The following is a 120,985-nucleotide window of genomic DNA, read 5'->3' on the forward strand; positions in this document are numbered from 1 at the left end:
AAGAAGCAACCGCTAGAACCAGATGTGGAACAATGGACTGGTTCCAAATTGGGAAAGGAGTACGTCAAGGCTGTATATTGTCACCCTGCTTACATGCAGAGTACATCATGAGAAATGCCAGGCTGGATGAAGCACAAGCTGGAATCAAGATTTCCAGGAGAAATATCAATAACCTCAGATATGCAGATGACACCACCCTTATGGCAGAAAGCGAAGAACTAAAGAGCCTCTTGATGAAAGTGAAAGAGGAGAGTGAAAAAGTTGGCTTAAAGCTCAGCATTCAGAAAACTAAGATCATGGCATCCGGTCCCATCACTTCATGGCAAATAGATGGGGAAACAATGGAAACAGTAACAAATTTCATTTTCTTGGACTCCAAAATCACTGCAGATGGTGACTGCAGTCATGAACTAAAAGATGCTTGCCTTTTAGAAGAAAAGCTATGACAAATCAAGACAGCATATTTAAAAGCAGAGACATTACTTTGCCAACAAAGGTCCATCTAGTCAAAGCTATGGTTTTTCCAGTGTCATGTATGGATGTGAGAGCTGGACTATAAAGAAAGCTGAGAGCCAAAGAACTGATGCTTTTGAACTGTGGTGTTGGAGAAGACTCTTGAGAGTCCCTTGAACTGCAAGGAGATCAAACCAGTTAATTCTAAAGGAAATCAGTCCTGAATATTCATTGGAAGGACTGATACTGAAGCTGAAGCTCCAATACTTTGGCCACCTGATGAGAAGAACTGACTCACTGGAAAAGACCCTGATGCTGGAAAGATTGAAGGCAGGAGGAGAAAGGGATGAGATGGTTGGATGGCATCACCAACTTGATGGACATGAGTTTGAGCAAGCTCTGGCAGTTGGTGATGGACAGGGAAGCCTGGCATGCTGCAGTCCATGGGGTCACAAAGAGTCAGACACGACTGAGCAACTGAACTGAACCTAGTAGGCAATTAATAAATGTTTGCTGAAAGGATGAATACGTTTTACAGTTTGTCCATGTTACATTCTGATTGGAATTCAGGTCTTCCTGACTTCACAGCCCAGATGGATGGGTGTTCATTACATCACATGCGTGCATGCTCAGTCACGTCCGAGTCTTTGTGACCCCGTGGACTGTGGCCCTCCAGGCTCCTCTGTTGCTAGGATTCTCCAGGCAAGAATACTGCTGGAGTTGCCATTTCCTCCTCCAGGGGATCTTCCCAACACCGAGACTGAATCTGCATCTCCTGCAGTTTCTGCATTGGTAGGCAGATTCTTTACCACTGAGCCACCTGGGAATCCCTCATTACACCTCATTGGGAAGGAAAAAAGATGATGGGAGAGAGAAGGGGATGGGCAGAAGGAGTGAAGGCAAGAAAGGAAAAGGATAGGAGGCAAATAGCTTTTATTTAAGCACACTTAGCCAAGGGAGAAGCTCTGGAAGGCTCTCCTTTCCCCTGAGAGCCCTGCCCCAGCAAGAAAGCTAAGAGTTCACCTGCCTCTGCAACAAAGACTGAAGATCCCAAGTGCTGCAACTAAGACCCGGCACAGGCAAACAAACAAATATATATATATGTGTGTGTGTATATATATATATATATATTTATATATATATATATATATTAAAGAAAGTTCCCATTCTCACTACAGCTGGCTTTATCCTTGGACATCCAGGCTTGGCTTCTTTATAGATCTTGCCCCCCAGATAACTGCTACCCAATTTAAAAGTTAGTTTCTTTCTTTCTTTCTCTCTCTTTTTTTTTTTAATGACTGCAGTCACCTTATATGCCTGCTGGGTTTCCCTGCCTCCCAGCTCCTAGCCTGTTTGCGCTGGTGGTGGGTGTGAGGACATGATAAGATGCCCTAAGCATGAAAAAGATTATAATGATCCTTGTACAGTGAAAAACAATTCAACCCTCAAGAAATTCAGCTCCAAAAAAATTTTAGAGGTTTAACAAAATTCTGAAAATTTCCATGACAAATTTGACGTGTCGGGGAAAATATCAAATATAAAATTATTTCTAAATAAATATTTTTCAGTGCCCTGTTTTGCTGACACCTAGCCCTCAGCATGTCTATTGAGTAAACAGTCACACTGTTAAATCCCCAAAACCCCACCTTGGCAGGAGGGAAATGTGAAATTTAGGGGAATTATAGTATATTGGGTCTTTCCTTATTTGGAGTATTTTTCTGAACTGGCATTTCCCCAAAAGTTTGTCTTGAAAATTTCTAAACCTTTCTGTAGATTTAAAGTTGCAAGAATTATATGACTATATATGCCTTTCACTTAGATTCACTGGTTGTTACAGTTTTCCCACATTTGCTGTGTAGACATGTGTTTTTGCTGAACCATTTGAGTTAGTTCCAGATATCAGCTTCATTCCTAAATACTTCATCATGTATTTGCCAAGAACAGAGACATTTCTACATAAGCACAAAATGTTATAACATTCAGAAATTTTAACATTGTTACAATATTATCTACTATATAGTCTGTTGCAAATTCCCCCAATGGTCCCAACAATTTTCCTATGATTAAAAAAACAAACAATAAACCAAAAAAACCCTCCAACCCCCCGGGATCCAATCAAGCATCATGTATTACATTTAATTATGTCTCTCTGGTTTCCTTAAAACTATAAGATTTCCCTGTTCTATTTTTTTTTCTTGCATAACATTGATATTTTTGAATGGTGCAGGCCAATTATTTTAGAAATATACCTCAATTTGTCTCCTTGGGATCAGATTCAGTTTAAACATTTTTGGTAGGAATACTATAAGTGACTTTGTGTCTTTCCTGCTGCATCCTATGGGGGACAAGTGATGTCAGTTTGTCCCATTTTTGGCGACATTAAATCTGATTACCTGGTTGGACTTCTCTGGTGGCTCAGTGGTAAAGAATCCGCCTGCCAATGCAGGGGACACAGGTTCCATCTGTGGTCCAGGAAGATTCCACATGCTGCAGAGCAGCAAAGCCCGTGCACCTCAACTGAAAAGGCCACACCCTGGAGCTGGTTATTGCAACCACTGAGCCCACACGCCTGGAGCCCGCGTTCCACAAGAGAAGCCACCCCAGTGAGAAGCCCATGTACTACCACCAAGAGGAGCCCCTGCTCGCTGCAACTAGAGAAAGCCCATGCAAAGCAATGAAGACCTAGAGCAGCTGAAAATAAATAAAAGCATATAAAAATTTAGTCATCTGGTTAAGGTGGCATTCATGGCATTTTTCTTAATTAGGGAGGATGTCACCTCAGAGAGGAAGAGAGGGATGAGAGAGCTGGAGGGAAGAGTGAGAAGACCAGGGAGGAGGGGGAAGGAAGGGCTAAGGTTGGCCATCATTTTTCCTGGGGTCAACACTGCACAAAGTGAAGGGTGCTTCCTGCTCCCTGCCACGGAGCCTTGGAGCCAGCCTGCGCCAAGGCAGCAGCAACTCAATGACTTTCTCTTCTCCCTTCTCTTGCCTGATGCCCAGGTCCTGAACTAGGAGCTGAGATGCACCTGGGTCAAAGCCAAGTTCAAAGAGAATCCTTGTCTTGAGTGTCTGCCACCCACATCTACAGAGTGATAGCTGATTCCTAGTTGCTGGATCTCCATCCTGGGATTTCTCTAGGATCCTTTCTCTTGATCTTGATCTGTCCTGAAGAACTAAGCACAATACAGATGGGGAAATGCCATATGCTAAACACCATTTTTTTTAATGATAATATCTATAAGCCAATGACAATCATCTCCACCCCACACCCTTCTATTCAGGGTGGATGAAAGCATTTTAGTGAGGTTGTATATATCTATCTATGTATATCTATGTATTTATGGGGGTTCCCAGGTGGCGCTAGCAGTGAAGAACCCACCTGCCAATGCAGAAGACCAGGAGATGCAGGTTTGATCTCTGGGTTTGGAAGATCCCCTGGAGGAGGGCATGGCAACCCACTCCAGTATTCTTGCCTGGAGAATCCCATGGACAGAGGAGCCTGGCAGGCTATAGTCCATAGGGTTGCAAAGAGTCAAACATGACTGAAGCGACTTAGCGCACAGCACACACACACATATATTTACAGCCTTACACACAACCCTCTGAGGCTTATGAGATGAGGAATTCTGATATTTATTAAATATTTTTCCTTTTAGTCCCACTCCCATCTTGAACACATATATAAAGCTGACTTTCTAGACCATTTTTTGGCAAGAGCAAAAGCAACTTTTTCCATGGCAACTACTCAGCCAGGGAGATTGGGAAGCAGTGGGAGAATGGCCTTATGACTCTCTCCTTACTACTCTAAAATATTTTTTTAAAAGTGTGGACATCATAATATTCTTCCACTAAAAATTTCAGTAGTATTTCTCAAAAGGACATTTTCTCATAGCACTGAAATTACATTATCCCCCAACACAATTAAAAATAATTCCATGTGACACCCAGTACATCAAGCTTCCTCATTTGTAAGAAAGGTTGATTGGGAGGAGTTTGGGTTGAGGAGGGACTTGACAAGCCCTCAAGAAGGAAGTGGGATTCTGGGGCTTCCCTGGTGGTAGAGTGATTAGGACTCTGCACTTTCACTGCCTCAGGCTAGGGTTCAGTCCCTGGTTGGGGAATTAAGATCCTGCAAGTCGTGGGACATGCCACACCTCCCCCACCCCACCCTCCACCCCCCCAAAGAAGGAAGTGTGATTCTGAACAAGGCCTAGAATGAAAACTAAAAGCTACCTCACTGTGGCAGGCTGACTCCAAGCTGGCTCCAAAGGAACCCTGTTTCTGGTATCCACTCCTCTGGCATAAGGGCCAGCCTTGTGACTTGCTTCTAGTTCACAGAACATAGCGAAAGGGATGAGATGGCATTTCTTTGATTAGGCTACAGGAGCCTGTGACTTCCATCTTGCTAGCAGACTCTGTCCCTCCAGTTTTGATGAAGTAAGCTGCCATGCTGGAGAGATACATGTAGCAAAGAGCTGAGACCCTCAGTCCAACACCCTTCAGGAACTGTCAACCACCGCCTGAACCCGGAATTAGATTCTTCCTCATCCAAGCCTCAGATGAGACTGCAGCCCTGGCTGACACCTTGATTACAGCTCAGAGCACACAACTAAGCCACGCCCCGAGTCCTGATCCATAGAAAATGAGATTGTAAACATGTTTAAGGTGTTAAATGTGTGGTAGTTAGGCAGCAATAGACAACTAATACACTCATTTAGTAAAACAGCCTTGAAAAAAGAATTCACTTTCATCCCTTTTTACCAAAGAGGAAACTAGAGCTAAGAGAGGCTGGATCAATTGTCCAACCAATATATCAGTCATCTTCTTGGTTGTAAAAGCAGAAATAGACCCGACCAATGTGAACAGAAGAGATATTTATTGGAAGGTTATTGGAAGGTTAGGGAATATCTTGAATTTCCCTGATGGCTGATGATAAAACTCCGCCTGTAATGCAGGAGACCTGGGTTCGATCCCTGGGTTGGGAAGATCCCCTGGAGAAGGTAATGGCAACCCACTCCAGTATTCTTGTCTGGGAAATCCCATGGGTAGAAGCGCCTGGCGGGCTACTCTCCATGGGGTCACAAAAGAGTTGGACATGACTGAGCGACTAACAACAGGGAATAACTTGCTCATAGAATTGATGGAAAGGTCAGAGTACCAGGCTTAAAAAACAGGCAGGAACAAAGGGAAATTACTTCCCAGGTGGCTCAGTGCTAAAGAGCCAATGCAGAAGATGCAGGTTGATCCCTAGGTTGGGAAGATCCCCTGGAGGAGGAAATGGCAACCTGCTCTAATATTCTTGCCTGGAAAATTCCATGGACAGAGGAGCCTAGCAGGCTTCAGCCTATGGGGTCATAGAGTCAGACACGACTGAGAGACTGCACGCGTGTGCTCACACACACACACACAACCATGGAAGTGTCTGGTTCCCATAGTGTCCCCTGCCCTGCTCCAGCACGGATTGTAGATTGTATGGTGAAAAACTGGAGAGGCTAACTGTGGGCTGCAGTGTCAGGAATATGCCACCAGAGGGCACACAAGACTCAGAAATCAAAGGGAGCTGGAGGGCTTGGGGCAGTAGAACCGGGTGGTAGAGAGAAGTCGGGCTTGGCTGGGGCTCTGATGTGTTGAGGCTGTAGGGACTCAGGAAAGCGCGAGCACTGGTGTGGGCACCATCTGGTTTCTCTTGTCCTCATGGCCTTGACTGCCCCATCTCCCCATTGTTGGAGCTTTGGGCTCTCTCAGTCTTTGCTCTGAGATCTTGGGAGGACTTTGGACTCATTTTTTATGGCATCAATTCTCCAAGTGTAAACACTCCCCCCACCCCCATCCCATTAACTCCAGCTCAGCATTGGAGTATAGTGCAGGGGTGAGTGAGGGTGTGGCCATGGCCCTGAAAATGGGACAGGGCCTGGGGTGGGCAGTCGCTTGCCCAACCTAGAGCTTGATATGGTGGTGGGGCAGGAGAGGGTAGGTTTGTCTTCTCTGGACTGTAACTTCCAGCGCCTAGCACAGTGTCTGGCATACAGTGGCTGCTGAACACATATTTGTCAGTTTGGGATTATTATTTGTTGTAGATCAACCATGCAGAGGGAACCAAGACAGGTCATTAGGGTACTTCAACTCCAAACCTTTCACTTCTCAATAGCCCACTATTATCACCACCCTTGTCTAAGACTGTTTTCCACCTGAACCACTATAATAGCTTCCTAAGTGGTTTCCCTTGCATCTCTTGATCCCTTGATTTATTCTTCGTCTAGCAGCCAACCTGATCTTTTAAAACCATAAATCAGATCATGCTGCTTCTGAGCTTAACATATTCCAAAGGCTTCTCATTACACATTGAATGCAGTCCAAGCTCCTCACCCTGGCCTCCGAGCTTTTGCACTAGCTAGGGCATGCCTCCCTCTCTGACCTCATCTTTACTCTCTTTCTCCAGCACACTGGGCTTCAACCTCATTGACTTGCTTTCTGTTTCTTGAACCCAGTGAGCTTGCTCTTGCCTCCGGACTTTTACATTAGTTGTCCCCTCTGCCTGGATGCTCTTTACTCATATTTTTTGCGTGGCTGATTCCCTGTCATTCAAGTCTCCATGAAAACATTACTTCCTCAGAGAGGAACTTACTTCCTATCTGTTCCCGCTTTTTTTTTTAATATTTATTTTTGGCAGTGTCAGGTCTTAGTTGCAGCACTGGGGAGCTTTCAGTGAATTGCACAGACTCTCTAGTTGTGGCACGTGGGCTCAGTAGTTGCAGAGCATGAGCTTAGTTGCCCCGAGGCATGTGGGATCTTAGTTCCCCACCAGGAATCAAACTTGGGTCCCCTACGTTGCAAGGTGGATTCTTAACCACTGGACCACCAGGGAAGTCCCTGTCCCCATTTCTAATGGTTATCATTGCAACTATCACATCAACATATCTTCTCATCTATTCATTTGTTTCTTGCCTCCTCCCACTAGAAGGAAAGCTCCATGAAAATAAGGACCCAGCCTGCTGAGACTGTAGCCCCAGTACCTATGAACAGAACAGGACCCGGCCTTAGTAAGCACTTGATAAGTATTTGTGGAAAGAATGAATGAATGATGGGGAGCTAAGGGATGAGGAAGTTTGTATCCATCTTGGGTTTACAGTTAATCGTTCCATTCCCATAGATGGTAGAGGCTGTGGGACTGGTGGTATCCAAGGGCTCCTCTAATCTGGGCCCTAGAGTAAGCCAAGAGTCTCTGGGGTGGTGACGGTGGCAGTAGCCACGTTCCAGTGGGGTAGTGGACAGGGGATATACGAAAGTGGGTTGTCTTGACACATTTTTCTTACTTTCCAGAAATGAAATACACAAAAATCTGATATTGAAGACAGAAAAGTCAGGGAATGGTTGTTTGCACTGTAAAGGAATCCTTGCCTTGTAAAAGGGAGTAGGCAAAGGCTCGCTTAGCTGTTTTCCAAACAACCCAGGGAAAGCTCAGGGGACCCAAGCTCTACCATTAGTTATGTTCCAGGGTGCTTTCAACACTGGATATTTATAGCATTGTCCAGATACACTTACAGTGATATGGAACTTGCATTTACAGATGATGCACTTTTCTCATAGGAATTTCCTCTTTGTGAAAATGAGGGGTTGAGAATATATCACTCTGTGACTGTGGTCTGTATTAGAAAAAGCCACAGTCATTGACATTAAGCTAGACTTGGACAATAGAAACAGTTCATGCCAGCTGCCTCTCTCTTTTTAATTCTCTTTGTTAGGGTTAAAACTTTCCAACTGATTCCCGACTGGTTTTATTTCCCACCCTGGGATAAGAAGGTCTTTTCTGAATATTTCACTTATTGTAGTGGTTCTCAAACCAGGCTCAGCAGGGCTGGTGTTCCCTCAGCTGGATCAAGGTGTTCTGCCATGAAAATTGAGTAATAGTCATTATGTTCTGGCTCAAGGACTAAAAATTAATAGAATTTTCTCAATTTTAAAGTTTCTCCAATATTTTTTTCTAAAACATTGGTGCTTGTGATTCTAGAGTCTATTAGATCTGGCAAAGCACAACATTATGTATTTTAATATATTAATATTTCATCATGGTCTGCTAAGAGTACCATTTCTTCCAGGGGCTCAGGATTAAGTCTGAGAACCACCATCTCAAAAATTCCATGTTTGCTATGCAAGCTCTTTTAAATAGCCTTGGTGCATTTCAGAGGGAGGTGATTTGACTTAAAAATGTCCCACACGTGGAACCTTCTCTCTCACTGAGGGGCTGGTGAAGGGCCCAGACTCTAACCCGTGGTCTAATCTGGAGTCCCTGGCCCTCTACAGTCAGTCACTAGCAGCAGGTCTCACTCTTCTGGGGTCAGGAAGCTACAGATCAGGGGCCCATTGTCCTTACCCTTCAATGCATTCCCCACAGCCAAAGGGGAGAAAAATGTTGCCATCTGCCAGCAGGAGAATGTCGTGCCTCTGAGGGAACATAGGGAAGGATAACAACTCACGTCTATATGATCTTGGGTTGGCTAAAAGTTCATTTGGGTTTTTCCTTAAGATCGTATGGAAAACCCCAAACTTTTTGGGCCAACCCAGGGAAGCTGAGTGGAAAGGGAAAGGAACCGGGGCCAGGGGCTCTGTGTTCTGGTCCTCCTTCCGTTGCCAATCAGCTGTGTGATCATTTGCTGTTGTTCAGTCCCTAAGTTGGGTCTGACTCTTTGTGACCCGATGGACTGCAGCACGCCAGCCTTCCCTGTCCTTCACTATCTCCCAAAGTTTGCTCAAACTCATGTCCTTTGAGTCAGCGATGCTATTCAACCATCTCATCCTCTGCCACCCGCTTCTCCTGCCCTCAATCTTTCCCAATATCAGGGTCCTTTCCAATGAGTTGGCTCTTTGCATCAGATGGTCAATGTGTTGGAGCTTTAGCATCAGTCCTTCCAATGAATATTCAGGGTTGATTTCCTGTAGGATTGACTGGTTTGGTCTCCTTGCAGTCCAAGGACTCTCAAGAGTCTTCTCTAGCACCAGAATTCGAAAGCATCAATTCTTCGGCACTCAGTCTTCTTTATGGTCCAACTGTCACATCTGTATATAACTACTGAAAAAACCATCGTGCTGTGCTAAATCACTTCAGTCGTGCCCAGTTCTTTGTGACCCCATGGACTGTAGCCCTCCAGGCTCCTCTGTCCATAGACTCCTCCAGGCAAGTATACTGGAGTGGGTTGCCATGCCCTCCTCCAGGGGATCTTCCCAACCCAGGGATTGTACCTGCGTCTTTTACGTCTCTTGCATTGACAGGCAGGTTCTTTACCACTAGTGCCACCTGGGAAGCCCATAGCTTTGACTATGCGGACTTTTGTCAACAAAGTGATATCTCTGCTTTTTAATATGCTGTCTAGGTTTGGGTGGTCATAGGCAAGTCAATTCCCATCTCAGGGGCTGGGTTTTCCAGAGTCAGTAGAGGACAGTGGTGAAACACGCAGACTCTGAAGCCAAGCAGCCCGTGCTCAGAATCTGGACCTACCACTCTTTGACCCTGAGATTACTGAACCTCTCTGTGGCTCATTTTTCATGGGAAAAGTGAGGTACATCCTCATTCCAAGGTGAGCATAGTAATAGCATCATGAACTTAATTATGAAGATTAAATTAATTATTTTAAATCAAGGGCTTAGAAGACTACTCAGTGCACAGTAAATGATATGAATGTGCTTGCTATTTTGTTTATGGAAAGTACGCTGCTGCTGCTGCTAAGTCGATTCAGTCGTGTCCAACTCTGTGCGACTCCTTAGATGGCAGCCCACCAGGCTCCCCCGTCCCCAGGATTCTCTCCAGGCAAGAACACTGGAGTGGGTTGCCATTTCCTTCTCCAATGCATGAAAGTGAAAAGTGAAAGTGAAGTCGCTCAGTCATGTCCGACTCTTAGCGACCCCATGGACTGCAACCCACCAGGCTCCTCCATCCATGGGGTTTTCCAGGCAGGAGTACTGGAGTGGGGTGCCGTTGCCTTCTCCGATGGAAAGTATAGCAGCTGAATTACATAAAGATTTCTTCCTGCTCTAATATCGTATAGATTAAAATGTTTAATGATTGAATATTTCCCACATGCCTAGCACTAGCTCATGTTTCCTATCTGTGAAGTAAAGGGCTGGAATCATTTTTATGGCCCCAATAGCGCTAGAAACAGATCCTCTGTGTAAGGTGCTGATAGTGGGGATCAAAGAAACATGTTGGTGACAGCCTTGGCCTTCAGAACCCAGAAAAGAACTGCAGGAGGCCAGACTGCCCTAGCAGCTCCACAGGAGGCAGAGAGGCCAGAGATGCGCCCCTAGCATATTTCTTCAGCTTGTTTGGTTGGTGTCCCCCAAATTTTCTTTTTCATTCCAAAATAAAATGAAGGATCAAGGCTTCCATTCTGAAATATAAAATTTCGTAACACACACATTTCTTTCCCTCAATGTCTTTTGTATTTCCCCAATACTGTCTGTAAATGTATTATTCTAAGAGATAAATGGCAGATACTAGATTCAGATTGGAGAGGAAATTTTGACAGTGGTCAGAACACTGGCTACTTGAAGGGAGAAGTCAGGCAGAAAGGCCCCAAAGGTCAAATTACAGGCCAGGCGTGCACCACTGAGACTCATACACGGAAGAATAAACTGTCCCTTTTTTACTTTCAATTTTCAAACATTTAAACCAACATTTTTCTAGCTTATCCTGAAAATTCTGTAAGACAAGACAGATAGTTTTATCCCTATTTTATAGATGAGGCTCCAAGAGAGTAAGTGATGATTAACTGCAGATGAAGAGTTTGCAATTATATATGCCTGATAAGTGACTGAAATAGGCTTTTTTTTTCTTTTTTTAAAAAATATTTATTTGACTGCACCAGGTCTTAGTTGTGGCATGTAGGATCTAGTTCGGTGACCAGGGATGGAACCCAGTCCACTGGCATTGGGAGCGCGGAGTCTCAGCCACTGAACCGTCAGGGAAGCCCCCTGAAAGGGATTTTCTTAATTCTTCCCCTCTCTTTCTGGCCTCAGACTCTGTCCTGGGCTGCGAAATCCTAGTAGGAGTTTGGCAAGGACAAGAGTTGGGCCCTGAAGCACAGGGCAAGGGAGGGCGGGAGGGCAGGAGGGCTGGGTCTGAAGAGCAGCTTCAGATACCCAGGCTGGGACCTCGGGTGGGGAAGGCGCTGCCAAAGGAAGGATGAACTACTGGTCTGGTTGAGGACCCTGCGAGCCGCCTCCAGGGGAAGGCTGACAAGCCGCCCTCTCTCCAGCTCGGGAGGACTGGCACCCGCTCTAAAGCCAGAATCACCGACATCCTGGGTGAGTTCACCCACCCTCTTCTCCTTTCTGGCTACACCGTCTTTCTAACCCTCAAAGGGTTAAAGCGGTTTCCACGTGATTTTCCCATCATCCAGGTTACTTGGGCTGCAGCTCCCAGCTTGAAAACCTGGGAAATAAATAAAAGTCCCAAACAATTTCTCAGTACCCTAGCAATGCACCCTCTCTCCACCCCCACCCCCACTCCACAGAGAAGGACAACCCTTTGGGTAAAAAGTGTGTGTGTGTGTGTGTGTGTGTGTGTGAAAGGTGCAGGTGTGTATCTCCGTATGGGCAGGTGCTGGGGAGCGGCTTCCCAGAGAAAGTGGGGCCACGTGGTGAGTGCCCCTTCCCTCAGTCCCCCTGGGGCTCTGGGTGCAGGAGATTCACGTGGGGCCAACGCTCTGGAGGGAGGAGGAAGAGGAAAAAAGTGGTGTGTGGGGAAGCAGGCCGCACACACCTGGCGCCTTGTGGAATGAAATCTTTATTAATTATTAAACCGAGTTCCCTCGGGAGCGAGCAGAGCCGTGGCAGGCGGGGCGGGAATGGCGGGGTGGAGGCTGGGGTAGGGAGGAGGGGTGAGGAGTGGGTGCTGGGCACCCGTTCAGTCCCAGGGTACCCCGACAGGAAGGAAGCTGACCCTCTGGGCGCGGGACGGGGGCGGGAGGGGGATCGGGTAATCGCTGCTAGAGAGTGGGTTTCCCCTGCGCGTGGGGGGACCCCGGGAGTGAGGGTGGGAAGAGAATGCTAGAGGAGGCAGCCCGGGGGTGGAGGGAAGTGGGGAGAGGGCCGGCCGGCCGGCTCCTCCCCGGGGTCTTGATCCCAGAACAGTAGCCGCCTGTTTTCCCAAGACTGGGGGAGGGAGCGGCCGGAGGAGAGGAGGGGGCGTGCGGAGGGAGGGTTTCCATTCTTCTTCGGTCTCGCTCGCCCCTACCCCGTTCCTCCGAAGGGAATCGGGCCGCTCGGCCGGGCGTCCGGGGTGGCGGTGGGGGGGAGGGGGTGCCCAGACAAAAGGAGCTTGTGCCTTTAAGGCGGGGAGTCCGGGAGCCGGCGGGGAGGGGACTTCTGGATCCGGGGTAGAGGGCGGCTGCGCTGGACAACAAGGGAGGGGGCGCGGGCCCGGCGCACAGCGGACGGCGGGCGGCACGGCCGGGACGCACGGGCACGGAGCAGGACCGCGGGACTGCCGGCCGGCCGGCCGCAGCCCGCGGGGAGGGCGGGGCGGGGGCTCCGGGGAGCCGCCGACCCCGGCCGGCAGGTGAGACCGCGCGGAGGAGCGTCGGGGGAGGCGGCGGCGCCCGGCGCTCGGGTCTCCGCGCGGCGGCGGGCGGACTCCCGCGCGGCCCCCGGAGAGTTCTGTGGTCGCGGAGGAGCGGGGAACTCCGGGCCCTAGGGACTGGCGGAGGGAAGTCCGGGAGGGGATGGATGGGGGACGGTGGACTCAGGTCCGGGGCTGCAGGCTCTCACCCTCACCCCTCGCCGGGCGCTTCTCTTTCTCCACCCAGAGTGAGTTCCCGGCCGGCGGGGAAGGTGGGGAGAGGCATGTACGGCGGGGAGGGGCTGCCCTGAGGTTTCTGCAGCCGGGCTGTGGGTGCGTCTCCGAGTTTGAGGTAGAGTGTGGTTGTGCTTGGGAAGAAGGGAGGGAGGGGTGCCCTCTGCCTGCAATCACCCACCTCACCCCAGACCTTGGGAACAGAAAGGGTTGGTGTGCTGGCTGGCTGCTAAGGCAGACTTTATTCAGAACAGCTCTGGGGCCCGACTGAAAAGCTCGAATCAGGAGTCAGGCGGTGGACTCTCTTCCCCCAGCCTCCCCTGCCCCGAGTGCCTTGTGACTGGAGGACCCTGATGGGGCTTTTCTGGCTGTGGCGGAGGACGGAGCTCAGTGCCATCTTCAGGGAGACCAGGGGCTACGGAAGGGAGGGGAAGGGTCGCCGGACCTCCTGATACAGGCCCTGGCCGGGCTCATCCACATCTGGATAGGCCTGGAATTGAGGCCCACGTCCCAGCCTGATGGGTGGTGCTGGCACTGAAGTGCCCAGCCTGGGCAGTGCCTTCTGCCATGAACTTTCTGAAGTCCTTTTAAAGTCCCCCCGGAGCCTCCTTTTGCCAAGGAGGGCAGGGGCAGAGGGGTCCTGGGGACAGGAGGTGGCCAGGAAGAGGGTGTAGAGGAAGGGTGTAGGGCGAAGCAGCGACTACAGCCATCCTTGGGGCTGGGGCCTGGCCTGCTTCAGGCTCCAAGTCGCAGACCCACTGGAGGATACAGATTTGGGGTCAGGGGCCCTGGGCCTGGGTCTGCCAGGCTGCATGGACACAGCTCCCAGATGGAGCTGGAGGTGCCTGTATCTGCGTTGGAGCAGAAGATCGGTGAGAGAGAGCAAGGAGACCAGGAGCCTGGGGAGGAGGGGTCTGGGGCACAGGCTCAGGAGCCTGCATCTGGGGAGGAGCGGGTGGTCTGTGGTTCACAGAGTTGGGTTCCTGGACGTGTAGGGGTGGGGGCCCATATAGGGAAGTTTTGTGGCTTTGAACAGTACCCTGCCCTGTTCCCTGCAGTACCAGCCTGGCATGGGGTGCCAGGAGTGAGTTCTCCCAAGTTGGGCAGTGCTTGGAGTGGAGCCCAGGGTGGGATGGTTGAAGTTGGTTGGACAATTACAGATCTCCGAAGCTATCCGCTTGTGGGGTCAGAGTGTTCTTGGGAGGGTCATGCGTTCTGCTGGACAGTGTCTGTCCTTCCTCTGTGAGTACAAGCCACATGCTAGAATGCACTTCCAAGGGGCGGGAACATGGCCAGAAACGGGTCCTGTGGGAACAGAGGTCTGGCCAGTGGTGGGGGGGTGGTGGTAAGGACAGGTCAGGGGACGGGTGAGGGTGAGGAGACTGAAGCTAAATATCACAGGGAGTGGGCAACCTGCTCACTCTGGGCTGTGTCTCATGCAGCTCTGGAGACTGACAGTTGAGGACATAGTGACACGTGACTGGCTGGCATGCGTGGGGTTTTGCTCATGATTTTTCCTCTCTTTCCATCTCTTGGACATTGACAGGCTTTTGGGTGCAAAGTGGTGGAAGGCGGGGAGAAGAGCTCATGTTTATTAAATGCGTACTACGTGTGTGGCAGGAGCTGTTATTCTTTCCTCGCAACGTTTCTTATTCCCATTTTACAGATGAAGAAAGTGACATAGGGAGGTGATGTAACTTTGTCCAAGGCCGTGAACCTAGCAAATAATCACAGTAAGGTTTGAAGCCTGGTCTCATTCCCAAGACCCCGTTTCCAGGGAAGTGTTTTGAAGTTTTGAAGGCTTTCTTCGGTGACCTTTTCCAAACGCCAGCCTGACCAGAAGTCTTAGGTTTTGGATCTGTTTCTCCAGATGGTGCTGTTGGTGATGTTAAGGGGTTGAAGGACACCGAGGGAACTTGGCAGAGTGTGCTTGGGAATGGGGGTTTCCCATGTGCAGAGAGGTCCCCAGGCTGCCTTTTGCTCTGTGGGTCCCTGGGTGTCAGCTTGAAGCACTGCTTCTGTGGCCACCTGGGGCAAGTGCTGGGTACTCCTCTTGTGAGTACAAATGTCAGTGCTGCTAGCTCTGCAGGTTTAAGTATGAGGAGCCCCTCAGGGTGCCCCGTGGCCATGGAGGAGTGTAGCCCTGGAGGGGACACAGGCATCCATGGTGGCAGGGCTCTCACCCTCACCTTCTGAGCTGGGCTCAGCTGGAGACACGTCCAGGGTTTTGTCAGGGAGTCCTCCCACCCCAGGTCAAGACACTTCCCTCCCAGAGACGTGAGATCTGGGGCTGACTTGATTACTCGTGATCTCTAGAGTCTGGGCCGGCTGTGTAAGACGACAGTGGACCTCAGTTTCGTTTTGTTTTGTTTGGCTGTCACATCTGTCCTGTGCACTGGGTGGCCACAGGACCAGCCTCACAGGGTTTTGGTTCAAAGCAGAGGGAAAGTGCATGGAAGTGTTGTCTATCCATCCATCCCCCAACCCATCTGTCCACTCAGTGAACATTCATTTAGACCCTTCTAGGTGTTGAAGATGTGGCAGTGAGCAAAACCAGCCAAAATCTTTGCCCTCGTGAGGTTGGCATTCCAGTTAGGAGAGACAGACAATGAACAAATAAGAAAAATATATAGAATGGCAGTTGCCGATAAGAGTGGTGGAGAAAAATAAAGCATAAAGCTCGGAAGAGAGATAGGGAGCGCCAGGAAAGGGGGTTGCTATTTTAATAGAGTGGTTAGGGAAAGCTCACTGATAAGGGGGTGTTTGAGCTGTGACCTGGAGGAGCCCTTGTTCTAGGCAAAGGGGACAGCAAGCACCAAGGTCCCAGGCTGCCTTGTGCTGGTGTGTTGGGGAACAGCAAAGAGGCTAAGTGAAGCAGAGTGCAGAGAGAGAGATGGAGAATCATAGGATTATCACTATTGTTTCACGTTAGCTTCTCTGAACTAGTCCCTTGAGCTTGCTTTTTTTCTATCTTTTCAACATATAAATTGGTTGAATACCTACTATGAGCCAGGCTCAATGCTTAGGGTACTTGGGGCTGGGGATAAAGTGCTGAACAAACTAGGTATCATCCCTCCTTTCGTAACACTTGGAGTCTGGGGGCAGAGTCACACAATAAACGAGGGGTGTTGTGGTTGCTGTTCAGTCTCTTAAGTCTTGTCTGACTCTTTGCGACTCCAAGGACTGCAGCACACCAGGCTTCCCTGTCCTTCATCATCTCCTGGAGTTTGCTTAAACTCATGTCCACTGAGTCAGTGATGCCATCCAACCATCTTGTCTTCTGTGGCCCCCTTCTCCTCCTGCCCTCAGTCTTTCCCAGCATCAGGGTCTTTTCCAAGGGATGATTTAGTTTCAGTTGTGATCAGTACTACGGAGGGAATGCATGGAGAGTGAATAGGGACCAAACCTAGTCTGGGTGGGGGCGCTGGGACACCTCCCTGAGGAAGTTACGTTTAAGCTGGAACCTGAGGGAGAGTTTGACTTTGACTTGGTGAAGTGTGTGGTGTGTGTGCGTGCACGCACACGCGTGCAAGATCCCCCCTTGTACAGAGGTCACCAATTGGCAGCTCACAGGCTGAATTCATTCCATAGATGTGATTTATTTGGCTTGCAGTATTGAGAAATGTTGGTTACTTGCCAAAGTTTAATTTTTTTTTTTTTAATCTTTTGACCGCACCACATGGCATGTGGGATCTGGTTCCCTGACCAGGGATGGCTCCTGGGCCCCCTGCTTTGGGAGACTGGAGTCTTAACCACTGAAGCACCGGGGAAGTCCCTTGCCAACATGTAAAACCAGGAGATGGCGTGTTAAAGTCTACTTTTTTTTTTAAAGCTTCTGTTGAAAAATCAGATGGGATTCCCCTGGGACAGCAGTGGCACCGGTGCCCCAGTGCGGGGTGGTGCTAGCCCCTGTACCGGGTGTGCCCTCTCTCCTGAGCCAGGCGGCTTTTCACACTGAGAGGCGCTCGAGTCTGTGACCACCAGATCAGTGCCTTGTAGGGAAGAGGTGGATGTTTAAGTGAACTGCATCTCAGCTCTTACACTTGTGTGGCTGCTTGACCTTGGGCAGGTGACCCCACCCGTTTGTGCTTCGGTTTCCTCACCTGTTGATTAGGGCTACCCTGGTCTTCCTCAGAGTCATCTTAGGAGGAGGATGTGCCTGAAAGCGCTCAGCTCGGCAGCAGGAAGTGCTCAGGTAGTGAGAGCTGCTGGTGGTGGCGGCTCTCACTAACTGAGCAGGGTATTGACACCGTCTCATTCCCTTCCTCCCCGCAGGATGTCGTGGTTTAGCGGCCTCTTGGTCCCCAAGGTGGATGAACGGAAAACAGCCTGGGGGGAGCGCAATGGGCAGCAGCGGCCGCGCCGTGGGACCCGCACCAGTGGCTTCTGCACGCCCCGCTACATGAGCTGCCTCCAGGGTGCGCAGCCACCCAGTCCGACGCCCGCCACTGCCCCTCGGTGCCCCTGGCAGGATGAGGCCTTCATCCGGAGGGGGGGCCCAGGCAAGGGCCCGGAGCTGGGGCTGCGGGCGGTGGCCCTGGGCTTCGAGGACCCTGAGGTGGCCGGGGCTGTCGGAGCAGCGGAGGTGGCGCCTGCCGTGGCTACCAGGAGCAGGCAGGCCTGCTGGCGGCAGCTGGTGCAGGTGTTCCAGTCGAAGCAGTTCCGCTCGGCCAAGCTGGAGCGCCTGTACCAGCGCTACTTCTTCCAGATGAACCAGAGCAGCCTGACGCTGCTCATGGCGGCGCTCGTGCTGCTCACGGCAGTGCTGCTGGCCTTCCACGCAGCGCCTGCCCGCCCTCAGCCCGCCTACGTGGCCCTGCTGGCCTGTGCCGCCACCCTCTTCGTGGCACTCATGGTGGTGTGCAACCGGCACAGCTTCCGCCAGGACTCCATGTGGGTGGTGAGCTACGTGGTGCTGGGCATCCTGGCGGCCGTGCAGGTCGGGGGCGCCCTGGCAGCCGACCCGCGTAGTCCGTCTGCAGGCCTCTGGTGCCCTGTGTTCTTTGTCTACATCACCTACACACTCCTTCCCATCCGTATGCGGGCTGCAGTCTTCAGCGGCCTGGGCCTCTCCACCCTGCACTTGGTCTTGGCCTGGCAGCTCAACCGTGGTGACGCCTTCCTCTGGAAGCAGGTGGGTGGTCAGGGAGGTAGGCCTGGGGGCATCAGGCCAGGAATGAGAAGGGGTCTGGTGATCAGGGCGGTGGCTGAGCCCTGGATGGACACTGGGTGAGGGATGTCTGGCTGGATCTGGAAGGAGGGCTTGGGAGGCCTGGTTTCGGGGGTCAGTCTCCATCTGGGATCTAGGGCAGAAGGCCCTGCTGATGGGGAGGAAGGCTGCAGACCCTGTGCTCTGCTCCCATGGGCCGCCGTCCGCAACTCTTTAGCCTGAGGCTCTTGAAATAGTATCATCTGCAGAGACACCGTGGAGGGCTGGAGGAGGGCAGGTGATGTTTAGCCCCTGGGTGGGGGCAAGTCTGAGAGGGCAGGGGAGTCTACATCCTACCCTGACCCCTGACCCCAGCCTGAGACTCCGAGCTTGGTGCCATCCTTCTAGGCAGTTCTCGGCGGTAATGCGGGGGCATCGAGTAGGTTTTCGATGGAGTTAGCAAGGGAGGAGTCACCTGTCACCTGGACCGAGGCCAGCTCCAAGAGGACAGGGGAAGTGATGGGTGGTCTCTTCTCTCCTGGGCTGGGAGTAGTTTGGGATGGGACTGTGCACAAGAGGGGCATTAGGCTCCGACCTCATCTCGCCTACTTCCCACTGAGCACCAGGGCTCTGGCAACTGCCTTGAGGCTCTCTGCCCATGTGGGCTTCCGCCTCTGGGTTCTGAGTGGTGTGTGAGGTGAGGCTCTCGTAAGCGCTTGGCTGCGGGCAGACCTGGTTGTCCAAGGGGCTGAAATCTTCTCTGTGAGAGTGCAGACAGCACATCTTGCCTCTCCCAGTCTTACTTTCCCTTTCTGTAAAAGGAAGATACAAACGGTGTCCACCTCGTGATGCTGCTGTCAGGGCCCTGCCCTCTGCCAGCGTGGAGTAGAGCCTCATAGGGTGGTGGTCTCACCTGCAGCGAGGTGTGGGGAGGCTGGAGGGGATGGTACCCAGTGAAGGGGCTTCCGGGACGTCCATGGCAGAGAGACGTGAGCCAGTGGAGTCGACTGTCTCATGTCGTCCCCTGACCAGGCACAGGGGCTTTTGCCCAGCTGAGCCTTTGGGGCTGCTGTCGATACAGCTCCCCAGCACTCCTTGTGATCCCTCCATTGGCCCCTGCTTTAGATGGTGCTGCCCTCTTTCTTGCTCTGCCTTGCCCAGAGCTTGTGGCCTGTAGCCCACCCAGCCCCACCCACAAAGAGGAAGTTGCCTGGGGCTCCCAGGGTGAGAAGCTGGGTGCCCTGGCATGATGCCCTTCCCTGCCTTGCCTGTGGAACAGAATGTACCTTTTTAAGAGTAACCTTATAGCCACTTTGTTTGTGGAGCACATACCCGCAGGGCGCTGTCAGATCTCTTAAAGGGCCAGGGTCCTTCTGCTGTTGCTAGCCCCCCATCTCTCTCCAGGGGAGCTGTCACACTGGGCATTGGAGTTGGACTGCCCTCTTGGGGAAGGAGGAGCTTGGAGGTGGGACCTCCCATCCCCCATCCTTTCTAGGGTAGATGGGTGTCTCTTCCCTCCTCTCTGCTGGCCTGGTGCCCAGAGCCAAGCCCAGGGCCTGACTAGGGAGGCACAGTTCCATGGAGGCCAGGACTGCACCAGTCTCCCGCCTCTCCAGGGTGCCCAGCCAGTGGGGCTCAGTGCGCACGTTCCTGGGGCAAGTGGAAGAAGCTGCCCATGGCCCATGCCAGCCCTTGGGGCCAGGGCAGCCCGTACCTCTCTCTGAACTGGGGATTCCCTGCACCCAGTTGGCTTTCAGGTTTCTGGGTGGGGCTCTGGCCTCCTTTCTATGGTCCTTGGGCAGCCCCTTTGCAGATCCAGGCCCTTCATCCTCTGACCCGCTCACCCAGACACACTGAGCGGTTCCACCCAGTGACCCAGTCCAGCCTGGCGTGTCCTGCAGTGTCCTGGCAGCCATTTTTTCTCACAGTCGGATGGGGGTCTGTGTACAGATCTATTTCAGTCTCTTGTCCCCCTTCCCCTTCCCTCCACCATGACTCACATTTTCCTCTTGGGCTCCTGGGGCCAGGAAGGGAAGTTGCCTGTTTTACCCCCCCTTTTCTTCTCCCCCACTGGGGGCTATTCTTAGAAACCCCCGAGGGAGATAGTGTGCCCCCCTTCTTCACCCCTGCTGCTGGGAAGGGGGGGCTCTTGTGAGCTAGACAGAGAAGGGAATCTGGGAAACCAATCCTAGAGGGCGGGAGCTGGGAATGGTGGGGGGTTAGCTGGCCTACCCTCCGTCTTACCCAAGGAACAAGAAGCCGAGGTCCCAGAGACTGAGTGACAGGCCCAATTTTGCAGGATGAGTCCTGGTTCCAGGCAGAGCCCAGAACTCCTGGCTTCCAGTTGGTGCTCTTGCCCTCCCTTCTCCCAAAACCAGAGCCCTGCCCCAGCCAACTCTGGGGCGGAGCCACAAGTGCCAGGTTAACCCCTGAAGTTCCAGAATCACCGAGGCCAGCTTCCCTTAGACTCGCTCTCCAGTCACTGTTGCTGCTGCTGACTGAGGATGGAACACCTTGGGTTGGGGTCCTAGGGTGTAGGGACCTGGCTGGACCAAGTGTTGGGGGTGGCCAGGCATGGTGGCACCCCATCTCAGTTCAGAAGAGTTCTTCGTGTCTGTGGAATTAATGACTCCCAAGCCTGGGTTCTGAGGTGGGCCTCAAGAGCGTTGGTGAGTGGAGTGAGTTGGCATCCTGGGAACGTGGGCTGTAGTGCACGGTAGGGTTAGGACACAGCCTGGAGTCTGACTGTCCTGGACTTGAGTCCCACACCAGCTACTACCAGCGGTGAGATCCTGGGCACCTGAGTCCCTCACCTTTAAAATGAGATCATGCTCCCATCTCATAAGAGTTGTAAGAAATAACATTCATTAATGTATAGAGCACACCTATAGAATCCAGGCACGTTGTAAATAGCCAACAAATTAGCTCCAGTAATAATAATAGTAGTCATTATTATCACATTAATTTATGTCAGGGTAGGGAGGAACCTTGGAGATCTTACTGTCCCTCTCCAGGTTCTAGACAAGCAGACAGGCCCAGAGAGATGAGGTGACTTGTCCTGGGCACGCACAGGAAGATTTGGAGCTCAGATCTCCTGGGTGTCGACCTGTGAGGAGAACCACGTGCTGGAGCCGCAGCATGTGTCTTTTGTTTGGGGTGTTTGTGGGGCAGGGAGTCAGAGTGCTGGGCCCAGGCCCTGTGACCTACCTGGCCCTGGCTGATGCTTCCACTCCCAGGAGCTGTGAGAAGATCATGTTTCTCACCACGGGTGAGCCAGGCAGGGAGCTGGACCCCTATGGGGAATGGAGAGCTGGACTGCAGGGCTGGGGCTGGCTTGGGGAAGACAGGGCACAGGATTCTGGCTTCCTCCCTGAGGCAGTGCGTCTACCGAGAGCCTAGCTAGTTGCAGCTGTGTGTGTGGGGGGGTGGTCACCATTTGCCTCTGCCACCCCTTTGCAGCTTGGAGCCAACATGCTGCTGTTCCTCTGCACCAATGTCATTGGCATCTGCACACACTATCCGGCTGAGGTGTCTCAGCGCCAGGCATTTCAAGAGACCCGCGGTTACATCCAGGCCCGGCTGCACCTGCAGCATGAGAACCGGCAGCAGGTGGGGCTGCTCTCCCTGGTCACGGCCTTCCCCCGCCCCACCTGCCAACAGCTTGCAGGTTGGATCCGCCACCTTGTGCAACTCCATGGAATAGTGTGAATTGTTCCCCCTGACTGTGCAGCGCAGAGGCGCTCTGACTTTGGAGTTGCTGGCCTGTCAGAGGAGGGGAGGGAATAGATGGAGTGCACCTGAGGGGTTGAATGGGCTGTTGTCAGAGAAGACTGGGGTGTGTGTCTGCCGAGGGCTCTAACGGAGGAAGGTCAGGCTAGGTCCCAGGAGGGAAGCTCAGGTCTCCAGAGAGGTCAGGGAGGGTTCCAGGGATGTGGAGGGACCAGGAGGGGTTAAAGCATGAGGCCAGGAAGATAGTGGTGCCCTGTTGAAACCACTGGTCTAGGAGCGGCTGCTGCTGTCTGTGTTGCCCCAGCATGTTGCCATGGAGATGAAAGAAGACATCAACACAAAGAAAGAAGACATGATGTTTCATAAGATCTACATCCAGAAGCACGACAATGTCAGGTAGGGTGGGAGTGGGGAGGATACTGGGAGAGGTGGGGGGTGGTCTCTGAGGGCTACACCGTCCTTCCGTCTTCTGCCATCGTCCACAGCATCCTGTTTGCGGACATTGAAGGCTTCACCAGCCTGGCGTCCCAGTGCACAGCGCAGGAGCTGGTCATGACCCTGAACGAGCTCTTTGCCCGGTTCGACAAGCTGGCTGCGGTGAGGGTGCTGGGGCTAGGGGGCAGGGCCGACCGGTTGAGGGCGCACCTTTCTGGCAGCAGCTTGGGGATGAGAGCCCGTGGAGTCTGCACTGAGAGTAGTGGGCTAGGTGGTAAAGGTGTAAAGTAAAGGTGCTGATGCTGCTAAGTCGCTTCAGTCGTGTCCGACCCTGTGCGACCCCACAGACAGCAGCCCACTAGGCTCCTCTGTCCCTGGGACTCTCCAGGCAAGAATACTGGAGTGGGTTGCCATTTCCTTCTCCAATGCATGAACGTCAAAAGTGAAAGTGAAGTCGCTCAGTCTCTCCCCTCTTTCTGCTTCAGGAAAATCACTGCCTGAGGATCAAGATCTTAGGGGACTGTTACTACTGCGTGTCAGGGCTGCCAGAGGCCCGGGCAGACCATGCCCACTGCTGCGTGGAGATGGGGGTGGACATGATCGAGGCTATCTCGTGAGCACCGCCCCCCCCGGCCTTCCTGGGACTGAGGGGGGCTCCGCCTGCCCCTCCCCTTCGAGGTGTCCTTAGGACCTTTCCTTAGTCTTGGCTGTCTCTCTGTCTTGGAGATCCACGCCTGGGGAGTGGAAAGGCTTCAGCCCATGTGAAGATCCATGTGCACCTTAGACTCCAGCGGCTGGGATGGGGCAGGGGGAGTCAGGGTGAGGGGGGATTTACGCTGGAGAGAATGCCAGTTGTAGGCCTGCTGGGAGGGTGGTGATTCCTCATCTACTCGCCCAGTCCCATAGGACGCTGCTGGACCCCTGCTGGTGAACAGGGTTCCCAAAGGTTTGTCCTTGAGCCCCGTGCAGCCTCCTACCTGTGTCCCGCCAAGGGCGTGCCATGTGCTCTGTGGCTGGGTCTGTCCTTGGCCACTTGGCTCCAAGGCGAGCTCAAGGCCTGGGCTCTGGGCTGGGAGTGGGGAGGACTACTGAGAGCTAAGCCAGGCCGCCTCCTCCCAGGCTGGTGCGCGAGGTGACAGGTGTAAACGTGAACATGCGCGTGGGCATCCACAGCGGGCGTGTGCACTGTGGCGTCCTTGGCTTGCGGAAATGGCAGTTTGATGTGTGGTCCAATGACGTGACTCTGGCCAACCACATGGAGGCCGGGGGCCGGGCCGGGTGAGTGCGGGTCCAAGGGGTAAGGGGTGGTAGCCATCGGGCAAGCTGGGGTCTTACCCGCCTGTCCCACGCAGCCGCATCCACATCACCCGGGCCACGCTGCAGTACCTGAATGGGGACTACGAAGTGGAGCCGGGCCGCGGTGGGGAGCGCAACGCCTACCTCAAGGAGCAGCACATTGAGACCTTCCTCATCCTGGGAGCCAGCCAGAAACGGGTCAGGGTCGGGTTGGGGAAGGTGGCTGGGGAGAGGGGCAGATGGAAGGAGCAAGCAGAGGCCTTCTCTGGGCGCCTCTTCCCAGCCTGTACCTGTGCTATCCACACAGAAGGAAGAGAAGGCCATGCTGGCCAAGCTGCAGCGGGCACGGGCCAACTCCATGGAAGGGCTGATGCCACGCTGGGTGCCTGACCGTGCCTTCTCCCGGACCAAGGACTCCAAGGCTTTCCGCCAGATGGTGAGGGTCCCACCGCGCCTGGGCCGGGCCTTGGTTCTTATTTCCCTCAACACTCAGTATTGCCCTGCCCTCTTCTGCCTCCCTTGTTGAGGCTGTTGTCTCTGCAGTTTCTGGAATTGGGAATGGGAAGGCTGGTTTCATCCCAGGGGTCCCAGGCTCCCCAGAGTCTCTGGGGAAAGCCCTCAGCACAGTGTTGATGGTGGGGAAGGAAGGGACTGTAGAGGTGAAGGTGGCCTGCCCGTCACCTCATTCACACTCTGTCCCTTTCTCCAGGGCATCGATGATTCCAGCAAAGACAAGTAAGTCAAGTTGTTGAGGAGGGCGGGTGGGGGAAGGCACTTGCAGCCTGGGGTGAGGAGGTGGGGAGCTGAGATACCCCTCTTCCCTGGACTTCAGACATGTCGCGTGGGACTGGGTGGCACCTGCCCCGCTCACACTTCTCCTCTGAGTGCTGCCCGTACCCCTCCCTTCTCATCACCTGTCACGTGGCCGTGGTCAGGCGCCTGGTGAAGCCATGTCCTCTGCCCTCAGCCGGGGTGCTCAGGATGCCCTGAACCCTGAGGATGAGGTAGACGAGTTCCTGGGCCGGGCCATTGATGCCCGCAGCATTGATCAGCTGCGCAAGGACCATGTGCGCCGGTTCCTGCTCACCTTCCAGAGAGAGGATCTTGAAAAGAAGGTTTGGGGGATGCAAGGGCAGGAGGAGGAGGTCCCGGCAGGGTGGTCTGAGCACAAGTGAGGGAACAGGAGAAGTTTCTGGGGAGCGGTGGGGGTGACCACAGGGCACTGTGGGGATTCACCTCAGCTGGGCCAACTGGCAACACGCGGCCTTCCGAGGGCAGTGGCAGTGCCCAGCTCAGTCTCCTCTCCCTCAGTACTCACGCAAGGTGGACCCCCGCTTTGGAGCCTACGTGGCCTGTGCCCTGCTGGTCTTCTGCTTCATCTGCTTCATCCAGCTTGTTGTCTTCCCACGGTGAGAGCTCTGCCCCTCCTTGCTGGGCTTCTCTTCCCTCTACCACTTCCCAGGCCCTTCTAAAACACCTTTGCAAGCACACAGTCCTGGGGCCTGCCCCCTGCCTGCCCAGGGAGTGGGAAAGGACCCCCAGATCTCCCAGAGTAACATCTTCCCTGGCCCTCTCCCGCCCAGCTCAGCTCTGATGCTTGGGATCCACGCCAGTATCTTCCTGCTGTTACTGGTCACCGTGCTGACTTGTGCCGTGTACTCCTGTGGCTCTGTACGTGGGGGACCTTCCAGGGCTGGTCGGGGAGGCCAGACTGGGAGTGGGGAGGGAGGAGAAGGTGAGGCCTCTGCCACTGGGCTGGCCCTAGGTGGCCTTAACCATTGGGTGACGTGGTCTGTCTCTGTCTCCTGCCTCCTGACAGCTGTTCCCTGAGGCCCTGCAACGTGTATCTCGCAGTATTGTCTGCTCGAGGGCACATAGCACCGCAGTTGGCATCTTTTCTGTCCTGCTTGTGTTCACCTCCGCCGTTGCCAGCATGGTAAAGGTCCAGGGAGAATTCTCCTGCTCCTCCTCTGTGCCAAGCACTGTTCTGGGTGCTGGGGCTACAAAGAGGAACGAGACACATTTCCTCCCCAAAGCAGGAGTGAGGTTAACCCCTGTCCTCCTGGCTTGCTCCCTTTGCCTCTTGTTATCCCTCAGTGAGAACTTGGGCCCCTGGCATATAAGGTACTTGGGCATGGCCCTGGTAACCCCTCCCCTCCTCAGTTACCCTAATATATACCTCCTCTCCTCCTGTTTTTGCAGTTCACCTGTAACCACACCCCCTTACGAACTTGCGCAGCCCGGATGCTGAATTTAACCCCTGCTGACATTACCGCCTGCCACCTGCAGCAGCTCAATTACTCTCTGGGCCTGGATGCTCCCCTGTGTGAGGGCACCGCACCCACCTGCAGCTTCCCTGAGGTGTCCAGGCAGTGGTCAGGCGGGGTGGGGGGGTCCTGATCAGTACCAGTTCTTGACCTTTCTGTGCCAGGCTTGGTGGTGGGCACTGGGGACCCAGGATCTCACCAGAGTCTCCAACTCCAGGAGCAGCCCTGGCGTGGTGTGGTGTTGGGGTGTGTGGAGGGCGAAGGCGGCTTGGGTTTGAGGTGGTCGAGGGGGGCTCAGGTCAGGTGACGGCGTGCCTCGTGCTCTGCCCTCACCCAGACTTCCTCTGCCTTCGCTCCGCAGTACTTCATTGGGAACGTGTTGCTGAGTCTCTTGGCCAGCTCTGTCTTCCTGCACATCAGTAGTATCGGGAAGTTGGCCATGATCTTTGTCCTGGGGCTCGTTTATCTGGTGCTGCTTCTGCTGGGTCCCCCAGCCACCATCTTTGACAACTATGACCTCCTGCTGGGCGTCCACGGCTTGTGAGTTTATCCTCAACCCCTTTAATCTCCCAGGAGCCTCTTGACCCTGCTAGGTCGTTGAGAGACCTTTGTACCCTGGCATGCTACCACTCATCCCTCACATGCGGGGAAAGGAGGTAGCACCTGACCCCCAACAGTCTCCTCAAGGAAACCCCAGACCTGGGAAACCCCTTTGTCTTTAGGCTAGACATTAAAAATAAAAACTCCCTCTTGCATTTGCGTGTTGCTTTCATATCCACTCTTAACTACTTGTAGGTCACATAGCTGCTTGGGGTAGAGCCCCGGCTAGGAAAGGAACCAAAACTCGGGCTCCTGCTTCAGGGCTCTGCCTGGGACAACACTGGCTTTTCCTCTGTAAAAGCCCACACCTTATATGGCAGAAACATATGGTGTGGTAGAAAAAGCCTCTGCAGCCTGCTGAGTTTGAATCCCTACTCTGCCACTTATTAGCTGTGTGACCTTAGATTGGTGAGTTAACTTCTCCGAGCCTCAGTTTCCTCATCTGTAAAATGACAGTGCCATCTATATCACAGGGTAGCTGTAAAGATTATAGTAACTGACATTTATCGAAGACTTGCTGATGCCAAGCACTGTGCTAAGTCTTTTTTTTTAATTAAAAGCATTTTTTAAGAATTTAGACTGTGCTGTGTCTTTATTGTGCTACTTGGGCTTTCTATAGCTGTGGATTTGCTAAGCCTTTTGCTCACATTGTTTAGATCTGATCACTCTTGTATTGATGAGGAAACTGAGGCTTACAGAGTTAAACAGCCAGGTCACATAGTTGGTGGGTAGAGGAGCCAGGAGTGGAATCTCTGCTCTTAATATAAGCAAATGCCTTGGCCTGGTCCCTGATCTGTGGTGCTCAGTAAATGCAGTTTCTGTCTCCTCTTCCGTGCCCTGACCTGGCGACCCAGAAAGAACCAATGACTTTGTCTCTTCTATGACTTTGTCTCTTCTATCTTCTTGCCAGGGCTTCTTCCAATGAGACCTTTGATGGGCTGGACTGGTGAGTGAGGGCTCCAGGGCAGCAAAGGGCTGGGCTGCCAGACGCCTCTTTCAGCCACTGAGCCCGCCTCTGCTTCCCTCAGCCCAGCGGCCGGGAGGGTGGCACTCAAATACATGACCCCCGTGATTCTGCTGGTGTTTGCACTGGCGCTGTACCTGCATGCCCAGCAGGTGGAGTCCACCGCCCGCCTGGACTTCCTCTGGAAGCTGCAGGTGACAGGGCAGGCCTCTGGGGTGGGTGGGTGGTTCCTGGGGGCGGAGCCTGGGCCGTGTCAGGCATCTCTTAGGTTGGTCAAGGTTTAGCCTGCCCTGAGCCCACCCTGGCTCCATGCTTTTTCCCTGTGCCCACCCCCATCCCCCGCCTCATTCTGTCCCTGCCCCCTCGGCCCCTCTGCCTGTTCTTTGGCCTCATCTCTCCCTGGTTTTCTTCTCCCATGCGGTTCCCTTAGATACCCTTCTCCAGGTGTTGGCTGCTGTACCCACGCCTTGTGGATGTTGGGCAGTGGGTGATGGGTGTGGTGTCCACAGGCAACAGGGGAGAAGGAAGAGATGGAGGAGCTCCAGGCCTACAACCGGCGGCTGCTACATAACATTCTGCCCAAGGACGTGGCCGCCCACTTCCTGGCCCGGGAGCGCCGGAACGACGAGCTCTACTATCAGTCCTGTGAATGTGTGGCCGTCATGTTTGCCTCCATTGCCAACTTCTCTGAGTTCTACGTGGAGCTGGAGGCCAACAACGAGGGTGTTGAGTGCCTGCGACTGCTCAATGAGATCATTGCTGATTTCGATGAGGTACTTGTCCCTTAGGTTGGTGCTGGCAGAGGGTGGGGGAATGTGGGGACCAGAGAAGTGGGAGAACTTTGGATAAGAAGGCAAGGATTGGAGGGGCTCATCTGATGAGACCCAGAGATGTGAAGGGCAGGAGTAAAGGTAGGCACAGTGGAGTTGGGGACAGATATGAGTGTGTCACAGGCAGCAGGGTCAGCTCCAGTGGGGCAGGGTCGTTGTTACTGGGGAGCAAAGGAGGATGTGAAGATCTGTGGAGGGGCCAGTAGAGTTAGCAAGTGGATGTCATTGAAGAAGGAGCTGGTAATCTGTAGACTACGGCCTCATGAGGCCAAGTAATCAGGATGATCCCCTGAATAGAGAAAATGGAAGTAAAATACGAGAAAGCGTCCTGAACATCCAGGTCAGGTCTGGAGAGAAGGCACTTCCTCAGTCTGGGACTCTTTCCCCCAAAGTGAGGGCTGGAATCATTAATGCCTGATATCCCTTCTGTGGTTCTGGGTTCTGTAGCGGGCTGTCAAAGTTGTCCTGGAGTTGTGTGCTCAAGTTCCTGCTTGGGTTTTGATGGCTGCCTAGTAAGGGAGACGTTTTCCGGGTTCCTAGCCCAGCACCAAGAGCAGTAGTTGCAAGCGGGGCTCACTTACTGGAGGGAAGTATTGAGACAGGGAAGTGGGGCAGGGGGCCAGAGCATGGGCAGGAAGGAGCCTTGGGGCAGGACTGGGTCTGGCCTTTCTGCCTTGACAGCCAGGTCCCCCTGTGCTGTCCAGATCATCAGTGAGGAGCGCTTCCGGCAGCTGGAGAAGATCAAGACAATTGGTAGCACCTACATGGCTGCCTCTGGGCTGAACGCCAGCACCTATGATCAGGTGGGCCGCTCCCACATCACTGCCCTCGCCGACTATGCCATGCGGCTCATGGAGCAGATGAAGCACATCAATGAGCACTCCTTCAACAATTTCCAGATGAAGATCGGTAAGAAGGCCTGGATCATGGCACGTTTTCCCAGGGCTGTTTTTGGGGTGAAGCTGAGGCAGCAGGCTGGGGATGGTGTATCAGGAGTCCTGTGGGGGTTTCCTTTTCTCCTGCTCCCTATATCATCTGATGTTAAGAATAGATACCATTTATTAAGGGCCTCCTATGTGCTAAGCATTGTCTCAGATTTTTTTTTTTAAACATATATCAATTCTCACATTATTATCCCCTTTTACAGAAAAGAGTTAGATTTTCAGAATGGGTAGATAACTCAGCCAAGGTCACACAACTAGTTATGGCTGAACTGGGATTCAAGACCAGGTTTATGTAGATACCAGTACCTATGTCCCCATCTGTGGCTGGTCTGATAAGAGGAACTTGCTCCCAGATGAGCCGGTGGATGGGAGTTGTTAATAGCGTGGGTTCTCGAGTCAGAATGTCTGGTTTGAATTCTGGCTCTTCCACTTATGGGCTTATTTAGCAAGTCACCTAACTTCTGTAAGCTTCAGGTACCTTTTCTATAAAATGGGGATGATGAGCCCTACCTTGTAGGGCTGTTGAGAGGCTGAGATAGTATAGAATGCTTATAGAGCGATTGGCACAGCATGAACCTTTGTTGGATTAGCTGCTGTTTTGGCATAGCCCTTCTGACTCAGGGGAGCTCCTTGGCATTCTTTACAACCAGGAGACTTGTCCCTTTTCCATTCTTCTCTGGGTCCTTCTAAAGGTGCCAGGAGGTGGTGCCTCCCTGGGCTGACTGGGGAACATCCACTGCTCTCAATTTCTTACTTTTACCCACCCCAGGACTGAACATGGGCCCAGTTGTGGCAGGCGTCATTGGGGCTCGGAAGCCACAGTATGACATCTGGGGGAACACAGTGAATGTCTCGAGTCGAATGGACAGCACCGGGGTCCCCGACCGAATCCAGGTGAGGGGGTTGTAAGCGGAAGCTGGGAGGGGTCTGGTGTGGGGAGCTTCCACAGGGCCCCCTCTGCAGTCAGCCAGGACAGGGGTAGGGTGGCGATATTCTGTGTTTGGTGGAGGGGGTTATGGGGGCAGATAGTAGCATGACCAGAGAACCCCTGGGACCCTGCAAATGCAGCAGGAAGGATCCTGGCCTAAGCAGGTTCCCCCCCCCACCCCGCCCCCCCAGGTGACCACGGACCTGTACCAGGTTCTAGCGGCCAAGGGCTACCAGCTGGAATGTCGAGGGGTGGTCAAGGTGAAGGGCAAGGGGGAGATGACCACCTACTTCCTCAATGGGGGCCCCAGGAGTTAGCAGGGCCCAGCTACAGATCAACTGAAAGGACCAAGGTGGGCATTTGTGTGGACTCTGGGCTTGCTGGGGGAAGCTGTGGCAGGGGGCACTGAGCCTCCAGACCCTGCTGATCACAAAGGGAACACCCCAGCAGGCTGTGTTCAACTACGTCCTCAGGCTGGTGAACGAGGGGATACCAAGAGGATTATGCAAGTAACTTTTTAAAACTAGGGTAGGGTTGTTTTCCCTCCTTTCTTCCAGCTTTTGGGAGCAGGGGAGGGGGCAGCAGCAAAGGTGGGGGGATCCTTCCTACCTGAGAGATTAAAATGGCAGCTTGTCACACCTCCCCTTTCCCTGTCCGTCTGGGCAGCCGGCTCAGGGCTGGGCCCTTCCTTTCCCTTTTTCCTGGGAATCTTTTGTACAAAGACTGGGGCAGGCTTGAAGAGTGCCTGTTCCACGCTTGCCTTTGCTGTGCCTGCATCCCCAGCATGGGTCCTGGGCCCTCCCCACCCGGTCAGGTCTCCCTCAGGGACACAGGGCCAAGGAGGGAGAGGCTCGGGAGACCCAGCTCTGTCCATATTTCAGGGGAACGTTTCCATTTGCCAAATCCTAGTCCCACGATCTGTCCCCAAAGGGGAACAAAGGGACTTCTGACAGCTCAGATTAGCCCCAGTTCCTGCACAGCTCCAGGGAGAGGGGCATCTGGTCTCATTGGTACTGTGAAAACACCCAGGAGGGAGCAGGAATGTGCATGAGGGCATTAGAAGACTGGAAGGTGGATGTTCGCCTGCAGGTGCCAAAGAGAGCAGGCCAGCCAGGGATGGGGGTGGTGCCAGACTCCGAAGGTCAGGATCAGGCCGCTCTGCCCCCGCGCACTCTTGCTGTCTGCTGCAAGGGACACAGAGCGTCTCTACCCCTTCTGTTGCCAAATAGAACAGGGCCAGGGCCTGGAGGAAGACGACCCTGATCCTAGACCCGTCCTCCCAGACCTGGCACTGGGGAGGGCCTGTGTGTCTGTGTACTGTGTGTGCACGGTGGTCTGTGTGTGTGTCTGTTTTCCAGGTCTGTGTGTCCTTGCGCTCCTGCTCCTCGACTCTCCACCCTGGGTTGCCTCTTTCCTGTGGGCTTCTGTCTTCTGGGAATTAAGGCAGGATGTCTGATTTCAAGGGATGGAGACAGATGCCCAGTTTGCACAGGAGTGGGATGGGGTGTGGTAACAAAAGGAGGGTGACTGGGGAGAGGACTTTTGTGCCAAATCCCTAATTGCCTCGTGGGGACCACGTGTGCAGCATGACACTCTCGGCTAGGGCAGGGACCCAAGCGCCTGCTGGAGCCCCCGTGCTCCTTGCACTTGAACTCTATGGGGTTTGGTGGGCAGAGGCTCAGGAGTCCCCTGGATTTCCCCAGCTGGTATCCTGGGACGTGGTAAGCCTTGGGGCTGGGGTAGCATGGGATCCCCCGAGGACCCAGATTCTGGTACTAGGGGCAAGGGGAGGGGAACCCGGACCTCAGCCGTCCCCAGTCTACAGCCTGAGCCCAGTGTGCTCCAGGCTCCCCAGTCCCCATGAAGCCTGCCGGGGGCTGGCAGGAGGGTTAGGAGGGCTGGGCCTTCGATTCCCTTCCTGTCCGCGCCTGCCTTTCACCCGCTTCCCTGCAGCCTTGCCTCTGGCCTGAATGAGTCGGTGCTTTGGTTTCTCTGTACCTGTTTAAGCTGAGGCATTGGCCACAGTTTTGCTTGAAGATCGCTTTGTCTCAGAGGTGTTAGAGGCAGAGGGGAGAGGGTCCCAGAGTTGCTGACTTGGGGGACTGGAAGGGGCAGGTGGTACTCTTGCCCTTCCTCATGCCCTTTCTGACTCTAGTTCCTTGCAGACATTGTTTCTGGCTCGTACTGACTGCTCTGGGGGATCTTCATGTATCAGCCAAGTGGGCCATCAGTCACTTCATTAGCCAAGGCAGGAGAAGAGAAAAGACTAGGTGGTCCAGATGAAGTCAGCTCCCCTTCCCTCAGCCACAGCCCTGGACAGGAAGGTTCTGCATGGGGTCCTGGGGTGGGGATGAGGCTGTAAGGAGACCAGAGTGGAAGACCGCTTCCCTTATGGCGAAAGTGAGTGACTTGTGTCTGCTTCTTGCCAGTGGAGGGGCCTGTCTGCACCCTGGCTCCCCGCACCACAGTGCCAGCCATGCATTTCCCCTGGGTTGATATTGCCCCCTTCCTTGCCAGTTGGTGGGGGAGTCAGTGGATGGGAGGCCCATGGACTTTGGTTTTATAATGTAACCAGCGTGGGGCGGGGGGAGGGTGGCATACCATTGTATTTCAGTGAAATATTTAATATATTTAAATATCAATAAAAATCAAACTTTGTAAAATTCCCTGTTCTCTGCAGCTGTTCTGGGCCCTGGGTTGGGTCTGAAGTGGCAGAGCCTGGTGGAGGGCAGTCCCCTGCCGGGGTTCTGTAGACCTCTCTCATCTGCTAAGATGAAGCTGCAGTGTGCAGAGAACGTGACCACTCTGAGGCCTGGCAGCATTTGTTACTCTAACTCCTGCCATGCATGAGCTCAGGACCCCTTGTAGTGGTCTGTCCTGGCCCCTCCCAAACTAAGCACCAAGCTCTGACTCCTTCAGGAATCTCTCACAATCCTGATCTCACAGGAATTGGGGAATAATTTCCCACTCCCTCATTTCCTGTGTACACAAGTTACTTCTAGATCAGTCTGTTTATTGCACTTTCTCAGTCCCCTCTTCCCATTAGTCAGCCACTGGAACCAGGATCCCACCCTCTTCACCGCTCCATCTGCAGTACTATCTTGTTCTTCTGCAAACACGTCCTGCTCAATACAGACTGAAGTTTCTGTCATTGAGAATAGAGTGATCCATAAACCTGGAAAAGAAACAGCCTCAGATTCAGCCACGTTAGGCTGGACTGGGGGTGGGGGGGCACTTAAACCTTGAATGGGCAGGGGTAGTGATGAAGAAGTGGAGCTGCTGCCAATGGGTGGTGCTTAGAGGGGTGGGAGGTGGCAGCGAAGGGAGCAGAAACATTCCAGACCTCCCACAGGAATGCTGTAGATTCTTGAGTCTGTTCAGAAGTCATAGCCATAAGGTGAAACACAAAGACACGGATAAATCTTTAGCTCCTTTGAATAGCCACTACTGCCCAGATTCTGGGGCCAGTTTTCCCTGGTCCAAATAGGAGCAAATAGGTTTTGATCCAAATAGGACCAAAACCTCCTATTCCATTTTCCAACTCTGAATAGAATGGAAAACATCTCCAGGATTTAAGTGATCTCCCCACCCTTACCCCTCCCAACCTAACCTGGTCATTGCGCTTTTGATGAGGCAGTGGCGGGGGTTCTGGATCCATGGCATGGTCTCTTCTGGGCGCGCTCCTGCAGCGTTGGACCGCCAGAAGCTGAAGTTCTGAGCATCAGTCAGGGGGACCCTGAAGACCTGATTAGGGACTGAATGGTTGGGCAGGTTATTAGATTTCTTAGAGTTGGGTGCCCCCTTTTGTGCCTCAGGGCACCACAAGCCCAACCTAGCAACTAGGCTTGACCAGACGCCGAGAAGTCCTGGAAAGGTAGTCACCACACCCAGCTCCACTTCTGGATGTCAGCGTCTTACACCCTTCATGGTCAGTGGAATCAGTCTTGGTTCTTCCTGTGTTTGCCACAAGTCAGTCTCCAAGAGCGCTTTCCCCAGGTGCTAAGGTGGTGCCAAAACAAGTGGTCCACCTACTTGGTTTCTTTTCTGTTTGGCCGTGCCACATGGTTGTGGGATCTCAGTTCCCCAACCAGGGATTGAACCCAGGTCCTCAGCAATAAGAGTGCAGAATCCTAACCACACAACTCACTTGGAAAATGTGCAAGATGGATCTACTGGTTCTTCCTCCCCTCCCCCTTTGGTTATTTCAGGAAATTCTTTGAAATTTAGCAGTGATACTGCCTTATATTTAGGTATTGCTAACATATAATTTATCAAGTGAAAGTGAAGTCGCTCAGTCCTGTCTGACTCTTTTCAACCCCATGGACTGTAGCCTACCAGGCTCCTCCATTCATGGAATTTTCCAGGCAAGAATACTGGAATGGATTGCCATTTCCTTCTCCAGGAGATCTTCCCTACCCAGGGATTGAATCCGGGTCTCCCACATTGTAGGCAGATGCTTTACCATCTGAGCCACTAGGGAAGTCCTATAATTTATCCAGTACCTGTTAAATTCTAAATTTTGTATTAGATATTTAAAAAATTTTGAATATCAGACTTACCTAGATTTTTTTTTTTTGGATTTTCACTCTTAATTTATTGTATAAATCTAATTATATTATACCAGTGTATAAAATTTGTATATGTTTTAAAACTTAGAATTATAGCCTATATTCTGGCTATCTAGTCTTTATTATTAAAAAAAAAAAAACAAAAAAACCCTACTGTACTATTGGGGCCTTCCAGGTGGCTTAACGGCAAAGAATCTGCCTGCCAATGCAGGAGACTCGGGTTTGATTCCTGGGTTGGGAAGCCCCTCTGAGGAAGGAAGTGGCAATGCACTCCGGTATTCTTGCCTGGGAAATCTCATGGATAGAGGAGCCTGGGGGGCTACATACAGTCCATGGGGTTGCAAAGAGTCCAATAGGATTAAGCAAAAAAACCAAACAAACCACACTTCCACTTTTCACTGTTACAACTAGGCTATTAACATATTGATACAGTTCTGTCACCACAGGATCCCAGAGTTGCCCTTTTATAGTCACATACTCCTCCCCCGACTCCTTGGTAATTAGTAATGTGTTCTTCAGTTCTGTTATTTTGTCAGTTTAAGAATGTTGTATAAATGGCATCATACAGGGGACTGGCTTTCTTTACATAGTAGAATTTCCTGGAGATTCCTGCAAGTATCTGCCTATATCAGTAGCTTGTCCTAGGTACTTTTTTAAATGTAAGTTTCTCTTTCACAAAAAACACTAGAGTGTTAATCCAGTTTTCAGATGGTCCAGAGAGGTTAAGTGATCAAAGGATTTTGCCCAAGGTCACACAGCTTGTTTGGAGTTGAAACTCAGTTCAAATTCCAAAGCTTTGATCCTCATAACAATCCTGTAAGATTGGTGGAGTTGGCATTTTCTGCCCTTTTTTTTTTAAATGAATGAGGAAACAAGTTAAAAAAGGATAAGTGACTTATCCATGGTGAGACACTAGAAAGAGACAGAAAGTACTCACAGAGACAGAGCAGAACTCACAAAGTTCTGCTGTCAATTCTGATTCAGTTTTTATCTTATCTTGTTTACCTCACTATTGGAGCCTATTTCTCCCTCTTCTCAGTCTCTTCTTGGCTCTTTCTGACCTCGCTGCCTGCTCTAAAACAGCGCCCCACCACATCCCAGCCACTTTAGCAACACAGATGCACCTTTTCTGCCCCTAGAATGGTGACAAATCCAAGACACTTACATGTCTTTAACGATACCTTCCGAACAGCTTCGTGGTACTTTGTGTGGCTATTTTGGTGCACAGAATAATTCCCATCTTCTGAGAAAATAGGGGGAAGCCTAGTGGGTACTGGATCCTTCTGGTCTGAAATGAGAGCAGACTTGTTCTGAGTACCTAGCAAATGGGATTATTCGACTTTCTCAGTCTCTGGTCTCCATGCTAACCAGGTACAGGGCAGGGATCCCTCCAAGCCCCTCACAAGCCAAGTGTTGCAGGGTTAGAAGGGGTTCATGGGACACAGTAGTATCAGGAAGAGCATTTTGGGCAGCAGGTATCAAGTGTGTTAGGAGCATTAGAGAGGTCTTAGCTTGCTTTTGGTTTAGAGCTGGACTGGTGCTGGGTCAAGTGGAGAGGGACAGGGCCAGGAGCTGGAAAGGCAGTATAGAGTGGGATAGTGTAGTCTTAGGTTTAGGAATCTTATCAGATGCAAAATCTGTATCTTCTTATAGTGACTGAAAAGATGAGATTTTCCTTACCCAGTGCTGTGGTCTGAATGTTTGAATTCCCTCCACTCCCCGCCCCCTGCCCCCAACCAAATCCATATGTTGAAAACCTAATGCCGAAGGTAATAGCATTTGGAGGCGGGGCTCTTGGGGTGTGATTCATGAGATGAATCCCCCATGAATGGAACAAGTGCCCTTATAAAAAGAGGTCTGAGAGAGCTTCCTGGCCCCGTCTGCCATGTGAGGGAACAACAGGAAGTCTGCAACCTGGAAGAGAGCCCTCACCTGGCTTCCTGATCCTGGACTGCCAGCCTCCTCTGAGAAATAAATCTCTGTTGTTTATAAGCCACCCAGTCTATGGTATTTTGTTACAGGAGCCTGCATGGACTAAGATACCCAGCCTCTCTTATAGCAAGGCCAAGGGCCAAGAGTTTTGGCTAGGCCAATCAACATGTCTTCTTCAGATTTTGAATCAAAGATTGGGGTTGCAAAGAAGCTGGGACCATGTGAAGCCTTTTTCTGTTGATGGAGGTTGGGGCAGTGAAGCTGCCTCTTGTCTCCAGCAGCATTGTCTGGGGCCCAGTGTCCTCAGCGCCAGCAGTGTCCACCACAGCACTGAATGCACTGGTGTCTCTGCACAGCCAGGTCTATGGCATGATTGTGAACCTTGTTCCTGGTTACTATCTGCCAAACTTGGTTCTCTGTCCCTTCTACAGTTTTTCTGTGCCTCCTAATATTTTTTAAACAACTACTTCAAGGACTTGCCTGGTGGTCTAGTGGTTAAGAATTTGCCTTGCAATGCAGGGGGCTTGGGTTTGATCCCTGGTCAGGGAACTAAGTCCCACACGCCACAGAGCACCTGAGCCCATGTACCACAACTAGAGGGTCTGTGGGCTGCAGTGAAAGATCTCACATGTTGCAACTAAGACCTGAAACACCTGAATAATTATTTTTTAAAATAAAAAATTACTTATTGTATAACACACACACAAAAAGTTATATATATATAATTTATACAACTTAATGAATTTGGAGATAAGTATACACCTGTGAAACCATCACTAAAATCTATGCCACAAACATATCTGTCTCCTCCAAAAACTTCCTCTCACCTTTATTATTATTTTGTAACAAGAACATCTAACAAACTCTTGTCTCTTTGCAGAGTTAAACTTCCTCTCACCTTCTTTATTATTATTTTGTAACAAGAACTTCTAACATAAACTCTCATCTCTTTGCAGAGTTAAACTTCCTCTCACCTTCTTTATTATTTTGTAACAAGAACATCTAACATGAACTCTAGTCTCTTTGCAGAGTTTTAGTATATAGTATAGTATTTACTATGCTGTACAGTAGATCTCTAGGATTTATTCTTCTTGCATAGCTGAAACTTTGTACCCTTTGATTATTGCCCTCCTGTTTTTTCCTCCCCTGAGCCTCTGGAAAACACTATTGTATTCTTTGGTTCTATTGAGTTTAATTATTTTAGATTCCTCATATAAGTGGTATCGTGTAATATGTGTCTTCTGTCTGGCTTATTTCACTTGGCATATCTTCCAGGTTCATCCATGTTGTTGCAAATGCCAGGATTTCCCTAGGTTTTTTTTTAAGGCCAACTAATATTCCATTGTATGCATTTACCACATTAAAAAAATCCATCCAAGCCCTAATGGACATTTCTGTTACTTCGATGTCTTGGATAGTGTGCATAATGCTGCAACAAATATGAAAGTGCAGATTTCCCTTTGAGATCATGATTTCAATTTCTTTGGGGATATATATACCAGAAGTGAGATTATTGGGTCATATGGTAGTTCTATTTTAATTTCTTGAGAAATTGCCCTGTTTTCTACAGTGGCTGTATCCATTTGCTTACCTACCACAATGCATGTGGGTTCCCTTTTCTTCTCACCAATGCTGTTAACTTTTGTGGATTTTGTTTTTTATTATACCCACTTTAAGAGGTGTGAGGTGATATATCATTGTGGTTTTAATTTGCATTTCCCTAATGATTAGATGTTGAGCATCTTTTCATATACCTGTTGGCCATTTGTGTGTCTTCTTTGGAGAAGTCTATTCAGATCCTCTGCCCATTTAATTGGATTTTCTTTATTTTTTGCTGTTGAGTTATAGGAATTCATTATGTGTTTTGGTTATTAACCCTTTATCATATATATGGTTTTCAAGTATTTTCTCCCATACTGTAGGTTGTCTTTTCAATTTGTTTCTTTTGCCATATGGAAGCTTTTAAGTTTGGTGTAATCTCACCACCATCTTTAAAAAAAATTCATGTTCTGCTTAAATAGGCTAGATTTGGCTTGCATCTCAGAACTGAGCTTGTCGTGAACTGAATCAAAGTTTGCCATTCTCTCTGGAAATCGTTTGTTGAGATTGCTGCCTCATCTCGGGCGGGTGGTGGGGATGCCCGCTGTTCTGTAGTTCTTCCGCAGTTCCTGCTTTCCCCTTTATTCTGCTTGGCCCCACACGTTCATCATCTCTGTCCCTCCACCCTCCCTTTTGCCCTCCCATGGACATCCTTAACATTCTCTGCGACAGTGACACCACCAGAGTGGGGCAAAGTTTGAGTCCCCTCCATTGACAGTTGAGGGCCGGGACAGGTGGAACCCTGGACTGAACCAGGGGTTGGCTTTGTACTTCATCGCAGGTTACATTTCCTAGAAACAGTGTCATCTGAGTTTGGTTGTTTCACTTTGGGCTAAGTGAGGGTGGCGGAATGTCCATGGCCAAGTAAGTGCAGACCGAGGAAGAGCAAGAGCATATTCCTAGTGAGCAATGGGACCTGGACTGCAGGTAAGTACTAACTAGGGTGCAGGTGACAGTGGGAACTCTTTCTCTGGTCCTGAGGCCTCAGGCTGATTGTTCTTTAAAGTATAGCCATATGAGTATTATCAGATGACTGTTACGTCAGTTTCTGAGTAGTAGGTGCCCAGCTTCCTGTATGGGTTACCATGTGCTTGGAGGTATCTTAGACAGTATCACCCACTTGGATGCCTTCTTCTTGAATCAAGCACCAGTTGGCCTACTCCTCGGATCAGTATTTGGCATGCTGGAAGATATTTTTGGTAACCCATAACTTTGCCAAGTTTTGGAAGCCATCTGAGGTGAAGGGTGGTGAGGGGTAGGTAAGAATCATGTCACAGCTACTGTGAAAGGGCATGTTCTGGATAGCGTGATGCAATGAACTCTTTATAAGCAAGTTCCACTGTGGCAAGGGAGAAAATTTCATCATTTTTTTGGCAGATGGTATAAGAGAGGTTCTTCATCCACTTGGTTAATACTATACTGCATATGGTTTTTTGTGGTAAATAGATAGGAAGGGCCCTGACAGCTTCTTCTAGAACCAGGCCATAAGTTAGGAATTGCCACATGACCAGATTTAATGCTTTGAATGGACTGTGAAGGATATATGGGATAATGCAAAAATAGTTGGCTGGATCTTCTACTTTTCCAAATATATGTTGTAGATTTCTCAGTAGTATAAGGGCCCCTAAGAAGGTCACAAAATCTTAGTTTCCCACTGCTTTGCCCACTGTTTCTGTTAGTTGGAACTGGGGCTGATTGGCCACAATGTTTTCAGGCTGAAAACTCTTTAGAATGGGTCTACCTATGATGGTTCAGATGGTAAAGAATCTTCCTGCGATGCAGGAGACCTGGGTTTAATCCCTGGGTCAGGAAGATCCCCTGGAAAAGGGCGTAGTTACCCACCCCAGTATTCTTGCCTGGAAAATTTCATGGACAGAGGAGCCTGGTGGGCTATAGCCCATGGGGTCACAAAGAGTTGGACGTGACTGAGCGACTAAGCATGTACGCTACCTCAGTGGCTCCCAGAATTCTGAATTTTAGGTTAAGGTATTTGCCTGTCTGTTCCAGATTCTTAGTACATAGTGATGATAATATCTAACAGATATTACTTGAAGTTGGTGTCACTGTAAGCAGAGTAATACCACCCAGACTAGAAATGCATGCAAGATATTTGTAGAACATACTTGTAGAAATGCAAACAACATTTCCAGATGTTGTGGTATTGTACATAAAATATGACTCCTATCTAAGAGGTTATATCAGATACGAGGCAAGTTGACTAGAGTATTAACACAGACTGAAACTGGTTGGAGTATTTTTGGGAGCTATCTTGCACTTAGTCTTTCCTGATATCAGGAAATTGTCAGTGATTTGGGAGAAAGTGAACAAGAACATAAACCCAGGGAACCAGACCAATTCACAGGGCACATTTTACACATGGAGGCAGTGCCTTTACCTCCAAAAATATCTTCCTTAAAGTGGTGCAGTTCTTCAGAATTCTGAACACAGGAAAAGTGTTGGGGGGGGGGAGGGGCGGGGCGGCAGCCATGAGATAAGAGAGAGACAGTGCTGGTTGCAGACTGCTGATATAAAATGGACTGCATGGATCTTCTAGCGATAACAACAATAAGAGCTGATATGCAATGAATGTGCTTGGCACAACTGTAAATACAACGTGGGTACTATTACCTTATTTTATAAATGGAGAAATGGAGGCCCAGAGAAGTTTAGTGATTTGCCAAGATCACATGACTAGCATATGGCCAAGACATGATTTAACCCAGCACTCTGGCTCTACTGCCCATGCTCTTAACCACCACATTAAATTGGCTTCTGAAATATCATCAGGGTTTCCAGGAAAGACCAAGGGCTAAGGAAAAATATGAACTGACAGAACTACCCTCTTAGTGGGCTCTCTTGTGTATAGCTCAATGACGGCCCTGTTAAGGGTGTCTTCTCACCCTAAAGAAGCCTTGTGTTGGGTAAGGGACTTTGTAATGATATTACCTTGTTCCAGAAGCAGATCTCTGCCTCCCTGAGCGTCACTTAAATGCAGAACATCATTTCCTATGGCTAGCATCGAGGGAACAGAGAAGACTGGAACCTGGTGGGTCACTCTTCAGTGGATTAGACCAGTCTCAGCGGGGAGAACCGGTAGGGAAAGACCAAGCCCCTGTGAAAAAAGTGGTCTACCTGCTGCAATACAGACACAGGCACCTACCTTGGAGGTGGCTTTGGCAGGGTGGTATTACTCTGCTCGCAGTTATACCAACTTCAAGACAACTGCAAGTAATGTCTATTAGATGTTATCTAACTGTGAGTAGCTTGAGTATCTTCTCCCTCTAGTTTCAGGTGGATGAGGATGACGGTCTGTAGCAGCTATGAGATGTATGAGTGTTTCCAAAAATTCACTTCTATAATTTCAGTATGTTTATCCATTTAGAAAGGTGGAGGAGCTCAGACTTTGGCCAGTTCACTCTTGGCTGCATTGTGCCGTTCACGCTCCTGTTCTAAAAGCCAGAACTACAGTGCCCTCTGCTGGAGTCTAAGAATGGCATATCCAGCTGTCTTCTCATAGCGGGTCATCAAACAGGCAGCTAGGAGAGGTCAACAGAACTAGGAGACTGAGCAGAGTACTTTCCAGCAAGGGTGGGGAAAACCACCTATGGGATCCCTTTGACAAGATCCAGAAAATGAGAATACAAGTGATACATACTCAGCTTTTACCAAAGATTTACTTTTTCTTTGAAGAGATTCATTTGGAAGTAAGAGCAACCAGGAGGACTCATTATGGAATTCCTCTGGGAGGAGGAATGATAAGGCTGCAGTGGAGGAAGATGGAGTGAGGCCCTTTGGATATGCAGAGCTCAGAGGTCACTGTGTCTGTGGCTGGAGGGCAGTCACTAGAGAGTCTGGCAGGCAGACTCTGTCATTTGTTTCCAATTAAGAACAAGTATGAGCACTCTTTACCGCCAATCCCCATCAGTCTGCCTCTGAGATGCCTGTCAGTGGGCAATGCCCTGAGTAGAGATGTGTGTTGGGATGATGTCTAGCTTGACCTAGGTTTTTCATATAACAAGGCAAGGGAGTTGTCTTAGCAAAGGACCACATAAGGGAATTTTTCTGAAATTCTAAGACACTTCTGAACCAAGAAAAGAGTCCACATGTGATGCTAAAAGAAGATGGGAGAACAAGATTCAAAGCAACTTGTGAGACAGATTCAGCAAAGGAAAGGACAGATATGTGGCCAGGCTCTCCTGGGGATAGGGAAGGGAAAGTTTAGGCACTCGAGGTGAATGAACTCAGGAAGCTGGGCTGAACCTGCAGGGGCAACTAGTAGAATTAGGATCAGTAAGGTGAGTCTGGGAGGGGTAGGAATTACTGATTGATGGACAAGAGAGTTCTGGTCACTGGTCAGGGATGCTCTTCTGTGAGCAACTGCAATTGACCAGGCTCTTTCAGGGTCTGGATGAACTATCCTTTGATGCCAGCTAGCATTTGTTGCTTCTCAAGAAATCTTATGGTTAAAAATATTGCTTTCCATGGGAACTCCCTGGTGGTCTGATGGTTAGGACTCGGCGCTTTCACTGCCAAAGGGCCCAGGTTCAATCCCTGGTTGAGGAACTAAGATCCAAATATATATACTGCTTTTCAGGTTCTCTACCCCTGGCAGGTATGTTTTGAGTAGCAAATATATTCTAGTCAGAGGAAAGGTATATATTCCCTATGTAAATAAAATTATGGTTTTTAACTTTTCTTCCAATCATCTGTCATACAGTTTTATGTGCTAGGTCTTAGGTGTATTACATACATTGAATATTTAATTTACTCTCCAAAACAGATCAGTAAGGAAGGCATTATCATCTCCATTTACAGGTGAGGAAAATGGGGCACTCTGAATTTGCTTAGTGTGAGATAGCTTTGAGTACCTGAGAAAAATGAGTTTCTGAAGTCAAGGATAAACCAAAATATGCTCTCCACACCCAGTTTTCCTCTTTGGCTTTTCTATTTTGGTTCTTTATCAGGAGGAAAAGAAAGGAAGGGGGCAGAGACTGGCAGAATATTTAGTTACCTGTGTTGACTCACTTCTACAAGTTTTCATTATAACAAGGAAAGCTTGAGTGGGCCCTCATATCTACTAGAAGTGAAAAAAAACTTTCTTCAAAGAAAAATTGTGAATAACTTAAAAATATCATTATAGTATGTGTTAAGAATGTGAAGTGTTAATAGGTTCATTTTAATGTTGCTGTTAAAGCCCTCACTGAAGAGCCAGGTAAGAGTGGCTGATCTGAGCATGGAGAACAGGTTGAAGTGCTAGTACAGGCAGTCAGAAAAAGGTCAAGCCTCTTGAGTGAATGTATTAACAAGGTGAAATCAGTCAGAAAGCGAGCAGAGCCAGAGACTCATTCTGAAGACAAGTGTGGGTTACAACTCACAGTCCTGTAAGGTCACTTGTGTTGTGGAACTAAGGCTGAGCAGTCAGGAACTGTGTGTTCCTTAAATTAATGAATGTAGAAACTGAGATTAGAAAGACCTGGTTAAGCATGGTGGATGGATGTGGTTTTGTAAGAGCCAAACAGAATGCAGAACGCAGTATTTTCTCCACACATACTTTTTCCAAACCAGTTCTGAAGTAACAGAAAGGTATGAAGTAAGTTCCCCATTATGGTGGTCCACATTCCCAATCCTCTACCAGCTGACATATTGTAAGCAACATTAGCCCCATCCGGATTCAGAACCAGGTGAGCTCTGTTGCTCTTTCTTGTTAATGTGTTAAATAAGATGAAAGCTAAGAGTTTACCATTTAATTTAGCAACATCACCATGGATAGGAGCACTGGTGACTAGGTATGTTTCAGTGGACTGGTGGGGGCAAGAGCCCGATTGATGCAGGTTCAAGAGAGACTGGCAGGACATTTGGAGACAGAAAGACCCGACAATTCTTTTAAGAAGCTTTTGACAGAAAGACCCGACAATTCTTTTGAGAAGCTTTTCTGTATAGGGGGTAGGCAGGGAAATAGGATGTAAGGTTTTAAGATGGAAGAAATTATAGCATGTATGTATGTAGATAGGAATGGTTAGACACAGAAAAACTGATGCAACAGTTGGAGTAGTATTGGAGTAGTATCTTTGAATAGTCGAAGATCTGATGCACAAGTGGAGGGGTTGGTCTTAAGTGTGTAGAACATTCACTTGTTATTATAAGACATATATGGGCACAGATGCAGGTAGATAGATAGATACGGTTTGTGAGGGGTTATATAAATTATCTTCCAGTTGCTTCCATTTTCACTGTGAAATAGAAGGAAAGTCATTATCTGAGAGTGAGGATAGGGGAGGAAGTGGTGGAGGTTTGAGGGAAGAGAAGGTATGAAGAGGCCTTCAGAAGAGTGCATAGAACAAAGAAATGTAGTCTGACATTTGGGCAGCCATGAAGACCCATTTAAGTTTAGTGATCAGGAATTTTAAAGTGAGGTCAATCAGCATGGTTGTTTTTCTCCTGTTGATGAGTCTAAACTACTTTTCCTAGGAATTTTGGTATAATCACAAGTGGGAGGGGGGAGAGTGGTGGAGAAAGAAATGGGGACAACAGCTTGAGGGGACCATATGATCGGAGAGGATTCCTTTTTTTCCCAGATGGAAGAGATTACAGCATATTTGTATACTTAGGGGAATGATCTGGGAAGAGGGAAAAAACTGAGGGAAAAGGGGATAATTACAGGAGCAAAATCCTTGAGGTTAAGAGTGGATTAGATCCATGACTTCCCTGGTGGTCCAGTAGTTAAGAATCCGCCTGCCAATGCAGGGACGCAGGTTCAGTCTCTGTTCCAGGAAGATCCCACGTGCCACAGAGCAACTAAGCCTATGTGCCACAACTACTGAGCCTGCGCTGCAGAGCCCATGCTTCATAACAAGACATGCCACCACAATGAGAAGCCCATTGCGCTGCAACAAAGAGTAGCCTCCACTTGCCACAACTAGAGAAAGCCCACTTACAGCAACAAAGATCCAGTGCAGCCAAAAATAAATAAACCTAAAAAAAGTGGATGAGATATAATAGACAAATGGAGTTAGTTCATTCATTGTAGCAGAGGGAAGATAGAAATGCAGTGGAATGTTAGATGTGATGATGGAAAGTGTCTTTTGATTACTCCTACTTAGTTAAATAAGGAACAAGGAAGTTATTACCTCAGAGTGAGGATGGGAGAGGGCATTTTAGAGATTTGAGGAGAGAATAGATGTAAAGTTGCCTTGAGGAGCAGGAGAGTGGCTAGGGAAATATAATAGGATTATCAGGAAGTCCCAAGTGCTCACTTGAGATTTGCGGTTATTGTTCCTAATCATTCTAGGAAGACTAGATGTCCAGGAGGACAGCCATATACACATACCTTTGTCTTGACAGATTGCCCTGGAGTTCAACACTCCAACTCCCTTGAGTTTCATAGCCTTATCCTGAGCTTCTAGAGTCAGCCTATGTACCCCAGAGCTTGGTCACATGAGCCCAGACTTCAGTTCTGGGGCAGCTGAAGTGGCTTCAAGGGAATACTAGAAACAGAACATAATTGCTATTGAGTGGAATTTGTACATAGAGGTCTGAATAATACAACTGAAACCAAACTTCGCAGAGGGTAGTCAAGTTCCCTGAATGTCTTTGTGCATAGATATTTCAGGATGTGCACAATTAAAATGACTGGTAAAGAACATACAATATGCTGCCACTTTATGGCAAAAGACACACATGGATTGAAAGTGAGGGATGGAAAAAGATACTTCATGCAAATGGAAACAGTAAGAAATCAGGGGTAGCAATAGTCTTATTAGACAAAATAGACTTTAAAACAAAGTCCATGAAGAAAGACAAAGAAGGACACTATATAATGATAAAGGAATCATTATATTACAAAAAGAGGATATTACATGTGTTATTAATAACATATATACACCCAATACATACCCAACAAGACAAAATGGTTCTCTGAAGAGGTATTACAAAATAGCTGAAAAAAGAAGAGAAACAAAAGGCAAAGGAGGAAAGGAAAGATATACCCATCTGAATGCAGAGTTCCAAAGAATAGCAAGGAGAGATGAGAAAGCCTTCCTAAGTGAACAATGCAAAGAAATAGAGGAAAACAATAGAGTGGGAATGACTAGAGATCTCTTCAAGAAAATTAGAGATACCAAGGGAACATGTCATGCAAAATGGGCACAGTAAAGGACAGAAACAGTATGGATCTAACAGAAACAGAAGATACTAAGAAGAGGTGGCAAGAATACATGGAAGAACTGTACAAAAAAGGTCTTAATGAGCCGGATAACCACCATGGTATGTTCACTCACCTAGAATCAGACATCCTGGAGTGTGAAGTCAAGTGGGCCTTAAAAAGCATCACTACAAACAAAACTAGTGGAGGTGATGGAATTCCAGTTGAGCTATTTCAAATCCTAAAGGATGATGATGCTGTTAAAGTGTTGTACTCAATATGCCAGCAAATTTGGAAAACTCATCAGTGACCACAGCACTGGAAAAGGTCAGTTTTCATTCCAATTCCAAAGAAGGGCAATGCCAAAGAATGTTCAAATTATTGTACAATTGTGCTCATTTCACATGCTAGCAAGGTAATGCTCAAAATCCAAGCTAGGCTTCAACAGTATGTTAACAGAGAACTTCCAGATGTACAAGGTAGATTTAGAAAAGGCAGAAGAACAGAGATCAAATGGTCAACATCTGTTGGATCACAGAAAACCCAAAGGAATTCCAGAAAAATATCTACTTCTGCTTCATTGACTAATCTAAAGCCTTTGACTGTGTGGATCACAACAAACTGTGAAAAATTCTTAGAGAGATGGGAATATCAGACCACCTTACCTGCCTCCTGAGAAATCTGTATGCAGGTCAAGAAGCAACAGCTAGAGCCAGACATGGAACAATGGATTTGTTCAAAGTTGAGAAAGGAGGCTGTATATTGTCACCCTGCTTATTTATGCAGCGTACATCATGTGAAATGCTGGACTGAATGACTTGCAAGCTGGAATCAAGATTGCTGGGAGCAATATCAGTAACCTCAGATATGCAGATGACACCGCCCTAATGGAAGAAAGCAAAGAGAAACTAAAGAGGCTCTTGATGAGGTGAAAGACGAGAGTGAAAAAGCTGGCTTAAAACTCAACATTGAAAAAACTAAGATCAATAGCATCTAGTCCCTCACTTCATGGCAAATAGGTGGGGTAACAATGGAAACAGTGAGAGACTTTATTTTCTTGAGTTCCAAAATCACTGCAGATGGTGACTGCAGCCAAGAAACTAAAAGACACTTGCTCCTTGGAAGAAAAGCTATGACAAACTTAGTGTATTAAAAAGCAGAGACATCACTTTGCCAACAAAGGTCCATCTAGTTAAAGCTATGGTTTTTCCAGTAGCCATGTACTGATACGAGAGTTGGACCATAAAGAAGGCTGAACACCAAAGAATTGGTGCTTTCAAACTGTGGTGGTGGAGAAAACTCTTAAGAGTCCCTTGGACAGCAAGGAGATCAAACAGGTCAATCCTAAAGGAAATTTCCTGAATATTAATTGGAAGGACTGAGGCTGAAGCTGAAGCATCAGTACTTTGGCCACCTGATTCAAAGAACTGACTCATTGGAAATGGCCCTAATGCTGGGAAAGACTGAGGGCAGGAGGAGAGGAGAGTGACAGAGAATGGGATAGTTGGATGGCATCACTGACTCAATGGACATGAGTTTGAGCAAACTCCAAGAGATTAGTAAAGGACAGGGAAGCCTGGCGAGCTGCAGTCCATGGGGTTGCAAAGAGTCAGACGTGACTGAGTAACTGAACAACAATAATGGAAATACACCCAATATGGGAGCACCTAATACATAAAACAAATACTAACAGATATAAAGGGAGAAATTGACATGAGTTATGTGTACATATGACGTATGTGTATATATGTAAATATATGTGCATATATACATACACACCTATATATGGTAAATATTTCAGTAATAGTAGAAGACAGCAATGGCACCCCACACCAGTACTCTTGCCTGGAAAATCCCATGGATGGAGGAGCCTGGTGGGCTGCAGTCCATGGGGTTGCTAAGAGTCGGACACGACTGAGCGACTTCACTTTCACTTTTCACTTTCATGCATTGGAGAAGGAGATGGCAACCCATTCCAGTGTTCTTGCCTGGAGAATCCCAGGGACGGGGGAGCCTGGTGGGCTGCTGTCTATGGGGTCGCACAGAGTCGGACACGACTGAAGTGACTTAGCAGCAGCAGCAGCAGGAGACTTTAACACCTCACTGACATCAAAGGACAGATCTTCCAGACAGAAAATCAGTAAAGCAACAGAAATCCTAAAGAACACAATAAAACAGCTGGACTTATATCTACAAGACACTACATCCAAACAAAACAAACAAAACAAAGAACCAGGACTTCCCTGGTGGTGCAATGGATAAGGATCTGCCTGTCAATGCAGGGGGCACATGGGTTTGATCCCTGGTTTGGGAAGATTCCACATGCTGAGGAGCAACTAAGCCCATGCACCACAACTACTGAGCCCATGCTCTAGAGCCCACAAGCTGCAACTACTGAAGCCCACGTGCCTAAAGCCTGCACCACAACAAGAGAAGCCATCACAACGAGAAGCCCATGCACCAGAATAGAGTAGACCCTGCTCGCCACAACTAGAGAAAGTCCGTACAAAGTAATGAAGACCTAGCACAGTCAAAATAAAAATAGATAAATAATTTTTTTAAAAAGAACCAGAGTACACATTCTTTTCAAGTCTCAAGGAACATTTTCTAGAATAGACCACATAATTTCACACAAAACAAGACTCAACAAAGTTAAGAGGAGAGAAATAATTTCAAGCATCTTTTCTGACCATAGCAGTATGAAACTAGAAATCAACCACAGGAGAAAAAAATGCATGTTACAAATGGGAGATGAGCCACAGGTTTCTGACTGGGATACAGTGAAAGTAGTCTGTGATCAAAGTGGGAGTTGGAAGTGCTTTGCTATAGTTTGGCCTTGAATTGCTTCTAGATTTTGAAATTCGCTCTTAGGAAGTTCTTGCCTTACCTCTACACATGGCTGGTTCATTCTCATTCTTCATGAAGTTGCTCAAACATTACTTCCTTGATTATTGTCTAAAGTGGACCTCTCCAAGTTACTTTCCATCATGGGATCTATGAACTCAGTTGCTTCCAAGAGTCAGGCAGATAATGAATGAAACAAACTGAGCAAGAAACTTGTCCAATCAAAATGGTCAGCTGCTACTTTGGCCTTTCGTGCTCATGTGGGAACTTAGGGCCAGTGCGGCCAGTTCTAATCTTTAAGAGAAGTCAGAAATGTGGAATTTACATAAAATCTCCTGAGTTTTAGATGTTGGTCCAAATTTTTTCAAGAAATCACTCTGCAGGCTGAGTCTGGCCCTCTGGCCAGCAGTTTATAACTCCTGAGCCACTGGATCAACTCTCCCACCCTTATATCCTTTCCATACTTGTTATACTTGTTATAATCTGTGAATATCTTGTTTATTTATTTATCGTCTGTGTTAGTCACTTTTGTATTCCCAGTGTCTAACACTGTGCCTGGCTCAGTCAGTTACCAAAAAATAAATATCTGATCTTGAACGAGAAGGGGAGTCTGGATTGATGCCCTACTTGGGGTTTTTCTATGTACTCTGAATATTATATATATGAATTATAAATGTGTTTTATATGTATGTGTGAATTATAAATTTGTGTTTATATAGAGGTGTGTGTATATATATAAACGTGTATACACACATACACATCTATAAATAGCAAATATTTTCTCTTAGTCTTTCTTTTATTTATTAAATTTTGGCCATGCTGCATGGCTTGTGGGTTCTTAGTTCCCAGACCAGGGATCAAACCCAGGTCCTTGGCAATGAAAGTGTGGAGTCCTGACCATATAGACTAACAGGGAATTCCCCTCTTAGTTGCTTTCTTACCTTTAACTTTATGATGTCTTTTGATACAGAATTATAATTTTTTATTTAGGAAAGGTTGTCAATCTTTAATTTTAGGCTTCTGGGTCTTATGTCCTATAAGAAAGCTTTCTGAAATCATCCTAGGATTGTGAAAATATTTTACATTTTCCTCTAATATTTCTATAGTTTTGTCTTATATGCTTAGGTCTTTACATCATCAAGAATTTATTTTTGTGTATAAATATGAGGTAGATATCATATTATGCTAATGATGTCCTTTTTTACTTAATTTACAAAGTGTTTTCTAAAAGTATCAAATGCCTTTTTAGTTCCTAGTGATAGTTGGATATAACTTTTGGACATACAGGTGTGATGTATTTATATTTATCTATTTCCTAATAGTAAATCCTCATTGCATTTCTGGAATAAATCCTACTTGATGGTATATGATTGTCTTTATTCTTGAACTTAGTCTATTAGTGAATTTGTCCATTTATTGGTCTATGGGTTCCTCTTTTGTACTGTATTCTGTATTGTTTTATGTTATTTTATCAGTTTGTGTTAGTATTATAAAATTAATTGGTTATTTTCATTTTTTTCTATAAAGAATGGAATTATCTGTTAACATTTTGAAAATATTTCCTGTCAAAATTGTCTGAGCCCACATTTTATTCTACACACTGTAATAACTTTCATTTTCTCTTATGATTATTGATTTAATAAGTTTATACTTATTTATTTTTAAATGTGTCTTATAATCCAAACATTTACAAAAACACATAAGCCTCTTTTTACTTACTTGACAGTGTTCTTTGAAAGACAAAAGTTAATTTTTATGAAATCCAAGCTATCTATCTTTTCTTCTGTCATTTATGCTTTTGCTGTCATTTATTACAAAACATTGCCTAATCCAAGGTCATGAAGATTTTTCTTCTAAAAGTTTTAAAGTTTTAGGTCTTACATTTATGTCTGTGATCCATTTTGAGTTTATTTTTGCATGTGGTGTGAGGTGGAGCCCAATTTCGTTCTTTTGCATGTGATTACCCAGTTTTTGCAACACCATTTGTTGAAAAAACTATTCTCTCCCATTGAATTGTCTTGGCACCTTTGTTGCAAATCAGTTGACCATAAATATAAGGGTTTATTTCTAGACTCTCAGTTCTATTTCACTGATCTAATATGGCAATTCTTAGGCCAACATCACCATGGTCTTGATTATAGAAGCTTTGTAGAAGAATTGAAATTGGGAAGTATGTCCTCCATCATTCTTATTCTTCAAGATTGCTTTGGTTATTCTGGATACCCTACTTTTTCATATGAATTTTAGAGTATCTTGTCAATTTCTATCAGATATCATTATTTTTGGGTAATATTTCTTTTTTTTTTTTAACTGAAGTATAGTTGACATACAATATTACATTAGTCTCATTTGGGTGATATTTCACCACAAGGAATTCTAAGCTTCTAAAATATGTCTGGAAAGGGACCTCACATTTATCGCCACACCCCCATATCCTAACTTACATATAGAATTTGGCAAATATTCAGGAATCTCTAGCTTGGTCCAGGACAAGCTTATCTAAGTTTTTATCAATAATTCTTTTCAATGTCCTAGTTCCTTGATGTATTTTAGAATATTAAATGTGAATAGCTCAATATTATAAATATTAGGAGCTCTTCTAAAGAAGCTCCATTGAATAGGTTTGCTAGACTAATTAATGTTCTGCATTTCCTCTGAAAAATATATTAAAAGATGCCTATAACACTCCAGTTGCAGCCAAGAGCTACTCTCTAGCATACCTGCATACTTATGCTCCCACCAGTTGAACTGTATGCATACCAAGAGTCAGCTGTGATTTTTCTCCCTGCAAAATTTACTCCAGTTTTACTTTGTAATTACAATTTAATGATATATTACTTAAACTAATGGAATATGTATTTTTAAAAAAGGATCAGTGGGTGCCTCCATGAGGTTTACTGCTGCTGCTGCTGCTGCTAAGTCTCTTCAGTCGTGTCCGACTCTGTGCGACCCCACAGACGGCAGCCCACTAGGCTCCGCCGTCCCTGGGATTCTCCAGGCAAGAACACTGGAGTGGGTTGCCATTTCCTTCTCCAATGCATGAAAGTGAAAAGTGAAACTGAGGTTTACTAGGGGCACCCAAAGCAAATAGTCCCAACCTTTCTCTATAAAATGTATCAAGCAAGAATTAAATAAACTTCTGGGATATTAAAAAAAAGAGCAGTGATTTTGTATAAAAATGAAATTGAATGCTTTGGAAAAACTCATGCCTAAATTTTACACTTGGAGGTAAAATGGATGTGAGTTAGAAAATTACCATTTTGCAACTATCATAGAGATAACCGAATCATCAGTATAAGCTAAAATTAGTAAGAAAAAGTTTGATGTAAAATAGGGTATTTACATTTTTTCAAAATATCTTCCTGGAAATCACTACTAATTACAAAATAAAAATAGCAACTTTGAAACTGTTTGGGTTTCGTCTCAGGGGCTCTGAAGAGCTCTGATACTGTAGTACTTTATGTCTCAGTGCAGAAAAGAATTCAACAAGAGACAAAATGATAGATAAGAAGTAGCTGATTAGAAAAGGACACTTGGAGGCTTACAAGTAGGTGGACAAGGGGATGCCATGCTCCGAGAACTTACTGGGCTAGTTTTATAATCATAGGAAAAGTGGGGAGAGGGAGAAGGACATCTTTGTCTTTCTTGAGTAGACGTCATGCTTCCATCATCAGCTCCTCCTCCAGGTTGGGCAAGGGAGTTTTCTTGTCCCTACATGGTCAAGCTAGGTGCACAAATTATTGTTTTTTATGTGTGCAGAGAGCATGTCCTAGGGATCATTAACTTACTGACCTCAATGGGCAGGATGTGCGTCTCATGCCACCATTGTTTTATTGTTTTGGGGCATGTCTTCTACCGCTGTGTGGTTCTGTTGCTAAGCTAGTCTGCTTGGTTTCGTGGTTAAGCAAACCTGCTTTCTTAAGTAATCATTAAATTACAGGGTCTCCCATACTGTTTCGTACAATCTCCCAGTGGGATTAACTACTTATTTACCTATTTTGTCCCTTTACTCTGTCGCTATCAACTTGGCAGTGAAGAAGACTGGAAAACACCATCTTAATCAAATGGTCAAAGTTAACATCACCAATAATGGGACAAAATGACATCGCAAGCCTCCTGATGTGATGTATTAAAGACGTAATATTGCTTATTCCTGCCAAAAACATTTAAACCTGATCAAATCTTGAGAAAGGAAGTGTTAGTCGCTCAGTCGTGTCCAACTCTTGGCAACCCCGTGGACTGTAGCCCACCAGGCTCCTATGTCTATGGCATTTTCCAGGCAAGAATACTGGAGTGGGTTACCATTCCCTTCTCCAGGGGATCTTCCCGACCCAGGGATTGAACTTGGGTCTCTCACATTGCAGGCAGATTCTTTACCATTTGAGCCATAAGGGAAGTCCTTAATCTTAATAAACATCAGATAAACCCAAATTAAGAAAAACTGTATAAAATATCTTGCTGTACTCTTAAAATTGTCAACGTCATGGAACAAAGGAGCAGAGGAATTTTTCCAGATAGAAGGAAACTAAAGAGGCATGCCAACTAAATGCAATGACTGATCCTTCAGTTCAGTTCAGTCGCTCAATTGTGTCTGACTCTTTGCAACCCCATGAATCACAGCATGCCAGGCCTCCCTGTCCATCACCAACTCCCGAAGTTCACCCAGACTCACGTCCATCGAGTCAGTGATGCCATCCAGCCATCTCACCCTCTGTTGGCCCCTTCTCCTCCTGCCCCCAATCCCTCCCAGCATCAGTCTTTTCCAATAAGTCAACTCTTCACATGAGGTGGCCAAAGTACTGGAGTTTCAGCTTTAGCATCATTCCTTCCAAAGAAGTCCCAGGGCTGATCTCCTTCAGCATGGACTGGTTGGATCTCCTTGCAGTCCAAGGGACTCTCAAGAGTCTTCTCCAACACCACAGTTCAAAAGCATCAATTCTTCGGGGCTCAGCCTTCTTCACAGTCCAACTCTCACATCCATACACGACCACAGGAAAAACCATAGCCTTGACTAGACGAACCTTTGTTGGCAAAGTAATGTCTCTGCTTTTGAATATGCTATCTAGGTTGGTCATAACTTTCCTTCCAAGGAGTAAGCGTCTTTTAATTTCATGGCTGCAGTCACCATCTGCAGTGATCTTGGAGCCCAAAAAAATAAAGTCTGACACTGTTTCCCCATCTATTTCCCATAGAGTGATGGGACCAGATGCCATGATCTTAGTTTTCTGAATGTTGAGCTTTAAGCCAACTTTTTCACTCTCCTCTTTCACTTTCATCAAGAGGCTTTTTAGTTCTTCTTCACTTTCTGCCATAAGGGTGGTGTCATCTGCATATCTGAGGTGATTGATATTTCTCCCGGCAATCTTGACTCCAGCTTGTGTTTCTTCCAGTCCAGCGTTTCTCATGATGTACTGTGCATATAAGTTAAATAAGCAGGGTGACTATATACAACCTTGACATACTCCTTTTCCTATTTGGAACCAGTCTGTTGTTCCATGTCCAGTTCTAACTGTTGCTTCCTGACCTGCATACAAATTTCTCAAGAGGCAGGTCAGGTGGTCTGGTATTCCCATCTCTTGAAGAATTTTCCCCAGTTTATTGTGATCCACACAGTCAAAGGCTTTGGCATAGTCAATAAAGCAGAAATAGATGTTTTTCTGGAACTCTCTTCCTTTTTCCATGACCCAGCAGATGTTGGCAATTTGATCTCTGGTTCCTCTGCCTTTTCTAAAACCAGCTTGAACATCAGGAAGTTCACGGTTCACATATTGCGGAAGCCTGGCTTGGAGAATTTTGAGCATTACTTTCCTAGCGTGTGAGATGAGTGCAATTGTGCGGTAGTTTGAGCATTCTTTGGCATTGCCTTTCTTTGGGATTGGAATGAAAACTGACCTTTTCCAGTCCTGTGGCCACTGCTGAGTTTTCCAGATTTGCTTGCATATTGAGTGCAGCACTTTCACAGCATCATCTTTCAGGACTTGAAATATCTCAACTGGAATTCCATCACCTCCACTAGCTTTGTTTGTAGTGATGCTTTCTAAGGCCCACTTGACTTCACATTCCAGGATGTCTGGTTCTAGGTCAGTGATCACACCATCATGATTATCTGGGTCGTGAAGAGGTTTTTTGTACAGTTCTTCTGTGTATTCTTGCCACCTCTTAATATCTTCTGATCCTTAATTGGATCCTAAAAGGGAAAATTTTGTTCTAAAGGACATTAACAGGGCAACTGGAAAAATTGGAATACAGACTGTAGGTAATTAGATAATAGTATTGTATCAGTGTTAAAATCGGTGAGTTTGAGAACTTATACTGTGGGTTATCTAGAAAAATGTTATTCTTTTAAAAAAATAATTTTATTTATTTGTTTGTGGCTGTGCTGGGTCTTTGATGCTGCTTGGGCTTTTGTCTAGTTGCAGCGAGCAGGGGCTACTCTCTAGTTGCAGTGTGCAGGTTTCTCTTTCTGGTGGCTTCTGTTGTTGCAGAGCATGGGATCTAGGGCATGTGAGCTTTAGTAGCTGCGGCTCCCAGGCTCTAGGGCACATGCTCAATAGTTGTGGCACACTGGCTTAGTTGCTCTGTGGCATCTTCCCAGATCAGGGATTGAACCCATGTTCCCTGCATTGGCAGGTGGATTCTTTACCACTAAGCCACCAGGGCAGCCCCTAAAAAAGTGTTCTTATTTTTAAGAAATATAAACTGAAATATTTGAGAGTAAAGGACATAATATGAACTACTGATTCTCAACTAGCTGAGAAAAAAATAGATGTTGATATATAGATATGCTAATATAAATTATATATATACGAGGGGAGAGAGAACAAGCAAATATGGCCAAATATTAACAATTGACTAATTTGGGTAAAGGGTATAGGGAATTTCTTTGTACCAGTCTTATAAATTTTTATAATTTTGGAAATACATCACAAAAATCAGTTTTAAAAATGATTAACCATAAAGTTTATTTTCTTTCCCTCCGAAATGTCTTAAAATGACATCAAAATAGCAACAACAAGGACTTCCTTGGTGGTCCTGTGGTTGCGAATCTGCCTGCCAATGCAGGGGACACAGGTTCCATTCCTGGTCTGGGAAGATTTCACATGCCACGGGGCAACTGAGCCCATGCACCACGACTACTGACACCAGTGTGCCTAGAGCCCGTGTTCCACAAGAGAAGCCACTGCAGTGAGAAGCCCACACACTGCAACCAGAGAGTAGCCCCTGCTGGCTGCAACTAGAGAAAGCCTGTGCACAGCAATGAAGACCCAGTGCTGCCCCCCAAAACAAACAAACAAACAAACACAAGAACAACAATGATAAAAATGGCATTAACCTTCAGGAGCAGAGAGAGAGTAAGGATACAGAAGCAAGATGATATATTTCACTGGAAACATCTTTTGAAGAATGGAAAGTGGATAAAGGGGTAGCAACTAACTTACCAGAATGTGCATGCATGAGAGCTACATCACTTCAGTCCTGTCTGACTCTTTGAAACCCTATGGACTGCAGTCCACCAGGCTCATCTATCCATGAGATTCTCCAGGCAAGAATACTGGAGTGGGTCATCATGCCCTCCTCCAGGGGATCTTCCCAACCCAGGGATAGGACCCACATTTCCTGCATTGGCAAATGGGTTCTTTACTATTAACACTACCTGGGAAGCCCCAGTTTATCAGAATAGGAAAAGTTTTAACTAAGTTTCTGCAACGGAGTATATATCTAGAATTGACCTAATCTGCTTGAGAAACTCAAACTTTAGTATATAGCAGGTACCACAGAAGGTAGGAGTAAAAAAATAGGTCTGAGAACAGGGAGGTATTCACTGAAACTCTCTCTACAGAGCACACGGCACAACCAGGCTCATCATATTCACCATGCCCTAGCAAGGGGATAAAAGATTTCTCTGTCCAGAAGCCCCATTTCTGGCTATATAGCCAAAGGCAATAAAAACAGGATCTTGATGAGAAATCTTCATTTTCATGTTCACTGCAGCATTATTCACAATAGGCATTTACAGAAGCTTAAGTGTCTGCCAATGAATGAATGGATAAAGAAGATGCAGTATAAATACATATACAATGAAATATTATTCAGTCATGGGAAAAAAGGAAATCCTGTTATTTGCAACCACATGAACGAACCTTCAGGGCATGATGCTAAGTAAGATAAGTAAGTGAGTCAGACAGAAGAAGACAAATACTGTACCATCTCACTTACATGTGGAATCTATAAAAGTAGAACTCAGAAAGTAGAATGGTGGTCACCAGGAGCTGGAGGTGAGGGGATGAGATGTTGGCCAAAGGGTATAAACTTCCATTTATAAGATGAATAAGTTACGGGGATCTAACGTACAGCATGGTGATTATAGGTAATTAAATGGTATTATATATAATTGAAAGGTACTGAGAGAGTAGATCCTAAATGTTATTACCACAAGAAAGAAATGGCAATTATGTGATGTCATGGAGGTATTACAGCTAATGCTACAGTGGTTAACATTTTGCAATATATTTAAAATGTATCAAATCAACATATTGTACACCTTAAACTTACACAATTTGCTTGTTGTTGTTTAGTAGCTAAGTTGTGTCCAACTCTTTGCGACCCCATGGACTGTAGCCCACCAGACTCCTCTGTCCATGGGATTTCCCAGGCAAGACTACTGGAGTGGGTTGCCATTTCTTTCTCCAGGGGATGTTCCTGACCAGGGATTGAACTCATGTCTCCTGCTTGGCAGGTGGAGTCTTTACTGCTGCGCTACCAGGGAAGCCCATACTTACACAATGTTGTATGTCAATTATATCTCGATAAAAATGGGGAAAAAAGAGAAAGATGTCTTTGGAGGAACTGAATCTTGGAGGCACTGCACTCTGATCACCAGCTCTGAGGAAAGTTAGCTGCCAGGTTAGAACACTCAAGCAGCTTATGTGGAGGCTCATGTGGTGAGAAACTGAGGTGTCGTGTCAAGAGCCAGAGATGCCCGGTTGTTGATAAGGACTGAGGCCTCCAGCCATGAGATGACTGGAGCCCCTGTTGACACCCTGTCTGAAAACACACGAGAAACCCTGAGCTAGAACCACCTACCTAAACTCCTTCTGGATTCCTGATTCACAGAGACTATAAGGTAATATGTGTTTTGTTGGTTTAAGCCTCTATGTTTTAGGGTAATTTCTTACACAGCAAAAGAAAATTAACCCAGAAGGTTGGAAGATAAAATTGAGGAGGCTCCCAAAGAGTAAATTTTTTAAAACCCAAAGGAAATATAGAGAAATATGAATAAAGTTAGAGGATCACCTCAGGTTTTACAGCTGATAAATGGAAGTTCCAAAAAGAGAGAAGAGAGAAAATAGAGAATAAATTAATAAACAAGTAATACAGGAAAATTTGTCAGAAATGAAGGGTACAAATGTCCAGGTTGAAAAAGCTCATGGAAAGTCTATCACAGTGAATGAAAAAAGACCTATACAGCAAGTTCCAACATTATGAAATTTTGAACACTTAGGGAACAAGAAAGAAAACAAAAAGCTTCTGGAGACAAATACATCCTACACAAAATAATACAGCTGGAAGTTAGAGGACAATAAAGTATACCTTCAAAGTTTTCAGAAAATGATTTTCAACCTAGAATTCCATATCTGGAAAAGCTGACAATCAAGTGTGATGGTAGTCTAAAACCATTCTTCACTCAAAAATATATCTCCGGTACATTCATAGAAAGCTAGTCAAGGATATATTCCAGGAAAAGGAGAGAGTAAAACCAAGAAAGAAAGAATCCAGGAAATAGGGAATAAAATCTTGGAGAGAGGCAAAAGCAAGTTTTAGGAAAGATCTATGTGCCAGGAATAGAAGGCAGAATGTAGGAGTAGGAGAGAGAAGTTTGGGAAAAAAGGAATTGGTAGATTACTTGTTGTGTTTTGAATGACTGGAAAAAATATCACTGGGCATTGGATAGAGTTGTTGAAGTAATAGCAGAGAACCAAGCAAATGGGGGGAAAAAACAATGGTGGCAGTTCTTAACTCTAGGAATAAACAAAAAATTGAACAAAAAAGTTATTATAGTCAAATTAATTGCCTTAGAAGTAAACAATTTTTACATATTTTAAGACTACAAGACTATAGATATAAGCTTGTATTAGGGTTTCTACTGCTACATCTCAAATGACCACAAGTTTAGTGGCTTAAAACAATACCCTGGTGGTCCAAGTGGCTAAAACCCTGCTCTCCCAATGCAGCTGGCCAGGGTTCAATCCCTGGTCAGGGAACTGGATCCCATATGCTGCAACTAGAAGAGGATTCCCATGAGCACCAACGAAAGATCCCACATGCTGCAACTAAGATGGGAGAGCCCATCTGCCGCAACTGAGACCAGACACAGCAAAAATAAATAAATACTGAAAACAACAACATCATTCACTCACTATCTGACACTTCTATAAGTCAGAAGTCTGGCAGTCTCTACTTAGTCTCACAAGGCTGAAATCTAAGTCTTGGCTGGGCTGGGGTCTTATCTGGAGTCTCTAGGAAGAGTCTATTTTCAGGTTCATTCAGGTTATTGACAGAATTCAGGTTTTTGTTGTTATAGGACATTGCTGACTGTCAGCTGGGACACTTTCAGCTCCTAACTGCCACCCACATTCCTTGGCATGCAGCCCCCCTCCATCTTCAGAGCCCTACATGCTTCCAATCTCCAAATTCCTCTTTTTCTGTTAACTGGAAAAAAACCACTCAGATTTTAAAGGGCTTGTGTGATTAGATTAGGCCCACTCACATAATCTCCTTTTTTTCTATGTAAAGTAACAATCACCAGAGTGTTTTCCATCATATTCAGAGGTTCCACCCACATTCAAAGGGGAGGGGATGATATAAGGCCAAGATTCATTGAGGGTCATTCTTAGAATTTTTCTTACCATAAACCTAAAATTGTGACATAACAATACTAGAAGAACTAGGATGGGAGAGGGGAAGCTAAATTCTCAACTATCATTACAGGAGGGCAATATATAAACCAAAATGGAACATGGGAAATTAGTGAGTTAGGCCAAGTGTTTTTCTATGAGAGAGGGTGATGAACTGAGAGAGGGTGATGAACTAATTTGGAGACAAAACTATCCTCACCAGGGCACAATGCTGTGACCCAGCTGGGTAGGGGCAAGTAGAGTGTAGAGCTATTAAGGGATTCCTGGGGTCTATTCGGAGAAGGCAATGGCACCCCACTCCAGTACTCTTGCCTGGAAAATATTATGGACAGAGGAGCCTGGAAGGCTGCAGTCCATGGGGTCACTGAGGGTAGGACACGACTGAGTGACTTCACTTTCACTTTTCACTTTCATGCATTGGAGAAGGAAATTGCAACCCACTCCAGTGTTCTTGCCTGGAGAATCCCAGGGACGGGGGAGCCTGGTGGGCTGCCGTCTATGGGGTCGCACAGAGTCGGACATGACTGAAGCGACTTAGCAGCAGCAGCAGCAGCAGCAGCAGGGTCTATTAGTGGGACCCTTTGTACAAATCTTACCTGAATGCTAAATACGTGAAACAGAGCTTCTTTGATAGGATTAGAGAACAGAGAGTGCCCAAGGAGTCCTACACAAGCTCAGTCCTTCTCAGCCTTAACTTTGTGCTTTATCCTTCCCCAGTTATCTCCTCCCTTTACCCCAATACCACTTTTGCAACAGTTCCTGCCCACGCTTAATTTCCTTCACATGTGTTCTTCATTCTGCCTGGAATACCCTTTCTCTTTTATTTTCAAGCAATTCATCTTTTACTATCTTAATCTTGTCACATCTCCTGTAAATCCTCCCTTTAGAATTAGTCATTCAGTATCACTTATTCATTCACCCTACAAATACATTTATTAGACCTCTATTAGATATGAGGCACTGCTAGGTATTGCAGATATAATATGGGTCTGATTATTTACTCACTGCCTACTAAAATTCTTTCAATAGTTCCTATAAAGTTAAAAGGTTAGCATGGATAACATAATCCTCAATTATCTGGCCCCTGCCTAGTTTTCAACACCTGCTTCTTAGCTCCTGTCTACCACTGATCTGTAATCAAGGACTTGGAGCTCATTTAATAAGACTCTCAATTCTCTGTTCCTTTGTCTGTGCTTTATTCCCTTCTTGTCTCCTTGGTTAATTCCAATCATCCTTTAATATTGAGTTCTAGAAGCATTTCCTGTGGGAGTTCTTCTCTAAAGGATCCTTGTATTCTCATTTCAATCTAATAGCATTAGGTACTTCCTCTTTAGTGGTTCTACAACATTCCATATTTAACTGAATCATACACCATATTGCAAATTTTTTTGTTTGCATACTTATCTTCATTGGATAGTCGGCCACTTTATGGCAGAGAGAGGTCTAATCCTATCTATCTTTGTAACCCTAGTCACCAACATAAAGTCTGACACATAGTTGGTGCTTAATAAATATTGATTAAATGAGCAAATGAATTCATTCAGTTGAACAAACTGGGTGTCTTAACAAGGATATTAAATGACAGGAGAGGGAATGGATACTGTCTCTACTCCATAATTTTAACTAGCGTAGTGGTTAATCTCAGGGGATAAAACTCTAACCCAAGGTAGGAAAAGAAATGACTAAGAAGTGGCCCTTCTAACCCTCTATTCTATGTTTCCCTTACTTGTTTCTTCAGTTTTGTCCCTCTTCTTGCTCCGAAAGGAATTTTGATATCCTAACAGATGTAAGTTGAAGAAGGCCATCTCAGGTCCTCCCTGCCTTCTTCTAGAATGTTCAGGCTGGAGCAGTGGAGTCTGTATGGTAACCATGGTAATGTGATGAAAAGGACATCTTTTTTTTGGGTGTTAGTTCTAGAAGGTCTTGTAGGTCTTTATAGAACCATTCAACTTCGGCTTCTTCAGCATTACTGGTTGGGGCATAGGCTTGGATTACTGTGATATTGAATGGTTTGCCTTGGAAACAGAGATTATTCTGTTGCTCTTGAGATTGCATCCAAGTACTGCATTTCGGACTCTTTTGTTGACTATGATGGCTACTCCATTTCTTCTAAGGGATTCTTGCTCACCATAGTAGATAAATGGTCATCTGAGTTAAATTCACCCATTCCAGTCCATTTTAGTTCGCTGATTCCTAAAATGGCAACGTTCACTCTTGCCATCTCCTGTTTGACCACTTCCAATTTGCCTTGATTCATGGATCTAAGATTCCAGGTTCCTATGTAATACTGCTCTTTACAGCATCGGCATTTACTTCCATCACCAGTCACACCACAACTGGGTGTTGTTTTTGCTTTGGCTCCATCTCTTCTTTCTGGAGTTATTTCTCCACTGATGTTGGGCACCTATTGACCTGGGGAGTTCATTTTTCAGTGTCCTGTCTTTTTGCCTTTTCATACTGTTTATTGATTTGCAAGGCAGGAATACTGAAGTGGTTTGCCATTCCCTTCTACAGTGACCCACATTGACCTCCACCATGACCCATCCGTCTTGGATGCCCTACATGTCATGGCTCATAATTTCATTGAGTTAGACAAGGCTGTGGTCCATGTGATCAGATTGGTTAGTTTTCTGTGACTGTGATTTTCATTCTGTCTGCCCTCTGATGGAGGATTAAGAGGCTTATGGAAGCTTGGGGGAAACTGGGTCTTGTTCTGATGGGCAGGGCTATGCTCAGTAAATCTTTAATCCAATTTTCAGTTGATGGGCAGGGCTATGTTCCCTCCCTGTTGTTTGACCTGAAGCCAAACTATAGTGGAGGTAATGAAGATAATGGTGACCTCCTTCCAAAGGTCCCATGCAGGCACTGCTGCACTCAGTGCCCCCAACCCTGCAGCAGGCCACCACTGACCCACCCCTCTGCCAGAGACTCCTGGACACTCACGGGCAAGTCTGGGTCAGTCTCTTGTGGGGTCACTGCTCCTTCCTCCTGGGTCCTGGTGTGCACAAGGTTCTGCTTGTGCCCTCCAAGAATCTGTTTCCCCAGTCCTGTGGAAATTCTGGTGGCTCTATGGTGGGGTTAAAGGCAACCTCCTCCAAGAGGGCTTATGCCATACCCAGGTCTACTGCACCCAGAGCCCCTGCCCCTGCAGCAGGTCAAAGGCTAACCGAGTTTTGCCAAGAGAACGCACTGGTCATAGCAAACACCCTCTTCCAACAACACAAGAGAAGACTCTACACATGGAAATCACCAGATGGTCAATACCAAAATCAGACTGATTATATTCTTTGCAGCCAAAGATGGAGAAGCTCTGTACAGTCAGCAAAAACAAGACCGGGAGCTGACTGTGGCTCAGATCATGAACTCCTTACTGCCAAATTCAGACTTATATTGAAGAAAGTAGGGAAAATCACTAAACCATTCAGGTATGACCTAAATCAAATCCCTTATGATTGTACAGTGGCAGTAACAAATAGATTCAAGGGATTAAATCTGATAGAGTGCCTGAAAAACTATGGATGGAGGTTCATGACATTGTACAAGAGGCAGTGATCAAGACCATCCCTAAGAAAAAGAAATGCAAAAAGGCACAGTAGTTGTCTGAGGAGGCCTTACAAATAGCTGAGAAAAGAAAAGAAACCAGAGGCAAAGGAGAAAAGGAAAGATATACCCATGGGAATGCAGAGTTCCAAAGAATAGCAAGGAGAGATAAGAAAGCCTTCCTCAGTGATCAATGTAAAGAAACAGAGGAAAACCACAGAATGGGAAAGACTAGAGATCTCTTCAAGAAAATTAGAGATACCAAGGGAACATTTCATGCAAAGATGGGCACAATAAAGGACAGAAATGGTATGGACCTAACAGAAGCAGAAGATATTAAGAAGAGGTGGCAAGAATACACAGAAGAACTGTACAAAAAAGCTCTTCACAACCCAGATAATCACGATGGTGTGATCACTCACCTAGAGCCAGATATCCTGGAATGTGAAGTGAAATGGGCCTTAGGAAGCATCACTATGAACAAAGCTAGTGTAGGTGATGGAATTCCAGTTGAGTTATTTCAAATCCTAAAAGATGATGCTGTGAAAGTGCTGCACTCAATATGCAAGCAAATCTGGAAAACTCAGCAGTGGCCACAGGACTGGAAAAGGTCAGTTTTCATCCCAATCCCAAAGAAAGGCAATGCCAAAGAATGCTCAAACTACCGCACAATTGTACTCATCTCTCATGCTAGCAAAGTAATGCTCAAAATTCTCCAAGCCAGGCTTCAACAGTATGTGAATTGTGAACTTCCAGATGTTCAAGTTGGATTTAGAAAAGGCAGAGGAACCAGAGATCAAATTGCCAACATCTGCTGGATCATCAAAAAAGCAAGAGAGTTTCAGAAAAACATCTACTTTTGCTTTATTGACTATGCCAAAGCCTTTGACTGTGTGGATCACAACAAACTGGAAAATTCTTCAAGAGATGGGAATACCAGACCACCTGACCTGCCTCCTAAGAAATCTGTTTGCCGGTCAAGAAGCAACCGCTAGAACCAGATGTGGAACAATGGACTGGTTCCAAACTGAGAAAGGAGTATGTCAAGGCGTATATTGTCACCCTACTTGTTTAACTTACATGCAGAGTACATAATGAAAATGCCGGGCTGGATGAAGCACAAGCTGGAATCAAGATTGCCAGGAGAAATGTCAATAACCTCAGATATGCAGATGACACTACCCTTATGGCAGAAGAACTAAAGAGTCTATTGATGAAAGTGAAAGAGGAGAGTGAAAATGTTGGCTTAAAACTCAACATTCAGAAATCTAAGATCATGGCATCCGGTCCTGTCACTTCATGGCAAACAGATGGGGAAACAATGGAAACAGTGAGAGACTTTATTTTGGGGGGGCAAAGCTATGACCAACCTAGACAGCATATTAAAAGGCAGAGACAGTACTTTGCCAGCAAAGGTCAATCTAGTCAAAACTATGGATTTTCCAATAGTCATGTGTGGATGTGAGAGTTGGACTATAAAAAAGCTGAGCACCAAAGAATTGATGCTTTTGAACTGTGGTGTTGGAGAAGACTCTTGAGAGTCCCTTGGACTGCAAGGAGATCCAACCAGTCCATCCTAAAGGAAATCAGTCCTGAATATTCATTGGAAGGACTGATGCTGAAGCTGAAACTCCAATACTTGGGCCACCTGATGCGAAGAACCAACTCATTGGAAAAGACCTTGATGCTGGGAAAGATTGAAGGCAGGAGGAGGAGGGGACAACAGAGGATGAGATGGTTGGATGGCATCACTGAAGCGATAGACATGAGTTTGAGTAGGCTCCAGGAGTTGGTGATGGACAGGGAAGCTCGGCGTGCTGCAGTCTTTGGGGTTCCAAAGAGCTGGACACGACTGAGTGACTGAACCGAACTGAACTGAATGTCCTGAAGAACTACTATGACTGAAACTCCCATTGTCTGAGGAGGCACAGGATTTATGGGTTCACAGTAGGGATGGAATGGCAGTGGACAAAGTAACTTCACAAAAATTGATGAACCAAGTGCTTGTTACCCTTTTTCTTGTCCTAGTCTTCTTTATACTGTAAGCTTCAGAAAGCAGTGAGTAGAAAGAGCGCTGAAAAAAGTGAAGTGAAAAGTGTTAGTCGCTCAGTTGTGTCCAACTCTTTGTGATCCCATGAACTGTATAGCCTGCAAGGCTCCTCTGTCCATGGAATTCTCCAGGCAAGAAGAGTAGAGTGGTTTGCCATTCCCTTCTCCAGGGGATCTTCCTGACCCAGGGATCAAACCCGGGTCTCTTGTATTGCAGGCAGATTCTTTACTGTCTGATCCACCAGGGAAGCCACTGATGTGGGCTCAAATTTTTGCCACATTCTAGGTGTCTTTGAACTGATTAAAAAGGGCTGTGATATCTACTCATAGTTAACAGAATTAAATCATGTATGCAAACTTCCTCAGCATATAAGCATATAATAGGACCTTATATATGTATATAGTGCATTAATAAATCTGAATATGGTACTTTCAATAAGTCTTTAAGTTATTTCAAGAGTAATGTGCTGCGCCAGTTCATACTGACTTTTGAGAACTACTTGCTAAGTTTCCAGGAATTTTGTGAGCTGGTTATTAACCTATTATTATTATTGTTGTTGTTATTACAGATAATCTACAGGTTATCTAGACTTACAATTGAATAAAATATACTTATTAAAAATAAGGGTGGTGGTTGTTCAGTTGCCCAGTCATGTCTGACTCTTTGCAACTCCATGGATTGCAGCATGCCGGTAGTGAATCCTAAAAATTCATCTTTTCCTAATTATTTTATTACATTTTACTATGATCTATGTTCATGAAGTTATTTACATCTACTGTATTTAGATATTCTGTTCTGTTGTTTTCATTACTTTTCCTCTTTGCTTTTCAGTTTGGGAAGTTTCTACTGACATATCTTCAAACTCCCTGATTCTTTCCTTGGTCATGTCCAGAGTAGTGATTAGCCCATCAAGGCATTTCTTATTTCTGCTATCGTGCTTTTGAATTCTAGCCTTTTGATTCTTTCTTAAGAGTTTTCATCTCTCTGCTTATATCACTCACTGATTCTTTCATGGTGTCCATTTTTTCCATTAGAGTTCTTAGGATATTAATGTTACATTTCCAGTTTCTGCCATATATGAGTCTGATTCTAATGCTTGCTTTATGTGTACATATATTTATGTATCTCGAATGCCCTGGGCATGGCCAAATATATATTTGTCCAGTTGTCCAATATGTATTTGTATATATGGCCATGCCCCAGGGCATGTGGAATCCTAGTTCTTTGACTAAGTGTTGAGCCTGGGCCCCTCTGCAGTGGAAGCATGGAGCCTAACCACAGGACTGCCAGGGAAATACCGACTGTATTTTTTGCATTTTAGCATGCCTTGTAAACTTTTTATAGAAAGTGAGACATGATATATTTGGTAAAAGGAACTGAGGTACTATGTTTGTCTGGCTGGGAGTTAGGCTATGTTTCCTGTTTGTTAAAGCTGTAGGTGTCAAATTTCCTCTGATGTCCTTGTTTCCTCTGATGTCTTTGGGTTTCCCTAGAAATTCCTTCTTAATAGGGTCTGAGTTTATAGTTCTTTTAGACCGAATCACCTGTTAATGTTACAGGAACTCAACTGATGTGTTGGTAAAGGGCGGGGAGGGGAAGTGTCCTGTAGGTCTCATTCTTTTAGTGAGATTGTGTCCCCGTACTCTGACCTTCATAGATGCTTTTTGTCTGTTTTCCCTCTTACATGAAACAATACAGCTACAGGAAACTGGAGTTGGCTTATTCTCCTTCTCCCACATTGGTCAGGCTCTGTTGAATAGTTTCCTTGAGGGAAGGGCTTTTTTAAGGAGAACTGAATGCTCTAGTATATTTCAAAATGGCTACTTTTCACTCTCCCCATTGGAAGGATGAAAGGATTTTTCTCCTATCTTCATAGTAAGACCTGTGGGGCTCTGAGAGGTAAAACTCATGAAAATGTGGATACCTACTTAGGCTGGGCACCAAGGAACTTTGTTTCTGGAAATCTTTCAATCAAGTTCATGTTCAGTCTCCAGTAGTTAATCAATTGTCCTTAAAATATTTACATCAATTACTGGTTCCATGATTTTGCTCCTAGTAAGCCACGATTCTGTGTTCTGCCTGTTCTGATTCTTCTTTTTTTGTGGTAGAGGTTTGCCCTGTCACCTTGATTCTCTGATGGATCTAAGAAGGGTTACTGATTTTCAGTTTGTTCAACTTTTTTGTTGTGAGAACAGGAGTGATAACTCCTAAGCTCTTTATATGTCATACTGGAAACCAGAATCCCTGTCTATTACACCTGAATGGAGGAAATACTATGTGATGGTATGTTCATCTCTTCCCCATTTCATGATCAGTGATGTCACACTGGTAGTTTGAAATTAACTATGGTGAAAGAATTACACTACAGAAATTGGCAAATACTACAGTCAATTTATTTGCTTTGTCAACTGTTTATACTTAAAAAAGTGATCAAGAAAATGTTAATAATGTACATTAAGTTTAAAAATGTATATTTGCAGCCATTAAATATTGTCAAAAGCACAAAAAATTGAAATATTTTTCCAGTATTCAAAAACTATTATCCAATTCAGCAAAGATGTTGCTCAAGTCACTGACAAATAAGTGAAGTTCCAACATGTCTCTTTGCTTCACTTTCACTTTATTAACGTATGTGAAAATGTCAACCAGCAATCAAAGCTATACAGGCATCCCTCATTTTATTGCCCTTTACTTTTTTGCACTTTGCAGATACTGTGCTTTTTAAAAACTGAAGGTTGGAGTGAGTCTACCAGCATAAACTTTTTTCCAACCACATTTGCTCACTTTGTGTTTCTGTGTCACATTTTGGTAGTTCTCACAATGTTTTGTCATTACTATTATTTGTTATAGTGATCTGTGGTCAGTGATCTTTCATGCTACTACTGCAAAAAGATTACAACTCACGGAAGGCTCAGATGGTGGTTAGCATTTTTAAGCAACAAAATATTTTTTAATTAAGGTATGTATTATTGTTTTTTAGATATAATGCTACTGCACACTTAAGAACCAAAACATTCATGACTTGCTTTATTGCAATATTTGCTTTATCGTGGTGGTCTGAAACCGAGCCCACAATATCTCCAAGGTATGCCTGTATTTGTCTGTCAAATGTCACCAAACATTTGGTTCTTGATTCAAGATTTGGGAAAATTCAATGCAAGCATTTCATGAGGATCAGCTGGCTATACAAAATTTACAATAAAGAAAATTATATATTTTAGTTTTATAAATTGCATGCTATATATCCTATCAGTAAATTTTGTAATAAACTTATGTAAATATACACATCACTCAACTTGGAGCTGGGGATAGTTATGAATAGCACACCATCTTTTCATATTTTTGTTTGGAAACTACATGAATGTGTGGAGAAATTGTTGTAAAAGCAGTAAATGGTAATGTGTGACACGACTTAAATATGACATTCATAAGCACAATGCAAAATAAGATCAAAGCATGAAATATCATCCTATACCCAGAATGAATAGCCTTGTAAGTGTGACAGGAAAGAGTCCTATTTAAAATGTAAAAAAAAAAAAAAAAAAAAAGGGAAATTTCTCTGGTCTAAGATTTTGTCAGTTGTTCTTTAAGGGCCATGTGTCTGAAAGTTAACACTATTCTGACAATAAGCATATGGTGAACACCTACCGTGTGCCAAATGGTGTTCTGTTCAGGATGACATTTAAGATCACAGCTAACAGCAACCAGTGAAGAAAAATAAGTAAAGGGAATCCAAACCGGAAAAGAAGAAATTAAACCAACACTGCTTGCAGATGACATGAGAGTATACATAGAAGATCCTAAAGACGCTACCAGAAAACTACTGGAACTCATTAATGAATTTGGTAAAGTTGCAGGTTACAAAATCAATACACAGAAATCTGTTGCGTTTCTATACACCAGCAATGAAAGATCAGAAAGAGAAGTTCAAGAAGCAATTCCATTTACCATCACATCAAAAAGAATAGAATCAGTTCAGTTCAGTTGCTCAGTCATGTGCGACTCTTTGTGACCCCAAAGACTGCAGCACGCCAAGCTTCCCTGTCCATCACCAACTCCTGGAGCCTACTCAAACTCATGTCTATCGCTTCAGTGATGCCATCCAACCATCTCATCCTCTGTTGTCCCCTCCTCCTCCTGCCTTCAATCTTCTCCAGCATCAGGGTTTTTTTCCAATGAGTTGGTTCTTCACATCAGGTGGCCAAAATATTGGAGTTTCAGCGTTAGCATCATTCCTTCCAAAGAAATCCCAGGGCTGATCTCCTTCAGAATGGACTGGTTGGATTTCCTTGCAGTCCAAGGGACTCCCAAGAGTCTTCTCCAACACCACAGTTCAAAATCATCAATTCTTCAGCAACCAGCTTTCTTCACAGTCCAACTCTCACATCCATATATGACTACTGGAAAAACCATAGGTTTGACTAGACGGACCTTTGTTGGTAAAGTAATGTCTCTGCTTTTTAATATGCTGTTTAGGTTGGTCATAGCTTTTCTTCCAAGGAGCAAGTGTCTTTTAATTTCATGACAGCAGTCACCATCTGCAGTGATTTTGAAGCCCCCCAAAATAAAGTCTTTCACTGTTTCCATTGTTTCCCTATCTATTTGCCATGAAGTGATGGGACTGGATGCCATGATCTTAGTTTTCTGAATGTTGAGTTTTAAGCCAACTTTTTCACTCTCCTTTTTCACTTTCATTAAAAGGCTCTCTAGTTCTTGTTCACTTTCTGCCATAAGGATGGTGTCATCTGCATATGTGAGGTTATTTATATGGAATATTATTGAGCCATAAAAAGGAACACATTTGAGTCAATTCTAATGAAGTGGATGAACATAGAGCCTATTATAGAGAGTGAAGTCAGAAAGAGAAAAACAAGTATCGTATACTAATGCATATATATATGGAATCTAGAAAAATGGTACTGATAAAATTATTTGCAGGGCAGGAGTAGAGACACAGACATAGTGAACAGACTTATGGACACAGTGCGGCAGGCAGTGGGGGCGGGGGAGGGGGCGAGGAGAGGGTGGGATGTATGGAGAGTAACATGGAAACTTACATTACCATATGTAAAATAGATAGCCAATGGGAATTTTCTGTATGACTCAGGCAACTCAAACCAGGACTCTGTAACAACCTAGAAGGGTGGTATAGGGAGGAAGATTCAGGAGGGAGGTATACGTATGGCTGACTCACATTGACAGTTGGCAGAAACCAACACAATTATGTAATTACCTTAAATTAAAAAATATAAAATTTAAAAAAGGAGAGGATTAAAAACAACAAAAAAAAGATTCTATCACTCAGGGATGAGCCTTAGAGAGCATCACTGGCTGCCCTTGGCCTTTGTAAGGCTTAGTAAAATTGGCCTGGTGTAGGGATGGAGAAGCCTTTAGTGGCCAGAGGACTGCCAGAAATTGTGATGAGGAGGCAATGGAGCAGAAGATGCTGAGGCTGAGCTGGGAATGAGGGGAATGGGTGTAAATGGTTGACACTGTGGACTCTGGCAAGGAACACTAGACTCTCACTCTCAAAAAAAAAACGAGACAGCAAAAGAGACACTGATGTACAGAGCAGTCTTGTGGACTCTATGCGAGAGGGAGAGGGTGGGAAGATATGGGAGAATGGCATTGAAACATGTAAAATATCATGTATGAAACGAGATGCCAGTCCAGGTTCGATGCACGATACTGGATGCTTGGGGCTAGTGCACTGGGACAACCCAGAGGGATGGTATGGGGAGGGAGGAGGGAGGAGGGTTCAGGATGGGGAACACATGTATACCTGTGGCGGATTCATTTTGATGTTTGGCAAAACTAATACAATTATATAAAGTTTATTTTATTTTTTTTTGGTTTATAAAATGTAATTTTATGTTACTCTCCTGTTACATAGGGCGTAACATTTTCACAAGGCTTTTTTGGGACTACAGTCAATGATTAGCAACATACAATAGTGGTCCAACTCTCTAAATAACAATCACTAGACAAACTGGACACCCTCTCACATGTGCACAGATCTGCATGGAAAAGTACTAATGTTTTAGACTGGACTGTGTGCTTTTTTCCCCCTTTCTAGTGTATTAAGAAATGACATGCACTTTAATTTGCCAAAAGCAATGGTTGTATTCTGGCAGCAACATGCTACTTCTATTACATAGAAAAGTGAATACCAGAACTACAAAGGCAGAAGGTGTAAGTGAGTTTTTATTGGGAAGGGAAGTTGTCAACTTAAACAGCAGCAAATGAGAGTGAATAAGGAAACTCCCTGTTGTCACAGATACACAAGACCTCCATCACATATGATACAGGAGGCATTTAATCTGTGATTCCCCCAGCCCCAAAATGTTGAATGCTTTTCCATTCAATCTAATACTTCTGGATTCCTACTAAAAAGGAATACATTAAGAGGATGGAAAAGTTGCTCACTGAAAGGAAATCTCTGAAGAAGAGTAAAGGAGGGAATGTAGAAATTAAGAAGTTATGTAGAACACTCTTTAAACTGTAATTAGCTACATTTTCATATCTTCACAGTAATACAAAACACAGTCACTTGCAGAACTGGTTCAGATTACTTAAATACCAGATACATTTTTAGTCTTCTACGTAAGTGTTTGGAAGTTACTTATGTTTGTATGAAATGAAGCTATTAATACTTTTCTACAGCAGTAACTGCACACCAGGAAGGCTAAGACAAACACAAATCAAGGAATGGAGTTTTCCCAAAGCTGCAGTGTGAAAAGACTATAAACAGATGATTCCATACACATGAATGGGTTTCTTTGCTATAGGAAATCCAAATGGAATAAGGAATGGAGATGAGTACAAAGGTTTCAAGGGGAAGAAAGATGACACCCTGTATGCACTTAGTTTTCTGCCCCTTCTGCCTCATCACATTCTTCTCCTGCACTGTCTGATGTCCATAATGTGAGGTTGTCTCTCAGCAGCTACATGATGAGGGTGCTGTCTTTGTACGAGTCTTCATTCAGTGTGTCGAGTTCTGCAATAGCCTCATGTAAAGTTTAAAAAAAAAAAAAAAAGGCAAAAATGTGAGATAGAAGTACTGTACCTGTGCAGAACAAGTTCACGGAACAGAACAGACCAGACCAGACCATTCGTACAGAGGATACTGGATTATTTATAGATTCTACCTCCTCAGCACGAACACTAGGTCATATTAGCTACATTCTTCCATATACTCTGACAACAGTTTTACAAGGAGAAAGGGAAGGATAATACAGTTTGAAATACTGAAAAGAGACTGTTAAACCAGAAGAAACTGAACTATCTTAATGAAATAATTAAACTATTGGATCTAAAATTTTACCAGATTAGATTAACATTTATTTTCTCCTCTATTAATGGGTAGTACAGGTGTGTATGTGTAGAAAAAATTGGAGAATGAGAACACAGGGAATATAGCCAGTATTTTATGATAATTATTAATGGAGTATAACTTTTAAAAGTTGTGAACCACTATATTATATATCTGTAGCTTATATAATATTATATATCAACTAAACATACATATAATATTTTTAATTAAAATAAAAAATAAATAGGAGCTTTCTTTCAAGAAAAAAAATGTGATACATATATACAATAGAATATTACTCAGCCAAAGAAATAAGGCCATTTTCAGCAACATGATGGACCCAGAGATTGTCATACTGAGTGAAGTTAAGACAGAAGGAGAAATATCCTATGACATCCTTTATATATGGAATCTAAAAAGAAATGATACAAATGAACTTACTTACAAAACAGAGACTCATAGACTTAGAAAATAAGCTTATTGTTGCGGGGGGGAGGGACATTTAGGGAGTTTGGGAAGGTCATGTACACAATACTATATTCAAAATGGATAACCAACAAGGACCTATTGTATAGCACATGGAACTCCACTCAAAGTTTTCGTGCCAGCCTGGATGGGAGAGGGCTTTGGGGGAGAATGGATACATGTATATGTACAGCTGAGTCCCTTCAGGGTTCACCTGAATCCACTGAACACTGTTTACTGGCTTTACCCATATACAAAATAAGAAGTTTAAAGTTAGAAAAAAAATAACAAGTATTTTTTAAAAAAAGATCACACAGCTAGTCAATACATAACTGGCAATTTTTAGAACATTATACTAAATGAAACATTATACTAAGTGAACATTATCCAGTCACAGAAAGACAATCCTGTGAGACTGTCTCATATGACATATATGAAATACCTGTCCACTAATATGAATAAATACCTTTCCACTTATATGAAATATCTAAAGCATTCAAATTCAACAGAAAGCAGAATGGGAGTTGTCAAGGTTAGGGGAGGGGGAACTGGGAAGTTTTTCAGTGGATAAAGAGTTGTAGTTATGCAAAAAGAAAAATCTGTAGATACCTGCTGCATAACAATGCAGTTGACACTGAACTATACACTTCAAAGTGGTTAAGACAGTTTTAAAATAACTGGGATTTGAAATCAGTCCTGAATCAAAAAGTTATGTTTAGCAATTATGTAGTCACTGCTGCTTACTTTCAATAATTTTATCTTCAGTCAAAGAACATTTCCTTTCTCTGATTTACACAGGTCCTCCTCTTCCGTATGACAGGGTAGTAAACCATTGGCTAGCATTTGCTTTGCCTGAAGCCTGTCAAACACAAGAACTTTTTCTTGGAGGACTGGTGCACAGCTACGGTAGCAAATTCAAAATGGAGTCATCAATCCAACAGATTTAGTGGAAAACAAACACTGGTCAGAGAAATAGGCAAGAGGGATCTGGGAGAAATAATTTTGGCTGTTTAAAAGACAAAATTCATGATGACATGACTGAAAAGTGCTTTTGCTATTAACAGAAAAAGTCTGCCATGGAAAAAAGTTTGAAAGAAAAAATGTTTAATGTTATAATTTGAAATTAAGTATTTTTGAAACCATTTGGTGTCATTTCAGGGGCTCTGAAGAGCTCTGGTACCAGTCCTTTATATCTCAGCACAGAAAAAGAATTCAGCAAGAGACAAAGTGATAGATAAGAAGTGATTTATTAAAATTGAATGCTTGTGAGGCTTATGAGCAGATGGAAAAAAGGATGCCATGCCCCAAGAGCTTACTGGGCTAGTTTTATAATTAAAGGAAAAGTGGGCAGGAAGAGCAGAACTTCGTTGTCTTTGAGTAGACATCACGCTTCCATCATCAGCTTCAGCTCCAGGTTGAGCAGGGGGGTTTTCTTGTCCCTACATGGTCAAGTTAGGTGCACAAATTAATGTTTTTTATGTGTGCAGAGAGCATGTCCTAGGGATCATTAACTTACTGAGTTCACTGGGCAGCATGTGAGTCTGATGTCACCACTGTTTTATTATTTTGGGGCATATCTCTTGCTTCTGTTGCATGATTCTGTTGCTAAACAAGCCTGCTTGGTTTTGTGGTTAAGTAAACCTGCTTTCTTAAGTAATTATTAACTTACAAGGGTCTCTCATACTACTTCTACTTACAATCCCCTAATGGGATTAACTATTTCAATCATCTACTTTATCCTTTTACTCCGTACCTATCATCTTTTCCTCAATTTTTCTGGAGTAAAATGGAGCTAATGGTAGCTCAGATGGTAAAGAATCTGTCTACAATGCAGGAGATCTGAGTTCGAATCCTGGGTCGGGATGATCCCCCGGAGAAGGGAATGCCAATCCACTCCAGTATTCTTGCCTGGAAAATCCCATGGACAAAGGAGCCTGGCAGACAGAGTCAGACAGAACTGAGTGACTAACACTTCAGTTAGTTCAGTTCAGTCGCTCAGTCGTGTCCAACTCTTTGAGACCCCATGAATCGCAGCACGCCAGGCCTCCCTGTCCATCACCAACTCCCGGAGTTCACTCAAACTCACGTCCATGGAGTTGGTGATGCCATCCAGCCATCTCATCCTCTGTCATCCCCTTTTCCTTCTGCCCCCAATCCCTCCCAGCATCAGAGTCCTTTCCAATGAGTCAACTCTTCACATGAGGTGGCCAAAGTACTGGAGTTTCAGCTTTAGCATCGTTCCTTCCAAAGAACACCCAGGGCTGATCTCCTTTAGAATGGACTGGTTGGATCTCCTTGCAGTCCAAGGGACTCTCAAGAGTCTTCTCCAACACCACAGTTCAAAAGCATTAATTCTTTGGTGCTCAGCTTTCTTCACAGTCCAACTCTCACATCCATACATGACCACTGGAAAAACCATAGTCTTGACTAGATGGACCTTTGTTGGTAACGTAATGTCTCTGCATTTCAATATGCTGTCTAGGTTGGTCACAACTTTCCTTCCAAGGAGTAAGCGTCTTTTAATTTCATGGCTATAGTCACCATCTGCAGTGATTTTGGAGCCCCCAAAAATAAAGGCTGACACTGTTTCCCCATCTATTTCCCATGAAGTGATGGGACTAGATGCCATGATCTTAGTTTTCTGAATGTTGAGCTTGAAGCCAACGTTTTCACTCTCCTCTTTCACTTAATGCTAATTATAGGCAGTATATGGCAGAGGAAGGCTTGCAGTAAAAGAAAATACTTCTGAGAATGAAGTAGACTCAAAGTGGGAAAAGCCGTGTCTAAAAATGACAAAACTCAAAATATTTTTTATAAAAGACAAAAGGTTCTAATATTACTCAAATATAATCAAGGTGAATTGACTGTTCCAGGAGAGCAAGAACAATGAAATTGTATTTGATTTTAAAATCTACATTTACAAGTGGTGTAGTGTAGGACAAACTACCTAATCTCCCAAGCCTCAGTTTCTTTATTATAGGTTGTAGTGACCATTTGTTTGACAAACACTCATTTACTAGGGCCAGGACTACAGTAGGTAGGTGCGAAGGATACAAAAAGCATAGACGGTATTGTTCCTACCCTCAACTTCACATAATGTAATAAATATTATGAGGAAACCTACTGAATGTTTTCTATGTGCCCGGTACTACTATAACTGCTTATAACTTATCAAATCACTTAATCCTTTTCAGAAACTAAAACGTATGTACTGCACACCATTTATAACAGGTACAGAGAAGTTAAGTATCTTGCCTGCTAAGTTGCTTCAGTCGTGTCCGACTCTGTGCGACCCCACAGACGGCAGCCCACTAGGCTCCTGAGTCCCTGGGATTCTCCAGGCAACCCACACTAGGAACAAACAATCCTCAAACTTGGAGTAGGGATATAGCTTGACAGTGGACAGGAATTTAAAAATCTGTGCATGCGCAGGATGGTAGTGGAAGTTTTCCACACGGAAGGAGCAGTTTTAGTTCATCCGGTCATACAATGGGGTTAAGATAGTACCACTTTTTCTGGTTGTGCCGATTGAATAGTGTAGTTAAGAGTCAGCGATGTGGTAAGCACTAAATTATTAATAAAATGAAATTATTATTTTATTCCTTTAAATTGGTTCAGCGTGGCGAATCATTAGTGTTTTCGAGGATTTAGCTACGCGTTTAAGCTTTTCAAATGGGTAAATTATACTACTACCAACGAATTCAAGAGCTTCCGGTGGCTGTATGTTACGATATACGATAGGGCTACTCGCTTTGATTACTTTTTTCGGTTTTTCACACTCTTACCCATTTTCTCTGTCAAGTTCTCTATCCGCCTCGTTTTGTACAGCTACCACCTTCACAAGCGAAATTCTCCGAGAAACCGCCGCGCGGCGCGAGGGCGGGAGCCCCATCCACCCACAGCCTTTGCCTCGCTCCCTCGCTCATGGCGCGAAGGCTCAAAATAGTTCTCGCGAGAGGAGACACTTTTTTTTTTTTTTTTTTTTAAAGCGGAGCTCCTAACCCCACCTTGCCTCTCCAGGGTCACATGACTGGCGCCTGCGTCCTAGAACCAAGGTTTTTCTGATCGCCTACTGGCTGTTAACTCGGAGGCAGGCTGACCAGGGGTCCATTCCGGAAGTAGATCCTTTAACTAGCACTTCCTCCCCGGAAGCGTGTCACAACCTAGCCGTCCGGCCTTTGCGGAAGTTCGTCACGTCGCAGTTGCCCCCGGTCAGCGGATGTGTGTCGCCGCTTAGGTGACGCTGAGAAGTGCTTGCAGCCGCCGCCGCTGCCTTCTGGTTGAAGCACTATGGAGGGAGAGAGGAAGAACAACAATAAACGGTGGTATTTTACTCGAGAACAACTGGAAAATAGCCCGTCTCGTCGTTTTGGCTTGGATCCAGATAAAGAACTTTCTAATCGCCAGCAGGCGGCCAATCTGCTCCAGGACATGGGCCAACGTCTCAACGTGTATCCTTGCGGCCTAGGCCTTCGGCCTTGGAGTCAGTCCCGCCCTGCTCTGCTTCCAGTCTTCAAGGTCTGTTAGACGAGAAGAGGGTGGGCAAGGACTGGGGGTCTAGTTAGGAGAGCCTACGATGGGCAAAAGTTAAGTGTTCGCGAGAGGGAAGCGAGGCGGAGTTAATTTCCCGCTCGCTCACCCGTGCCACCAGCCTTGGTGGGAATGCGTTTCCTTCCCACTTTGTATTTTAAAGTAGTAGTAGTACCATTTCGGTGTGTTGTGATCTCCTGTTCTGGTGACTTTGAGATTCTGCTTTTCTGTTACGCCCAAATTGTCTAGTGGAGGTTTCACTGTTGACGGCTGCCTTCTTAAACTTACTGTGTAAAGAGAGTTTTGAGAAATTTCAGTGCCTGAAGGTCTTATTAAAAGGGTGGCCTAGAATTAATACCCCAGCTTTGGCTTAAAATCCATTCCTTCCCCTTACTGGTTGTTTAAGACTGGTTTATAAAATGAGATGATACCTCTTGAATTTGATTTCTATGCCCAGCAAAATATTTGGCACTTATATGTTCAAAAAGTAGTTACTGTTGAGAGTTTTACAGTATTTCAGAGAAAGGAACGATGTCAGTTTAGTTTGTAGGCAGGTAGACTTACAGATCTAATGTTCTGAAAAATCCTTTATGAAATTCTGGGGTTTTAAGTTACTCAAAATGCTAATGTATATTCGTTTTTCTCATATTTAAACGATTTAGTGGGATTTTTTTTTTCCCTTTAAGTGTTTTGGTCAGAAAGCCTACTCATTTTGTAGCAGAGAAAGCTGTAGAGTTTTGAAGTTCTTTCCACTTAGGAAGTAAAAATTTGTTTTTGGGCGCAACTTCCATTTAAGTGTGTTGCTGGCTGTATGTTTAAGGTTGTCCTCACTTGAAAAAAGGTGTCTTTGGTGCCCATATTCAGTTTGTTTCCTAAGCATCCAGTCAGTACTGAGTTAGAAAATTTTTTTTTAATTCTGTTTTAGTGCATCCTAGTATTTTCCTTATGTGTGTATTATTGTGGTACTGTCTCAACTCTGTGTGCTCAGTCGTGTTCCACTCTTTGTGGCCCCATGGACTGTAGCCTACCAGGCTCCTCTGCCCATAAAAATTTCCAGGCTAGAATACTGGAGAGGGGTGCTATTTCCTACGGGGAGAGGGGAGGGGGAGAATCTTCCTGACCCAGGGATTGTTCTTGTGTCTATTGCGTCTCCTGCATTGACAGGCAGTTTCTTTACCACTAGGGCCACCTGGGAAGCCCCCATCTCTGTATATCCCACATTGTTTTCTGAGGTCTTTTTAAGTAAGGCATTCAGAAATTTCCCTTTTCAAGAGAACCCTTGGACAGTGTTGGTGGTAGTGTATATTGGTGCAGTCATTGTGGAAAACCAAATAGAGGTTTCTCAAAAAGCTAAAAATTGAATTACTATATGACCCAGCAATTCCACGCCTAGGTATATATCTGAAAAAACAAAGACACTCATTTGGAAATATATAAGCACCCAGTTGTTCATAGCAGCATTGCTTATAGTTGCCACGATATGGTAGCAAACTGAATGTTCATGGACAGATGAATGGGTAAAGAATAGGTGGTATATATAGGCAATGGAATACTGTTTAGCTATAAAAAAAGTATGAAGTAATGCCGTTTACAGCAACGTGGATGGACCTAGAGGTTATCATACTCAGTGAAATAGAAAGGAAAAGACAAATATATGTTATTTACATGTGGAACCTAAGGAATACAACTGGTGGAAACAAAAAGGTAGACTCACAGATCTAGAGAACCAACTAATGGTTAGCAGTGGGGAGAGGTGAGGGGGCAATGTAAGGGTGGGGGAGCGGGAGGTACAAACTACTGGGTGTGAGGTAGACTCCAAGGGTGTATTTTACAACAAGAGGAATATAGCCAGTATTCTGTAGAAATTGGAAATGGAACATAATCTTTAAAAATTGTGTTAAAAATTAAAATAGAAATTTTTCTTTTCCGTGAATATCAAATAATTCATTAAATACCAAGGTGTTTCTGGTCCCAGGGATCACCTTATGAGAAGGTTTTGTTGCCAGAGGGAAGTAGAACTGAAAAGTTAATTGCTGGAGCTTAGAAGATGAGGAGATTAGTGGAAACATACCTAGGAGGAAATCAATCCTGAATGTTCATTAGAAGGACTGGTGCTGAAGTTGAAGCTCCAATACTTTGGTCACCTGATGCGAAGAACTGACTCATTTGAAAAGACCCTGATGCTGGGAAAGATTGAAGGCAGGAGGAGAGGGGACGACAGAGGATGAGATGGCTAGATGGCATCACTGACTCAGTGGACATGAGTGTGAGCAAGCTCCGGGAGATGGTAAAAGGGAAGCCTGGTGACACAACTGAACAGCAACCTAGGGGGCAGATCAGGGAGGGCTTGAGAAGATGAGATAAGCAGCAGCATACCTAGAGGACAGATCAGGGCAGGGTGTTGTAAATCAGTGTGAAGAGAGATTCTGTGATAATGGATCACCTTGGCAGGATTTTCAGTAGACAGGTGACAGGTTTAGGTCTTAAATAGTTTTGGTTGTCTTCCTTCTTGATCCACACATATTGAGACCTTGTTTATTAATTCAGCAAGTTTATAGTGAATACCTGTTTCATAGAAGGCATTGTGTTAAGTGTCAATAGTTTGATGAAAACATTTGCTTTTTAATTCTGAGAGGCAAGTATGATATCTTTTTTTAAAATTGAAGAATTACAATGATTGATTTCCAACATTGTCTTAGTTTCTGGTGTACAGCAAAGTGATTTAGTTATATGTATATATAAATATCTTTTTCCATTGTGTTTTTTACAGGATATTGAATATAGTTCCCTATGCTGTTATCTGTTTGGTTATATATATATATATATATATATATATAGTTTGTATACTAATGCCAGGCTCCTAATTTATTCTCTCCTGCCCTCTTTCTTCTTTGCTAACTATAGTTTGTTTTGTATGTCTGTGAGTCTGTTTCTGTTTCATAAATAAGTTCATTTGTGTCATTTTAGGTTCCACATAAAAGTGGTATCATATGGTATTTGTCTTTCTCTTTCTGACTTCACTAAGTATGATAATCTCTAGGTCCATCCATGTGGCTACAAAGGGCATTATTTCATTCTTTTTTATGGCTGAGTAATACTCCATTGTGTATATGCACCACATCTTTATCCATTCATCTGTCCATGGACCTTTAGGTTGTTTCCATGCCTTGGCTTTTGTAAATAGTGCTGCTGTGAACATTAGGGTGCATGTATCTTTTTGAATTAGAAGAATTTTCTATGAATATATGCCTAGGAGTGGGATTGCTTGATCATATGGCAACTCTGTGTTTAGTTTTTTTGAGGAACCTCCATACTGTTTTTCATAGTGGCAGCATCAGTTTACATTCCCCCCAATAGGGTAGAGAATTCCCTTTCTCCACACCCCAAAGAGGTAAGTATGATTTTCATTTAAGAGCATCTACTGTGCTTGGCTGCATGGTCCTTTTGGGGGCATATAGAGATTGTATTTTGGGGATTGTACTGTCTGTTTTGGGACCTTAACTTGAACGTTTTAGCTCACAATTGACCATCAACACTGCTATAGTGTACATGCATCGATTCTACATGATTCAGTCCTTTACACAGTTCCATCGAAATGTAAGTATAATTTTTTTATATGGTATAATTCTTTTGTGATTAATTTCAGCTTCATATTTCTTTTGTGGTTGATCTTTGCTGCTGAACTGGGGTTTGAAGTTTAGAATTTAGTATTGATCGCTTTCATTGTAATCACACTGCTATTCTGAATCCAGCCTTCTAGTTTTCCTGTTTAGTGTCTAGCTACTTGTTTAGCTTTAGTGCATTCTTAGAGTAGGTGGATTCTCTAATAGATCATTGAACACTTAGAGTTAACATTTTTGGTTTGGGAGAGTAGTGTTAAAGGGGAAACTAACTTAAGTGTAACTTTTGAACTGGTTAATAATACAGGCACAGGAAAACAAGTGAATGTTAGTCATTTACATTTTCTAAAAATATTTGAAAAGAGTCCAATCAGTGTCTGGTTGGAAGGGGAAGGTACATTATGTGATGACTGGGTGATGACTTTTAAGAGGAGAAAAATAAAATAATAGTAATAAAGGGATTTTTTTTTTCTGGACAGAATTGTAAATAATGCTATTTTCAGTTTTGCTACCTGAAATGGTCGTATTTAACATTATTGTAAATGACTTGGAAGCAAGTGCATAGTGATATTCCAATTGCAGGTAAGAATATATTTGTTTAATAAAATCACAAGATAATAGGGCTGAACTTGATGAATACTTCATGTGGATTTATGAGTCAAATATTTCATTTTTTTTTTTTTTTTTAAGAAAAAGTTATGTTTTGAGGTAAGGTGTTTCAGACTTACCCTTAGGATAATAGGGTTTAAATTCTCTTTTTTATGCCATAGAAAAATTGAAAAGCAAGATATTAGTGGACTCATTATTGGGAATAATTGTACAGGAAACCCTTGAGATTTATGGATTAAATATTCCCAATTTTTGCAGATTGTTCAGTCATTTTGGCTGTTTCCTATCTTTAACCCCTCTACCTCCTCTGATTGCCAGGAACACATTCTTCTTAAGAGAGAGAAGCATTTATTGAGGCTGTCTGATAGCTCTAGAAGAGAAAGTAGTGGATAAAAAATGGTATATGAAGAGGAAGTCTATGGCTGTCTTGCCCATTCTAAAAGTTTTCTACATTTCTTTTATTATGGTAAAGATTTGAAATCCAGGGTGAAATACATCTCACATCAATTTGTCCACTCTATGCATGAGTGTGTATTTATATATATATATGTATGTGTGTGTGTGTGTGTGTGTATGTATGTATGGGCTTCCCTGATGGCTCAGTGGTAAGGAATCCACCTGCCAGTGCAGGAGATGCGGTTTCAGTCCCTGGGTCAGGAAGATCCCCTGGAGAAGGAAATGGCAACCCATTCCAGTATTCTTGCCTGGGAAATCTCATGGACAGAGGAGCCTGGCTGGCTACAGTCCATGGGGTCAGGAAAGAGTCGGACACTACTCAGTGACTAAACAGTAATGTGTGTGGGTATGTTTCCCCTGCTTTACCTTTTAAATTACGTATTGTCTTATTTTCTATGTATTTATCTTAGCAAGGACAGAGACTCACTTTTCTGTGTATCCTCTAAAGCATCTTCAGTAAACTTAATGAATGAATGATCTGGTAATTATCCAATATAGAGATATTCTTTTGGATTTCAGTACCTTTTCGAGAATCCATTGATTCTTTTAATTTGGGGTTATTGATCCTCTTCAGAGAACTGATTTTAGGAACATTCTGGAATTACTGGATGAAAAATATGACTCCTGTAGGATGTTAATTCTAAGGGTTTAGCTGTGGTAAGTCCAAATTCAAATTTAAGGGGATTTAGTACATTGTGGCATTGATATATAGTATGTCCTGTGAAGTGCTCATACATTTTTCTTGTTAATTTTTTCTTATTACAAAGGTAATAAATGGTTGTGGTAAAAATTAATACAAGCGTGTGTAATGTAGAAAGTAAAAGCTCATCTGTAATCCCATCCTCCAAAAGTAACGTTTGATAAACATTTCGACAGTAGTGTCTCAGGCCTTTTTTTGTGCCTGTAGTACCAGCATTTATGTATTTCTATAAAAATCACTTGTTACTATACTACTCTTATGCAATTGCCTTTTATCACTTAACAGTATATGTACTGGGCATTTTCTTGTTATTTTAAATGGCCACATAGTATTTGAGTAGTTCCTATAATTTATTTTACCAGCTTTTGATTGGTGGATGTTTGGGTGGTTTATAGTTTATTGTATTATAAATAATTTATATAAGATAGTCTGGTAAACATGACTGTTTTATAAGTTCCTATAGATGGAATTGTGTCCAAGGGTATGCATTTAAAATATTTTTGTTGTGTCTATTTGCTCTACTGAAAGATTATACCAGCATACATTGTTTCCAGCACTGTGGAAGACTGTTCTTTTCTCTCCATCCTCACTAATAACAAATACTCATTCTTTCAGGAAATCCTATTTGTCAAGTACTACAGCAGGGATAGAGTGGTGAGCAAGATAGTGGGAGTCCTATTTTCTGAATTTACATTTCTTCAGTTAGTGAAGTTGAACGTCTTATGCCTGTTGGTCATTGTTCTTCTTATGAAATTGAAGAATTGACTTAAAAATTTTAATGAGGTGGATGAAACTGGAGCCTATTATACAGAGTGAAGTAAGCCAGAAAGAAAAACACCAATACAGTATACTAACGCATATATATGGAATTTAGAAAGATGGTAACAATAACCCTGTATACGAGACAGCAAAAGAGACACTGATGTATAGAACAGTCTTTTGGACTCTGTGGGAGAGGGAGAGGGTGGGATGATTTGGGAGAATGGCATTGAAACATGTATAATATATATGAAACAAGTCGCCAGTCCAGGTTCAATGCACAATACTGGATGCTTGGGGCTGGTGCACTGGGACGACCCAGAGGGATGGTATGGGGAGAGAGGAGGGAGGAGGGTTCAGGAAAAAAAAAAAAAAAATTCTCTGTTGATTCTTTATACCCCTATTTTATTTTGGTTTTCTCATCTATCAAAGCTGTGTGCCATGTGCCGTGAATACTTTTCTTGTTTTGTTGTAACTCTTTTATAGTGTTTCGGAGCCTATAGCTCTTGCCTTTTTAAAAAAAAATTTAAAAATCTTTATTGAGGTATAACGTAAAGCATGGGCTTCCCTGGTGGCTCAGTAGTAAAGAATCCACCTGCCAATGCAGGAGATGTGGGTTCAATCCCTGGGTCAGGAAGATCCCCTGGAGAAGGAAATGGCAACCCACTCCAGTATTCTTGCCTGGAAAATCCCATGGACAGAGGAGCTTTGCAGGCTACAGTCCATGGGGTCACAGAAGAGTCAGACAGGACTTAGCAACTAAACAACAATAGCAGCAACATAAAGCACTCAAGTCTGAGGTGCAGCACAATTGTTTTTTGCATTTTATTTATACATAACCTCCACTCAGAACAAGATACAGTGTATTTCCAATACCTTTGAAGAGAACTTACCTTTTGATTGTATAAATTGCATTCTTTTAGTGGACATGATTAAATGACTGGTTTATTTTTACTTAAATCCTGGCATTGCATTCTTTTTTTGAGAAGAAATTAAGCCTCACTATAGTCCATGGGGTCGCAAAGAGTTGGACACGACTGAGCGACTGAATTGAACTGAATTGAATTTCTGTATATATACTATCTTAAATGTTTTCAAGTGGGGGAATGTAAAAGTAAAGGTGAGCAACTTGATGTGTGTGTATTTGTTGCATTTTCTAACATTTGATTCACAGGTGGTGTAATAGCTGACAAATTTGGGTGTATATTACTCTCATTAACTGACTCTTAAAAGGTCAAGTTTAGTATTTCAAATCCTGATGCTGTGAAAGTGCTGCACTCAATATGTCAGCAAATTTGAAACACTCAGCAGTGGCCACAGGACTGGCAAAGGTCAGTTTTCATTCCAATCCCAAAGAAAGGCAATGCCAAAGAATGCTCAAACTCCTGCACAATTGCACTCATCTCACATGCTAGTAAAGTAATGCTCAGAATTCTCTAAGCCAGGCTTCAGCAATATGTGAACCATGAACTTCCAGATGTTCAAGCTGGTTTTCGAAAAGGCAGAGGAACCAGAGATCAAATTGCCAACATCCACTGGATCATTGAAAAAGCAAGAGAGTTCCAGAAAAACATCTATTTCTGCTTTATTGACTATGCCAAAACCTTTGACTGTGTGGATCACAATAAACTGGAAAATTCTGAATGAGATGGGAATACCAGACCACCTGACCTGCCTCTTGAGAAACCTGTATGCAGGCCAGGAAGCAACAGTTAGAACTGGACATGGAACAACAGACTGGTTCCAAATAGGAAAAGGAATATGTCAAGGCTGTATATTGTCACCCTGCTTATTTAACTTATATGCAGAGTACATCATGAGAAGTGCCAGGCTGGAGGAAGCACAAGCTGGAATCAAGATTGCCAGGAGAAGTATCAATAACCTCAGATATGCAGATGATGCTACCCTTATGGCAGAAAGTGAAGAAGAACTAAAGAGCCTCTTGATGAAAGTGAAAGAGGAGAGTGAAAAAGTTGGCTTAAATTTAGAAAACTAAGATCATGGCATCTGGTCGCATCACTTCATGGCAAATAGATGGGGAAACAGTAGCTGACTTTGTTTTTTTGGACATCCGATCTCATCATTTCATGGCAAATAGATGGGGAAACAGTGGCTGACTTTATATTTTTGGGCTCCAAAATCACTGCAGATGGTGATTGCAGCCATGAAATTGAAAGACTCTTACTCCTTGGAAGGAAATATGCTGTCCAACCTAGACAGCATATTAAAAAGCAGAGACATTACTTTGCCAACAAAGGTCCGTCTAGTCAAGGCTATACTTTTTCCAGTAGTCATGTATGGGTGTGAGAGTTGGACTATAAAGAAAGCTGAGCGCAGAAGAATTGATACTTTTGAACTGTGGTGTTGGAGAAGACTCTTGAGAGTCCCTTGGACTGCAAGGAGATCCAACCAGTCCATCCTAAAGGAAATCAGTCCTGAATATTCATTGGAAGGACTGATGTTGAAGCTGAAACTCTAATATTTTGGCCACCTGATGCAAAGATCTGACTCATTTGAAAAGACCATGATGTTGGGAACGATTGAAGGCAGGAGGAGAAGGGGACAGCGGGATGAGATGGTTGGATGCCATCACCGACTCAGTGGACATGAGTTTGGGTAAACTCCGGGAATTGGTGATGGACAGGGAGGCCTGGCGTGCTGTGGTTCATGGGGTTGCAAAGAGTTGGACATGACTGAGTGACTGAACTGAATTGAGTGGTTAAGAGGATGATCTCTTGAGTCAGACACATCTCAATTTGGATCCTTGCTGCACTGCCTACAGCTCTTTGGCCTTGGGCAAGTTACCTTGGGCCTCAGTTTTCTCATCTCTTTGGAGTCAAAAACGGTGCCTACCTCATAGGATATAGGTGAATTAATTTGCAGAATGCCTGCACATAGCAAGTATTAGCTGGCATTATTACTGTTTATAATATGGACAAAATCTTACACTCTTAACTTGGCGTAAGAATTCCTTTTGAAACTACTTTTGATAGGAAAATACTTTGATAAACTAGCTTGGTGTATGATTGCATGAGGAGCAATGAGTATATGGTTGATTGCACAAAAATTAGGTTGAAATTTATCTGTTGCAGTCTTTCACTTAGATAGTGCCTTGTTAGACATTGCTTTTATTATATATATACATATATATATGTTAGATTCTTTCAAGTGTATTTTTAGATCCTTGAAGGCAAAGTTGTAGGCTTAATATCTTAGTATTGCCTTTGAGTTACCTTTTTCCTTCTCCCCTTTGTCCAATCAGTTATAAAGTCCTATTAATTTATATAATGGTACTGTTCTGTTTTTCTCACCCTATAAACATGTATTTTTATCATAAAATTAAAGAGGACAAATTAAAGGAGGTAATTATTTCTCTGTAACTCTGGTCTTCAGAGATAATCCTATTAACCTTTTGGCATATATTTCCACTAGAATTTTTTTCTCTTCATGCAGTTACATACACACACACACACACACACACACACACATATTTACTGAAAACCTATTCATTTTTCCAAGGTGAAAACTGCATCTCTTTTTTCCTTTATTTCTACTGCTAGTGCCTATTCTAAACTTTGTTTCTTAGTGCTTGTATTAGTAAAGTTTTCTCTTAGAAAAAGTAACTTAATGTATCTATCCTTTTTTCCTTTTAGTCCCATCTACCACTGGATTAATCTTTATAATTATTTCTTAAACTCTACATTTTTTTCCCCAAAATGTTTAATGTCACTCTCTTCTTAAAAATCTTTTGTAGCCCACTCCAGTATTCTTGCCTGGAAAATCCCACGGACAGAGGAGCCTGGTGGGCTACAGTCCAAAGGGTCACAAAGAGTCAGACATGACTGAGCACGCACACACTCAATGGATGTTCAGAAATATATCAGAACTAGTCTTCCTGAACAAAAACTCTAAATAATTTTCAAATCTTTGTTAGTTTAAAATATAACACTGTAAAAGATAAAGTCCATATTCTAAACTTTGGCACATGAACTTGTACGGTACCACAATTCTGGTATAAAACGTTTTGCTTTAAAGTCAGTAGGGCCTAAAATCCTTAGATTTCTAAATGGTTAAAGGAAATCATAGGTTCTTAAATGTTTAATGAAAAATTTTATGTACAACAATTGTATTTGCTTGCTTGACCTTTTGCATTCAGTTTTTTGTGAGCCATTAAGGCGATCTCAAGCAATGTTCTCAACAACTCTAAATGCTGTTAGTACCATAACTTAGATCATTATTTATTATTATATCTTCCCATTGAGAAATCTTTGTAATAAGCTGAGCTCTTAAATACTGACAGCTGGCCCAGAAATAAAGCATTTAGGATACATCAAAAGAAAAAAAAATCTTTTGTGACCTATATCCTTTTATTTATATCCTTTACTCAATGTACTGTTCACAATGTGCTTGATGCCCTAATTTCTCATGTCTTTGTTCACACCCATTTTCCTCTGGTTTTTCTTTGTTTTAAGGTCTAGTAGAATATTTGTAGCAAGCTCGATATACAACTGCAACAGATAAAAAGGAAGAGGATTATTATTCTGAATTGAATTTGTGGAGAAAAATATTTTCACAAAGTAATACAAATAAATATTAGAATTCTTATCAGTTATACTCAGTAAATAAATATTTCACTTCTATAAAATTATTTATTGTTTTCTTTAACTTCTGGTGAATTCTGTCTAGTTCATGCCATTGCTGTGTTTGATTCGCTGACATATTCTTGTTAAGATTCTAGAGAAGTTCTGCTTCCTGAGATTTCCCAAATCACCAGGGTATGTTTATGTCCTATTCTGATTTCTTTTTTAGCATCTGAGTTTTCTGTCTTCTTGTGTATCGGCTTGACTTTTTTTTTGGCCTCACAGCATGGCTTGTGGGATCTTAGTTCCCCGAACAGGGATTGAACCTGGGGTCCCAGCAGTGAGAGCACTAATTAAAGTTTTGTGCTCTTCTCCATATGTAAGTATAATTGAGATAATATGCATACGATAGAATTCCTTCTTTTGATTTACAATTCACTGGTTCTTGGTATATTCAGAGGTCAGCAACCATCACCATGATCTAATTTCAGAACATGTACATCACCCCAGAAAGAAACCCCTCATACTTCAGCAGTCACCTCCATTTCTCTTTTCCCAGCCCCTGGCAACACTTGCTGATTCTGGACATTTCAATTTACTCCTTGTTTTGCCGAGAGTTTTACTTTCGTTTTAGATTTGAAGAATTCGTTAACAAAAGAAACCACTCTTTACCACAAATAAATTCAATTATCTTATAGAAGGGTATTTGACTTAATTTAAATATACAATATTAAAAAACAACAACAACAACAGTAGAGAGAAGTAACAGAACTGGGCTGACAGCCTGTATCCAGACTTGAACAGCACTGGCCAGTCTCTTGTTAACAGCAGTCTGGATCCCCAGTTGGAAGGATCCTGGGTGGTACGTCCACCCCACAGGTGAGACTTCAAATTGCAATTTTGGGGGCTCCTGTTTGTAATCTCAGGCTGCAAACTGATATCAGTTTGTGTGCAAAAAATGAGCTCTTGTGAGAATGTAACATTGTAAATATCATCTCCACATAGTTTTTGGTGACTGATAATAAAAATAATTTTAAAAGATTACTTCAAAAAGATGCAGCTCTAGTTTTACTTTAATTTTACAATGCTGTTTGTTTTATCTTCCTGAGTCATAAGAATTTTTAGATAGGGAAGAGAGGCTGGCCAGGCCCTCAGGGGCTTAGGGATTTCAAGTCCTATTCCCTTTATTCTCTAAAGTGCCGACTGACCTGATGGTAACACTTGATGTGCTTGTAGGCAGGCATGTAGTCCAGGCAGTGTCTGGGCAAGGTCAGAAGTGGGTCAGAGGCCTGCTCCCCTATTTCTGAACCCTGAACAAGACTCATCCTTACCAGTTGACCTCAGAATTGTTGAGGCTGAAGAGCATAGGAATAAGGCAGAGTAACATGAACAGTCTCTTTAATTCTATAAGTCAAATAACAGTTCCAGATAGTCAATAGAAATAAAGTGATCATAGAAATATATAATGGGTTAAGCAGTGCAGAAAAGAATCTTTGAGCAGTAGGGGATTTAGTAAAGAAAAAGACCCACCATGAATGAGAAGTACGTTTTTGTACATCAACTCCTACATCCATTAAGTTATTGGCAGTTACAGTAGTAACAACAAAATGCTCTATTAAGGTATGATTATATTTATCTATGAAATTTTATAACTCTTTGATTCCTTGCAAAATCTTTCATAAAGGTTTTAAGGGGAAGCTAATACTGGGAACAGAGAGAGTAAGGAATAGGATTTGAGTCCACTATACCTAAGTTCTCATGGAGGAAAAGTAATAGGTGGTCCCCTTCCAATATAAATGATCAGTATGTGTTAGGCATCTGGAAAAAGGGGTTCCTAGCTGAAACGTAGAAGTTAGTTTCTACATAACTGGTTACATACATACATACATACAAGTTGAAGGGCTATTTAAAAAAACATGGGATTTAGGGAAGATAGTCCATTCACAATACTTCATGAAGTTCTGTGATAAGTAGTGTTCCCAAATGTGAGATGTTGGTCCACTTAGCAGTCTCTTGGTAGCCTTATTATAGTCTGTCAGTAAGTGGTGCGATTATTAAAGTCCAAACAATTCCCAGTAAAATGCCACAACTAATACTCTCCCCCAGATACAATGAGTAACACATGAAATTGGTGTAATGTAACAGACAGATAAATTTTGTCCATAGAAAGTCAAAGTTAAGAAAGAACAGGCCTTGTTTGCAAGGCAGGTTATCCTGAGTTTGGGTCTGGCTCGTAATGCTCCATCTGAAGATTCCCCAACATTTTTCGTCATGTTCTTTTCTTAACTGTAGCAGATAATCAGGAGTTGAGGTATGAATAACAATCCACATTACAGTAAGGCTCCAAGAAGAGTCTTTTCTTGAGAATAACAGTATGTTAATGGCACATATTTCCATTTTTCCTGTCCGGAGATTATATGACAGTGTCCTTCCCCTGTGCAGTCATATCAGCAGCAGGTATGGGAGGACGGTTAGGCTGCTTCACCCAGATTTTAGCTTCAATAGTATGTATTTCATTTGTGGACCCAAACCCTCTATCACCTCTGACCGTTAGTAAGGTGGGAGGTTCTCCGTTTTGTACTTTGTCAGTTACAAATGGAAGAATCAGCAACTGACAACTTGATTATGTTTATTAATAAGTAGATCATCCTTTTCCTCATTCTAGTTACAGTCTAGGTCTGTGACTCCCCCACAGATACAAATCCATGTTAATGCTAAACTGAAGCATTCTTGGATTAATTCAAAGTGTCTGGGAGACGTTTTAATTGCAATACCAGTTGAAATAGCACATACCAATCCTTTAGTAAGTCTGTGTTCAGATGTAGGTGACAAATCCAGTCTGGAGCCCTCAGGAGTAGCTCAGAAAGGAGCTAGTGCTCCTGGGCTGATTTTCTAATTCTAGCTGTCTCAGGATGGAAGTCTGTTTTATGAATCTGTATGTTCAGAATAGTCATCTTCATCAAAGGAGTTTCTAATTCTCCTATAGGTCTATTATTTAAAATATTGAGGGCAGTATTTAAATTAGTCCTTCAGTTTTTATAAGAACCCTCTCCAAGTTTAATTAATTGCTATTTAAACAGATCATTCATTCTTTCAGTCAAGCCAGCATCTTGAGGATAATAAAATATGAAAAATCCATTGTACATTATGTTCCTGGACAAACTCTTGTATTAACTTACTTTAAAGTGTGACCCATTGTCACTCTGAATTTGAAGTGGAACACCGTAATATAGATGAATTATCTCTAGTGTTTTAATAGTATTACTCTGGCTTTCCCCAAGGGAATGGTCACTAAATACTCAGAATAGGTGTCCACAGCAGCACACACACTGGCACCCTTCTTCCCAAATTAATGGACCAATATAATCAGTTTGCTGTATTTGCCCAGGCAGCTTGCCATGTGCCACTTGTCCTTTGCTGGTTGTGGCAAGCTTCTATGCTTAATTGTTGACAAATTGGACATTGTAAAATAACATTTAATGAGATCTATAGTGAAAGAAATAGCTCGATCCTGAGCCCACCTGTATGTTGTTGTTTCTCCCAAATGGCCACATTTTTGGTGTGCGCATGAAGTCGAACATTTTAAGTTGCTGGAGTCTGGATCAACTTCTGCTGCTTGAATTCAGGTTTGTTCATTTCTAATAGAGTTATACCATTATTTCCTAGAATTTGGGACACTGTGAGCATCTACATGAAAGACTGAAACAGTAGTAGTTTGAACAGTTTCCCAAATGTCAGACCATAATTCCTTTCCCCATAGCTCTTTGGAGTGAATTCGCCAGTTATTCTTTACGCTTAGGGGAAGCCAAGTGGCCAATCTGTTCGTTGGCTACTGGCCAAGAGTCTGTATAAATATGACATTCTGTTAAATTGTCTTGTTTTCGAGCCTGATATACTGTGTATAATTCAGCAAATTGACTGTTCTTAGTATGACTGTTTCCGGCCTCTGGAAATTTCCTGTTCTAGAAACCCAAGGGCTCTATTTTGTTTTTTCCATAAGCTCCAATTGGCATATAGTTCATTGATTGATACAGGTTATTTTATGTCACAGGGTATCTGCTCTCCATCCAAAGATAGATTACTGAGATAAGCTTTAGAAAAATTAAGTTAAATGTCTTAGCAATATAACAGCAAGGAGCTATCTGGGAAGTAAGTCTTGGTCAACATAGATCTCAGTTAACAAAACTAGAATTTACTATTAAGTGAAACAATTTTTTGTGAAGGCATTAACCCTCTAGTGAGGGTTAATGGTTAGTCCCATCAAACAAAAAATGAGGTTTATCAGGGAGCCGGGAAAAGTCAAGCAGCCATCTTGGATTTCCCAGTCCCCTGACTGATTTATAGCCTTTGTTTACCTGTTTTAAATTCCTTGATTTAGAAGTAGACAGTTGCCATGTTCTAAGAACATCAGGATAGCAAAAGTCTGACAATGAAAGATTAATTATTTGTAGAAGCAAAACGAGCTTATCTCTGTGCCATAGTCTTCATAGATCATTGTGAAATATTCATTTACTTTACCAAAGTTGCAAAAGATTTTAAAAACAAATATAAATCACTTAAAGGCGATGAAATTCTCACAGTCTTGTTATCAAAAGCCACATCCCAAGAAAGCTGTTCTCTTAACGAGAAAACCAAGTTCCAGTCTGATACAAGCTTACTGTTAATAACAAAATTTGTTTATCTATTAATAGTTAATTTAATCTTCAAGATTTCTGTAAATCTTGAAGAGGTGATATTTTTACAAAGTTGTTATTCAGTCGCTAAGTCATGCAGCATGCCAGACTTCACTGTCCTTCACTATCTCCCTGAGTTTGCTCAGACTCATGTCCATTGAGTCAGTGATGCCATCCAACCACCTCATCCTCTGTCTCACCCTTCTCCTCTTGCCGTCAGTCTTTCCCAGCATCAGGGTCTTTTACAGTGAGTTGGCTCTTCACATCAAGTGGCCAAAGTATTGGAGTTTCAGCTTCAGTATCAGTCCTTCCAGTGAATATTCAGGGTTGATTTCCTTTAGGATTGACTGGTTTGGTTTTGTTGTCTAAAGGACTCTGAAGAGTTTTCTCCAGCACCAGTTCGAAAGCATCAGTTCTTCGGTGCTCAGCCTTCTCTATGGTCCAACTCTCACATCCCTACATGACTCCTGGAAAAACCATGGTGTGTGTGTTAGTCACTCAGTTGTGTCCAACTCTGCAACCCCATGGACTGTAGCCCACCAGCCTCCTCTGTCCATGGCATTCTCCAGGCAAGAATACTGGAGTGCGTTGCCATTCCCTTTTCCAGCGGATCTTCCCAACCCAGGAATCAAACTCAGGTCTCCTGCATTGCGGGCAGATTCTTTACCATGAGCACCACCAGACCTACTATGGAAAAACCATAGCTTTGACCGTACAGACCTTTGTTGGTAAAATGATGTCTCTGCTTTTTAATGCACTGTCTAGGTTTATCATACCTGTTCTTCCAAGGAGCAAGCGTCTTTTAATTGTTTTTACAAAGCCATCAGAATAAAGCCATAACTAAAATGACAAAAGACTTTACTTAATAATTTTATTTATTTATTTTTTGGCTGTGCTGGGTCTTCATTGCCGTGTGGGCTTTATATAGTTGCGGCGAGTGGGGGCTGCTCACTAGTTGCGGTGCACAGGCTTCTCATTGTGGTGGCTTCTCTTGTTGTGAAGCAAGGGCTCTAGAGCCTGCTGGCTTCAGCAGTTGCAGCGCTAGCGCTCAGTAGTTGCCATTCCAACTCTAGAGCACAGGCTCGATGGCTGTGGTGCACAGGCTTAGTTGCTGTGTGGCACGTGGGATCTTCCAGACCAGAGGTGGAATTCAAGTCTCCTGCTTTGGTAGGTGGATTCTTTACCACTGAGTCACCAGCAAAGCCCTATTATGTTAGGGAGACTTTGCTAAAGCATAATTATTCTTAATAAAATTTGATTTAAAAGCTCTTATCTCATTTACATTTTCTTTCCTTAAAAATTTCTTCACATTGAGTTACTTTCCTTGCTGACAGATTTGTAAAGGAAACAGCAAGATTTTATTTAGCTTTACATTAAGCCTAGGCACAGTGAACGTATTATTATACGATGATTCTAAGACAGACATATAAGACATATTAAGAATCTATACTGATTAACTCAACAGACTTAAACCATCTTCAATAGCAGATATCGACTTCGTACTAAATATTTCCCAGATCCTGTGGTCCTAAACTTTATCTTGGCCAGTTTTCTAGATATTTAGCTTTAATTTGTAAGCACTTACTTTTTAAGTCAGTTAAATAGAGCTCATTTACAAGTAAACCTTAGCAGTGTTATCCAAGGACAAAGACACATAACTGAGACAGACACATATATCCAGACAGGCGGTGGTTTCAGTTTCTGTTTGAGATTTAAAATGTCTCTTGGTCTCTTTTCCCCCTGTCATTTCCTGAGACTGAACTTCTTTTTGTTAACCTTGCCGTGCTCCTTTCGATATTTAACTCGTGCAGCCTTTACAGCAGCTTTTTCAGCTACCAACTGGAAAATGGACACTTGGTCAGCTAAAATGTAGTTTTGACATTATAACGTGAACAGTCAACCTTGCAGGTCGCATAATTCTTTCTCCAGTTTTGACTTCTTTTCAACCAGTTTTAGTTTGGCTTCTTCAACCTTATGGTAGGCAGAGAGGATCCAGCCTCTCTGATCCATCATGGTACATTCTTGTTCTTTCTCACTTGGCAAGAGCCACAAACATTCAATAACTTTTAAAGGTTCAGCCCTCTTTAATTTGGGGTCCCAATTGGGGTTCCAATTCTCATACAGTCCAGTGGATATGTCCCATTCAGTAGCCAACAAGAAGTAAGGCACATCTTCCCATCTGGAAATAAAGACTTATTTAATCTTAATGTCTTTCTTTTTAAAGAGTGGCATTTTGCTTCACGAATCCTGCTCACAGTGCCAATTTATGTTTTGCCAAAAGTTTTACTTTCGTTTTAGGTTCGAAGGATTCATTAACAAAAGAAACCACTCGTTACACACAAATAAACAATTTCATTTTTTTATAGAAGATTATTTGACTTAATTTCAATATACAGTCATTAAAAGAAAAGAAATAGAAGTGTAACAGTGTATACATCACCAAATTGGGCTGACAACCTACATCCAGACTTGAACAGCCGTGAGAAGTTAACAGCAATCTGGAGGCCCAGTTGGAAAAGATCAGGGTGGTACATCTACCCCACGGGTGAGACTTCAGATTGCAGTTTTGGGGGCTCCTGCTTATTATAGTCCTATGCTGTAAACTGATGTCTTCATCAGTTTGCTAGCAAAAAAGAGGCTCTGGTTTTACTTTACAATGCTGTTGATTTCATCTTGTTAGTCATAAGACTTCTTAGACCCTGGAGGTGGGACCGGGCTGGCCAGGTCCTTAGGGGCTTAGAGATTTCAAGTCACATTCCCTTTCTCTAAAGTGCCTCTTGACTTGCTGGTAATGGTTGGTGTCCTTGCCAGGCAGACATGTAGTCCAGGCAGAGTCCGGGCAAGGTCAGAAGTCACTCAGAGGCCTGCTGCCCTACTTGTGAAGTCTGAACAAGACTGGTGGTGGTGGTTTAGCTGCTAAGTCATGTCTGACTGAGCCCGCCAGGCTCCTCTGTCCATGGGATTTCCCAGGCATGAATCCTGGAGTGGGTTGCCATTTCCTTCTCCAGAACAAGAGAACAAGGTTACCTCTATTTTAATTTCCCTAACAGTCCTTTAAAAAAAAGTATATAGAGTGCTTTGATAAAACTTAATCTCATTTTAAATAGAAAGCTGTCTACTTAACGTCTAGTGGCTACTTAAAAGTAGCTTTTAATGAGAGTTCATTGAAGGATTGATTTAGGAAGTGGGCTTGGGTTAATGGATAGAGGAGAAGATATTGTAAATAGAAGGGAAAGCATAACAGGAGGTGATGAAAATTGAGGTAAGCAAAGAAGTTGGTTTAAAACTTAGTTCTTTTTTAGAACTACCTTGCTCTAGAAATAAATAATAAAAGTGATTTATTTTCTCTTCATCCAGTCTGTGGCTCCAGCAGCCTTATTTTTAGCAGCCAAAGTAGAGGAGCAGCCAAAAAAATTGGAACACGTCATCAAGGTAGCACACACTTGTCTCCATCCACAGGAATCACTTCCTGATACCAGGAGTGAGGTAGGGGGTTGATTAATTGCATACATCTGTTTTTCTTAATTTATTTTGATCATAACTTAGTTTTACAACTTTGATTTACTGAAATCTCAATGGGGACTGTTAAATGAACTTTTAGTGTTTGTTTTTTCCTTAAAACATAGAAATTTTATGGTAAAAGTTAATTGTATTTTTTCTGGTAAAATTGGAAAGTGCATAAAAAGAAGAAAATATATTAACTAGATATAATTTGTACCACAGATATATAAATGAACCAGTATTTCCAGCTTCTTTTCTATAAGTAGTTGTACATGTATATATTTTATACCTACTTTTTTCACTTACTGTATGTCAAATATTTCCCCGTCAATTCTCCACTTTCTTTAAATATTGATACAGAATTTCATCATGTACATACATATATTTTAACCATTATCTCTTAAGATAATTTCCAGCTTTTTACTGGAAATATCTCTATGGAGAACATTATTTTTGTTAATGAATTTTTAAAAAATGGATCCTGTCATTTATATGTTTAAGTTTTTAACAAATTCAAGTATGCTCATCTCCCCTTCTCCTAGGAGAATACTGTTGATTATAATTCAGATATATATCCTTCTACCCCTTTATCCTTTGTGTCTACATATAGCTTCCCCTGCGTCCCCCCTTCCATCTTTCCTTGACCTTATGAAGAAGGGAAACTCTCCTGGCTTTAGAATTCAGTGACTGGGGAGCAATGAGTTTGAAGAAAAACTACAGATTTCTGTACCAGGTTATTTGTTTGTTGCAGTGGATGCACTTCAGAGAGAAGTGGAATTGTGGAATCACAGCTCCTAGTTATATGAGTCAAATGTTTAAAATAGCAGTGTCTTGACTTCATTTTCTTTCTGGGCTGCACCAGAGTAGTTTTGTTGAAAAGTTGTTGGTCTGAACTTTTATTTATGTTTAAGACTACTAACTGCCATTGGTCCGTAGAATTGACCAAATAACAAAATTTTATTGAAATAAAAAGTAAAATCCCAACTTTTTTTTCTTTAAAGTATATTTACATGACTTCTCACCTGAGTCTGTCTTATGAGGTGAATCGGAGAAGATACTTTCTTCATTATATGGAAAGGAGAGCTACCGTAGGTTAAGTCCTTATTGGACTCACTAGAGATCATAAAGTTCAGTGGAAAGTTAGCAGCAACATAAGTCTCTTAACTCTTGGCTCAAGCTTCATTCTCCTAGAGCTCTATACCAGTGCTGTCCGATAAAAATATAAGGGAAGTCACATATGTAATTAAAATTTTTAAGGTTTTCATTAAGCTTTTATTTTAAATTTTTATTTAAATTTAAAATTAATTTAACATATTTTATATAGCATTTTGTTTAACTCCAAAATATAGTCATTTCAGCATAGAGTCAATTTTAAAACATTATTAATGAAGTGTTTTTTAACATTATTATTTTTTAACTAAGTCTTTAGAATTCATCGTGTATTCTACATTCATAGCACATTTCAGGTGCTTGATGGCCATGTATGAATAGTGGCTACTGTAATGGCTGTACAAATCTGAAGGATTTTTGTTTGTTCCATTTTCTTGTGAACTCCTCTGTGAATTTTTAAAATCTAGCATTACTCTAAAAGGAAAGTTTAATAGGAATCAAATGTTTGAGATTGCGTACAGTACTGTGGGAAGGCTGTGCAGTGTGTTTTGATGATGTTAAAAAAAAGGCATGTTAATATTTTAATTTTAGAAAAGGTTTTAATCTGTATCATATGAACATTATAACCTAAAATGTCAGTCTGAAAATGAACCAGATATCTGGTGTTTATTCTGTAGCCCTTTATAAATAAAGTGACATCTTTTGCTGTACCACTTACTTATCTATTTCTTTTTTTAGAGGAGGATCTGTTAGGGATAAGGATTAATTTCAGTCCTACTTTCCCTCATAACTGCACCCTTGCCTTTTGTGGCTTTGGTTTCCTTTGGAGGTTGTTACGGTAGAATTGTCTACACTTTATGTTATATACTGTGTCTTTTTGGGGAATAATTTATGTGTCTTCTCACACCTGCAGGCTTACCTGCAGCAAGTTCAAGATCTGGTGATACTAGAAAGCATAATTCTGCAGACTTTAGGTAAGTTTATTTTCCTTTAAAACACTAAAGAAATATGTATGCAATATAATGTTTTTCTAATTTGCAAAATAGGAAACAGGAAGAATTTCTTGGGAAGGTTTTTGTACTTTGTAGAGATTGCTTAACCCTGCCACAGAGAGAATGAAGACACCACTGACCTTTGAGATAGCCATTAGCAGGTTTTTTCTGCTTGTTTTTATTCTAGGATTCATGATTTGCTTGATAAGATTTGGGAGTTTTTAACTTTCTGATAAATAATGGCAGAAACTATCTAAATAACTTTTTTCCTTCCAGGAGTTTTCATAGTCTGTCCTTATATTTAGATAATTTTAAAATTGGTAATTAGCGTTCAAAACAGTAGAGTGGAGATGGAGGAATTCAAGCTAAATTGAATTGATGGGCTAAATAACTGATGATGTTCTGTTATTATCTATTATTATTTTCATCAGACTGCCTTTAAAAGCTTAGCAAATATGGAAAATAAAGATTTTCTAGTTCTTTTGGGCTCTCATTTGTCTCTTTAGACAGAGTATTTCATGAGTCATGTTGGAAAGTTGCTGATCAGCCTGTATTTTTTGCATATACACCTATACACACAATGAATTCTTCAAAGTTTATCTCTGAAATTAGTTTCTGCTAATTTTTACTTTAAATTAGTTATATTCAAGGTAACCATACTTTAAGGGACAATGATGTTTTTCTGCTGGGATACATTTTAATATTTTACTGTGAAAATCTGTAAAATCTAACTTGTGAGAATCAGTTGTGCTTTTAGAATAATTTGCATCAAGTAAATTTTGCAATAGAATTTTCTTCTTTTTTTTAGTCAGTTTGCCTCAGACTTTATTTTTAGTTTTTGGGCGTGCTGCACATAGCTTGTGGGGTCTTAGTTGCCTGACAGGGATTGAACCCCGGCTCTTGGCAGTGCAAGTGTGGAGTCCTAACCACTGGACCGCCGGGGAATTGCCTAGAATTTCTTTACTCGTACTAGATAATTTTATTTACATACACAAAAAGAAATTTCTTCGAAAATTTTTATAGACATACTACATTTTGGTTAAGATCATTTAGAGTTAGATAAAATGATTGGTACTTAATGATGATTGAGACGATGAAAAGGAAGAAGACTAAGGTAAGAGAGGAGTAGGTTTTAAAAATATTTTCTAAAGGTTAAGCTTTCACAAATAATCATTATGTAACTGCTTCTTTTCCAATCATATATTCTGTTGTCCCTAAGAACATGCTTTGTATTCAGATGTTATTGATAGTTCAGGGATCTTGAGACTCTATTAACTTCATTATCTGAGTGGTGCCTTTGAAGATAATCTTAAGAGTGTGCTGCATACTTTATGTGACTCTCAGCCTCTCAATAGGCAGTTTTGGGACCAGAAAATGAGAGAAGCTTTCAATGATGACTCAGATAAAAGCAGTATAAAATATTTTGAGTATCTTTAGGTTTTTTAACCAGTTACTTTTTTTTAGGCTTTGAACTAACAATTGATCACCCACATACACATGTGGTAAAGTGCACTCAGCTTGTTCGAGGTAAGGAATCCCAATCCCAACCTGAGATGCTATCCTAAATTGTTTTACCATTTAGATGCTAAGATTTATTGTGGGTTAATACATAATACAGCTGCTTTGGCCAAAATTTAAATTAAAAAACCTACCTGGCTTTTAAATTTCAAAGTGAGTGGTTGGAGCTTTTCTCTTGAGTTCTTGTAGTGTTTTTAGGTGATCTCCAGATAAAGTGAGTGAGTTTCTTGTTTGTCAAAGCTGGAGGCAGATTTTGAAAAGTCACTAAAATCAAAGTATCCAATAGCAGTTTTAAGGATGTCTTGGGAATGAAAGGTGAAGTCTCTCAGTCGTGTCTGACTCTTTTTGACCCCGTGGACTGTAGCCTACCAGGCTCCTCTGTCCATGGGATTTTCTAGGCAAGAGTACTGGAGTGGGTTGCCATTGCCTTCTCCAGGGGATCTTCCCAACCCAGGTCTCCCATGTTGTAGGCAGATGCTTTATGGTCTGAGCCACCAGGGAAGTGATCTTAATTTGATTCTAGGGTTGATTGTCCTGGACACTGTTAAAGGCTACCCAGAAGGCCATGTAGAATTGATTTGAACTTACTTTCATCATTGTTAATTCATTGGCAGACTTGCTTTTTATTCTAATTTAACTTTAGTAGCCATGATTGCATTAAACCTAGTTCTTCTTTTTATTCAAATAGTAATATCAAGAAAGAAAATCTAGATACCATTGTGCATTTAAACGTAATTTCTTGTTTTGCAGATTTTCACTAATAATTGGCCTTATCATGTATTTCATCTGAAAATTCAAGTTTTTTGAGTTCTTTATATTTTGAGAGCATAAAAGGTTTACATTGAGCAAACATAGTGTTAAACAGAAATGGGTTAAATATGTTAATATTTCATCTAAGGAAGATTAAAATTTACTTTGTCACCCAGACAAATTTTTTTGAAGGAGGAATTTTTTTATTGTAATATGCTTAAATAATTTATGTCATTTGCTGATTTTTTCCAAATATATAAAGGTCTTCTGATCTTGCCTCCAGATTAGTTCATCCCCTAGCTTAGAATTTCTTAGTTCTTAGTGGACTCTTGTATCAGGATCTCTGAGTTACTTGTTAAAAATGCTCATTGTTACTACATCCTTCTCCAAAAGTGTTGAGTTAGACTCTAGGGAGGATGCCCAGGAATTGGATTTTAAATATCTAATCCTTATACCTGGTGTGCAGAATAAAGCTTAAGTCCCTAAGTCTGGAAGCAGCATAATTGTTACTGTAGTTAAAAATCACTTAAACTGTTTCATTTGACAGTGGAATGTAAGCATCAGGTGGTCAGAGACCATGTCTGTCTCATTTGCCATTGTATTCTCTGCCTTGCAAATAGTAAATGCTTACTAAATAATTATTGAGAATGAATGGAACTAATAATCTCCCCCCCCCCCCTTTTTTTTTTTAGCAAGCAAGGACTTAGCACAAACTTCTTACTTCATGGCAACCAACAGGTTTATATTTTAATATTTTTCTCTTCTCTTTTTGGGATAGTAGTTTACTTGGGTTGGAATTGTCACTTTTTGTTGGGTATATGGAAAGATGATAGGTCTGGCACTTAGTAAACTAGGAGCCAAAGATCTAGTCAAGGATCTCTGATATTAATAGACTGTGTTATAGACAAGTCCATGGTAAATGTTGATTTTTCTGCACAGTTGTCATGCGTGCCTTAAAATTTCCATGCTGCTTTTTAAATTTGTTAAGGTGATAAAATATTTTTGTTGCTGATTGATAGCCAATTTAATTCTGCATTTGTTACTTTGCATTTAAATATCCAAGAGCATAGTTTTGAAAGTTTATTTAAACTTGGATTTCATTGCCAGTTGGTGACTAAAATGTAGTTTGGAGGATTCTGCTGTAATTGTGGTATTTTAAAAGGTACTTTTTGTCTTCACTCACTCCCAGATAAATGGGCACATATATGTGCTAAGAGTTGTGATACTTTTTCTTTCTTGTTCCCTTTTTAAAGAAAAAAATTAACACATAACTTGTATTACCAAATGATTTGCACATTCTCATCTCCAATCTACTATGTAGTTCTTGGAAACCAAAGATACTCCTAATGACCGTCAAGGCTAAGCAGTTCATTTTTATAGCCTGATGGGAGAGATTTTAAAAATAAACTATCAAGTATATTCACACTTGAGAGAGTGATTATCTATTCATTATTTAAAAGAGACCAGACCTATGACTGGCAAGAAATAAGATAATTTTTAGGATAGTTCCTTAAGTATTTGATTTAGGGATTGTACATCTTAAAAATGTTAAAATTTTTCTTATGTTCTGACCTTATTCTTAGGATGATTAATCCTTATTTAAAAAAACTTGAGTACTCAGTCTTTTATTTTTGTTTTTATTTTTTCCGGTCCTTCATCAGTGTGTGGATTAAATGATGTATAGTCAAAAAAATTAGACAAGTTGTTACCTGAGCAGATGGGTTAATGGAAGGATTGGGTTGGGTGTTGGATCAGAGCACTGGCTATTTCTTGCCTTTCTTGCTCTCCAGTGTTTTTTTCTTTTTCTTTTTTTTACTTTTTTTTTTTTTTTAATAATGGAGAGTTTTTTAACTTTGGGTTCAGAATTGAGAGCTCATGACACTCTCTTGTTTCCTTCCCTCTGATGTCAGCCTGCATTTGACCACATTTAGCCTGCAGTACACACCTCCTGTGGTGGCCTGTGTCTGCATTCATCTGGCTTGCAAGTGGTCCAACTGGGAGATCCCAGTCTCAACTGATGGGAAGCACTGGTGGGAGTATGTTGACGCCACTGTGACCTTGGAACTTTTAGATGGTAAGTTTTAGAGGAAGGGACCTTGAAAAGCACTTGCTCTTGATCTGTCACATACCTGGCCAAAGGTGACTTGATTTCAGATGAATACAGTTAGTTGAGGTTATCCTTGTTTCATTACTTCTGCCTCTCTGAGTTTTTCTTAAATGTTCTAATTTCATTTGTAGAACTGACACATGAATTTCTACAGATTCTGGAGAAAACCCCCAACAGGCTCAAACGAATTTGGAATTGGAGGGTAAGAATTATTGCTGTCACTTTCTTTTGACTGTACCAGTGAGATACCAGATACGGATATGTACCCTAGGTTTGGAATTTCCACTTTTTATAGTTATGCAACAGTTATGATTTCAACTTCATAGCTGGGATACTGGCTCAGAAATCCATTGATGTAGGTAACAGCAGGATTTATTTTGTGTTTTGCAACTCTTCGTGGTTTAGTCATTTGGTCAGCAACGTTGGTTGAGTATTTTTTTGTGTGTAGAGAGTGGGAAGGGGGAAAATTTGGCTTTTCGGAGACATAGAATGTTGGCTTCTTATATAGGAAAGATACAGAGTTAGGAGGTTAGAGCTGGTATTGTAATTTTATCTTTGACATTACTTGCTTTTAAATGGATTTTCGAATTTTGTTTTTATATAGATCACAGTTCAAAGTTATGTTTCAAGTATTCTTGAAAGTCTTATTTATGATTAACGAAATAATTCTCTCTTTTTTTTTTTCAGTGTCAGAAAACTTAAAAGTATTCCTTGCATTTCTGAGAATTCTAGACTGAGGATGCTTAATTTTCTTAATTTTCTTTCTCCTAAGTTGAGTTATAGAAAATGAGTTTGCCTAGGGTTCAAAGGAGATTTGAGAGGACACAAGTCTTATCCTTTACTTTTGTGTAAAACTTTACCAAAATTTCTAGAGTTCTAGACTAACTGTAATCGTAAGATAAGGATGTTCATGAATGAATACAACTTCATTATTTTTATTGCCTTGTAGCGGGATCTTAGTTTCGTGTGTGTGTATATGTGTGTCTGTGTATGTGTGTGTGTGATCAGTTGTTTCTGACTCTTTGCGACCCCATGGACTGTAGCCCACCAGCCTCCTCTGTCCATGGAATTTTCCAGGCAAGAATACTGGTGTGGGTTGCCATTTCCTCCTCCAGGGGATCTTCCCAACCCTGGGACTGAACCCACGTCTCTTGCGTCTCCTGCAGTAGAAGGTGGATTCTTGACCACTGCACCAGTTGGGAAGCCCCTAGTTTCATGACCAGGGTTAGAACCTGGGACCCTGGCAGTGGTAGCACCGAGTCCTAATCACTGGACTACCAGAGGATTCCCACAATATTATGTTTCACTGTAGGTACTATGTTGTACAGAGGATCTCTCGGGTATATTCATCTTATGTAACTGAAACTTTTTGCCCTTTGACTAACATGTCCTTGTTTCCTCCTTCCCTCAGTCTCTGGAAACCACTATTCTACTCTCTACAAGTTTGACTCTTTTAGATTCCTTACATAAGTAAGATCACATAGTACTTGTCTTTCTGTGTCTGGCTTGTTTTACTTAGCAAAAGGTCCTCCAGGTTCATTTATGTTTGTTGCAAATGGCAGAATTTCCCTCTTTTTAAATTTTTTAAAAAATTTTAAATTGTGGTAAAATACAAATAACATAAAATTGACTCTCTTAGCCATTTTTAAGTATACAGGTATTACATGGATTTATACTGTACTCCAGTGTTCTTGCCTGGAGAAACCCAGGGACGGGGGAGCCAGATGGGCTGCCGTCTATGGAGTTGCACAGAGTTGGACACGACTGATGTGACTTAGCAGCAGCAGCATACTGTTCTGCAGTCATTATTACCATCTATCCCCATAACTTTTCATTTTATAAAACTAAAACTCTATAAACGTTAAACAATGACTGTCTATTCCCTGACTCTGGCAGCCACGATTATATTTCATTATTTAGACTATTGTTAGTACCTGTAAACCTCATGTAAGTGGAATCATACATTATTTGTTTTTTTGTGAATGACTTATTTCAATTAGCACATCCTCAAGGTTTGTCTATGTTGTAGCATATGGTAGAATTTTAATTGTTCTCTTAAAAGGCTGAATAATCTTTTGTGTGTTTGTACCACATTTTATTTATCCATTCTTCCATCGATAGACATTTGGTTTGTGTCTGCATTTTACCTTTTGTATGTAATGCTGCAATGAATATTGGTGTATAGTATCTCTTTTGAGACCCTGCTTTCTATTCTTCTGGGTATATACCCAGAAGTGGAATTGCTGGGTCATATGCTAGTTCTATTTTTATTTTGTTGAGGAACTGTTTTCCATACTGGTGTACCATTTTACATTCCTACCAAACAGTTCACAGAGTTCCAATTTCTTTATATCTTTGTTAACACTTGCTGTTAATTTTTTTTTTGGCAGTAGCTGTCTAAAGGATGTGAAGTGGTCTTTGATTTGCAGTTCCCTAATAATTAGTGATGTTAAGCATTTTTCATATTCTTATTGGCCATTTGTGTATCTTCTTTGGAGAAATGTCTACTCCAGTCCTTTGTCCATTTTCAGATTGGGTTGTTTGGTTTTTGTTGTTGAGTTTTAGGAGTTCTTTGCACATTCTGGATACTAATCCCTCATCAGATATATAATTTACAAATATTTTCTCCTATGTGTGTTGCCTTTTACTCCAGATAGTGGCTTTTGATGCACAAAATTTAAATATTCCCATGGAGTTCTTTTTGGGGAGGGGTGTGGTCACCTGGCCTTTTCTATCATATCTAAGAAGTCATTGCTAAATGCAATGTTGTGAACCTTTTATTCTTTGCTTTCTTCTAAGAGTTGAATATATGTATTTTTAATTGGAGGATAATTGCTTTACAGTGTTGTGTTGGTTTCTGCCTTACAATAAGTGAACCAGCCATTGTTGTTCAGTTACAAAGTCATGTCTGACTCTTTGCAACCCCACGGACTGCAGCATGCCAGGCTTCCTTGTCCTTCACTATCTCCTGGAGTTTGCTCAAACTTGTGTCCGTTCATGCCATCCAGCCATCTCATCCTCTGTCGTCCCCTTGTGCCTTCAATCTTTCCTAGCATTGGTCTTTTCCTTTGAGTTGGCTATTTGCATCAGGTGGCTAAAGTTTTGGAGCTTCAGCATCAGCATCAGTCCTTCTAATGTATATTCAGGGTTGATTTTCTTTAGGATTGACAGCTTTGATCTCCTTGCCGTCCAAGGGACTCTGAAGAATCTTCTGTAGTACCACAATTCAAAAGCATCAATTCTTTGGTACTCAGCCTTCTTTATGGTCCAACTCTCAGATCTGTACCTGACTACTGGGAAAACCATAGCTTTGACTATACAGACCTTTGTTGACAAAGTGATGTCTCTTCTTTTTAATACACTATCTAGGTTTGTCCATAGCTTTTTTCCAAGGAGCCAAGCATCTTTTAATTTCATGGCTACAGTCACCAACTGCAGTGATATTGGAGCCCAAGAAAATAAAATCTGTCACTGTTTCTACGTGGTAATGTATATATTTCAGTGCTACTCTCAATTCATCCTACCTTCTCCTTCCCCCACAAGGGGAAGTTCTCTGTGTTCACAAGTCTGTACTCTGTGTCTGTTCCTGCCCTGGAAATAGGATCATCAATACTATTTTTCTAGATTCCATACATATGCGTTCATATATGATATTTGTTTTTCTCTTTCTGACTTATTCTGTATAACAGGTTCTACGTTCATCTACCACAGTTTAACTGCCTCCAGTTCATTCCTTTTTGTGGCTAAGTAACATTCCATTGTATATAGGTATCACAATTTCTTTTATCCATTCATCTGTCGATGGACACCTAGGTTGCTTCCATGTCCTGGATATTGTAAATAAATAGTGCTGCATTGAACATTGGGGTACATACGTCTTTTAGGATTATGGTTTTCTGAGGTATATGAGTTTTACTGTTTTGGATCTCAGTTTGGATCCTTTATCTGTGTTAATTTTTGTATATGGTATTAGGTAAGGGTCCAGTCTCATTCTTTTGCATGTGGATGTGTAGTTTTCCTAGCACCATTTGTTGAAAAAACTGTCCTTTCCCCATTGAATGGTCTTGGCACCCTCGTCAAAAATCATTTGACCATGTATGACAACGTTTTTTCTGGACTTCTGTTTCATTCATCTATATGTCATTACCCCACTGTTCTGATTACTGTGGCTTTGTAGTAAGTTTGGGAATCAGGAAGTGTGAGTCTTCCTGCTTGGTTTTTCATTTTTGAGATTGTTTTGTCTATTCAGGGTCCTTTGAGATTCCATATAAATTATAGGATGGATTTTTTATTTCTGCAAAAAATGTCGTTGGAATTTTGATAGTGATTGCAGAAGTCTATACATTGCTTTGAGTATGCACATTTTAACAATATTAATGTTTGAGTTAATGTTTGGATCGAGTACACCGGATGAGTTTCTGGTTATGTTTTCCATAATACCTTTCACCAGTGTTCTGCAGTTGTCACTGTGCAAGTCTTTGTGTGTTAGTCACTGAGTCGTGTCTGACTCTTTGTGACCCCATGGATTGTACAGCCCACCAGCCTCTTCTGTCCATGGGATTTTCCAGTCAAGGATACTGGAATGGGTTGCCATTTCTTTCTCCAGGGGATCTTCCCAACCCAGGGATTGAACCCGGGTCTCCTGCATTGCAGTCAGATGCTTTACCGTCTGAGCTACTAGGGAAGCCCATGCAAATTTTTACTTGGTAATTTCTAAGTATTCTTTTTGATGCTGTTGTAAATGGGATTGTTTTCATATAATTTCCTTTTCAGATTGTTTACTGTTCATTCAGGGAATTGTAACTGAATTTTATTTATCTTGCTACTTTGCCTAATTCATTGATTAATTCTAATAAAATTATAGAAAATAATTTTTTGATGGAATCTTTGGGGTTTTCTGCATATAAGCTCATGTCATCTGCAGACCAGTAATATTACTTCTTCTTTTCCAATTTGATGCCTTTTCTTTCTTTGTCTTGCCTGATTGCTGTGGCTAGGACTTCCAGAAGTGTATTGAAAGTGAGCATCCTTTCCTTATTCTTGATATTAAGGAAAGTTTTCAGACTTTAACCATTGAATATGATATTCACTGGGGTTTTTATATATGGCTTTTATTATGTTTAGATAGTTTGCTTATATCCCTAGTTTGTTGAGTATTTTTATGTTGAAAATGTGTTGAATTTTGTCAAATGCTTTTTCTTCATGAATTGAGACGATCATGTATTGTTTTTTTTCCCCCTTCATTCTGCTTATGTGATGTGCTTGTGTACGTGCTCAGTCGTGTCTCACTTTTTGTGACATAGCATATCAATTGATTTCCGTATGTTGAACTGTCTTTATATTCCAGGAATAAATCCCACTTGGTCATGATATGTAGTTTTTAAAATAGGCTGTCAAATTCATTTTGCTAGTATTTCGTTGAAGATTTTTTATCTATGTTTTTAAGGGATATTGGCCTGTAGTTTTCCCTTCTTACAGTGTTTTAGTCTGATTTTGGTTATCAGGGTGGTGCTCACCTCATAGAATGAGTTGGGAAGTATTCGTCCTCTTATTTTTTGGAGTGTTTGAAAAGGATTGGTGTTCCTTCTTGTGGTGGCTTCTCTTGTCACGGAGCACGGGCTCTACGTGTGCAGGCTTCAGGAATTGGAACTCACAGGCTGAGTAGTTACAGGTCAAGGGCTCTAGAGCCCGATCAGTAGTTGTTGTGCATGGGCTTAATCCCATGTCATGTGGGATCTTTCTGGACCAGGGACTGAACCTGTGTCCCCTACATTGACAGGCAGATTCTTAACTACGTGACCACCGGGGAAGTCCCCAAATTTTATTTTGATTTTTCTCTATTTTTCTTTTCTCCATTTTATTCTCTGCTCTAATCTTTATTGCATCTTTCTCTCTGCTACCTTTGTTCTTTTTCTAGTTCCTTAAATTGTAAGTTTGTTATTTTGAGATGTTTGTTGATTTGTTTTTGTGTTTCACAGCTTGTGGGATTTTAGTTTCCTGATTTTAGTGTGTTTATATCTGTAAATTTCTCCCTTAGCACCACTTTTGCTACATCCCTTAAGTTTTGAAATGTTGTACTTTTGTTTTCCTTTTTCTCTTAAGTATTTTCTCATTTCCCTTTTGATTTCTTTGATCCATTGTGATTTTTTCCCCCCAGTTTTCACTAACTTTTATCTCATTTTGATTTTTAGTATGATATGTGTCTTTTAAAATCTGTTGACTTAAGTTTGCGGCCTAACATATGGTCTGTCCTGGAAAATGTCTCATATGCACTTAAAGAATGTATGCTGCTCATTTGGGGAGAGTGTTCTGTATATGTTTGTTGGATCTAGTTAGTTTATTTAAGTCCTATTTCCTCATCCTCTTGTCTGATCTATCAATCATTGTGAAGGGGGTATTGAAGTCTTCAACTATTACTGTAAAGCTGTCTATTTTTCTTGAATTCTTTTAGGTTTTGGCCTCATATATTTTGATGGCCTGTCACTAGGTATGTAAATGTTTATAACTGGTGTGTCTTATTTCTGTACCTAGCCTTTTAACATATATAATGTCCCTTCTTTGTCTCTTAAAACCTTTTTTGATTTAAAGTCTATTTTGTCTGCTCTTAGAATAGCCATGCATGTTCTCATGGTTACTGTTTGCATTGTGTTTCTTTTTCCATCCTTTCATTTTGCTTGTTTGGGTCTTTGGATCTCAGTGGCATATAGATAACTGTAAGTTGGAGTTCGAGCATATGTTTTTACCCATTCTACAAATCTGTCTTTTCCTTAAGAGTTTAGTCCACTTACACTTAAAGTAATTAGAGATAAGGAAAGACTTACTTCTTTTACTTATGGTATTTTTTATATAGGCATACCTAGTTTTATTGCACTTCGCAGATAATTGCACTCTTTATAATGAAGGTTTGTGGCAATGAAAAGGTCTGTTTGTGCCATTTTCCCAACAGTATTTGCTCACTTTGTGTCTGTTACATTTTGGAAATTCCTGTTATGGTGATATGTAATAATATTACTACTACAACTCAAATGATGGTTAGCATTTTTTACCAATAAGGTATTTTAAATAAATGTATGTGTTTTGTTTTTTTTTGTTTTTTTTTTTTTAAGAAATAATGCATTGCATATTTAATAAACAACATAAGGATAATTTTTATATGCACTGGGTATTGAGAAGTTTTTTGTGGCTTGCTTTATTGTGGTGGTGGTGGTTTAGTTGCTCAGTCTGTCTGACCCTTGCTACCCTGTGGACTATAGCCCACCAGGCTCCTCTGTCCATGGGATTTCCAGGCAAGAATACTGGAGTGGGTTGCCATTTCCTTCTCTTGGGTATCTTCCCAAGCTGGGGACTGAACCCGGGTCTCCTGTACTGCAGGCAGATTCTTTACCGACTGAGCTACCAGAGAATTCCCTGACTTTATTGTGATTAGCTTCATTGAGATGGTCTGAAACTGAACCCACAGCATCTCCACAAGTATGCCTGTGTGCCTTAGAGCTTTTTGTTCATTTCCTGCATTACTGTTTTTTGTACTTAGTTGATTTTTCATAGTGAAAAATGTTAAACTTTCTTGCTCGTTTTTTGTATTCTAGGCTGTTTTCTTTGAATTTATCATGGGATTATCTTTGACATCCTAAAGTTATAGTACTCTGATTTTTTTTTTCGTTTGGTTTCTCAGACTTGATATAATTTCCATTGTGCTGTCTTCAAGTTTGCTGATTTTTCTGCCTCATCTGTCTTTTAAATCCTCCAGTGCATTTTTCATTTCAGTTATTGTACTTTTCAGCTCCAAGATTTCTTTCTAGTTTCTTTAAACATTTTTATTTTCTTTTTAAATCTCTTTATCTCATTTTGTTAACATGTTGTTTTCTTAACTTTCAACTTCGTTTCCTTAAGTGTCTTTAAGGCAGTTATTTTAACATCTTTGCCTAGTAGATTTGCCATTGGGTCTTTTTCAGGACAGTTTCTGTTGATTTTTTTTTTTTTCCTTTCGAATGGGCTATACTTCTTGCTTCTTTATATGCCTTGTGATTTTTCGTTGTTGAAGATTGAATATTTGAATCTAATAACACGGTAACTCTGGAAATCAGATTCCCTCACTTTCCTGGGGTTTGTTATTTTTTATTTTTGTATATTTGGGCTGGTGGCTTGATTTTTCAGGGATATCTCTGTGCTGAAGATTAGCCTGATGTGTAAAATTATGGACTTCTCTTTTCTGAGCCTTCTCCTAGACATTTCTGTATATGTAGTTTTTAAATTTTCTACCATAATATCTGGCTCCCAAAGAGGGAAAAGGAAAAAATGAAGTGGGGGAGGAAAGGTGTTGGCCCTTTGTATCTGGGGAATTCACTTCAGCCAGAGGAGGAGGGGATCACAACAATGGAGGGAGGTGCAACAGTGGTCTCCTGCCTGTTTGTACCTCTGTGATTGAAAGCAACAGTCAGCGATCAGAGCACAGATCTCCAATATTTGCCAGTCAGGCTTCCCCAAGCTGTGAGAAAGGTACTATAGGAACAGATGCACAGCTACCTGGGGCTGAGAGCTGAAACTGAGGGAAATTAAACCCAATTATTTGTCCATGGCTTACTTACCCTGGAAATTACAAGCCTTCAGCAGACTGCAGTGTTCCAAAATAGTTATATCAAAAAGATCCTGCCTGTGAAGTTGTTGTTTAGGTGGGAGACAGATTCTTGGGGCTTCCTACTCTGCTGTCTTCACAGAATTGCCCTCCTCTTTTAAGGCTAAATGATACTTCATTGTATGTACAGGCCACATTTTTAAAATCCGTTCTTTTTTGTTGTTGGACACTTGGCTTGCTTTCATACCTTAGGTATTGTGCCTCTTTGCGATCTTGTGATTCTTGATTGAAGTTTAAAAAATTTTAAATCTCCTGATGGTAATAATTATCAGTCTCATGTTAGAGTAGCCTTCTGGTTATGGGCTAGCCCAATTCCCAATGCCACAGCAGACACAGTCTACTCATTTCAGTGTTTTTTTCCCATATGATGAATTACTTAAATTGAAAAAAATGCTATTTGCTTTATTCTAGGCATGGCAGGCTGACAGGAAAACAAAAGCAGATGACCGAGGAGCAGATGAAAACTCTTCGGAGCAGACAATCCTTAATATGATTTCCCAGAGCTCTTCAGATACAACTATCGCAGGTTTAATGAGCATGTCAGCTTCTTCTACCACAAGTGCAGTGCCTTCCCTTCCAGCCACTGAAGACTCAAAGAGCAACTTAAGCAACGTGGAGATGTTGTCAAGTGAGCGTTGGCTGTCCTCCCACCCTCCTTTCAAGGTAGAACCTGCTCAGGGTTATCGGAAGAGTGAGAATTTAGCACTTGTAGGAGCTGATCATTCCTTACAACAGGATGGTTCAAATGCATTTGTTTCCCAGAAACAGAATAGTAAGAGTGTGCCGTCAGCTAAAGTATCACTGAAAGAATACCGTGCAAAGCATGCAGAAGAGTTGGCTGCCCAGAAGAGGCAACTGGAGAACATGGAGGCCAATGTGAAGTCACAGTACGCGTATGCTGCCCAGAATCTTCTGTCTCACCATGATAGCCATTCTTCGGTCATTCTGAAAATGCCCATAGAGGGCTCAGAAAACCCTGAGCGGCCTTTTCTGGAAAAAACTGACAAAACAGCTCTCAAAATGAGAATCCCAATGACAGGTGGAGATAAAGCTGCCTCTATAAAACCAGAGGAGATAAAAATGCGCATTAAAGTTCACACTGCAGCTGATAAGCACAATTCTGTAGATGATAGTGTCACAAAGAACCGAGAGCACAAAGAAAAGCACAAAACTCACCCATCTAATCATCATCATCATCATAATCACCACTCACACAAACACTCTCACTCACAGCTTCCAGCTGGTACTGGGAACAAACGTCTGGGTGATCCAAAACATAGTAGCCAGACAAGCACCTTAGCACACAAACCCTACAGCTTGTCTAGCTCTTTCTCCTCTTCCAGTTCTTCTCGTAAAAGGCCCCTCCCTGAAGAGACTGGAGGGGTGGCGTATGATCATTCAACCAAGACCGCCAAGAGTGCTAAATCCTCTTCCATAAATTTCTCCTTCCCACCTCTTCCTACAATGGCCCAGTTGCCTGGGCATAGCTCAGACACAAGTGGCCTTCATTTTTCACAGCCCAGCTGTAAAACTCGAGTTCCTCACATGAAATTGGATAAAAGCTCCACTGGGGCCAATAGTCACAATACACCCCAGACCACAGACTATCAAGATACTGTGAATATGCTTAACTCCCTTCTCAATGCCCAGGGTGTTCAGCCCACTCAGCCCCCGGCGTTTGAATACGTTCATTCTTATGGAGAATATATGAATCCACGGGCTGGTGGAATGTCCTCCAGATCTGGCAACACAGACAAACCCCGGCCGCCACCTCTACCATCAGAACCTCCTCCACCGCTTCCACCCCTTCCCAAGTGAAAAAGAAGAAGAGAAAAAAGCTTCTTTAAAAACGCATTTGTTTTTAAACTACTGATTCTGGACTAAGAAAAGTACTTCTCATATGAAATATGTCACCCTTGTTGGACTAGGGAATAAATTAATATTGAGACATAGGTGGGAGGATGGTTGAGGGCCTTGGTTGTTAATGTCTCCTGCCTCAGAAATTTAACTATTTTATTATAGTTTTTACTGGTATTGGAGAGGTGAGAATGTGTTAAAGCTGTGAATGATTCAGAATACTTTCTCTCTTCTTGGCCTCTCCACCTCCTAATTAGGTTGATTAGAGTTGATATCTTCCCTCTTCTTGCCAGGACTGAAATATGGAGGGTTTGTTTTATCAAACAGTTGTGGATCCTTTTGGTGTTTAATATATAAGAAGAGAGGAAGTATTTAAACATCAAAATCTTTTAAGAGACTTTTAAAAAATAATTTAAAGAAAGTAAGTTATCTGTTTAGTTTTTTTTTTTTTTATATAATTGGGGAAGGGGTAGGGATTTTGCTGTGTGTATGAGATGCACAGTAATGAGTCCTTCCGGGTGGGATTGGAGGGTTGGGGGTGTGTGTAGGTGGGTTGGGAAGATAGGATTTTGGCCATGAGTGCTGAGACAGGCTCTGGCCACTTGAAGTGTTTCGACCTGTAAGTGTGTATATAAGTGTGGGTATGTGTGATATTAAGTGTGTGTGTGTTTAAAAATCATGTTTTATCTTTCCCTCCCTGTCCTTCACCATTTCTACTTCTCGACAGTCTACTAGGGAGAACACGGTGTGGCCTTTTTGAGCATAAAGGGAGGAAGAGGCATATATTTGGTGTGATATTTTCCCCTATTCTTTATGTTGTAATTGAAGGTAGCCTTCTAAATTCTAGTTTGGGCAGGTGCCGCCAATAGTCTGATATTGGACTCTTATACAGACTTCCTTTTTTACCCTCTTTTTCCTTTTGATAGAGAACAAAGATGGGATTGAGGAAGAAGGCTGGAGAGCTAGGCTGGCTTCGGCCCTACAGAATTGTATTGTGTTTTTTTTCCCCCCATGTTGGGCTTTTGGAAAGTGTTCAAGTGAGAGCAGTCTCAGGGTCCCTGAATGGAAGTGGGGTGTGCTATCCTTTCAGTGAAGCCCAGACCATATGTGAGCATAGTTCTGGGAGAAGCCATGGAGCTAGAGGATACTGAAAACAATGAAAATTGTGATTGGGAATTTTTAGGACATTATATTTTAAATTATATTATGAATGTAAGACTTTCTGTATGTCTGAAGGGAAGCAGCTGCATCCTCAATTTTTGCAGTCTATATGACTTCAGAGATCGAAACTTACGAATTTAACAGTGCTGATGCCATGAGGGTGAGCAAGCCTAGCCTACAGATAACTGTTATGTTTAGATTGTCCATCTTTGGTGGCTTTAATTCTAGGCAGAAGTTCTTCTGGAGATTTCTAAAAGTCCTTTAGAAAAATGGATCAGGAGTCCTGTTCTTATGGGTACTTAATTGTCCCATATTTTAGGAGTGAATGTTTTTGTTGAAAGAAATCTTTCAGGGGGCTAGAAAGAATTCTAAGCCAAGTTGTCCAGCTGAAAATGCCACCAAGTCACAGATCATTTCATGTGATATTCTTCAGTCTTCATGGTGTTTTTTGCTATGGAAAAGGTGATGCAGTTTGAATTTGTCTTCTTGATTTTAATGCAGCTTTTTTCACACCAAATATTCTTTATGGATAAATTGAATTTTTTCATTGAAAGTCATAGGGAGATAGGAGTTTTGTGTGTGCTGCTGCTTGCCAGGAACAGGTTGGGGAGAAAACTGAGGCAGTTGGAATTGCTGATGCACTGGCCTAATACAGGAGGGAATTTGTACAATAAACCTTAACCGAAGATGAGTTAGTGTCCTTCGTCTCTGCATATTTTAACTGTCTAGAGTGCCTGCTATTGCTGTGTAAAGTGAGCTCTCTGCTGATCGATACACCAGTAATACTTTTGACTTGGAATGTCACTTTACTTTTACAGATGACATTTTCCTCTTTTTCCTTGATATTTTCTGTGTTATGTTTGGTAATTGGTAGATGCGTGATGTGTTTACTAAATTTAGGCTGTTCGTTTAGATTTTGTTTGGTGGAGTCAGCTTTCTTCCCTGACCTTTAAAGGTTATTTAGTTTGCTTTTGTATCTTTGTGGAAGTGATGATCACTGATTTGATTATGAAAATGTCTCTTACAGCTTTAAGTTTTTCTCATGAAATGTCACATATTTTCTAATCACATTCACTTCCTCACCACAGACATACATATCCACTTGGCCTCAGCAGTTCTTAATGGCAGTCTGTAGTTAGTTCCTTAGAACTTTGTCAGGAGTGACCTTGAAAAAAATGCTTACTAGAGCCTAAAAGCTGCTTTCTGCTGTATAGTCTGGCCTTTGCACTAGTAGATCATTGCTGATATAGGTCAGTTTAGAGACTTTTCTATATTAGTGCCTCCTGATACTGTTTTAAGATTCCTGCAGTGTCTGCTTTTGTATCTCTGCATATGTTATGAGCCTCCTTATGGGCTCTGCATGAAGTGTTTGCTGCATTGTCTTTGGGTTAGCAGATGTCCCTGTCAACTAGCATGCATGTTGTCCAAATTCCATAAACTTAGGCTTCATGAGGTTGTGTGGTTTCTAAACACTGTGTCGTCTTTTACCCTCACCACTTCAAAGGGTGAAAAACAGGATTTATACATCCAAAGTTAGTCTAGTAAACATGGCTTTCCCCCCCTCTTTTAACCTAGACTATCAAGGATAAGTGGTGATAAGCAGGCCTGGAGCCTCAAGTTCTATAAATCTCATTCCTGAAACTTTGCTTGAATCTCATGTTGGCAAAAACGATTATCTGTGAATTGTTCGTAGGACTTTTAATCAGATAACCTGTGTTGCTGTTTGCTTACCTTTAGTGAAGCATTAATCTAAAGCTACGTTGGTCTTCTGAAGTATCAGTTATGCTTTTGGGGTTTAGAAAATACATAGGAATTAGTCTGGTCTTTTTACTTGAATCAGTGTGTTTCCATATCTGAGACCCTCAGCTTCCCCCCCCCCCTTTTTTTTATGATTTTAGTGTTTTCATTTAATGTATCCTTTTACATAGTTCTGTATTATTGGCTTCACCAGTATTGATAGAAAAATTAAATCTCCAGGTGGAACAGCAATGGATTAGAATATAAAAATAAAATCCTGGTAACATCAGTGCTGGATTTACTTTCACCTCTGCTACCTAATTCCCCATATTGAAAATCCATTCCCCTCTTTGTTCCTGGACAAAAGCCGATTATAGTTGGATTCTAAACATACCTGTGTTTCCCACAGAAACAGGGGACTGTGGGAACTTGGGAACTGATTTAACTTTTAAAAGGATTATTCCTTTGTTGATAATTTGTTTTGATCTTAATGCCAGGGAAAAAGGATTCTCCAACATCTTTAAGTTGGAATATAAATGTTACTGTCTTGGGGTTGGGAGAATTTAAGCAGCCTATGCAACCCTTCACATGGTGAGAAGTAAGCCCTCTGCAGTCCCACTAAACGTTTAGTGACTGATGCCTCCCCAGATTTCTTGTGTTGCTGCTTGTCAACACCCAGCTTTTAACTGAGTATCTGTTCCTGGTGGTTTAAAGAATGTTCATGTTGTATCACACTGTCAGTTTTATCTCTCTATCCCTATGTGGGATAAAAAGCCTGGTACTATAATCCTGCCTGATAGAGTGGTCTTGAGTGAGAATTATTTTTAAGTGGGAGACCCTTCCATTTTAATGTCTCTAAAGGAATGTTTACTGAAAAGTGGTGTCTACTCTTCCTGTTTTTAAGTGTGTATTCATGGTGAATGAAAAGAGAAAGACTTGGGTTTTCTGTTGCCATATTAAGCATGGAGAGGGATGCTTGACAGCATGCTAATTGAAGCCAGAGCAAGTATGTCTCCATCAGGTTATCAGGAACTGTTCAGTTGAAAGCTGAGGCCTTAACTGATTAGTGGTTGATCACATTGGATTTGGTTACAAGATGGAAGTGCTGGCTGGGTTAAGCACACAAAAGAATGCAGCTGACTTGACTTAGTGTTAACTTAGGTTCTGGATTTGAAACTGACCACCTCCTCACCCTACTCCCCACACCTAAAACTTTTCTTATCAGACCAAAGAGCAAAGAAGGAAAAAAAAAAATGAAACACTTTACCAATCTGTGTCACTCAGGTACAATTTTGTGGTGATATTTTTGTCTTGTTTTTTTTTTGTATTACTCTTTAGAGTCCTTTCTCAGCATATTATTCTGCTCTTGCCTCTGTCTTCCTCGGGGCACCTCAGTTCTGGATGCTACTCCTGGGATCTCTACTGTTGTTATGTGAATGGTAAGATGTAAGTGACCATTACAGTAAGGGCTCTTTGTAAAAAATTTTAAAAAATGTTTTTAAAAATTTAAAAAGTACATTGTATACATTTTATAGTCTGGCTATCAATTTGATATTTTGCTGTCAAGTATGTTTCTCAATCTGTATTTATCCATCCCATCAATAAATGTTAAACACTCATCTGATGATCATTTATGTGTGCTGAGTCTTCAAGTTAGTCTTTAACTGTCATTTCATTGATACGATAATAGTTGTCTTAGTTTTGGTAGTATAGTATGTACTTTCTTACTGCACAGGATCCTGTGGGAATTGAGTTCAGTGGGAATACCTAAGATTTGATCATCACAGTGAAGCTGACAGTGTAAGTATGATGTGGCTGAGCGGAGAAACCCCTCATTCTACACTGTCACATGGGTACCTGGAAGGATGCCTGGCACACAGAGAAACAGACAGCTCTAACAGAAGATAGCAACATGTACTGCTTATCTAGTGAGTGCTCTCAGTGATTCATACTTGTATATTTGGTTCTTTGAAAAAATCTGAAATGTTGGTATAGACAGCAGTGCTTTTATAAGAAAAAAGTTAATAGCCTCTAATAGTGAATACTCACCCTTTTCCTGGGAAATAAAATCACATATACAAGGTAATTCTTGTAAATTACACATTTAAATGGAAAGAATTTTTATGCTATAATGATTAAATTATTTTTTAAAAAGTTAGGAGTAGCTATAGTTTAAAAGCCCTAAAAGGAAAGAAAGATAAATTTAACAGTGTTAAACACTTCTGAAAAAAAAATCGAGTTCTGTGCATTTCTTCTTCCATTTTCTGAAATACTACAAGAACATTTTTGTTGGCAGTGCCCCTCCTGAAACTTGAGTGATAAAGTTGCTGATATTTTAGGAATATTGGTCTGACTTAAATGGAAGAATAGAGAAGTACTAAATGAACAGTGTGAGAATGGATGATATAAATTTATTACAAAGTCATACATTTAGTGATTTGCTTTTGTTAAAAGAGGTATCAACTGTATCATTGTTGGGAATAGGTGAGGTATAAATCAATACAAACTTCCAAACAGCTGGATCCCTAGTTACAGAGGTTTGTTTAACTGGCATAGCGTTACATTTCATCTTACCATCAGTGCCTAAAGCATCCCGGTCTCTGACAGTTTTGAAAACCAGTAAGATTGGCTTGATCTCTATCATTCAACATTCTGTAGAAAGTTTGAAGCCCTCTCTATGACTTCTGTGGATTCCCTTAGAGGCTTGTATTTATTGTAATCTCTAGCTCTGGGGCCTACTTCTGTTGAATTCATTCAGTTTGTGGATTTTCACTTGTCTTGTGCTACCTTTTGTGCACTGTGGAATCTTAACCCCTTTTCTTGATTCACGTAACACTCAAAACCAAAGAACCCTAGTCATGAAAACAAGTTAAAACTGAAAGCTAGATACATCTTTTCTGGAAAGTAGTTTTAGGCACTCCCTTGCCTTTCATTTATTCCTTAGTTAGAATATAGTATTTACTAAGTACTATATACCATTTACTGATGGCAGTAAACAAGCATCTTGGCCTCATACAACTTACATTCTAGTTGTAGAAGAGACAAAACATGCTAGATGATAAGTACTTTGGAGAATGTAAAGCAGGGAAGGAGAGGGATTTCGTGTGTGTGTGTAAGATTGTTGAAATTACAGTTCATCAAAGACCTGAAAGAGGTGAGAGAGCAAGCCATGGGAATATTTGTGAGTAAGATGATTCTAGGTTGCCAAGTTTGTGAGGTGAGAAGATACTGGCATGTTTGAGAAAGAGCGAAGAGGCCAGTGGGGCTAGTTACAGAATTGACTGAGGAAGATGGTAAGTAGTAGGATAATGTGGTTATAGAAGCAGCAGAAGGCTAGATAAAGTAGGGGCTTGTAAGCCATTATAAAGACAGTGAAATGGAGCACCAGTGACAAGTGTTGAGAAGTGACATGATCTAGCTTGGGGTTTAAAATATTCATTTGGTGGGGAATTCCCTGGTGGTGCAATGGTTAGGATTTTCACTGCCGAGGGTCCAGGTTCAATCTCAGGTCAGGGAACTAAGATTGCGAGCTGCTGGAAGCTGTGAGGCATAGACCCCCACTCCACCCCCCAAAATATTCATTTGGCTGCTGTGTTGAAAGTGGACTACAGGAAGTCAAAGGTAAGGACACAGTAATTAAGCTACCAGATAAAATTGGCTTGGACCAGGTTATAAGTGCTGAAGGAAACAAGAAGTACATATTTTGAAGTTGGAGCTGGTAGGATCTGCTGTATGGAGAAGGAAATGGCAACCCACTCCACTGTTCTTGCCTGGAGAATCCCAGGGACGGGGGAGCCTGGTGGGCTGCCCAGTGACTCTGTGCTGGGGTTGCACAGAGTCGAACACGACTGAAGTGACATCAGGATCTGCTGTAAGGTTCGAAGAGAAATCAAGGATGACTCCCAGTGTTTGGCCTGATAAGCTGGAAGGAAAATAGATGAAGAT

At 43.1% G+C, this 120,985-nt stretch overlaps 3 protein-coding genes across 10 annotated transcripts; 2 read left to right on the plus strand and 1 right to left on the minus strand.

Moving 5' to 3' along the window:
• Window positions 1–11,622: 11,622 nt before the first annotated feature.
• ADCY6 (adenylate cyclase 6) lies at window positions 11,623–33,045 on the plus strand. 6 transcript variants are annotated; one of them, XM_070789189.1, is made up of 23 exons: window positions 12,861–13,006; window positions 17,516–18,374; window positions 21,849–21,998; window positions 22,393–22,514; window positions 22,604–22,715; window positions 23,039–23,166; window positions 23,673–23,831; window positions 23,906–24,047; window positions 24,157–24,285; window positions 24,559–24,584; window positions 24,817–24,964; window positions 25,161–25,258; window positions 25,433–25,520; window positions 25,669–25,785; window positions 26,052–26,210; window positions 26,478–26,656; window positions 27,627–27,662; window positions 27,745–27,874; window positions 28,190–28,453; window positions 29,215–29,419; window positions 30,224–30,348; window positions 30,574–30,734; window positions 32,538–33,045. In XM_070789189.1, the coding sequence occupies exons 2-22, from the start codon at window positions 17,517–17,519 to the stop codon at window positions 30,697–30,699; spliced, it is 3,501 nt and encodes a 1,166-aa protein (XP_070645290.1). In that variant the 5' UTR covers window positions 12,861–13,006; window position 17,516; the 3' UTR covers window positions 30,700–30,734; window positions 32,538–33,045. The 6 variants fall into 6 exon arrangements, 5 of the variants coding, with proteins under 5 accessions (XP_019816242.2, XP_070645291.1, XP_070645290.1 ...); XM_019960683.2 differs by lacking the exon at window positions 12,861–13,006 and adding an exon at window positions 11,623–11,751 and having other exon boundaries at window positions 30,574–33,045; XM_070789190.1 differs by lacking the exon at window positions 30,574–30,734 and having other exon boundaries at window positions 12,860–13,006.
• Window positions 33,046–33,277: 232 nt separating this feature from the next.
• Window positions 33,278–77,745, minus strand: SPMIP11 (sperm microtubule inner protein 11). Of its 3 annotated transcripts, none has more exons than XM_070789192.1 (4): window positions 77,534–77,745; window positions 36,116–36,238; window positions 33,993–34,137; window positions 33,278–33,557 (listed from the first exon to the last, which is right to left on the minus strand). In XM_070789192.1, the coding sequence occupies exons 1-4, from the start codon at window positions 77,535–77,537 to the stop codon at window positions 33,509–33,511; spliced, it is 321 nt and encodes a 106-aa protein (XP_070645293.1). In that variant the 5' UTR covers window positions 77,538–77,745; the 3' UTR covers window positions 33,278–33,508. The 3 variants fall into 3 exon arrangements, 2 of the variants coding, with proteins under 2 accessions (XP_070645293.1, XP_070645292.1); XM_070789191.1 differs by lacking the exon at window positions 77,534–77,745 and adding an exon at window positions 62,108–62,240 and having other exon boundaries at window positions 33,280–33,557; XR_002180718.2 differs by lacking the exons at window positions 33,278–33,557; window positions 33,993–34,137; window positions 36,116–36,238 and adding an exon at window positions 72,158–72,968.
• Window positions 77,746–77,919: 174 nt separating this feature from the next.
• CCNT1 (cyclin T1) lies at window positions 77,920–118,670 on the plus strand. Its single transcript, XM_019960688.2, has 9 exons — window positions 77,920–78,199; window positions 81,794–81,875; window positions 97,033–97,161; window positions 99,200–99,260; window positions 100,743–100,805; window positions 102,239–102,284; window positions 103,457–103,620; window positions 103,785–103,855; window positions 112,697–118,670. Exons 1-9 carry the CDS (start codon window positions 78,039–78,041, stop codon window positions 114,101–114,103), a joined length of 2,184 nt encoding a protein of 727 aa, XP_019816247.2. The 5' UTR covers window positions 77,920–78,038; the 3' UTR covers window positions 114,104–118,670.
• The last annotated feature ends 2,315 nt before the right edge of the window (window positions 118,671–120,985 follow it).

The sequence above is a fragment of the Bos indicus genome, chromosome 5 (genome assembly GCF_029378745.1).
Source record: "Bos indicus isolate NIAB-ARS_2022 breed Sahiwal x Tharparkar chromosome 5, NIAB-ARS_B.indTharparkar_mat_pri_1.0, whole genome shotgun sequence".
Classification (NCBI taxonomy): Eukaryota; Metazoa; Chordata; class Mammalia; order Artiodactyla; family Bovidae; genus Bos; species Bos indicus.

Coding starts and splice junctions, on each gene's coding strand:
- ADCY6 (XM_019960683.2), top strand. CDS start 17,517: ATGTCGTGGTTTAGCGGCCTCTTGGTCCCCAAGGTGGATGAACGGAAA. Junction 24,286..24,558: donor CCAAGGCTTTCCGCCAGATG/GTGAGGGTCCCA, acceptor CCCTTTCTCCAG/GGCATCGATGATTCCAGCAA. Junction 26,211..26,477: donor CCACCTGCAGCTTCCCTGAG/GTGTCCAGGCAG, acceptor TTCGCTCCGCAG/TACTTCATTGGGAACGTGTT.
- SPMIP11 (XM_070789191.1), bottom strand. CDS start 62,186: ATGGCCTTCTTCAACTTACATCTGTTAGGATATCAAAATTCCTTTCGG. Junction 36,239..62,107: donor GGACAAAACTGAAGAAACAA/GTAAGGGAAACA, acceptor CTCTCATTTCAG/ACCAGAAGGATCCAGTACCC. Junction 34,138..36,115: donor GAAGGTATCGTTAAAGACAT/GTAAGTGTCTTG, acceptor CCAACCATTCAG/TCCCTAATCAGGTCTTCAGG.
- CCNT1 (XM_019960688.2), top strand. CDS start 78,039: ATGGAGGGAGAGAGGAAGAACAACAATAAACGGTGGTATTTTACTCGA. Junction 103,621..103,784: donor GACCTTGGAACTTTTAGATG/GTAAGTTTTAGA, acceptor TTTCATTTGTAG/AACTGACACATGAATTTCTA. Junction 103,856..112,696: donor AACGAATTTGGAATTGGAGG/GTAAGAATTATT, acceptor GCTTTATTCTAG/GCATGGCAGGCTGACAGGAA.